Consider the following 114,539-nt stretch of genomic DNA (forward strand, 5'->3'; position numbering starts at 1 on the left):
GCCACTTAGTCTAAAGATATACTTTCAAGAATGGATAAATATTTGAGGTTACTGTGTGTTTGAAAGATGGGTGAATGGACAAAAAAAAAAAACAACAAAAAACAGTAAAGCAAAATACAAGAATTCAGTGCTCTGAAATCTCCCATTTCCTCTCCTCATTACTTTCTGACTCCATCATCTTTATTTCTTATTCTGCTCCAGTGCTTTCTGCTGGAGTGATAAATATTTTCCCCCTTACTGTGCCGTCACTGATTACAGAACTTAAGAGGCTATTACATATGACAAGATATGTGAACTAATATATCATATTGATGCAGAAGCAGTTTATCATGTTTGTAAGTAGCTAATCTCAGAGGGAGGGGGGTTGGTTGATTATAATAAAATTAACTGATTCCCTCCACAGTAATCTTCCGTAGAGAGGACTTTCTTGACTGAGATCCTGGAAGTAATATCCTATCTAGGATCAGTCAGGAAAGGACATTGTCATGTGAAAGGAGGAAATACACGCAATGTCGTCCATGATGAGATACCTCCTGAGCAATAATATAAGAATTTGGTCACTCTTCAGTATTACATTTAGAGAGACACTGCACCTTATCCGAACAGGAATACTGAGAAGGAAAGTGTCTCTATTACCAAACTGTAAGCACAGAAGGAGATAACTCAGCAGTCTTGGGTAAACTGGGGAGTGTCATTCACCCCAGTCACGTGGACTAGAGGGGATCTGTTCAACACTTGTGCAACTCAAGGAAATTATGGGTTGTGTGAAATCACTCTACTGATGCCATTTATCTTATTTAACCTGATTCCTCCATTCCTTGGCAACATTTTTTTTTTTTTACCAATAAAATACAAAATGCCCCCATACAATCCATCCCTTAGAAAAAAATCCTTGCAGATTCAGACATAATTTTTAAAAAACATGAAGAGTTTAAAAAATTAATTTTCTTGCAAAGATCTGTACCCTAATGGGGATCAAAGTATTAAACTAAAGCAATGCCGGTCTGAGAGTAAAATACAGCGAGTAAGTTAGTGTGTGTATGTGTGCACGCTCAGTCCCTCAGTTGTGTCTGACTTTTTGTGGCCCCATAACTGTAGCCCACCAGACTCTTCTGCCTGTGGAATTTTAAGTGAGGATTTTTGTTTAATGTTAAAAGAGTAATATCTGCTTTTTAAAAATTAGGAAAAAAACAGTAAATGTATAAATAATTCTGCTTACTCTCCACCATCCCCATTTCTTAGAAGTGACACTTTCTTCTGTATTCTTCAAGGTAGTTTTTAATTTATGTATTAGTATCTTTATGTATGTATGTATAAAATACTTTTAAAATTGATAGAATCATGCTATACAAAAATGTTCAGTAACTACTTTTTTTCATTTAGAGATACATTTGAACATCATTTTATGTCTATATCTATGACTATGTTTCTCAAAGTTTTTGCCAAATGAGAGCAAGGCAATTTTTAGGGGACTAGTAGAGGAGATGGAGAAGGAAATGGCAACCCTCTCCAGTTTTATTGCCTGGAGGATCCCAGAGATGGGGGAGCCTGTTGGGCTGCCATGTATGGGGTTGCACAGAGTTGGACACAACTGAAGCGACTTAACAGCAGCAGTAGTCCCAGAATAAGTAGAACAAAATTAAAATACACGTTGTTAACATTCAAATGAACCTGAATAATCATGAAAAATTTATATATTGATATTGTTAAAATAATAAAGTAATTTAGAGTGTCCTGTTAAGATTTCTTCAGGATGAATACACGTTTAGCAGGTGGAACAGACATATCAGCAGTTTTAGGAAATTCAGGGCACTGAATAGCTTTTGCTTAAAGCATCTCAGGAGGGCCTCCTGTGTGGCTCAGAGGTAAAGAATCCACCTGCAATGCAGGAGACACAGGAGATGTGGGTTTGATCCCCGGGTTGGGAAGATCTCCTAGAGGAGGGCATGGCAACCCACTTCTGTATTGTTGCCTGGAGAATTCCATGAACAGAGGAGCCTGGCAGGCTATAGCCCATGGGATCGTGAAGAGTTGGACATGACTGAAGTGACTGGGCAAAGTGTTTCAGATTTCCCACATCACTATCATACTTGGATAACCGTGTTTCTATGTGCCAGGCACTATGCCAACCAATTTTCACTGAAAAATTCACATTTATACTTCGCAGCAGGTGGTTACTAAGATCCTTATTTTGAGGGTTGATAGTTTGGGGGCTAAGGAGGAAAAAGGAAGGTGAGTTTTCAACTGGCAGAGCCATCTTTCATTGGTAATCTTAGAAAATGTATAGTTTTATAAACCGTAAGTAATTCCTCTCTGAGCAACCTCAGAGACCTTGAAACACTCTAACTTCTTTCATCCACACTGCTCTGTTTCTAAGAGCCAGGGTCTAGACTAAGCAATGTGTGTATATGTTTCACATCAAGACAATGTAAAAAAGCAGTATTATCTTCACAAGTGAGAACTTGAAGATCAGAGGATAAGAAACATTCCCAGTGTAATATAACTAATAGGCAAGGTAACCTATGAGCCTAAGTCCAGTTCCATATCATTAAATAATCTTATATGAATTCTGAGCTTCTAAAATAAACGATATATATGTCCTCAGTTGTATCCATTATTAGATACTTTTTACATGTTCTTTTTTTTTTTTAGAGGGGGTGAGATTTACACAATTTTAATTTACACGATTTTTACACAGAGTGTCTCATTGGCATTAAGAGAAAATAGATGGCACTAGGGGTAAAGAGCTCACCTGCCAAAGAAGGAGATGCAGGAGATGGGGGTTTGATCCCTGGATTGGGAAGATCCCCTGGAGGAAGGCATGGCAACCCACTCCAGTATTCTTGACTGGACAATCCCAAGGACAGAGGAGCCTGGTGGGCTACAATCCATAGGGTCACAAAGAGTTGGATACGACTGAAGTGACAGCACAGTCTCATGATTTCAAATGGCAAGAACTGTGTCTATATCTATCTAATAGAAGGTACCCAGGGTAGAAAGAAGTGAGAACAATGAATTTACAGAATAACAAAAGAGCAAATTTTGATATTTTATATAGAATAAGTTATATGAATATGGAAATAGATGTTACTTTAAAATTTTTTAAATTTATTTTGCTAATACACTTAAAAATAGAAACACTTGAAATACTTGGAAAGATAAATATGTATATTTTTGTCAATATATTTTCACATTATTAATAGCATCAGTCTGTAAGTTTATACAAATTGTTAGCAAAATGCTTAAAACTGACAGTAAATAAATGCACTTGTTAACTTACTTTTTATATTCCAGAGAACCAAGAGCTGAACCATTTAACATGAATAGGATCAATGAGAGTGTCCCCCAAGAGTTCATCCTCTTAGGTTTCTCAGATCGACCATGGCTGGAGCTTCCGCTGTTTGTGGTGTTCCTGATTTCCTATATCTTGACCATCATGGGCAATCTAGCAATAATTATTGTGTCCCGTCTGGATTCCAAGCTCCATACCCCCATGTATTTTTTTCTTACCAACCTCTCATTCTTGGACCTTTGCTACACCACAAGTACAGTTCCACAGATGCTGGTAAACATATGCAGCCTCAGGAAGGTGATTAGTTATGGCGGCTGTGTGGCACAGCTTTTCATTTCCCTGGCTTTGGGTTCCACCGAATGCCTCCTCCTGGCTGTCATGTCCTTTGATAGGTTTGCAGCTATTTGTCGGCCTCTCCAGTACTCCATCATCATGCACCACACGCTCTGCCTCCAGCTGGCAGCTGCATCCTGGGTTAGTGGCTTCAGCAACTCAGTATTGCAGTCCACCTTGACCCTGCAGATGCCACTCTGTGGCCACAAGGAAGTGGATCACTTCTTCTGTGAAGTCCCTGCTCTGCTCAGGTTGTCATGTGTAGACACAACAGCAAATGAAGCCGAACTATTCTTTATCAGTGTGCTATTCCTTCTAATACCTGTGACACTCATTCTGATATCATACGCTTTTATTGTCCAAGCAGTGTTGAGAATACAATCAGTGGAAGCTCGGCGAAAAGCATTTGGAACATGTGGCTCCCATTTGATAGTGGTGTCACTTTTTTATGGCACTGCTATCTATATGTACCTGCAACCACCATCCCCTGCCTCCAAGGACCGGGGAAAGATGGTATCCCTTTTCTATGGAATTATCACACCCATGTTGAACCCCCTTATATACACACTTAGGAACAAAGATGTAAAGGGAGCATTTAAGAGGCTGATTGCAAGGATTTTCTTAATCAAGAAATAGGAATACCAAATGATAGGCCTTGTTAAAACTTGAAGTTTAGTTATTTTAATAAGTTAATAAATTAAATTAATTTAATAATAATTAATTTAATTTAATTTAATTTAATCTGTCCAAGTTGCTTTAGTCTGACTACTCTTAGAACTGTTATGATGACCTTCTTCAAATAAAATGTCATTGACAAAAATCTACACTTATTTCCTACTGTCTACCTATAGTCACTGCATAAGTCCTGAGAACTGGTGCAGTATGATCCTCTAAAATAGTGTAAGCTTAAAATATTTAAAGTCTCAGGCTTTATAGCACTAGCTTGTATACTTGGTAAAGAGTCTTAAACTTCTGTGAGACTAGAATAAAAGCTTAGGAAACATAACATTTTTATACACATTCAAATATGCTTACACATCACAAATATTTTCTTAATTATAGGAGATACAACATAAGCCCATAAAGTCATACAAAGTCTCCCCCCTTATAAAGTTAATGATAATAGCTTAAATTTTAACACTATTCCTACATCAACACAATATATGGGTTCCACAATGATTTTTCTTCCACAGTTTTACCTGGATCTCCTCTCATGTCTATAGTTTCCATTTATCCTAAATTAAAGTATCTTATCCTATTTCATCTACCAAATAAATTTGTAGCTACGTTTTAGATCTGAATCACACACTCTTAATTGGAATTTTTTCATGATTTCCTTACCATCTATGTTATCTGTCTCCTTTTAAGCCCTAAATCAATTAGAATCTAAATCATAAATCTAGCACAGTATATAACGATATTCATTGCTTGTTTAATGCACTTCCTTTGTTCAAGAAGAAAAGCTTATTATGTTAACTCCCTTAGGTAGCATAGATTATAATTTATATGTCTTCCACATGGCCTTCAGAGCTCATCAAAGTGCTGAGAAAAATATTTGCACATGGTGAGTCGGTTTTTGGCTGATTTTATGAATAGCCGGTGTACTGTAGTCCATGGGGTCACAGTCGGACACTACTGACTGAACTGAACTGATGAATAGTTGCACTGTAGTAATTTTAATTGCTTCTTTTTCTAATTACTTCTTCTACTAAATACAAAAACAGAAAGTTCAAGAACTGAGAAATACAATTAGCATGTTTCCTTTGAGTACCGGTTTTCAGAATGTACTGGTATTCAAGGTACATTTCTGCCTCAGTGTAATTTTCTGAAACATGGTGGATCTTAAAACTTCGACCTGCATCAAGACCACCTGGAGGGATTTTAAAATCCAAGATCCCTGGGAGTCAACCCACCTACACTCCTAGAGTTTCTAAAGTAGGAGGTCTGGAGGGAGGGGCCTGGATTTGCATTTCTAATTAGTTCTCAGGTTGTGCACATCAGGGACTGCACTTTAAGGACTGCTGTGCTAATAGTTAAAATGAATAAAGAGGTCTTACTAGTACTGGGGCTCGGGGTGGGCCACCTCCTAAAATATCACAATGGTATTATTTTGAGTTGAAGTTGCTTGAGAAGCAGCAGTTACAAGAAGGAAACTCTGACCCTCCTCTGTCTCCCAGAAAACAGAGAACGAATCTCTCACGTGAAAGGTACACTCCCCACATTTGGAGGTAGGAGGACATCCTGATCACCACAAATAGGGAATTCGGGCTAAGAAGCCAGTATAAACCAACTGTTTTTAATTAAACATACAAATCACTGACTTCAGTTCTAGGATTCACATTTTGAGAGATACAAATATTGTAAAACCAAAATGTTTCTGCAGAATAATGACTAGAGAACTGAGAAATCAGAACATCATGCCTCTTGAAGAACTACTGAAGGCCTAGGTTTATTTAACATGGAGTAAAAATGCTTTGTCAATGTTTGATGCAATAGTTCTCTTCACATATTTGAAGGGCAGTCACGTAGAGTATTGTTTGTTCTGTGAAGGATAGGATTCACATTAATGGGTAAAAATAAAGTTGGTATTATATTAAAAGGGATTCACAATAAAATTTGAATTATACCGTGATGAAATAGCTAAACATTTCTGACAATGTGGGAAAATAAAAATCTATATAAAATAGACTCAATTAGTCTACCTTTGCTTTTCCTCTTTAAAATTTGCTTTAGAAATTTTCTGCAGCTAAATCACATGTCATAACCATTTCTGTGAATGACCAAAGAACAAAAGTAGGCACAGAGAAAATGATAGATATAACCAAGCCTTTAGAAAAAGTGTCATGTAGAAATTGATTCTTGTGGCTTCTAAGGGAATAGTTAGGTGGAAGCTACTGTGATTCAGTGAATGGGAGTCAACACTGGTGAAAAAAAATAGAGAAGTTTAAATAAATAAATATCTCTGTGGAGACAGGATTTTCAATTCTGGAGGGAAGTTGGACTACATGGCTGGTAAGATCATTCCTGATCCAGAAAGTCTGTGGCTATGTCAATAACAATTAGGGAGAATTTGGTTAGATATAAAAAATAACTTCCTGAAAATAAAATTTGCAATGTAACAGGATATATAAATAAAGGATACAGTGAAATTTATTCTTTCACAGTTCTGGAGGTTGAGTGTCTGATGTCAAGGTGTCAGTAAGGTCATGCTCCCTCTGGAAGCTGTGGCGGGGGAGGGGGTAATTGGCGGGATCTGCTCCTTGTCTTTTTTGGCTTCTAAAGGCTGCCGGCATGTCTTGTGTCCTTGACTTGTGGCCCCATCACCCTCAGCTCTGATTCTGTTTTCATATCTCCTCCTCTCTGTGTGCCTCAGTCTAATCTCCCTCTGCCTTTCTCTCATAAGGAAATATGTGATGGCAGGTAGACTCCACCCAGATAATCTAGCATAAATTTCTCAATATCCTTGAGTAGTTACATCTTTTGCTATTGAAGGTAACATCCGATGTTCTGGAGATAATGAGGTGGACATATCTTTTCAGTTCAGTTGCTCTTTGCGACCCTAAGGACTGCAGCACGCCAGACCTTCCTGTCCATCACCAACTCCCGGAATCCACTCAAACTCATGTCCTTTGAGTCCGTGATACTATCCAACCATCTCATCCTCTCTCATCCCCTTCTCCTCCCACCTTCAATCTTTCCCAGCTTCAGGGTCTTTTCCAATGAGTCAGTTCTTTGCATCAGGTTGCCAAAGTATTGGAGTTTCAGCTTCAGCATCAGTCCTTCCAATGAATATTCAGGACTGATCTGCTTTAGGATGGACTGGTTGGATCTCCTTGCAGTCCAAGGGACTCTGAAGAGTCTTCTCCAACACCACAGTTCAAAAGCATCAATTCTTTGGCGCTTAGCTTCCTTTATGGTCGGACTCTCACATCCATACATGACTACTGGAAAAACCATAGCTTTGACTAGACGGACCTTTGTCAGCAAAGTAATATCTCTGCTTTTTAATAAGCTGTCTAGGTTGGTCATAAGTTTTCTTCCAAGGAGCAAGAGTCTTTTAATTTCATGGCTGCAGTCACCATCTGCAGTGATTTTGGAGACCCAAAAGATAAAGTCGTCACTGTTTCCATTGTTTCCCCATCTATTTGTCATGAAGTGATGGGACCAAATGCCATGATCTTAGTTTTCTGACTGTGAAGCTTTAAGCCATCTTTTTTACTCTCCTCTTTCACGATGATCAAGAGGTTCTTTAGTTCTTCTTCACTTTCTGCCATAACAGTGGTGTCATCTGCATATCTGAGGTTATTGATATTTCTCTCGGCAATCTTGATTCCACCTTGTGCTTCATCCAGCCTGGTGTTTCTCATGATTTACTCTGCATATAAGTTAAGTAAGCAGGATAACAATATACAGCCTTGACATACTCCTTTCTGATTTGGAACCAGTCTGTTGTTCCATGTCCAGTTCTAACTGTTACTTCTTGACCTGCATATAGATTTCTCAGGAGGCAGGTCAGGTGGTCTGGTACTCCCATCTATTGAGAATTTTCCACAGTTTGTTGTCATCCACACAGTCAAAGGGCTTTGGCACAGTCAATAAAGCAGAAATAGATGGTTTTCTGGAACTCTCTTCCTTTTTTGATGATTCAACATATGTTGGCAATTTGGTCTCTGGTTCCTCTGCCTTTTGTAAGCCAGCTTGAACATCTGGAATTTCATGGTTCATGTACTGTTGAAGCCTTGCTTGGAGAATTTTGAGAATTACTTTACTAGCATGTGAGATGAGTACAATTGTGCAGTAGTTTGAGCATTCTTTGGCATTGCCTTTCTTTGGGATTGAAATGAAAACTGACCTTTTCCAGTCCTGTGGCTACTGCTGAGTTTTCCAAATTTGCTGACATATTGAGTGCAGCACTTTCACAGCATCATCTTTTAGGATTTAAAATAGTTCAGCTGGAATTCCATCAGCTTCACTAGCTTTGTTTGTAGTGATGCTTCCTAAGGCCCATTTGACTTCACATTCTAGGATGTCTGCCTCTAGGTGAGTGATCATAGCATCAAGATTATCTGGGTCATGAAGATCTTTTTTGAATAGTTCTTCTGTGTATTCTTGCCACCTCTTCTTAATATCTTCTGCTTCTGTTAGGTCCATACCATTTCTGTCCTTTATTGTGCCCATCTTTGCATGAAAATTTCCCTTGGTATCTCTAATTGTCTTGAAGAAATCTCTAATCTTTCCCATTCTATTGTTTTCCTCTATTTCTTTGCAGTGATCACTGAGGAAGGCTTTCTTATCTCTCCTTGCTATTCTTTGGAACTCTGCATTCAAATGGGTATATCTTTCCTTTTCTTCTTTGCCTTTCACTTCTCTTTTCATAGCTGTTTGTAAGGCCTCCTCAGACAACCATTTTGCTTTTTTGCATCTCTTTTTCTGGGGATGGTCTTGATCACTCCTCCTGTCCAATGTCACAAACCTCCATCCACAGTTCTTCAGGCACTCTATCAGATCTAATCCCTTGAATATATGTCACTTCCACTCTATAGTCATAAGGGATTTGATTTAGGTCATACCTGAATGGTCTAGTAGTTTTCTCTACTTTCTTCAATTTAAGTCTAAATTTGGCAATAAGGAGTTCATGATCTGAGCCACAGTCAGCTCCCAGTCTTGTTTTTGCTGACTGTATAGAGCTTCTCCATCTTTGGCTGCAAAGAATATAATCAATCTGATTTCAGTATTGACCATCTGGTGATGTCCATGTGTAGAGTCCTCTCTTGTGTTGTTGGAAGAGGGTGTTTGCTATGACCAGTGCATTCTCTTGGCAAAACTCTGTTAGCCTTTACCCTGCTTCATTTTGTACTCCAAGGCCAAATTTGCCTGCTTCTCTTGACTTCCCACTTTTGCATTCCAGTCCCCTATAATGAAGAAGACATCTTTTTTTGGTAGTTCTAGAAGGTCCTGTAGGTCTTCATAGAACTGTTCAACTTCAGCTTCTTCAGCATTACTGGTCGGGGCATAGACTTGGATTACTGTGATATTGAATGGTTTGCCTTGGAAATGAACAGAGATCATTCTGTTGTTTTTGAGATTGCATCCATGTACTGCATTTTAAATGAGGTTTCCTTCATTTTGACAGTATTCAAAGCAGAGTAACATGCTAAGGTTACAAAAGGGGCAATCTGGAGACACAGACTGTTTTGGTAATATTCCCATTATTGAAATGCTCTGTTAAGATAGTCAAAGTTATGGTTTTTCCAGTAGTCATGTATAGATGTGACAGTTGGATCATAAAGAAGGCTTATCACTGAAGAATTGATGTTTTTGAACTGTGGTTTGAGTCCCTTTGACAACAAGGAGATCAAACCAGTCAATCATAAAGGAAATCAATTCTGAATATTCTTTGGAAGGACTGATGCTGAAGCTGAAGCTCCAATACTTTGGCCACCTAATGCAAAGAGCTGACTCTTTGGAAAACACCTTGATGCTGGGAAAGATTGAGGGCAGAAGAAAAGAGTAACAGAAGATGAGATGGCTGGATGTCATCACTGACTCAATGGACAAGTGTGAGCAAACTGGGAGATAGGGAAGGACAAGGAAGTCTGGCATGCTGCAGTCTCAGGGTCGGACATGGCTCAGCGTCTGAACAACAGCAGCAACTGTTAAGAACAGGGGATATATTTTGTATGAAAAATCTATCCGAAGATCTTTTGTTTGTATTTGATTTTATCCAGGAAAGAACCCTAAAATGGATATTGTGTGTGCTTAGTCGCTCAGTTGTGTCTGACTCTTTGAGACCCCATAGACTGTAGCCTGGCAGGCTCTTGTGTCCATGGGATTATCCTGGCAGCAATACTGGGGTGGATATCAACAGTACTCTAATCTTATGGTTTATTGTAAGATTTGATAATCCCTGTTTTAATAAGATGAACATACTGTATTTCAGGTTATCCGAAGGGGTTCCTTCAAGAGCATCTGGAAGTTCTCGGTTCACGTACTGTTGAAGTCTGGCTTGGGAAATTTTGAGCTTTACTTTGCTCGTGTGTGAAATGAGTGCAATTGTGTGGTAGTTTGAGCATTCTTTGGCAATGTATTTCTTTGGGATTGGAATGAAAACTGACCTTTTCCAGTCCTGTGGCCTCTGGCGAGTTTTCCAAATTTGCTGGCTTATTGAGAGCCATTATTTGTCAGTTAACAGAGATACTCAGTGAAGAGAATTACAAACGTTTTTGCCCTCAAGCAGCTCACAAATCAGAGGCTGAAGCAAAGATAGTATACAAAGACCAGTAAATGTTTCAGTCATCTACTGCTGGGTAAAAAACTTAACGGCATGAAATTCTATCCATTTTATTATGCTCATGGATTCTGTGAGTGACTTTGGACAGGGCACAAAGGAGACGGTTCGACTCTGCTCTACAATGTCTGGGAAAACTTAGGCTACGGGGACTAGAATTCTATGGCAACATCTTCACTTTGTTGATCTAAAACAATAAAACAGCCAGTTATTTTACCAACAAAATGGATTTATTCTGGAACAGCAAAGAATAATATTTAGGCAGGATGGAATCTACGGGAAACTACAGACAAGTCCAAAGAACAAAGGAGAGGAATGCTCTTTTGTAAGGAAGGGCAGATGGGTGGAGCTGCTAAGATAGGCCCAAGATTTATCCTCCTTTTTGCAGATCCTGACATGGCAAATTAAGGTACAATGCCCAAGATTTTTGCAGTAAGAGATGGAAAACATGCCTTATTTCCTAACATAATATCTTGGGGAATTTGAATTTCATTTAATCAAATGTCAAAATAGGATAATACCCCCCCCCCCCCCTCAATGATACTACTAAACTCAGCCAATTAAAGATAGCGCAGAAAGTTCCTTTTGGACCAAAATTTCTATGTGATCTGTTGTTATGCTTTTACAGTTTTCTGAGTTCCTAATTCCAATGATCACTCAGCATGGCTTCGATCTTTCAATTACTAAACAGTTGTATCTTGGGCATCTTTGCTAATGTGGGGAATCAGCAGTGTTTAGGTGGCTTTACTGATCCTATTCCTCTAATAGGTCATTTACTTTGATTTGTTTCTTGCTTCTATTTCTTCTCAAGTTTGTAATTAAGATTTGTATTCCTATTTATATTTTTAAATCTCCATTCACACTAATAAATATAGGAGAAGATTTGTATAACTGAAAGACCTTTATAATTGATGGTCAAATTCTGTGCCTACTTTTTAAACTATATCTTGTATTCTTTCCTACAGAAAAGAAAAACATTTTTATAAAAGTGTACAAACTCAATCAGGATTAAAAAAAAAAAAAAAAAAATGGCACGATGAAAAGAAAATGACCAAACAGCAGTGATATTAAGAGAACCCAGCAGTTAAGACAATTTTCCCAATTACATTAAAAAAAAACCCCAAAAAACTTCAAAAGTGGCCTGGCAAAATTCACAGTTCATGTGGGATAGTAATTCTAGTGGAGTAAGTATATTTCATTCTTCCTTAGAAGGATCTGACATAACTGCTTGAAGAACAAACATAACTACTCCCATTTCCCACTAAGTCACTGCACAGGAGTTATGGATGGTTGTCTTGACCTCCTATTTTCCATCTGATTTTAGGAAAGGATGAGGGTCGCCTCCACCCCTGCCGGGCCAGCCGGAAGATTTCAGCGAGCAACACTACGTGTTCCTTTAGGCTAAGAAATAAAGAGACAGAACGGATGGGGTCGAGAGGATCGCTGCAGTCAACGATGATTCTTTATTTCTCAGGGTTACATATATACTAAACCAAGAAGAGAGGCATCCCAAAGAAAATTCTTCCCCATGTACATCATCTTTAAGATAATCACCAGAGCTCTCTCATGGCGCCAAAGGCATCCTACTTATCTTAAGGGCAGTCGTGCAAAGCCATCTATCTGCACCTTGTGTGCATTCAAGGCTCACTAATGGTCTGTTAGGAGTTAACTCGGATAGTAAATTCCAGAGGGGTGGCGGGACAGAGAGCTATGTCTGCGAACAGACCCTTGATAATCAATCAAGGCAGCTCCCAGAGTCAGCTCTTTCAAGCCGCTCCCCGCACACCCCTTGGTATGCATTTTAAAAACACTTGGAATGAGTGGTACAGACTAATTCCCTTGTGCCGGGGGATACAGTTTACAGCCCAGGCTTTGAGTGTGAGTCTAGGCTCCACAAGTTACCATTTTGTGTTATGGGGCAACTCATCTTACCCTTGGTGCCTCAGTTTCCTTCATAGGAATGTAAAATTAGCAATACCACTTACTTCACAGGATTGTTGTAAAGATCAAATAAGAGTAACACACAAAACTTGCTTATAGTCTCCACTAGATGATGAACTACTACCTCGAGAAGAGAGAAGGGGCCGTTTTCATCCTTCTGTACTGTTTATCACGGTGATAAATGAAGAGCAGGTATGCAATCAATGCCTGACAAATCACTGAAATAATTCATCTCTGGTAGAAATTGGTGACAGCTTAAATTTCTTTCTCACTATTAAATACTAATGTTGTAAACAGAGTTCACCTAGTTTAAAATAATCTAGTCTCCAGGATCTTTAAGTTCATCTGAATATGTTGATTCTTACCAATGTAGTTAAGTTTCAAGACCTGGCTCCGCATGTGTGGGCCATTTCAGAAACTTCTCAAGTACGGCTATAGATACTTTTCCTGAGGGCTGTCAAGTGCCTGGCACTATCCAAAATGCTTTGGGCAATTCAAAAGAATCACAGAGCACACCAGTTGGAGGAAATATTGTAGAAATTTGAGGCTTGGAGGAGTTGACTGATTTGCATAACAGCATCAAAGTAACAGATCTACAGCTAAAGTCAAACTCTGACTCCCAGTCCACTGTGTCCTGTCAACTGTGGAAATTTCGTATTTAAGCATATGAGAATTGAAGAGAAACACAAGCCCATAGTACCTGACTTGACAGGCTTATTCGGTGTACAATACTCTCTTGTTGCTCAGTTGCTCAGTCGTGTCCAACTCTTTGCGATCCCATGAACCACAGGGTGCCAGGCTTCCCTGTCCTTCACTGTATCCCAGAATTTGCTCAAACTCATATCCGTTGAGTCAATGATGCCATCCAACCATCTCATTCTCTGTTTTCCCCTCCTCCTCTTGCCCTCAACCTTTCCCTGCCTCAGGCTCTTTTCCAGTGAGTTGGCTGCTCGCATCAGGTGGCTCAAGTATTGGAGCCTCAGCTTTAGCACCAGTCCTTCCAATGAAAATTCAGGGTTGATTTCCTTTAGGATAGACTGGTTTGATCGCCTTGCAGTCCAAGGGACTCTCAAGAGTCTTCTCCAGCACCACAGTTCTTAGTAGTGTGGCTTGTTGAAAGAGGAAAAGTAAACTCAACCTCACTGTTTGAGGTCTTTTCCAGGAGACTGCAGTCTTGATTCAGGTGAGTGGAAATTCAGGGGTTTTTCGTCCAGCAGGCTCAACAGGCAGTCGAGAAGTACTCTGCTGAATGTACTGTGAGGAATTCTACCACAGTGCGCTGCTGCTCTGGCTGTGGGCAGGCTCTTTCAGGATCACAGCTCTGTCCTGCTTCTGAGCAAGTCGTCTTCTCTCCTCTTTTCTGAGTGATTCATCCAGGAGCCAGGGTCCAAAGCCTCAAAGCCTGACAATGAATTGTCAGTTGGAGATTATATTTGTAATCTAAATTTAAATTTTAAGGAGAAAAAAAAATTATTTTTTGAAAAGTTAAAAGACGTTGTCAAATGTCAAAAGCGAATACAAAAAAAGACGAGTTCAAACCAAATCCATACCCAGAAGTAGTTATGGCACAGTATCAATTCCAAACAGTTGATCACCTGGGAGGTGAATTTCCAGTCATTTGGAGGGGAGTACTTTTATCTTTTTAAAAGACATTTTTCTGCATCAAATATGTTACATAATAAAAAAAAATTAACACACCTCCCCCCCAAAAAAGAAAGAAAATGTACAAAAGAGCAAAGAAAGTATATGATCCATGTTCTCAAACTGTTTTCTAAGAAACAAGAAGTACATTTAACTGCATGAGAAAGAAAATGCAAGCAATAAAATTCCACTTTTTAAAGTTTTAAATTTGCCAATATATTAAAATGTAAAACCCTGCAGAAGAAGCTGCACTGATGTAATCACCAAAGAGGATGCTGTTGGGGGCTCTCTGATTCAAAACAGAATACACACTCAGATTCTACTGACATCAAAGACAAACAAAATCCTTACAAACACACTTTCATATAGGTAAGTTCTTCAATGTCCCTCAGATTGATTTCACCTCCTCTGTGAAGATTCTACCCTTGCTCACATGAGGGTATCCCACAGTCCTTTGAACTGTCATAAATTACTGCATTGCATTCTTAGGCATCACTTTCCAGGTGTCTCTTTCCTAACACTTAAGTTACTTGAAATTTGGGATTTTTCTTCCCTTCATCATTCATTTTGTCGCTCCTCAGTACCCGGTATCAGGCTTCAGACACCCTGGATTTCCATAAAGTTGAATGGTAATTATATATTTTGTATTAGTAAGGTATAGATATTCCTGTATTCAATTCCTGATTTCATTCATTATCATCTGAGTGATGAGGGGCTAACCCTAATTTCTCTGCTCCCTCAACTAAAACACTGGGACAAGAATCCTGGCCTTGGAGGTAAGTAGTGGCATGTAACAGAAATGATCTCAGCAGATGGTCTGATTTTGTGAACTATCATGATGTTTCAAAACCCTTCAATATACATTACCTCCTAAAGAGAAATATTTGCCACTGAATCAATTCCCTTCTCCGGGTCTCAGTATCTCCTCCTGTAAATGAAGGACGTTAGGCTAGATTTCATCCATCCCTTAGTGAGCATTCTTTCTGAGAAATTTGTTTTCAGGTGCCCCTGAGGAATGGTCTAAAGAGCATTACTCTTTTCTCTGACCGGCTTGTCGCTAGAGGACTAGCACAGTCACCTAGCATAGGGACCCAAAACTGCAGGTGAGATCCAAAGGCCACCCTCATGCTTACCTCACAGAATTCCCACGCCCTTTTCCTGATGTGGCTCTGTCCGTCTCCTGCCTCTTCAAATCCACCTTCAAAAGAACGTTGCTTTGATGATCCAACGGTCATTCTGAAGAACTTAAAGGCCCGGACAGTCGTTGCTGCAATGGTCAGAGCGTGAGGTTTTGCTTTGAGTGACGGGTCAGGGCATGCTGGGAGCAAGTTGGGGGCTCAAGGGTTCTTCCATCCTCGCTGTGAGACAAGCCTTTGTCCTCCACGCTGGCTCTGGTTCAGCCTCGGTTTTGTTCCCATTTGTGCTCCGACCCATGTGACACTGGTAGGTCTCTCCTGGTGCTTCTGATTGGCTGCTCACCTCACTCAGTTCCCCGACCCTCTCACATCCGTCCTTGGACCAAACATCCTTCGTTGTCTGCTACCCACACTCTACTTGGTAACACCCTGCTGGTGGAGCCTGGTACTGACCTCCCCTTCTTTCACATGCTCACACATCAATTTCTTATCAATAGATACATGTTAACTTGTCCGTGCTTTTTACGTTTAATTCCTCTATTGGTTTAATTACAACAGATTAATAAGAAAACTTACTATCAAATCAGTCAAGACCAACTTCTTCTTGTCAAAATTATATGGTTCTTTTCTTGGCTCTTGACATTTCCCTAGGAAGGGGTTCAGAGAATGCTTTCCCCAAAATACACCATGCTGGCATAAGGATTATTTTAAGCTGAAGGCTATCGACAGGAAGGAGACAGAAAAATTCTCTCCTCTTCCACACAAGCAGGAAGGGCAGGAGGATTCATACTCGCCAGAGACAAACCTAGACTCCTCAACCTAGAGAAGGCTTAGAGTTTGATCCCACCACCATATAAAGGTTTTGTCACCCTAAAAGTTTCCCCATGTCATCCCTTGCAATAACCCTTGAGTCATGGCCTTTTACAAGATTAAAAAAGAATGTTATCTTTTAAAGAGTCTCTGGTGACCCAAGGATGAAAGAGCAGATAAAGCCAAAGAGGGTCTTGGAATGCAGGAACAGAAAAACCAGACCTTGATCATCTTTCCCTTCCCCATGTTGTAACTATTAACAGATTTCAGGTCCTCCTGAGCAGTATAAGCTGTCTCCCCTCCTACCTTATAGGGAGAAGGTTTTTACCTTACTCCACCTCCACCTAGTATACCTGCCTCATCCAATCAGCAAGTGACCCAAAGACCCGTATCCTACTCCTTGTACCCTGGGTATAAAAGTGGACAAAGATCCCTGTTCAACGTCAGTTCTTCCTTGAGCTTCCCCGGTGTTCTGACAGCATCTCCCACTCTAATAAACTTTATTTTTCTCTCATTCTGCCTCATGTCTGGAAATTCTTTTCTAACCCATGCACAGACCAGGACTGAGTTGTCTTGGTGCTGGGAGAATGTTGCTTTTTATGGTTGAGCAGGCTTGGTGATGTGTAACACAGGTACACAATTCACAATGGAGGGGAGAGAGGAGGCCAAAGGGTAGAGAGAAGTTTTTATGATTAAATTTTTCTTCTCTTGGCATAAAATATGAATTTATTTCACATTACTTAGTTTAGATTTTTTTTTTTTTTTTTGATAGCCTAATCCTTCAGACATTTGCAGAGCTTATGGTCAGAGTGCTGTCCCTACTTTTGTCCTTGTACTATTGTCCCTACAGGCTCAAAATAGTGTCACTCATGCTAAAGTCCATGATACTAAACCTAGACTGTAATTTCTGAATTAACTGCTGTTTCAACCTTCCCCAGGAATCTTATTCAACCAGTTCAGAATTTTCTGGTCAGTATTAATGAGATAATCTAGTCTCTTGGGTCCTCTGGGTTCCTCCCTCTTTCTAGAGAAAATCTGCATGATAAAGACCCCTGCTGTTCTCTTCCCTCCCCGCCCCACCCGACAAATCGGGTGTGTCCAGGTCCAAGATAACCTTCTTTTCTTTTGCTAATGACTGTGCCTCTCCTCAATTCTAAAGGAAATCAACCCCGAATATTCTTTGGAAGGACTAATGCTGAAGCTGAAGCTTCAATACTTTGGCCACCTGATGTGAAGAACTGACTCAGGAAAAGACCCTGATTCTGGGAAAGACTGAAGGCCGAAGGAGAAGGGGACGAGGATGAGATGGTTGGATGGCATCACCGACTCGATGGACATGAGTTTGAGCAAGCTCCAGGAGACGGTGATGTACAGAGAAGCCTTGTGTGCTTCAGTCCATGGGGCCGCAAAGAGTCAGACACGACTGAGCAACTGAACTGAACTGTGTTTGCTGGAAAACCTCCCATAATTAGCCTCCCTCCCACAAATCTTTCTTTTGTCTTCAGCTGGTGAAGGTATTTGAAGTGGTAGCTTTGAGTCATTTCAGAGGTACTCAGTTTTCCTGAGTATTTCCCATGTACACAGGAGGTATACATGTTGTCAAACTACTCTTTGTTTTTCTCCTGTTAATCTGTTCTTTTTATTACAGAGGTGTCTAAGCCAAGAATTTAGAAAGGTAGAGGAAATATTACATATCTGAAGTAGGGTCCTGGAGCAACACCCCACGATGTGTGGCAGACAGAGGGCAAGACATGAAAGTATCCTTCATTCTCAGGGGACGAGGGAGATTACCAGTTTACCCAGATTACCATAGGGGGAAATGATGTCTGGTTGGCTCATGTGTTGCCAGGGAAAACAGCTGAGGAGCACCGCCTTCACCGCCCCTTTGATAAACAACAGAGTAGATGGAGCTAGGGCAAGTACAGAGACACTTACTGATTAAGATCTATGATTAAGAGGGAAAGTCAGTTCTGTGAGTAGGGTGTAGGTGAAGCAGGCACTGGTGGAGCAGGGGATGTAGGTACAGAGAGGAAAGGAACAGCCATCTTGGGCGGCCTAATCATACAGTGTGTGGGTACAGGTGTAAGGCTGGCCTTTGGCATGATTTTAAGGAATGTAGGTTGATCTACACCTCGTTATACATTAACTCTCAGCCACCTCCACCCCTAATCTAAGCTGAACCCCCAGAGTGAGGCCTTTATAAAGGAGAGGCAGCAGCTTCTGAAGAAGGTAGGGGCAGGAATGAATAAATGAGGAGTACGGAAAGGATGGCACTTAATGAAGACCACCTTCCAGATTAAAAGACACTTGGGAACTATAAGAGGATACACTGACTGAAACCGATCACCCTGCAGGCACCATAGCAACCGTTCGCAGGAGCTATTTTACAACAGGAGGTCAGGACCACCTTACACAGAATTAACAAGCCACCACCAACCAGAGGAATTCAGAAAGGTCAAAGGAGATGCCATCCGCCCTACCACCTCCCAGTTCTTTCTTGCTGGCATCCATCTTGGCTGAGCAATGCGTGAGCCACAAGGAAGTACCCTGAGTCAGAATGACTGTGTTGGGACCAGTGTGAGGAAAGCAGGAGAGACTCCATCTTGAAGTCTGTCATCCTTCTTAAAGATAGGATGTGAACTGGGCCTGAACCCTGCGCAAGAGTGAGGAAACTGTTGCTAGTGAAAACCAGGTCTCCTGGAGACTTCCTTCCCTACAGATGACAAACGGAGATTGTAGTTGAGGTCAGGCTGCCCCTGTTAACAGATTAACCATGGAGACATCCCCCTTGATGTATAATCATTGTTCCCCCCCCCCCCCTTTAACCTTAATTATTCATTCTCCTAGGACCAAAATCATATACAACAAAGAGGTTGCTAACATGTAACCAGTTACACACGTACTGGGGGGTATAAAACTGGGCCTCTCAGAAACAGGGTCCTTGTTGGGAACTGATTCCCCTTGGACCCGCTGGCATAATAAACTGTACTCCACTGTCCTGGAGTGTCCTGCGAGGTATGTTTTGCGACTCCAGATTCCACAACAATTGGACAGAGACAACCCAGAAACTAATCCCATCACCATAAACCAGAGATCGGCAGAGCAGCTCTCCTGGTTTCCCTTACCCTCCTGCTCTCCACCGCAGGACCCCTTCCCAATAGTCTTTTGCTTTGTCAGCACCTGTGCCTCCTCTGATAATTCATTTCAGAGCGTCAGACAAGAGTTCCCTTTCGGGCCCTGGAAGGGGTTCTTCCAGGAGCAGAACGACAAATCAGGGACTGTCATCCTAAGCCCCAAACTGAAACTGAATTTCAGTGTGTGTAAGTGTACAGGCTTTTAAGGAGTTTATACAGATCTTTCATCAGTTCTTACAGGAATGTGTGCACCCACAAGGTGAGAATCTCCCACCCTAGACTTTAAGGGGAGATAGAAACAGCAGACCAGCACCCATGGCTTTGAGCAATGGAGAGCTTCTTAAAGAGTTTAACTTGTGAGTTTAGTCCTTTTGTTTGTGCTGAGTCCACAGAATTTTCCTAAAACAGGAAGGGATTGTCAGGGAAATGTATGCCTCAAAGGAAAATTATAGCACACATTTTAGTGTCATCTGATTCTGATTCAATGAGAGGTATTTTACAATTCTGTAAATTGTAGATAATTGACAGCAATAAAAAACAATTCCTGTCTTGTTCAGTTGTTAAGTCGTGTCTGACTGTATGCAACCCCATGGACTGCTGCATGCCAGGCTCTTCTGTCTTCCACTATTTCCTGGAGTTTGCTCAATTTCATGTCCTTTGAGCCTTTGATGCTATCTAACTATCTCTTCCTCTGCCGCCCCCTTCTCCTTTTGCCTTTATTCTTTCCCAGCATCAGGGTCTTCTCCAATGAGTTGGCTCTTTGCATCACGTGGCCAAAGCATTGGAACATCAGCTTTAGCACTGGTCCTTCCAATGAGTATTCAGGGTTGTTTTCTTTTAGGATTGACTGTTTTTATCTCCTTGCAGTCCAACAGACTCTCATGAGTCTTCTCCAGCATCACAATTTGAAAGCATCAGTTCTTCCTGACTCAGCCTTTTTTTATGGTTCAATTACTGTCTTTAGACATGCAAATTAATTCCATCTCTTGAGGGGACGTTTTCTCCCCAGTCCACCTTCCTCACCAATCCTCGCAGTATAAAAGCCAGTTTGGACTTTATTTAGACTTGACTTTCAATATTCCTGATCTATAAATGGCGTCCACTCTTTGAATTCTCCTTTGAGAACACCTCACCAGTTATCTCATTAAGGAGTTAAAATCTTTTCAAAGGGGTTCATTTTTACACTTGTATGAGAGTCACGATTGTATATTTTTGAGGAAAATTAACCTTTAAGTAGTCTTCTCAGGTGGGCGGTAAAGAACCAGTCTGCCAACGCCGGAGACTCAAGAGATGCAAGTTCGATCCTTGAGTTGGCAAGATCCCCTGGAGAAGAAAATGGCAACCCACTCGGGTATTCTTGCCTGGAAAATCAGAGGAGCCTGGTGGGCTACAGTTCATGGGGTCGCAGAGTCAGACATGACTGAGCTGCACACACAAACACTCCTTAATAGACTTTTATTCTCTATTCGACTGGAAGGAGTTTCTAGTGCCACTTCCATAACCATAGCAACCGGAGCCTAAGGTAAACCCACAGAATTCCTGAAACCCCCACTGCCTCTCCTTTGGGGTGACCAGAAGGGAACAGCACTAGGCTCCTTTCTTCCCCCTTCCCTCTCATTCCTCCCCATCTTCCTCCTTTTGCTCTGACCCTCTTGCCTTCCTCTTCTCAGATTCGCTTCCTCCTGGATCTCCCCTTCGTCCCCATTTTCTCCTTCCTTCCTGCCCTCGTCCTCCTTTTCTCCTCTTCCCCTACCTTCCAGAACCCGCCCGGACTTGGAGCTCCTACACACACAGTTTCCCGCACACAAACACAAACACACACACACACACACACACACACACACACAGAGTTTCCCGCACCTCTCAAGGTGGTACAGGGGCCACCCTCCGCCAGGGCACGCCCAGGACTGGGTCACTCACACCCAGACCAGCCTCCGGTGTCGCAGAGGGACGCTCTTAACTTGCAGTGGAAAGGAGGGTTTCCTAAAAAGAAGGGAAGAGGGAACATTACAAAGTTCTATTTAGTAAAAACAAAAAACTAAACCTAATATATAGTTTCAATGTAGCGAGTGAAAAAAAGTAAAAGTCATTTAGAAAACGAGCAAACCTCAACAACGCAAGCATTGGTGGTTCAGTGGTAGAATTCTCGCCTGCCACGCGGGAGGCCCGGGTTCGATTCCCGGCCAATGCAAGGTTGGTCTCGCTTTTTTCCTTATCATTCTAATTTTGAAAATGATCTGGTTTTGAGCTCGGACATTTTCTATTATCGGATTTTGACCTATTCATATAGTTTGTGACCGTAAGACCCGCAATCACTTCTGCCAGGTGAAAGGGGCAGACGGGTTGGCGACCGGCTGTTTTCCTAACAGAAACATCCAATTTTCTGCCTTCAGAATATATAAAATCAATCTGTTTTGGATTCATTCTTTTGTTTGTAGCATAAGTAAAATCAACGAATGGGCTTTGAAAGAAAAATTTCCGCAGTTGCTAAAAAAAAAAAAAAAAACAAAACAAAACAAAACAAAACAAAAACCCTTTACGTAAAATGTATAAAGGGATTACTCTGAACACTTTGCACTACGTTAAGCAGAGTGGCGCAGCGGAAGCGTGCTGGGCCCATAACCCAGAGGTCGATGGATCGAAACCATCCTCTGCTAGGTGTTTTTGTATTTTTCCTGAGGGGAGCTGTTTTGTGTTTTTCCGGCGGGGGGACGGCGGTGAGAGGAAATGAAGGACTGTAGTCTTAGCAACCCTGTTGCCCGTCTTTCTATACCTAATGAAAACGTGGGTAATCCAGGAGTAAATTTTTATTCCAAGAAAATTTTGAGACGAAAATAATTCACAAATCAGAAAAGCTTTAATGTCAGGTGCTGTATCTCAGAGAGCAGAGAATTAGTGTTAACCCATCTTTACCTACTATCGTACTGTAAGCAAGAACTTAAATTTAGAGTTAAATAAAACCACGTATAGCTAATTTCAGTTTCAGAAATTTACTTAAAGGGAGTTGGAATTTATTTAAAATAATTCTCAGAAATCTCTCCCCGCTGCTCTGTTTTCCTTCTTAACACATCTCTATGTATAAAGGTATATTTTACTTTATTCATTCAGTATTTTGTCCCCCTGTGATTGCTGTGGTATCTAGACCATGGCCTGTCACATCTTAGGCACTGCTTGTTTGTTAAGTACACGAATAGCTACAATTTCTAATACACCAAACAACACTATTCATTGTTATTTTTCACCTTTTAAAAAATTACAAGGGTACAAAAATGACCACACAAAATCTATCTACTGTTTAACATTATGATATATTCACTGCAAATTTCTTTTATATTTAAGGAAAACAACACATAAAATTGAAGCACCCTTCAGCTACATCCCCAACCCTAACATCCCTTTTCTTAGGGTAACTCTATTGTGAATTTGATATGCATATCTCCTCTTCCCCCAACTTCCCGTTTTTTCTTTGGATGAAAAATTTTTATTTACCAAGAGCCTGAGAACAAGTCATATTATGAAGTTTTTATTTAAATAACACAATGCTTATTCAAAAGTGTTGACAAAGTATCTACATGAAAGGCTTTTCTTTATAAAACCATTGATTATGCCTATTTCTATGCAACAATCTATAGCCAAACATGAGAATACCTAATATCTACATAAATGTCTGGAATGGAAGGCCAAAGGGTCATATTTGATTTTCACTTGGTTCTAAAGTGAATTACTTGGTGGTCCAGTGGCTAAGACAACATGCTCCCAACACAGCGCCAGGCTTCCATCCCTGATCAGGGGGCCAGATCCCACATGTTGCAACAAAGATTGAAGATCCTGGGGGCCTCAGCTAAGATCTGGTACAGACAACTAGATTAATTAACTAATAATAAAATATAAAGGCAACTTCTTTGTCAAGTTGGCAACAGAGGCTTTAGAAATCCTATCATTAAAGCCCTTTTATCAACTGTATTTTTTTTTCACATTAAAGTCCTATAACTGTATAGAATCACTATATTCATTTCAGGTGCCAGGTGAAATCTCATTTCATTTTCAATCTGCTTACACTGATGCCCATGGCAAATACAATTTCCATCTGAGATGGTTCTTAAAATACTATCCTCAGTAGCAAGTTTTCTAATCTCACAGATCACCAGAGGCACATGTGATTAATCCAAAGGAGAACATTTGTCAAGAAAGATGAAATAATTCACTGTTTTCTTCTGGGTTCTATTTAAGAATAAATTTTAAGACTGTTCTTGGATAGTGTAATCATAGATTGACCATCTCCTCAAAGTGGAAAATTCATGCTCCCTCCCAGCAAAAATCAGGATTTTGTCAGGTGTTTAGATTTACAGAAAATATTCAAATATTTACCGTTTGAGGACCATAACTAGTGTGTCCATGACCCTCTTGTTTTATTTATTTTAGGGTACAGAATGTTTGATTTTTGACTTCTTTTTATTTGGACAGCTCTGACCAGGCCACAAAACAATACCTCTCTCCCTCTCTCTCATGCCTACAAGTGACTTCTGGGGAAGCTAACTTAAATCCAGTGATTAAACGGAGACAGAAATGATCACTTTACTTATTCCAACTTACTGTCGGTAAAAAGTCGAAGCATTTCAATTGGATCTGGAAAACCCAAGGCCTTTAATCTGTCCTCCTATTTGCTTGCCACAAGATGGCAGAAGAGGGCAATACTTATATCACCCACTGAAGGTAATTTCTCCCTCAGATCTCTTAACAGTGGAAGGAAAAAAATCTCAAAAAGAGCAAATAATAGAGGCGATGAGTAGGAAGTCGATGGGTTCAGGATGAAATTAGGGGACTGCTCTTGCCAGCTTCCAAGACCTAAGGACAGGGGCGCAGGTACTGGAAAGAGAGGAGTGAATGACAAACTTGTATATTTTGCAGGACTCATTGACACGTTGGCATGACTTGCAGACTTATTGCCTGTGACAGGGACAAAACTGTTCATCTGAGATAGGTCCATATCCCCAACTTTAAGGGAAGCAACAAAGGGAAAAACACGAAATGTTGCAGTCTTAATTGGGGATATGGGTGTAGGGGCTTATTTTGCTGTTAATGTGGAAGGGAAAAAAAAGAAATTCCAAAAGCAATCATTTGTTGGTGAAAGGGGATGCCAGGGTAGCGGAAGATGTTAATGATTCCAACTGAAAAGAATTTAGGCACCACTGAAAGATGCAGAGGAATGGGTAATTGAAGGACTTTCGATCATGCCTTGAGAAATTCCATTCTGTAATAATCCTAATTAGCCCATGCGTTAAATAAATATGCCCTTCTCTTTAATACTGAGTTCTCTGACTTCTTTCTCGGGATTTTTAATTGTGGACTCAAGACACTACCAGAAAGCTGCTCCCCCGGCCAAATGAGTCCTGGATGTCTCCCTTCCGTTGCATCCTGATTAAACATTGTAAGAACGCGGCTTTCCCAAGCTGCTGGGTTTCTTGTTCAACATTTTATCTTTAAGTACCCTCCCGGACCTTTAATATTCCCATAGCACTATGACATAAATCTTTTAAACTCACCCTAAGATCTTCGTAGACAGGGCTAATGTTGCAGTACCTATTCTGTAGAGGATAGGAAATAGAAACAAAGAGGCGATTTCGCCCAGAATCCGACTGCAGAACACAGAACCGTTAACTTTCAGTTTTATGGTTCTAGGCTCCCGAGCCTTGTGCATTCCCCAAGACAAAGCTAGTAATTCACTTTCGAGAAAATCTCTACAAAACGCGCAAAACTGTTGGCAGAGTTCTCAGGCCAATTGCAACACACGGCGGGCTTTTCAAATAGTACTGCTGCCCAATCAGATATGGGGGGCGTTACTCGCTTTGAAAAAAATTTTTGGTTGCTATAGCTGAGGGAAAAACTGAAAATCCTTTTCAGTGGGCGCCAAACAAGTAAGTAAAGTCGCTCAGTCGTGTCCGACTCTGCGACCCCATGAACTGTAGCCTACCAGGCTCCTCTGTCCATGGGATTTCCCAGGCAAGAGTACTGGAGTGGGTTGCCATTTCCCTCTCCAGGGAATCTTCACGACCCAGGGATCGAACCCAGGTCTCCAGCATTGCAGACAGACGCTTTACCGTCTGAGCCACCAAATAACCCATACTAAATTTGCCTGGCAAGTTTTGCGCTCAATTGCAGAGCCATGATCGACTGAGGCCCCATAGCCTGCCAGGCTCCTCTGTCCATGGAATTTTCCAGGCAAAAATACATTGCCTAAATGCTTATCCAAAACTGCTTGTTGAGAGCTGTAAAAACTTTTACGGCGTTTTCCGTCGTCAAACCAGCTGTGTAATCTGAGTGAAACCAGACCACAATCAAGTGCACCAGCTATTTCTCTGAAAGTGTAGGTGGCTCTGAAAAGAGCCTTTGGGTTATGTAGGGCTGCGAGCCGGCTCACTTGGAGCTGGTGTACTTGGTAACAGCCTTGGTGCCCTCGGACACCGCATGTTTGGCCAGCTCCCCGGGCAGCAGCAGACGCACGGCCGTCTGGATCTCCCTGGATGTGATGGTCGAGCGCTTGTTGTAATGCGCCAGACGCGACGCCTCGCCCGCGATGCGCTCGAAGATGTCGTTGACGAAGGAGTTCATGATGCCCATGGCCTTGGACGAGATGCCGGTGTCCGGGTGGACCTGCTTCAGCACCTTGTACACGTACACGGAGTAACTCTCCTTGCGGCTGCGCTTCCGCTTCTTGCCGTCCTTCTTCTGCGCCTTGGTCACCGCCTTCTTGGAGCCCTTCTTCGGGGCAGGAGCGGACTTGGCTGGCTCAGGCATGCTGACAGGAATTACAAAATCTCCGAAAAACAGAGAGAATGGAGTCCCTTTTATAGTCACAAGTCCATATGCAAATAAGTCTTAGTGAGCGTATCTGTCTGATTGGTGAATACTAATGATGACGTATGCCAACATTGTCCAATAAGAGCACGCGTTGTAAGAAATTGCGTTTGTCTTGTTTAAAATAGGAAGACAACTTTCGCCAATGGAATGGCTGCTTTTTCGCGCGCACTGTGGCTATAAATTGTGAGTTCCTTCGCTTTAGTCATTTCTGGTGTAGCGTCTGAATACTGCGCTATGTCTGGACGTGGCAAGCAAGGCGGCAAAGCTCGCGCCAAGGCTAAGACCCGCTCCTCGCGAGCCGGGCTCCAGTTCCCCGTGGGCCGAGTGCACCGCCTTCTCCGCAAGGGGAACTACGCGGAGCGGGTCGGTGCTGGGGCCCCGGTGTATCTGGCGGCGGTGCTGGAGTACCTGACAGCTGAGATCCTGGAGCTGGCGGGCAACGCGGCCCGGGACAACAAGAAGACGCGCATCATCCCGCGTCACCTGCAGCTGGCCATCCGCAACGACGAGGAGCTCAACAAGCTGCTGGGCAAAGTCACCATCGCTCAGGGTGGTGTCCTGCCCAACATCCAGGCTGTGCTGCTGCCCAAGAAGACTGAGAGCCATCATAAAGCGAAAGGCAAATAAGGTCTGAATTCATACTCCAACCTCTAAGAACAAAGGCTCTTTTCAGAGCCACCCATAACTTCTGTGGAAGAACTGAACACTCTCTTGAAACCTGTCAGGCTAAGATTACAGTACTGTACATGGAATTTTTAGTCCCCATATTGACTAAACATGCATCAACATCTGGTAAAGACCAATTCTCAGTTTACTCCATTGTAAAACCATGACACTGCCAGCCTTTATCTTCTCCCCAGGGACACATTTATGATGATTATTTGTTCCAGCATTAAACCAATTTTGTTTCTGGGTCTTTATCATTAGAACCCAATGGTCCAATAGTTAAAACTTCTCATGTTTTTTTCAGGGTTACCTCTTTACAAAAAAACACCTAATTACTTGATTAGTGTAAACTTGGTGTCGCTCCAGGCCTTCTGGTCAGTACACAGTTTACATATTGAAGTCCAACCATTTGCATCAAAATCAGTTAATCAAGTTAGATAACCACTTACCAGTATTCAAGCACACAGCACGGCCCCCGCCCCCTTCCCTACACCACGCTGGGCAAAAGTTGTGTCTTCACAGGACCAGTGAGCCAGTCCATTTTGAAGCTTTATTTTAGGTCTTGATACAAACATTAAATGCAGATCTTGATTCAGTTATGAAGTGGAACTAGTTTTTTAGAGACTAGCAAATACTTCGTTGTAATTTCCCCCCATATTATCTGAAAAGAGAAAAAGACCCCAATGAAAATGCATTTCTTTTAGAACAACTTATTTCCTGACTTCCAAAAATTCTGGACCAAATTCCTTTTTTACTGGTGAAATCAATATTTCAGTCGAAAACCAAAAACTCAGACAAGATACAGTGCAGCCATAATTCTTCCCTGCGAAAATACAAACACAAGGTAAGAGGACAGAAAACAAAACCTTTTCAGGCAATGGCACCCCACTCCAGTACTCTTGTCTGGAAAATCCCATGGACGGAGGAGCCTGGTAGGCTGCAGTCCATGGGGTCGCTAAGAGTCGGAGACGACTGAGCGACTTTACTTTCATTTTTCACTTTCATGCATTGGAGAAGGAAATGGCAACCCACTCCAGTATTCTTGCCTGGAGAATCCCAGGGACGGGGGAGCCTGGTGGGCTGCCGTCTATGGGGTCGCACAGAATCGGACACGACTGAAGTGACTTAGAAGCTTAGCAGCAGCAAGATCCAAATGAAGATCGGTTTTTAACCAATCAGGTTACTCCAGCAAAGTCTGGCCAATCAGGATCGGATCGTCTGTATAAAGTCTCGTCCTGGACGCGGTCGTTCAGTTGCTTCTTTCGCGACACAACTCTCGTAGTTATGGCTCGCACAAAGCAGACTGCTCGCAAGTCCACCGGCGGCAAGGCGCCGCGCAAACAGCTCGCCACTAAGGCGGCCCGCAAGAGCGCGCCGGCCACCGGCGGCGTGAAGAAGCCGCACCGCTATCGGCCCGGCACGGTAGCTCTGCGCGAGATCCGCCGTTATCAGAAGTCCACAGAACTGCTGATCCGCAAGCTGCCGTTCCAGCGGCTGGTGCGCGAGATCGCGCAGGACTTCAAGACCGACCTGCGCTTCCAGAGCTCGGCCGTGATGGCGCTGCAGGAGGCGTGCGAGGCCTACCTGGTGGGGCTCTTCGAGGACACCAACCTGTGTGCCATCCACGCCAAGCGCGTCACCATCATGCCCAAGGACATCCAGCTTGCCCGCCGCATCCGCGGGGAGAGGGCATAAACTGTTCTTAACAAGCTTGGGGGCATTTAGCTTCCTCCCAAAGGCTCTTTTAAGAGCCACTTCCGTCTTCACTGAGAACAGCTGTTAACACAAGAATAGGTTTTCCTAAAGCAGAAAAATTTTATCCGGGATTTACATAACCACAATACAGGTATGAAGCGTACTTGCCAAGGCTGATGACGCCGTGGTAATTTTGTAAAAGCTATTTTTAAAAGCTTATTGATACTGCTAATAGCGAGTGTCCCCACCCGTAAGACCACCTGGGCCCTGTGAATTCTCCAGTGTAAAGATCTCAAGGGGAAGTCAGTCAACAAAACTGCGAACCTGAGTATCAGCAGAGAGCAAGTACCTCCCCCAGTTAGAGTAGCCTCAGGATGCAGAGCTCTGGTTGACTGTGTATGTACTGTGCTTGGAGGGACAAGTATCTTGTAAGTTCTAATCAATTACCGATTGAACTGTCCAGGGTCCAAGGAGGGGCAGAGTATATCTAGGTTAAGTGAAGCAATGTGGCCCAGGATCTAGCAGTAGTGGGCAGACCTCTTAACGTAACTGATAATTTGTTTTATACAACTCCAGAAAATAATGAATCTGGTCGAAGCTGGCTACAGAGTGTTCAACAAACTAAGCCCTTTTGAGAACTGCATTTCTCACTGTTTAGCGGTAGCACCTGGTAACCCTGCAGGATCAAGTTCTAAGCTGTTTATTATTCACCCCCATTCCAAGATTTGATGTTGGGAAATTGACAAATTAGTCCTCTGGCTTTTATTTGCCAGCTTTCAGGAACCTCCTAACACAGACAAGCACGAGGAGCAATCCACAGGGGTGGTGTTCAGCCGCTCAGTCTTGTCCGACTCTACTACCCCATGGACTGCAGCACAACGGGCTTCCGTGTCCTTCATCTCCCCGAGCTTGCTCACACTTAGGTCCACTGAGTTGGTGATGCCATCCAACCATTTCGTCCTCTGTCGTCCCCTTCCCCTCCTGCCTTCAATCTTTCCCAGCATCGGGGTCTTATCTAACAAGTTGGCAAGAGCATCAGGTGGCCAAAGTTTTGGAGCTTCGGCTTCAACATCAGTCCTTCCAATGACTGCTCATGACAGGCATCATGCATGCCATCAACATCTGGTGACTTTCTGGAGGTAGAAGCCACAGTGAGCCCGTTCGAGGCAGTAATGCCCTCCAGACCACTTGTGGGCTTATCCCATACCTGACATTACACTCACACCTATGAAATTCTAGGACCAGGAGAGTATTCTAAGTCTGTGTGAACCTGTTTTATTTTTATAACTTTTTATTTTATATTGAAGTATAGCTGATTATATAGCCAAATGTTGTGATAGTTTCAGGTAGATAGCAAAGGGGCTCAACCATTCATGTTCACATATCCATTCTCCCCCCAAATCCCCTCTCATCCAAGCTGCCACAAAATATTGAGCAGAATTTCCTGTACTATAAAGTAGGTAGGTCCTGGTTGGTTATCTATTAATATCTTAAATATAGCAGTATGTACATGTCAATTCCAAACTCCCTTTCTATCCTTTCCCCCTGCTTCATTCTCTCAGTCTGTGAGTCTGTTTCGTAAATAAGTTCTCTTTTATCATTTCTTTTTTAGATTCTGCATATAAGGGATGTCATACGATATTTCTCCTACTCTGTGTGAAACTGTTTTAAATGTAAAATTTTGCCCCTTTTCTCTCACCATATACATAAGGCCAAAAAAATTTTCACCGCTGTTCACTGATGGTTCTCCAGAATAGAAAAAGCCTGACACAAGCAGGTGCTCATCAAATTCTATTTGAATGAATGTAGTGCTGATTTGCAACACTGTAGACACAAGATAGCCTCAGGTAATTACTTAGTGCTGCCCACCTCCTGCATTGCGCATTTCATCCAAGATACTTCTTGAATTCTATGGGGAATAGGTATAATACTGATTACAGGAATTATATAAAACTTGATAGTTTCCAAAGTATTTTCACATGTGTTTTCATTTGTGAACTTGGTGATAGTTCCCCAGATTTAGAGAATATACATATTAATCCTTCACTAGCTCTAGAAAAGTCAGTCTTTTCTGAAGGTAGCCAAGTGCTGGGAAGACAAAGCCAATAGATCTCAGTTTGGGATTCTTTGAACAAACCCTCAAAGGAAATAAGGAGATCTGTATAAGCCTCCCACATCTGTAGGAAAATAAAGTAAGAGTAATTGTTTAAGGAAAAAAAAAAAAAAAGAACTAGGTAGAAAAGCCTGTTTTCCTGTAAGTGGAAAGGCAGGAGTTAGGCTGCTTTTAACATTTTGCAATTCCTCAGTAAGGACATCTGGGATTTGGATGCCGATTGAGATCTGAAGTTAAGAAGTGTACTATGGCTCAGTGAGGACATGCTCTTTTAGAAGTCTAAGGTTGGTTGTAGAAAAGGTGGTTTTAGGGAATGTCCAAAACTTCTTAAAAAGAAAGAAAGAAAGAAATTAGAATAACCACTAAAACCAAAGGCACCAACTCTGAGCACTTTTTAAAAACACGACTTGCAGAAAATGAGTGTCTTGGCCTGCTCAGGCTACTGTATCAGAATACTACAGACTAGGTGGCTTATAAATAATAGAAATGTATTTCTCACAGCTCTGGAGGCTGGGAAGTCCAAGATCAAGGTGCTGTCAGACTTAGTGTCTGGTAAGAGCCCTCTTCCTAACTCATAGATGGCTATTTTCTCTATGGGTGGAAGAGTCAATGGGGTCTCTTTTATAGAGGCATGAAATACCACTGATGAGGGCCAGGTAGTTAAAACCTAAGCCCCTTCCCAAAACCTTACCCTCCAAATACCCTCACATTAGAGATTAGATTTCAGCATATGAATTTTGGGGAAATAGAAACACTCAGTCTATAGAAACCAGTCTGCTTTTAAACATTAGAAGCTTAGGAACTGTGTTCGTAGCCTCTGACCCTATTGTAAACCCAAGAGGGTTAGACAGCAGGGGACTCCTGCTCCAGGGACCCCAATCTATATCTTGATTTTTATTTTCTCAATATGCATCCAACCCTGGAGATGCTAGTAAGGTGAAGTGAATGAAAGGGAATCAGAGTTTCTGGCAGTTATTATCTGATATATTTAGGCATGAAAAGTGACTACATCAGGAGACAGAAAGGACTATGAAGACCATCACTGGTCACATTGTATTACAGAATTTTGGAAACAAGATAAGGCAAAACAAGGAGAGAGGGTTAGGCATGAACAGCCGTGTATATTAGAGAATACATTTAGGACTTGAGAGAGCCTCGGGAGAAAGTAAGGGGTTTCCTAAAGGGTTTTGCATTTCTGGCTTCAAGTCATGAGCAGACTAGAGCAGGGCAGAGTGGGGACTTCACTGGTAGCTTTGTGGTTAGGATTTGGTGTTTTCACTTCTGTGGCTCAGGTTTGATCCCTGGTGAGGCGAATAAGATCTCAAAAAATGCAGGGCAAAAAATAAATAATGGTGTAATAAGGTGAAGGAGCCAGTAGATTCTACATCCTCAAATTTCTTTAACTGAAATAGTACATGGAGGCATAGATGCTTGAGGAATGTTTGAGAATGAAAGCAAAGATGGTGATTGCTCTGGGGGTAGGACCAAGGAAGAAGGAAAATTTTGTGCTTGCCTGTCTCATATTTAAGATTCTGACTTGGTAAAAGGCCAACTGTGTTGAGAAGACTCTACGGAAGGGAAGAAAAGATTTGAGAAGTTAAGCTCATGGAGTGGAAAACACTCCAAAGGGCTAGTTTTGGATTAGTGTATGTCTGCATGTGTCTTTGTGTGTGTGTACATATATATGTGTCTGGAGGACAGGAGAAATGAGAATTAAGAAAGGCACTAATTACTAGTAAATAGACTAACTTTGAATGAAGAACAATGCAAGAACAATAATGATAGCTTATGGTGAACAATCTTGGATTTGTGATCTCCGAAGAATTAGCTTCAGGACCAGGGACCAGGCTTGATCACTCAGAGCTTTTGTGTGGCAGAAGTTTTATTACAGTGAAAAAGGACAGAGAACGCTTCTGACATAGACATCAGAAGCAGGCAGAGAGTGCCCCATTTGCTAGTCTTATCAAGGCCTTATATACTTTTCCAGACCCACTCCCACAACATACATCTTAAATCAATAAGACTAGTCAGAAGGTTCTTGTTAAGAAGGAGAAACATGTCCTCCAGCAACATGTCCTGGGGTCAAACAACAGGGAGGGAACACAGCCCTGCCATCAACAGAAAACTGGATTAAAGATTTACTGAGCATGGCCCCACCCATCAGAACAAAATCCAGTTTCCCCCTCAGTCAGTCTCTCCCATCAGGAAGCTTCCATAAGCCTCTTATCCTTATGTATCAGAGGGCAGACAGAAGGGAAAAACCACAATCACAGAAAACTAACCAATCTGATCACAAGGACCACAGCCTGGTCTAACTCAATGAAACTATGAGCCATGCCATGTAGGGACACCCAAGATGGACGAGTCATAGTGGAGAGTTCTGACAAAAAGTGGTCCACTGGAGAAGGGAATAGCAAGCTACTTCAGTATTCTTGCCTTGAGAACCCCATGAATAGTATGAAAAGGCAAAAAGATAGGACACTGAAAGGTGAACTCCTCAGGTCAGTAGGTGCCCAATATGCTACTGAAGATCAGTGGAGAAATAATTCCAGAAAGAATGAAGAGACGGAGCCAATGCAAAAACAACACCTGGTTGTGGATGTGACTGGTGATGGAAGTAAAGGTGGATGTTGTAAAGAGCAATATTGCATAGGAATCTGGAATGTTAAGTCCATGAATCGAGGCAAATTGGAAGTGGTCAAACAGGAGATGGCAAAAGTGAACGTAGCCATTTTAGGAATCAGTGAACTCAAATGGACTCAAATGGGTGAATTTAACTCAGATGACCATTATGTCTACTCCTGTGGGCAAGAATCCCTTCGAAGAAATGGAGTAGCCATCATAGTTGACAAAAGAGTCTGCAATGCAGTACTTGGATGCACTCTGAAAAATGACAGGATGATCTCACTTCATTTCCAAGGAAAACCATTCAATATCACAGTAATCCAAGTCTATGCCCCGACCAGTAATGCTGAAGAAGCTGAAGTTGAATGGTTCTATGAAGACCTACAAGTCCTTCTAGAACTAACACCCAAAAAAGATGTCCTTTTCATTATAGGGGACTGGAATGTGAAAGTAGGAAGTCAAGAGATACCTGGAGTAACAGGCAAATTTGGCCTTGGAGTACAAAACAAAGCAGGTCAGAGGCTAACAGAATTTTGCCAAGAGAACACACTGGTCATAGCAAACACCCTCTTCAACAACTGCTGGTAATGAGGCAGGAAGCTACCTGGTTTTTCTATAGTTGCAAGGGAAGAGGATTGTTGAGATTACCCATCCAATAACATCTTCAAGGTTAAGCACTCAGATTTCATTACTAAATAGGAGCAGGAAGAAGAAGAAGAAAGCCAGAGAAATACCTCAGTAAGGAATGGATTAACAGAAGAAGGGCATGCAGTCTTTTGCACATATAGTATATATAAAGTACTTGGAGAATATTAGGTATTTGTTCAAGGAGTAAATAATCAACCACACACATTTGAAACAGAAAGGGTAAACATTACTGAAGCTCGGAAAAAGAGAAAAAGTAAATGCGTTATTCGTTAGAGAAGGCATTTTCCCGGAGAAATGAAATCTGCTACCTGGCAGACAAGTCAGGGCCTGAAAGGTCATTTCAAATAGCCAGGAGTCAAGGAAACCACTTAATCATTCAGCCTTTGAAAGTTTTTATTTTTTAAATTCCTGGAATAAAATCGTTCCTGGTCTTTACATTCAGCACTTTATTAAAGACAGTATTAAAAGCACAGAACTTTGGGGTGTACTTGATTTCTCAATTCAACAAAGGAGATAAAGAGGAAGGTGGTGATGGCGGGGCGGGGGAGGGGGTGGAGTAAGGGCAGGAAAGGAGTCCCTGAGAGGGATTTTCACTTGTTCATGGACTCGCCAGAGGAAATGGCGGGTAAAAGCTGAGCTTCCTCAATTTCCTGAATTGTTTCTAAGTGAAACGAAGAAAATTTGAAAAAGCCAGTTCTACCAGCAAAAATGTGGCAGCGAGGGACGAGAAAGGAAGATGATAGGATGAGTAAAAGGTAAGGAAAAGGGGAGACCACCGCTGAGAACGATGAGGAAGCCCACCCTGAAGCTATTTATAGTCAGACTCTCAAGCCACGAGGTTTCAAAAAAACCCCCCGAAAGACTACAGTCACGGCTCTCCAGATGATCCATTCATTCCGGAAGCCACAACTCACTCGGACCATGATTGCTTAAGACAGCAAAAAAAGAGAAAAGAACAGCAAGGCCTACACAAACAAAGGAATGGTTTTCCAGTTATGGACAAGAGCAACACAATGTTTTGTAGAAGCTGAACGGAGGGATTTTTATTAGTCCCTGTTTTTGACTCTGTATTTTAAGCACCTCTCTTTCGATTTTGCTGAAAATGTGGGCGGGGCTTCGGGTCTGGACTCGCCTAGGGGAGTCACGGCTAGCCTGAGCGGTTCCCAATCAGGTCCGAAACATCACTATATAAAACACCGCCTTGGCGCGGTAAATCAGTAGCGGCTCAAGTTGCAGAGATGTCTGGTCGTGGCAAAGGTGGTAAGGGGCTCGGGAAAGGGGGTGCTAAGCGCCACCGCAAGGTTCTGCGCGACAATATCCAGGGCATCACTAAGCCCGCTATTCGTCGTCTGGCTCGTCGTGGTGGTGTGAAGCGAATCTCCGGTCTCATCTATGAAGAGACTCGTGGGGTGCTGAAGGTGTTTCTGGAAAATGTGATACGGGACGCTGTCACCTACACTGAGCACGCCAAGCGCAAAACTGTCACCGCAATGGACGTGGTCTACGCGCTTAAGCGCCAGGGACGTACCCTTTACGGCTTCGGCGGTTAAAGTTGTATACTTAACTGTCGTTTTCTTAAAGGCCCTTTTTAGGGCCACCCACTAACTCGACTAAAGAGCTGTAAGCGCTAAAGTCGTTAGGTTGTGGGGAACATTGTTTTCAAGTAGAATTAGAGTGTGGTCATAACTTCCAGTTCTCTATTTCTGTCACCAGCAGTGGCAGATTTTAGTTTGACATGGTTTCCTGTGTTCCTGTAAGCCAGGTACAATAACCTTCTGTTGTCTTGCACTTCCAAGGGTAATGTAACTCACAAGCAGTATGGCTACCAATAACTAAAATATTAAGTCGTTTAAAGGGAAAAGGTAGCCAACTCTCGCTTTGCTAAGCTATTAGATTCTTAGAGCTCTGGGGCAGAACGTGGTGACTGGACTGATTTAAACTACATTGCCTCCACCTAACACTCCTTTCATGTTATTCAAACTTTTCAATCATAACATCCTATATCTAAAACACAAGACACTTGGAGATTCTCTAGGCCAGCTGTCCCCAACCCTTTCGGCGGCAGCAACTGGTTTTGTGGAAGACAGTTTTCCACGCGCCTGGGTGGGGGGGTGGTTTCGGGATGATTTAAGCTCATTTAGAAGCTCCAATAATTTTGGCCACGTGATGCAAAGAGCCCACTCATCGGGAAAGATCCTGATGCTGAGAAAGATTGAAGGCAGGAGATGAAGGGAGCGACGGAAGATGAGATGTTTGGATGGTATCACTGACAACGGATGAGTTTGAGCAAACTCCAAAGGATAGTGAAGAACAGCGAAGCCTGGCATGCTGTAGTCCATGGGGTCGCAAAGAGTAGGACACGGCTGAGTAACCGAAGAGCGACGAAAATTTATTGTGTACTTTATTTTTCTGGAGTAGGAAACGGCAAACCACTTGAGTATTCTTGCCTGGAAAATCCCATGGACAGAGGAGGTTGGTAGCCTAGTCCATTGGACCACAGATCCGGACACTCCTGAGAGACTAGCACACTTTATCCTTACTTTTATTTCATCAGTTCCACCTCAGATCACTAATTAGACCCCGGGGGTTGGGGACCCCTGCTCTAGGTGATAAGTTTAGGAATTTGGATACATCCTGCAGGCTTTTTTTTTTTTTTGAAAGCCAACAAGATATTTCCTCCCTCACCACATAATCCTAGGGTCCGAAGTAGAGGCGGGACAATGCGTCCTAAACCCAGAAAGAATGGGCGTGGAAGGGCGGGGAGGCAGCAGTCTATTGTCCAATCAAAACGCGAGGTTCGTTATATATTTTGGGACGACCAAGCGCTCCCATCAGTGTTAGGTAGTTGGCACTACTTACCGATGGCTCGCACTAAGCAGACGGCTCGCAAGTCCACCGGCGGCAAGGCGCCACGCAAGCAGCTGGCCACCAAGGCGGCCCGCAAGAGCGCGCCGGCCACCGGCGGCGTGAAGAAGCCGCACCGCTACCGGCCGGGCACGGTAGCTCTGCGCGAGATCCGCCGTTATCAGAAGTCCACGGAGCTGCTGATCCGCAAGCTGCCGTTCCAGCGGCTGGTGCGCGAGATCGCGCAGGACTTTAAGACCGACCTGCGCTTCCAGAGCTCGGCCGTGATGGCGCTGCAGGAGGCGTGCGAGGCCTACCTGGTGGGGCTCTTCGAGGACACCAACCTGTGTGCCATCCACGCCAAACGCGTCACCATCATGCCCAAGGACATTCAGCTCGCCCGCCGCATCCGCGGGGAGAGAGCATAGATTTTATGGCTCCTCCAACTAACACATACCTACCCCCAAAGGCTCTTTTAAGAGCCCCTCAACTGTCAGCAAAAAGGAGCTGTTCATTGTCGAGTATACATACTACCAACATGAAAAACGCCGTGAATTTTAAGTGAAACGTATTGTGGACACAATACTGTGCCACGTCAATACTATGCAGAAGTGGTTGTATCCTGGGCTCCTAGTCAGTCTATTGAACTGTTTCTAGGGGAAGCTTTTTTTTTTTTTTAGGGGAAGCATTTTTTAAAGTGATAATATTTAACCCTTGGCTAAAGGAAGTGACTGAAGAAGTGGCCCATTCCTTGTTAACTGGTGCTTTCTACGGATAGTTCTATAATGACAAATGCAGCGCCTTCCCCCCACCTTTTGCCAAGCAGTACCATACAACTTGACTCCAAATAATGTCTCTCCTGTCTCCCTGTTGCAGGAAGAAATAGTGGTCGAGGTTCGAGCTTTATAGCAGCCAATTGCCCAATTACTCAGCTTCTCTTTGGGAATCACCTAGAACAGGTGTCAAATATGGCAAATGAATTAGTTCGTAGACCATACGAACCTGGCACTAAATGCTCAGTGAATGTTAGCTCTACTATGCCCCTCTTCTGTAAAGCAGACACCCCCGCCCCCCAACCTTCCCAAGTTTTCTGAAAAGTTTTGTGATTGAAACAATGGGAAATGCTTGATTGGAACATTTTCTTAAGACCACCTTTTCTTTAGATCTGGGTTTGCATAATTCTGAAAAAGGCAGACCTGTAGGAATAACATGAACTATCTGAGGAGGAATTCAAGACCGTGAAAGCCATAAAGTAGATATTTTAGGTTTTGCAGGTAACACATAGTCTCTGACACATCTTAAAAATAGAAAAACTCTTACCTTGGCCGTACAAAACTAAGCCACTGTCTAGATTTGGCCACAGTAGGCTATAGTTTCAACTCCAGGAACCCCTGAAGACATGAAGCATGTCAGCCTACAGGTTTTCACAAGAAAGAACTGACTGGAATGCATAAGAGACCCTAATCATCATTGCATCCATGGACAAAATCCTCTCCAAGCTTCCCCCTCTCAATAAATAACAAACATCACCCTCCATTTCACCTCACAGTCACTGCCTCAGGTCCCTTGGATGTTAACGTTTTCCTGAATTCTCTTAAAATTCTACAATCTCCACTTACTCCCTTACTATCCAATCCACACTTATAGTCAGAGGCCAATTATTTTACTGAAAGATGCAAGTCTGTCTTCATTAAATATGCAGAAATATCCACACGGAGGTCCTACAAAAGAAGGTGTTCCTGACCATTCAATTTGTTAAATGTTGGTGGAGATGGAGTTGGAGTTTGAGGGAGAGTGGTGGAAAGTACTGAAGCTCCAAAGGAGGAAAACAGCTTCTGAAAGACGGAGAGAGACCCATGCCATCTAAACAGCCTTTCCAGTGTTGCTGGAAGCCCCTGAATAATTTTTAAGATTTCAGGGTTTTTTCTAAAATACATCTCTGGGTTAAAAAGAAGTTCTTTCTTCTTATTTTAATGGGTTTGCTTACAAATTAAAGGGAAAAAGCATCTCAATCAAAAACATACTAAATTTGTTTGAATTTGAAGATATGTCATTGGATTCTGAAGCCAAAGCAATTTCTACTCCTCATGGAAGAAGTCACTTTGACCACAGAACTAGTCCGAGCCGCGAAATCCCATTCTCTAAAGATATTGGCACCTGGAAACTCCTTGGAAGGCAAAAACGGTTTTTAAAGTGAAATCTATATGCTTAATTTGTGGCTGTAGGCAACTGGCCGACCTGCACCTGTGTTACTTGCTGCAGTTCGAAGCAAAGTTTAAGCAAAACCAAGGAATCTACTGTCTTTCCTCTTGCAAAAATCGAAGGCCGAACTTGGCAACAAAGCCTTTTAAAAAACATTCACTTGATACTTACTAAAACTTTATTGCAATATGCAACTATGTAGCTCGATGCCTTAGGTTCGGTGGATCTATAGGAAAAGCTGAAGGGATTTTTAAAAATATCTTTCATTAACTGCGCGTGATTCATAAAAACACAAACAAGTATGTGAACTTGGAGGCTGTTTTCCTCCTTTGAAGCTTCAAAGACTCAAATTCTGTACCACTGTTTTTAACATTTAATCAAATTTTGGGGACTAACAAACACAAGTTTGGGAGTCCAACCACGAAAGGCGGCTGCCTGAGGGCGGTGGATCGGACGCTCCACCAATCACAGGGCAGCACCGACTTATATAAGCCCGGGCCGGCGCAAGACGGCATTGCAAAACTTGCTCTTTGGAATTTGAGTTTCTCTTCTTCTAGCAGGTTCTCCTTTCGCCATGTCGGAAACCGCTCCTGCTGAGACGGCCGTCCCGGCGCCGGTGGAAAAATCTCCTGCCAAGAAGAAAGCAACCAAGAAGGCCGCGAGCGGTGGGGCGGCGAAGCGCAAGGCTACCGGGCCCCCAGTTTCCGAGCTGATCACTAAGGCTGTCGCTGCCTCCAAAGAGCGCAACGGCCTTTCTTTGGCTGCGCTCAAGAAGGCGCTAGCAGCCGGCGGCTACGATGTGGAGAAGAACAACAGCCGCATCAAGCTGGGTCTCAAGAGCCTGGTGAGCAAGGGCACCCTGGTGCAGACCAAGGGCACCGGGGCTTCCGGCTCTTTCAAGCTCAACAAGAAGGCGGCCGCCGGGGAGGCCAAGCCCAAGGCGAAGAAGGCGGGGGCTGCTAAAGCCAAGAAACCCGCAGGGGCAACTCCTAAGAAGCCCAAGAAGGCTGCGGGAGCGAAGAAAGCCGTTAAGAAGACGCCTAAGAAAGCGAAAAAGCCCGCGGCTTCTGGCGTCAAAAAAGTGGCCAAGAGCCCCAAGAAGGCCAAAACTGCGGCAAAGCCAAAGAAGGCTGCTAAGAGCCCCGCGAAGCCCAAGGCAGTTAAGCCAAAGGCGGCGAAACCTAAAACCTCCAAGCCTAAGGCAGCAAAACCCAAAGCTGCAAAGGCGAAGAAGGCGGCTCCTAAGAAGAAGTAGGAAGTTGGCGCTTGAGAAGCAAACCCCAAAGGCTCTTTTCAGAGCCACCCAGAGATCTCTGGAAAACAGCTGTGCACTGACCTAGTCTGTAGCCAAGAAAGTATTCTTTCCTGTATATAATTTCCCAATTTCCTCCTACCCAGTAAAAGTCCATCATAGTGGACTTCTCTAGCAGCAAACTAGCAAACTGTTGCCTAAGTCTGATGGGCCGAGGAGCCTAATGACTCCTGGGTCCATGAGGTCGCTAGAATAAGAAATGGCACCCCACTAACCAGTGTTCTTCCCCTGGAGAATCCCAGAGACAGGGGGAAGCCTATTGCCGTCTACGGGGTCACGACTGAAGCGATTGATAAGCAACCAGCAGCAGCACTGACAAGAAAGTACAAGTACGTTAAATGAAGACTACTGTCCCAGCTCCTCAGGAGAAAAAGTAGGTGGCTCTTAAAAGAGCCTTTGGTTTGGAAGGCGTGGCTCTTGATGCCTTACTTGCCTTTAGCCTTGTGGTGGCTCTCAGTCTTCTTCGGCAGCAGCACCGCCTGGATGTTGGGCAGGACACCACCCTGAGCGATGGTGACTTTGCCCAGCAGCTTGTTGAGCTCCTCGTCGTTGCGGATGGCCAGCTGCAGGTGGCGCGGGATGATGCGCGTCTTCTTGTTGTCCCGGGCCGCGTTGCCCGCCAGCTCCAGGATCTCGGCCGTCAGGTACTCCAGCACCGCCGCCAGATACACCGGGGCCCCGGCCCCGACCCGCTCGGCATAGTTGCCTTTGCGGAGCAGCCGGTGCACTCGGCCCACGGGGAACTGGAGCCCGGCCCGCGAGGAGCGGGTCTTGGCTTTGGCGCGAGCTTTGCCGCCCTGCTTACCACGTCCAGACATACTACAACCCTTCAAGATTACAACAGAAGAGGCTAAAGTGAAAGAAAACTGCAAATTTTATAGCTGCAGTTGGGCGCGAAAAAGAAGCTATTCCATTGGGTAAAGTTGCAGTTAAATTTGCAGAGTAAATTGTAGGCCCTTTAAGTGAGGACTTTCATTGGACAAAATTGAAAGTGATGTCACTACGAGTATTCGCCAATCAGACACAGAACGTTACAAAATTAATTTGCATATTGAATTATAAAATGGACGCGCTGGGAGATCCCTCTATTTCTCTCTGCGATCTTGTAATTCCTGTCAGTCATGCCTGAGCCAGCCAAGTCCGCGCCGGCCCCGAAGAAGGGCTCCAAGAAGGCGGTGACCAAGGCGCAGAAGGACGGCAAGAAGCGCAAGCGCAGCCGCAAGGAGAGCTACTCCGTGTACGTGTACAAGGTGCTGAAGCAGGTCCACCCGGACACCGGCATCTCGTCCAAGGCCATGGGCATCATGAACTCCTTCGTCAACGACATCTTCGAGCGCATCGCGGGCGAGGCGTCGCGCCTGGCGCATTACAACAAGCGCTCGACCATCACATCCAGGGAGATCCAGACGGCCGTGCGTCTGCTGCTGCCCGGGGAGCTGGCCAAACACGCGGTGTCCGAGGGCACCAAGGCCGTCACCAAGTACACCAGCTCCAAGTGAGCCACTGGCTGCTTGGTCAGGCTCCAACACTTACAAAGGCTTTTTTCAGAGCCATCCACGGTTTCTAAAGAGAACTGGCACTTAGTTTATCTAACTTTGCTGCTACTGCTGCTAAGTCGCTAAAGTCGTGTCCGACTCTGTGCGACCCCATCGACGGAAGCCTCCCAGGCTCCTCCGTCCCTGGGATTCTCCAGGCAAGGACACTGGAGTGGGTTGCCATTTCCTTTTCAGTGCGTGAAAGGGAAGTCGCTCAGTTGTGTCCGACTCGTATTAGCGACCCCATGGACTGCAGCCTACCAGGCTCCTCCGGCTATGGGATTTTCCAGGCAAGAGTACTGGAGTGGGGTTCCATTGCCTTCTACCTCTAGAAGTAGATAAAAGCAGCATTGGGTTTCCCCAGTGGCTCAGCGGCAAAGAATCTACCTGCAATTCAGGAGCCACAGGGAGATGAGGGTTCGATCCCTTGGTCGGAAGGATCCGCTGGAGAAGGGCATGGCACCCCACTCCAGTATTGTTGCCTGGAGAACCCTATGGATAGAGGAGCCTGGCGGCCTACAGTCCATGGGGGTCGCAAAGAGTTGGACACGACTTATTGACTGAGCACGCATAGAAGTAGGTTGTCCTACCTTTAGATTTTTCATGTACTTTGATGATGCTGCATGTTCTTAAGTTTAAATGTTTCACCCCTTTTGGTAATGGCACTTCTGTTCACTTTTTTACATGGTCACATTCTATAAGGGAAAAATCTAGAACATATCAGTTTCTTTCTGAGTCAGCTCCACAGTTCATTTCACTCATTTTTTCTTTACCTTTTCTCCCCCTTGTAATAAGGGAGAAATTCTAAATGAAAAGGCAGTCTTTGAGACCTGAAGGAGAGTAACCGGATGGCATTTTCTCTCCCAGTTCAGTTCAGTCGCTCAGTCTTGTCCGACTCTGCGACCCCATGAACCACAGCACGCCAGACCTCCCTGTCCATCACCAACTGCCAGAGTCTACCTAAACCCATGTCCATTGAGTTGGTGATGCCATCCAACTATCTCATCCTCTGTTGTCCCCTTCTCTTCCTGCCCTCAATCTTTCCCAGCATCAGGGCCTTTTTAAATGAGTCAGCTCTTCGTATCACGTGGCCAAAGTATTGGAGTTTCAGCTTCAGCATCAGTCCTTCCAGTGACCACTCAGGATTGATCTGCTTTAGGATGGACTGGTTGGATCTCCTTCCAGTCCAAGGGACTCTCAATAGTCTTCTCCAACACCACAGTTGAAAAGCATCAATTCTTTGGCACTCAGCTTTCTTTATAGTCCAACTCTCACATCCATACATGACTACTGGAAAAACCATAACCTTGACTAGACGGACCTTTGAGGATAAAGTAATGTCTCAGCTTTTTAATATGCTGTCAGTCTCATGGTTGCAATCACCATCTGCACTGATTTTGGAGCCCCCCAAAATAAAGTCAGCCACTGTTTTCACTGTTTCTCCCAGAGGAAGGTTCAGTCTCCCAGTGGTGGTCCTTTAGTCGCTAAGTTGTTTCCCACTCTTTTGTGACCAAACGAACTGTAGGCCGCCAGGATTCTCTGTCCATAGGATTTTCCAGGCAAGAACACGAGTGGGTTGCCATTTCCTTAGGGGAATCTTCCTGACCCAGGGATCGGACCAGCATTTCCTGCAACGCAGGACAATTCCACTTAGCCACCAGGGAAGCTCATATATGTTATTCAACTTCAGTTATATGCTATTTACTGCCTACTAGTTTGGCTTCCCAGGTAGTGTAGTGATGAGAATTCAGACTCGAGGTTGGATCCCTGGGTCGGGAAGATCTCCTGGAGGAAATGGCAACTCACTCCATTATTCTTGCCTGGAAAATTGCATGGATAGAGGAGCCAGGCAGCCTGCAGTTCATGGGGTTGCAGAGTCAGCTGTGATTGAACAAGAGCATGCACTTTGAGCCTGAAAACTGTTGTTTGTTATTACATAGAAAGATCAGGGAAGCGAGCAAGGATTAATATGTATTAGGCCTTGAAGACCTACCAGCACCAAATTAACACTTCCCGTTACTTAATCAGAAAGACTTAAAGAGAGTAGAAAACACAATGTTCACTCTCTGTTTCAACATTTTAAATACCAGAGTCCACATACTACTTAGCAATAAATTTCCATGCTCCCAATGGTACTTAGTAGAGCTGTGAAAAAAAAAAAAATACTAGTTAATTAATGTACTATTTAACTGTATGACCCAGAGAAGATCACTCTGTGGTGAAACATTTATTATACTTTTTATTTCTCCAATTAAATAATTACTTATTTTGTTGAAAGAGAAAAAAATCTATGTAATGTCTCTTTCATAGTAACATTTGCGGACCTCATCCAGCTCCCAAGAACACACTTGGAAGCAGTGTATATCATCTCATAAGGTCCTAAGGAAACTCGGGCTGCATCATTATCTCCATTTTACAGGAGAATCACGATGTCAGGCTGTACTCTGTAGTCCTGCAAGTCCTGTAATCCCCCAACCTTGAGACCAAAGAAAATGTCCGGAGACAGCAACAGAGACATCAATAGTTTATTGGCTAGGGTATCTTACAGGTCTGAAGCAGAGTTCTAGAATGACTCCCCACTGTGTACCAACAGCAGACAGGACAAGGCAGCAGTCTTCATGGGGGTAGGGTGGCAAGGTGTACCAGTTACAGTGGGAATGGATGTCATGTGGGCTCTCAACTACTAGGGAAACCAACAGATGACCTCCTTCACAATTCCTTTGGTTAACAACCATCGAGGGTTCTCTTTATTAACCCAGTATGCTAGAGGTATTCTGTTCTAAGAATACAATTACTGGTTGGAACAGGGGGCAAGCACTTAAGTTTAATCTCTATGATTAAGAAAAAAGGTCAGTCCTATCCTATGAGTGGGATGATGTAAAGCAGGGGCTGTTCAAGCAGGGAATGTACAGAGCAAGAGAACAGCCATTTTGTGTGGCTTGATCATACATATGGGTTCACTAAAGTAAAATCCAGCATACCCAGCTAGCAAGTATTGGCATAACTTCACTCTCAAATGGTTTTCCGGGGCCTATGCTACTTCTGCCTGAGGCTTCTACTTCTACCTGTTTAGGTTGCTTTCAGGTACACTCTTATTAGTTCAGCATATCAGAATGACCTGCTTTGGTACTCTATTCAGTTTTTCCATCTTAAGCATTTTATTCTCATATATTTCATTTGCTTTTCTCCTTATACATCTGTAAGTTTTTTTATTTCATTTGCTCTAATATTTTGTCATTTACAGGATTGCTGAAAGTCAGAGTTTATGTTATGGCTCTTTACTCAAATATCTGCCTTCAAGGAGTAAATTATATGGCATTTACATCTTGCTTTTGGCATATAGGGGGAAAAAGTCACATTAGTTATTGGCTGCCATATGTTAAGTGCATATTATCTTTAGATACTGTGCATTATTTAACTTTTCAATCTAAGGAGGTAAGTGCTAATAGTATCTTTGGTCTACAGGTAAAGAGAGGATTGGGATTGTAGCATTATATTTATGTTACTGGCTGCTATGTTACTGTTACCGGCAGATTTCCTGGGGGCTTAGACATTAAAGTGTCTGCCTACAATGCGGAAGACCCGGGTTCAATCCCTGGGTAGAGAAGATCTCCTGGAGAAGGAAATTGCAACCCACTCCAGTATGCCTGCCTGGAAAATCCCCTGGACGGAGGAGCCTGGTAAGCTGCAGTCCAAGGGGTCGCAGAGTTGGACAGGACTGAGCAACTTCACTTTCACCACTGGCATTAACAAGGTACTCCCGTCTGGGTGTCTGGGTGGTTAAAAAAACAGAAAATTGTTTTTTCACTCTTCTGGAATCTAGAAGTCTGAGATCAAAGTGCCAAAAGGGTTACTTCCTTCTGAGGGCCATGAGGGAAGGACAGGTTCTAGGCCCTCTCCTTAGCACAGATGGCCATGTTTCCCCCTCTGTCTTCACATGTTCCCTCTATGTCTGTGTCCAAATTTCCTCTAAGAGAACACTGGTCATATTGGATCAGGACCCAATCACTCTCCAATGACCTCATTTTAATTTAATTACCTAATTAAAGACTCTATCCCTAAATATGGTTACATTTTGATAGGGGGGAAGATAAGATTTTTCCCCATTAAAACTGCCTTCCTTTAAGTAGAACAGCCCATAGAAATCAGGACCAGCCCATAGAAATCAGGACCTTATGACTCCCTTCCCTGGACTAGGCCTAGTTTTGGTCCTTTGGAATGAGGACAAAAGAAACTAAGAATAAGGATAGGTTAATGTTTAAATAATTACATAGATACATAGCATCCACTGCAAATAATTAAACAGCATTCAGGTCTCATCCACAGTGAAAGTTTAAGCCTTTCACTTGGGGAAATCTGAATTGCTGACCCTCTAGGAAAATGAATATAAAGGGTCTTCTCAGCTGGGCTGCTGCTTCAGGGAGGGACCTCTTGTCAATTTCATTACCGCTACTGCTTTCAAGACAGAAATGATGGTCAGATAAGAGATATAAGTATAATTCCATGTCTCTCACAGCAGTTTCAGTGGGCAGGTTTCTCTCTGCTCCTTGGTAGCATGATGTAACAGCAAATTGGCACACATTTCCAACAGATGAAATACAGTCTGTGTGCAAGCACTATGTGAATTTAAGTTGTAATTTTCAAACACTGTCTTTTGGAAAACTTAGAAACAGGTTTCAGTTTTTTTTATTTCAGTATTATAATCAACAGGCAGACTTTGCTATACATGCTTGTTTCCCACAGGAAAGGCAAAAGTTATTAACTGTATGATGATAGGAGTAGGGCTACAGGACCCTGTAAAGAGAGCTGGACCAGTGTTCACCAAGAAAAAAAATAATAAGCTGTCCTTTTTTTTCTTTTCTGTTCTTGGGAACAAGAAGGACAAACTTTTTTTTTCTCCCAAATAAAGAATGCCAACTTTTTCACTATTAAAACAAATACAAATGGCCCATCTCCATTTGTTTGTTTTGAAAGAATTTAATGATAACAAAAGACCACAAAATACATCATTTTTACAGTGATGGCCACTACCATGAGGCTTAAAAACTGACTCTGTCATTGATCCTCTAGCTATTTAGACAAAATACTCCCCTTCTCTCTGCATTAGTTTGTTCATCTAGAAAACAGATATGGAATGAGAGTGGCCTTAAAGGATTATTGCAAGCTTTCACCTTCCTACATAGGATGGACTGAAGTCTGAAACAGAGCAGCAGCACATGATACAGATAAATGGCATCTATTCTTCTATATTTCTTACCTCCACCAAATTACAACTGAAAAACTATTCAAAGTCATGGTTTGTGACTTTTAGAAGTCTATGTTCCACGGTGTGGCCCCTGCCTAAATTTAACACTAGGTTTGAAGGAAGCAACAGCTACAGTCTCACGTAGCCTATGGAGATAAGCATTCCACCTTAAGAAGTCAGGATAGTGTTCAGGGATTTTCCTCCACCAAGATTTTGGATCCAATGAAAATGTATCAGAGGACTGTCAGGATGACAGAAGTGAAGAATCCACAGTGGACGTTGCTCTGAGTACTCTGAGTTTAACTGCACTGATGGCTTCAGCAGGATCGCAAAGTGATGGATGTGGTTCTGGAAAACAAGGCATAAGTCAAAGTTTTAGGGAAAAAAATGTGATCACAGGGGTGATAGCTTTGATAAAAATGTCCTTGATAGTGAGGTGAAGGTGTCTGAATGTTAAGCTCTTCAGTGTGAACTCTGCAAAAATATACAGCCAGATGAAATGCCTAACGTTCAAGAAATTTGACTCAAATACAGTATGCACTTTTTTGAGATGTATCGTTTCCATGACTGAAGTGACAGAGCACGCATGCAGTGTTGGGGATAGCTAAGGTAGAAGCTGATACACAGGATAATTTAAGACTGCCTTGGGAATTAGAGCTTGGATGGATTTCCAAGAATGGAAATCATTAAAATGCAATTTGCTCTCCTGAAATGAAATTTTAGTGAACAAAGCATCAGTGAGATTCTCAGGAAGATCTTTTTTGAGACTTGATCCTTATAGCATCACAGGAGGTTAAGTTTTCCTTAATATAAGTACAATAAAACCTTAAGAATGCAAAGCCAGTCACCTTCTGGAGAAGACACTCATATCCATGACATAGGGCACAAGAACTTGGGACATGACACACCATGTAAACTTCTTATTCAACATGACACACCATGTAAACTTCTTATTCAGTTCATTATATAGTATTTGTTCCAATAGCTTATTATTATGGATTCATGGCTTTATATATGCCAAACTATTCCAGTGGTTGCCTATTAATTGTTCTGTTTAAATCTCAAGTTAGCATTACTTTCAGGTTTTCTTGCCTCTCTCGTCTTAACTCTATTGTTCCTCCAGACATGGGAGACCCATCCTTGTGTTGAGTAAGCATACATATTTTACACCCATCAGGATTTCCTTTGTCTCAAAACTTGTAATTAGTTCCTCTTCAAGGACTTTAGATTCCTGAATAGAGGTGGAAATCTCCAGACCAAGATTTATGTTAGACTGCTTTGTGTGATGCCCGGCTGCCTTAGAGAACTTAGAACACTGCAATAACAAACTTTAAAAAATGTATTTTCAAAGGCTAAGGGCCTGTTACTCTTTTCACTGTTACTCTTTTCTTAATCTTTTCCCAAAATAAAATTTTTTCAAATCAGAGTCTTCTTCTTGAGCTGATAACTTCACTCTTCTTTGCTATTCTTCTCTGCCATTCAACGTCACCTCACATTCTCAAAACACTGTTCCACAAGAACTAACTAGTAAAAGATACTGATATATTTGACCTATATTTTAGATGTAACTCCAGATTCACATCACATATACATATTCCTAGTATTAAGGTGTAACTTTATAGTGAACATTGTCATTTTATGTATGAATGGGCCATGCCTATACTCTCTATTCTGCATTATTTTCACAATTAAAGCAGACGGGATATAAAGTCATTTTTAAAGAATTAAAACAAGATCTTTAATTAATGTATATTTTTCTTCATTCTAAGCACATGAGGAAATCCTCTGGGAAATATTTTGTCTGTTTTAATATAACCTACATTAAAATTATTCTTTTTAATATGCCTAATATAAAAAGTCAGAAAGTTGAAATTATAAATCACCTAGTGTGAAAAAAAGTTTCCAAAGATGTAGGTTATACCTATTAATTCTGAATGTGAGGTCTTAGGCAAAGATTGAGTAGTTTTCCCACATAGTAAGGCTTTAAACTTTTCATGGCTACTCATATATGCATTTTGCAAATTAAATGTTAGGTCACCTATATATTTTCATATGCAATATGAACAAATGTTAATTTTTGTATCAAGTAGTCACTTGATAGAATAACATACTTTTGGGGGGAAGCATTGCCACCTTGATTCCGGGTAAAAACCAAAATAGTTTTAAATATGCCATTCCTTAGGGCCTAAAATGAAGAGATGGAATTTTATCTTCCTGAATTGAGGATAGGGGAACAGTCCTTCTCTATTTCAAAAAAATTTATCGCAATTAATACAGCAAAAGTAAATCCCAGAGACATGCTGGAAAAAAAGAAAGAAACCAGGGTTTGGAGAAAATGGCAGAGTTCTTCCCATAAAGCTGCTTGGCCCAGAACTCTCCGTTAGGATGGGGTCACGAGCGACACCGTTAGTAAATTTCAAACTGCGCGCGCAGCGTCTGGATTGGCTATCGACAAAACGTGGCATCCGCCTAATCTGTGCGTTAACTTAAATTAGATTCTCATTTCCGTTTGTTTTGCTTCTGCCTTTTTAACTTAATACTTGGCACATTTAAACTCAGGGAAAGGGGAAAAAAGCCAGCAGCGCTCCCCAAAGAAAAGACAAGTGAATAATACGATTTGTAACTTTGTTACTGTGTTCCAAGGAACTCATTACTCAGGCACACACACGTTAAAATTAAGGATGCAGAGGACAAGCCATGGTCAACGAAACCTTTTGCCAACTTCAAACGTAAAGGAGAGCTGATTTTACTTTGGGAAAAAAGGTATTTTACTTTCTTTACTACATTTGTCTGATAGTGAACCTGACCCTTCTCGACATAAACAAAAACGTCTCCAGCGTTGCTGCAGCACCACCTACATTACAGAGGAAGCAACTTCTAACAAGATCAAAGGAAATGTGAAAAGAATGAATACCTAGTGAGGACAGAAAAGATGGCCACCTGGAAGCCAAAGACAAGCCTATGAAGAAACCACCCCTGTTAACAGCAGTCTTGGGCCTCTGGCTTCCAGAACTGTGACAAATTTCCCTTGTTTAAGGGAAAACAAAAAACTGGGACTTATTACTTTGCAGCATATTAAGAAACACCTACTGTATAAAGTGAGTGCCAGTTCTCTTTAGAAGATTGAGTGGCTCTGAAAAGAGCCTTTGGGGTGTAGGCCAAGGCTTACCGATCACTCCGTGGCGGGCCGGCTCACTTGGAGCTGGTGTACTTGGTGACGGCCTTGGTGCCCTCGGACACCGCGTGTTTGGCCAGCTCCCCGGGCAGCAGCAGGCGCACGGCCGTCTGGATCTCCCTGGATGTGATGGTCGAGCGCTTGTTGTAATGCGCCAGGCGCGACGCCTCGCCCGCGATGCGCTCGAAGATGTCGTTGACGAAGGAGTTCATGATGCCCATGGCCTTGGACGAGATGCCGGTGTCCGGGTGGACCTGCTTCAGCACCTTGTACACGTACACGGAGTAGCTCTCCTTGCGGCTGCGCTTGCGCTTCTTGCCGTCCTTCTTCTGCGCCTTGGTCACCGCCTTCTTGGAGCCCTTCTTCGGGGCCGGAGCGGACTTAGAGGGTTCAGGCATGGCCGGGAGTTTACTGCCAAAGAGCCCAAAAGCCACAGGAAGAAAGAAGCTGTAAGAACCCGCTTCCTTCACAGCTTCTTAAAGGAGGAAGTGAGTAATACCAGGCGTCTGATTGGTGCTGAATGCTGGAAACGTCACATAATAGTTTTGTCCAATTAAAATAAGCGTATTTCAAACTCACGGTTTCATTGGGTTAGGTGAAACTGCAGCTTTAGCCAATGGTCCACCGTCATTTTCGCGCCCAGTAAAGACTATAAGATAGGTCTGGTTGTCTACACTCATATTTCACAATTGTGAGTTTGTACTTTCGTCATGTCTGGACGTGGCAAGCAAGGAGGCAAAGCTCGTGCAAAGGCTAAGACCCGTTCCTCGCGGGCCGGGCTCCAGTTCCCCGTGGGCCGAGTGCACCGGCTGCTCCGCAAGGGGAATTACTCCGAGCGGGTCGGCGCCGGGGCCCCGGTGTATCTGGCGGCGGTGCTGGAGTACCTGACGGCCGAGATCCTGGAACTGGCGGGCAACGCGGCCCGAGACAACAAGAAGACGCGCATCATCCCGCGCCACCTGCAGCTGGCCATCCGCAACGATGAGGAGCTCAACAAGCTGCTGGGCAAAGTCACCATCGCTCAGGGTGGTGTCCTGCCCAACATCCAGGCGGTGCTGCTGCCGAAGAAGACTGAGAGCCATCACAAGGCCAAGGGCAAGTAGAAGCCTGGCGTTGTGTAGAACTCAAACCTGTCCAAACCAAAAGGCTCTTTTCAGAGCCACCCACTTTATCAGAAAAGACCTGTACTTTCAAAATCCTATTGTTTCGAATAGCAAGGTGTTGAGTAATCCTGTAGCAAAGTTCGCTAAGTCACTTAAAATTGCCTTCTAAAAAGTCAAACGTTTGCTTTCAAGTTTTAGGTTAAACCTATGAGGGCAAAATTAACGTCTTTCGTCTTGGCAGGGTAAAATGGCTATCTGAGACAAAACCTTAGGACCACATGACGGGCCTAGCTCCCCTCCTAGTTAAATTGAGTCTTAGGGCGCACCACTCACCCTACTAGATGAGAATAGAATAGTAACTCAGCAAGGTAAATTACTTGTTTCAAGTAGCTTCAGGCAAAGAATACACCTTATAGTGGGCTCTTTACATCAATGCTGGTGAAGTAAAAGACATGAATTATTCACCCATTAGGTAGATGTGCCTTAACAGATAGACAAGGTAGACATTGTAAATCACATAAGATAAATCAGCAAGCCAAGTTCTTAGAGTCCTAATGCTGTCAACGATTTTTGTTCACTATCATCACTCACCCTGCTCTCAGAGAGAGTCTTTTAAAGTGAGTGAAGTCGCTCAGTCGTGTCCAACTCTGCGACCCCATTAACTGTAGCCTACCAGGGTCCTCTGTCCTTGGGATTTTCCAGGCAAGAATACTGGAGTGGCTTGCCATTTCCTTCTCCAGGAGATCTTCCTGACCCAGGGATCGAACCCGGGTTTCCCGCATTGCGGGCAGATGGTTCACCATCTGAGCCACCAGGGAAGCCCACTAAGAGGGCCTTCAATTCTCCACACCAGCTAATCTGGTTTTCATTATGAATACATTTTAATAAAAGGGATTACTATCGCATTCCTAGTCCACTGGAATAAGTTTTCTGAGTCTCCTGAAATATTTTTATTCCCTATATTTAAATCTCATTGCAATCACATGTAAATAATATTCTTTGTAATAACAGTGACCACAACAATCACAATCGGGAGGTTTTCCTTTTTCTTTTAAATTTATTTGATGTTGGAAGAATCGAATCCTGATTTCAGTGAATCTAATTATTCAGTTTTTCTCTCTTAAAAAGTCGGTGCATTATTTGAGTCTGTAAATTTTAATCATCTATATCTCAGAACTAGAACTCTCAAGAATAAATGATACAGCTCCAAGGAAGGCCTATGAGATCTTCAAGTTTTAAAAATAAAATATACTGTGGTTATTGTTATTGATGTTGATCATGCAAGAAGTAACATTTCCTTCATTGCATCATTTCTATTCCCCACAGCAAGGACCATCACAGTGTTAAAATAATGCCTTTATTATTCATGGAATCAATGAACCTATAATCAAATACTTGATAAATGAATATAAATTGTGGTTTAAATAAAATATTCAAGCGTGCTATGTCATTACTTATAATTCCACATATTAACCGAGCTTTTAAAAATTTGGCTTCGCTTGTGGCACAGCCGGTAAAGAATCCACCTGCTATGTGGGAGACCTGGCTCCCATCCCTGTGTTAGAAGAGTCTGATCCCTGGGTTGGGAAGATCCTCTGGAGAAGGGAACAGCTACCCACTCCAGTATTCTGGTCTGGAGAATTCTATGGACTGTAATGGACTATTAATCCAATTTCATTGGATGAAGCACTTACTGTTCTTTACTGTCTACACAATCAGAAAGAAAATAAAACTTGTATTTAAAAATGGAGATAACACAACTTTCCAAAAATCTTGCCAAAATAATTTAGATATTTCTTTCAATTAGATCCTGAAGAATCCCATAATTTATGCTACAAAGTCTTCATAAGAGGTACACTTCAGTTAGAGTGGCGGAAGATTTATGAAAGTATTATTTAAACTTTATTCTTGAAACTGGTCTTCCCATTAATTTCCCTCTCTGCAGACTGGACTACTATGTAAGCATTGGGCAGTATACTCCCATATTAGATTTTTTTGTGTATTATTGGGGAGAAAAAATTTTCTTCTACCCTTCCAAGGTTCTTTTACAGGTCTAATAATCGAATTGACATGATGAGATAGATTAACAGAAGAAAGATCAAATTGAATTTCATACATATGGAAAACCCACACACGTGGGCAGTTCAAAAAAAGAATGTAAAATGAAGTTTATATGCCATTCTGAGCTAAGGAATTCAATAACAGCTTCCAAGTACAACAGGGAAGTTCACAGAACAATAAGAGGAAAAGCAAATACTGGTTAAATAGTTTGCCCTACCATGCAACTGGGTCACTCAAAATTTTTCTCTGGTAATAATTCTGGGAAATAAAAGTATCAGTTGCTCAGTCATGTCCAACTCTTTGCAACCCCATGGACTACATCCCACAAGGTTTCTCTCTCTATGGGATTTTCCATCCCATAGAGTTTTTTGAGCAAGAATACTGGAGTGGGTAGCCATTTCCTTTTCTGGGAGACATTCCTGACCCAGGGATGGAACCCAGGTCTCCTGCACTGAAGGCAGATTCTTTGCCATCTGAACGACCAGGGAAGCCTGGAAAGACACCCATTTTGAATTCTCCTAGGTAGTTAAGAGAGGAGCAGAGTTTGTCTTGAGATTACAGGGTCTCAATTGACATTTACATTTAAAATCGCTCAGTCCTGTCTGAATCTTTGCAATCCCATGGACTATACTAGGACATGAAATTAAAAGACGCTTGCTCCTTGGAAGAAAAGTTATGACCAAACTAGACAGCACATTAAGAAGCAGAGATTACTTTGCGGACAAAGGTCCGTCTAGTCAAAACTATGGTTATACCACTAATCATGTATGGATATGAGAGTTGGACTATAAAGAAAGCTGAGCGCCGAAAAATTGATGCTTTTGAACTGTGGTGTTGGAGAAGACTTGAGAGTCTCTTGGACTGCCAGGAGATCCAACCAGTCCATCCTAAAGGAAATCAGTCTTGAATATTCATTAGAAGGACTGATGCTGAAGCTGAAACTCCAATACTTTGGCCACCTAATGCGAAGAACTGACTCATTAGAAAAGACCCTGATGCTGGGAAAGATTGAAGGTGGGAGGAGAAGGGGACGACAGAGGATGAGATGGTTGGGTGGCATCACCGAACAATGGACATGAGTTTGATTAGGCTCTGGGAGTTGGTGATGGACAGGGAGGCCTGGTGTACTACAGTCCATGGGGTCACAAAGAGCCAGACACAACTGAACAATTGAAATGACTGACTGAACTGGACTATACAGTCCATGGAATTCTTTAGGTCAGAATACTGGAGTGGGTAGCCTTTCCCTTCTCCAGGGGCATCTTACAAACCCAGGTCTCCTGCATTGTGGGCAGATTCTTTACCAGCTGAGCCATAAGGGAAGCCCAAGAATACTGGGAAAGATAGCTTATCCCTTCTCTATGAGATCTTCCTGACCCAGGAATCCAACCAGGGTCTCCAGCATTTCAGGGGGATTCTTCACGAACTGAGCTATCAGGGAAACCAAAAATCTGACACTTGTAGTTTGTTTCCTCCTGTCTCTTAGTCAATTCAGTTGCTCAGTCGTTTCCGACTCTTTGCGACCCCATAGACTACAGCACGCCAGGCCTCCCTGTCCACCACCAACTCCCGGAGTTTACTCAAACTCATGTCCATTGAGTCGGTGATACCATCCAACCATCTCATCCTCTTTTGTCCCCTTCTCCTCCCACCTTCAATCTTTGCCAGCACCAGGGTCTTTTCCAATGAGTCACTTCTTTGCATCAGGTGGCTGAAGTATTGGAGTTTCAGCTTCAGCATCAGTCCTTCCAGTGAATATTCAAGACTGATTTCCTTTAGGATGGACTGGTTGGATCACCTTGCAGTCCAAGAGACTCTCAAGAGTCTTCTCCAACACCACAGTTCAAAAGCATCAATTCTTCAGCACTCAGCTTTCTTTATAGTCCAACTCTCAAATCCATACATGACTACTGGAAAAACCATAGTTCTGACCTCTTAAGAGAGAGATAAAAATTGTCTGACACTTGCAGCCTATTTCCTCCATTTAGAGACCCCTAGGCTTCCTGCCTGTCACCCTCTCATTCTGCCTTTACTTCAAAATAATTAATGTGCAAACATGGCACATTTTGGGGAACTCATTTTGAACCCGTTTGGTATTTTATCCATTTCTGTGCATATTCCATTAGAGTGGAGACAGTGTTTTATTCATATTTGCATATCCCTACACTCTAGTTCAATGACAAGCCCATAAAACATAGTCAATAAGTTGTGTTAGTTCTGTAATAAAAATCCTTATAAAGTAGGTAAATGATCTAAATAAAAGCCAAAGAGAAGTTGAAAGTTAAACAAGGATGAGCTCATGTGAAGGAAAATGTAGGGATTTTTAGATGAATAACTTCAAATTAACTAAACTATAGGAGGAAGCCTAAAGATCAGTGGGGTCTAACAAGCAAAGAACAGCTGTAAAGAATTACACTGTCTTTTGAATTCATGATGTTAATTTATCTGGGAAAAAAAGTTAATCTGGATGAATTTATTAATTTTGTATACTTCCTACTTCCTCTCCAGTCTATCAACAGTATCACATTTAAATAAATGTTACTGATATTGTTGTTCAGTCACGAAGTCGTGTCTGACTCTTTGCGATCCTGACCCCATGAACTGCAACACACCAGGTTGCTTCCCTGTTCTTCACTATCTCCTTGAGTTTGCTCAAACTCATGTCCATTGAGTCAGTGATGCCATCCAATCCAACCAACTCATCCTCTGTTGTCGCCCCCTTTTCCTCCTGCCCTCAATCTTTCCCAGCATCAGAGTCTTTTTCAATAAGTCACTTCACATCATGTGGCCAAAGTGTTGGAGCTTCAACTTCAGCAGCAGTCCTTCCAATGAATATTCAGGGTTGATGAATATTAATTACATGGTGGAATAATGAGGAGATTGAGAGATTTGGGGGACCAGTAATTTGGTCTTCCCTGGTGGCTCAGAGTTAAAGAATGAGCTTGCCAATGTAGGAGATATAGCTTCAATCCCTGGGTCAGAAAGATCCCCCTACAGAAGGAATGGCAACGAACTCCAGTATTCTTGTCTGGGAAATCTCAGAGACAGAGAAGCCTGGCTGGCTATAGTCCATGGAGTCACAATAATGTTCGGCACAATTGAGCGACTAAATAGCAACAATTTGGAAGAAGGCAGGGACTCTGGACAGGGGCCAGCATTAAGGATAGAGAATTATGGAGCCCTCAATGAAACAAATTTCTGAGGTTCTCAAAAAATGTCTTTCCCCAAGGTTATTTTTGTGGTTTTTAAAAACTTCTCCACTCTCATACCTTTATCTATGCTATTTTAATTGTTTAAATGAAAATATTAGTTTCACTCATTCTGTGACTAAGAGCTTCCCTTAATAAGAAACAGATTTACAAGAGGAAAACAAGTTTAATACCATGTATGTCTGATGTATACATAGAATACACAGAGGGGAACTGAGTAAAACTCCCAGAAGTAGCCTGGGAGCCTTTAAATATCATCTTCAGCTAAAGACAAAATATGTTGGAGATAGTGGCATTTATAGGACTTGAGCAGGAAACCCAGAGTAAACCAGGTGTGGCAGATTTAAGTCCTGCACCTTCCTCAGGTAAGTTTCTTGTGAGTTATTAATATCATTCTCTTCCTGGCTCAAAGAAGGAGATACCCTTACAAATGGAGATTTCTCATATAAATGTAAATTTCCCTTAGTGTATGTGTCAGCTGCTCAGTTGTGTCTGACTCTTAGTGATCCCATGGACTCTAGCGTGCCAGGCTCCCCTGTCCATAGTATTCTCCAGGCTAGAATGCTGGAGTGGGTAGCCATTCCCTTTTTCAGGGGATCTTCTTGACCCATGGATCCAACTCGTGTCTCCTGCATTGCAGAAAGATTCTTTACCACCTGAGCGACCAGGGAAGGCCTTGGTATTAAATTGTTTTTATAGCTTCTCCTATGTCTGCTTTTTCTCAAAACCATCAGCTTATTAATTCTTATGCTTAAGAAGGATATTTGGGAGTGATATATTCGGGTACACTTGGTTAGAAACATCAGTATAGTATACCCAAGTACAGTGAAGAAGTAAATTTTTACTAAATGGAAAAAAAATATTTTTCAGAAACACTAATTACTAGGGAGTTTGTTAAAACTATTAAAGAATTCATAAGGTCAACAAGCAGGCGTTAAACATACATTTTCTCTTTAAATAAGGGAAATTGATGAAAATGTAATCAGTGCAAGGAGGTTCCAAAATGCCATTTATGGCATTGCATATATTTTCTTTGAAAGGGTATGTGCTTTTATCTGTTCACCAAAATACCAAATTAGCTACTAGCAGTGATCTGTGAATTATTACTTTATCCCTGCCTTTTCTGTATATTTTACACAACATTCGTGTTTTGCGCTGGCATTCAAAAGCAACTGCTAAAGTTTTAAAACAAGGTAACAAGTCACCACAGAACAAAGGAACAGAGATGGCCTCTTTTTTTTTTTGTCCAATTCCCCTCCCCCACTTAAGGCGAGACTTCCCGCCTCCTTCCTTCTTCAAGTTCTCACTTCGGTCCGCCAACAGACGTATAAAGGTGCATCACGAAGCTGGCAAGCTAGGCTTTTTGGAGTCTCTGCTCTGTTGACATGTCTGGTCGCGGCAAAGGCGGAAAGGGTCTGGGTAAGGGAGGCGCCAAGCGCCACCGCAAAGTCCTTCGTGATAATATCCAGGGCATTACCAAGCCTGCCATTCGGCGCTTGGCTCGTCGCGGTGGTGTGAAGCGTATCTCTGGGCTCATCTACGAGGAGACCCGCGGGGTGCTGAAGGTGTTCCTGGAGAACGTGATCCGCGACGCGGTCACCTACACCGAGCACGCCAAGCGCAAGACCGTCACCGCCATGGACGTGGTCTACGCGCTCAAGCGCCAGGGACGCACCCTCTACGGCTTCGGCGGCTGAGTGTCTGCGTTCTCCCATATTCAACAAAAGGTCCTTTTAAGGGCCCCCACTCTTTCACTTGAGGAGCTGTGATGCCTCTTTGCTTTTGAGTTTTCTTCCTCTTTCGTACACACTTTAAACTGCTTAGAAGCACTACTTCCACCCTTACATTTTTGCGCTTCCAGGCAATGTCTTGAACATAGTTTTGTATTTTACTTTGTAACCTACCCAGTGGAATGTTTAGTTTAATAGCCTAGACGTTGATAAATGGAAGCAAATACATCACCCAAATACATATGGCTTAAGGTTTAACCACAGTGGCATTTCTGTTAAATGGATTAGAAACGAATGTGTACCAAGGGAGAGAGAAAGTCACTTTCGTAGCGAGTTTAAACAGGAAGTGCACGGTTTTATAGTGATAGCTCCATGTGTCCTCATGAAATAAACCTGTGACTGTTAAACAGATGTAAACACGAGTGTGAAAGGATGAAAATGTATAGGCTCACTAGTATCCTGCAGAACAGTTGGTGAGGATGGGATGCAATTAAAAGGCATTTCAACAAAAACAAAGTCATATTACAGAAATATTCTCTACAATGAAAACATGCAAGGCAGCTTTATAAAGCAGAACAACGAATTTAAAATTAATTTTAAAAGATCCTTGGTACAGAATTGGAAAGGAATATGATTGGGATTGGAATTGGAATAAATTGGAAAGGAATAAGATTAGGAAATCCAGACCTAAACTCTGAAGGTGGTCTTAGCATTTTCCTAGAATCTTAGAAGCTATAGGAAGAAACCCAAAGTCAAGGGGGAAACCTTTGTAGACACACAGACTAAAGAGCAATTGCCTCAGTTCAGTTCAGTCGCTCAGTTGTGTCCAACTATTTGCAACCCCATTGACTGTAGCACACCAGGCCTCATCACGAGCTCCCAGAGCCTACTCAAACTCATGTCCACTGTTCAGTGATGCCATCCAACCATCTCATCCTCTGTTGTCCCCTTCTCCTCCTGCCCTCAATCTTTCCCAGCATCAGGGTATTTTCCAATGAGTAGTTCTTCGCATCAGGTGGCCAAAGTATTGGAGTTTCAGCTTCAGCATCAGACCTTCCAATGAATATTCAGGACAGATTTCCTTTAGGATGGATTGGTTGGATCTCCTTGCAGTGTAAGGGACTCTCAAGTCTTCTCCAACACCACAGTTCAAAAGCATCAATTCTTTGGTGCTCAGCTTTCTTTATAGTCCAACTGTTAAATCCATACATGACTACTGGAAAAATCATAGCTTTGACTAGATGGACCTTTGTTGATAATGTCTCTGCCTTTTATATGCTCTTTAGGTTGGCCATAGCTTTTCTTCCAAGGAGCAAGCATCTTTTAATTTCATGGCTGTAGTCACCATCAGCAGTGATTTTGGAGCCCCCAGAGATAGTCTGTCAGTGTTTCCAACCTTTCCCCATCTATTTGCCATGAAGTAATGGAACCAGATGCCATGATCTTAGTTTTCTGAATGTTGAGTTTTAAGCCAACTTTTTCACTCTCCTGTTTCACTTTCATCAAGAGGCTCTTTAGTTCTTCTTTGCTTTCTGCCATAAGGGTGGTGTCATCTGCATATCTGAGGTTATTGATATTTCTTCCGGCAATCTTGATTCCAGCTTGTGCTTCACCCAGCCCAGCATTTCTCATGATGTATCCTGCATATAAGTTAAATAAGCAGGGTGACCATATACAGGCTTGATGTACTCCTTTCCCGATTTGGAACCAGTCTGTTGTTCCATATCCAGTTCTAACTACTGCTGCTGCTTATTTTTTTTTTTTTTTTTTTTCGGTAACTATTGCTTCTTGACCTGCATCCAGATTTCTCAGAGGGCAGGTCAGGTGGTCTGGCACTCCCATCTCTTGAAGAATTTTCCACAGTTTGTTATGATCCACACAGTCAAAGGCTTTGGCATAGTCAATAAAGCAAAAGTAGATGTTTTTCTGGAGCTCTCTTGCTTTTTCAATGATCCAGTGGATGTTGGCAATTTGATCTCTGGTTCCTCTGCCTTTTCTAAACCAGCTTGAACATCTGGAAGTTCATGGTTCACATCCTGGTGAAGCCTGGCTCGGAGAATTTTTAGCATTACCTTGCTAGCCTGAGAGATGAGTGCAATTGTGCAGTAGTTTGAACATTCTTTGGCATTGCCTTTCTTTGGGATTGGAATGAAAACGGACCTTTTCCAGTCCTGTGACCACTGCTGAGTTTTCCACATTTGCTAGCATACTGAGTGCAGCGCTTTCATGGCATTCTCTTTTAGGATTTGAAATAGCTCAACTGGAATTCCATCACCTCCACTAACTTTGTTCATAGTGATGCTTCCTCAGGCCCACTTGACTTCGCATTCCAGGGTGTCTGGCTCTAGGTGAGTGATCACACCTTCGTGTTTATCTGGATCATGAAGATCTTTTTTGTATAGTTCTGTGTATTCTTGCTACCTCTTCTTAATATCTTCTTCTTCAGTTAGGTCCATACCATTTCTGTCCTTTATTGTGTTCATCTTTGCATGAAATGTTCTCTTGGTATCCCTCATTTTCTTGATGAGATCTCTAGTCTTTCCCATTCTATTGTTTTCCTCTATTTCTTTGCATTGATCACTAAGGAAGGGTAGCAATTGCTTACATGTAAAAAAAAAGACAAAATGACTAGGTTTACATATTTTTATATCTGAAGCTAAAAATTCCCTTATCTCATCAATACTTAATCTTCATAAAATCAAATGCTAAATATTCATCTAGCCAGTCTCCCAACTCAGGAATATTTTTTCAACAACCCTAGCCCCACCTCTGAAGCACAATCAAAGATAACTGGATCTGTTTCCCAGAAAGAGAGGGGCCTAACTTCCATTATTACAAGATTACAAATTGCCATGTCTACTAATTTTTGAGACGATTTTATCCATTTTGCTGTATAAAAGAGAGCGATTTCTGTCCTTGCTTTGCAATCCCTTTAGCAAAATTGCCTGTGATGTGCTTCACATTCTGGTTTAATGCTTATTCAGTCATAAAGCTTTTCTGTTTTTACTCCCTTTGTGCAGCGATTTTTCTGAATTGGGAGGTATTACTTTTAGCTATATTCCCACATTTTCTGAGGATCTATTACTATTTTTGTGGCTTTCCATTGATGTCTTGAATAATTCTGACAGAAGTCTCTCAGTTCTTAAAAACAAAGAAACAAAAACCCCCACAGAAAAAAAATCCTTAAATATTCAGTACATAATTTAACACTATCTTATATGTAGTGTTTTAGTATTTGTCTTTAGAAATCTATTATTATATTTATAGCCTGACTTCTTTTTGATATTACCTTCTCTAAACCTAGACCCCAAATTTTGAATAATGAAACCACTGGTATTATCTATTTAACACGTAAGGTTTGTTCTCTCATTTACATTTGTAATTAGGCATATACAACTGTGACAATTGTTCTGTTGTATGTATTGTGCAATATTTGAAAAAGGAGGACAAATAAAAACTAGAAACTATACATCCCTAAGTTAACCAGGTAAAATGTTATCGATGTAACATTTATACTTTTTAAGTTGGGTGGACCATACTTGCATGCATATAAAGGACACACTGCCAACAGATTTTGTTCCTCAGTATAAATACCTTCTCATTGGGAGGCAACAGTAGCAAATACTTGCAGCATATATCAAAGGGGAAATGTCAATATCCTCACTATTTATAATATCATACCTATATTGGGGATTCTATCCCACTCCATACTGACAATATTAATTACTATTACATTGACCAGACTGATGATTGCTGTTTTTCTTTACAGTTATCTCTAAGGCCCCTGCTACAAAATATTGAGCTTCCCTTGTGACTCAGCTGGGAAAGAATCTGCCTGCAATGTGGGAGACCTGGGTTTGATCACTGGGTTGGGAAGATTCCCCTGGGGAAGGAAAAGGCTACCCACTTCAGTATCCTGGCCTGGAGAATTCCACGGACTATAGTCTGTGGGGTCACAAAGAGTTGGACACAACTGAGTGACTCACTTTCACAAAATATAGATCTGAAATTGAGCTTTTCAGAAGATGCTTCGAAAGAACCTTGACATATAACTGTACCTGATACTGTCAAGCTCTACTACAGGATTTAAGATTTTCCAAGCCATATCAGAAGCAGGGTACTTAATCCAAAATCAACAAACCAAAAATTAATCACAATGGACTGAATTACACTGGGCTGAATGAACTGATTTGATTATGACTAAAGGTCCTTTATTAAAACCTTCTTTTAAAAAAAAAAAAACCCAAGACTTTTTATACTTTTGCTACCTTCTCCCTCAAATTTTAGAAAACTATTTAGGTAACTGAACTTTTGATAAACTGTCAGGAATACTAGCAATGCTTTTGAAAATATAAAATACACATTGCTAGGCCGTGTTACAAAACAATACAGAAGAGTGATTGGGTTTTGTTAAAACTCCTTTTTCATAGGAATGTGATTATTAACACAGGCTTAAAACTAAGCGTGAAAGTGTTAATTGCTCAGTCGTGTCTGACTCTTTGTGACCGCATAGACAGTAACCTGCCAGGCTCCTCTGTCCATGGGATTTTCCAGGCAAGAATACTGGAGTGGGTAGCCATTCCCTTCTCCAGGGTATCTTCCTGACCCAGGAATTCAACCTGAATCTCCTGCGCATCCTCCATGAACAAGAAGGCCTTCATCCCTTTTCACAACTGTGTCGTATAAACAGACCAACTTGTTGGTCCAGTGGTCAAGAATCCACCTGTGCTCTAGAAATCCAAGAGCTGCAACTACTGAGCCCATGTGCAGCAACTACTGAAGGCCACGAGCCCTAGAACACGTGCTCCACAAGGAAGCAGCCCCAGCTCTCTGCAACTAGAGAAAGCCTGCATGCAGTAACAAAGACTCAGCCCAGCCAGCCAGTAATAAATAAAAATAAATATTTTTTAAAAAGCAGTCCAAGTTGAACAAAAGATACAAATTTAAATATTCTATTATATACCTATCTAAGAGTCTGGTCATGTTTGATCAAATTCTTGATCTTGCCTTCCTAAACATTTTGAAATATGTATTTCTTATACTATTTGCAGAGCTGTAATTCTGCAGCAGAGAAACAAGTGAAACAAGTATTTTACATGATTCAGCTGTGCTCCATCTCCTTGAACCCTTAATTTAAGCCTTAAGTTACCCCCATGTCTTTCTCCTTGTCTCAGGCTGTATGTTTAAATTTATTTTTAAAAAATCAGGCATCTATAGCATTTTAATTTGATTTGAGTCTTTTTATGCCCTGGGAGAACTTGCCTCATAGTTTCATTGGAGGCTCCCAGGGCATCAGGGTAATTTCCCACAGGTCGGTGGAGGATCAAATATGGAAACAGGGAAGACACTAAGGATATTAAAGCAAGTAACCTAGGAGAGAAGATAGTCCTTCACCAAGGTGGGAGCACGGTGGTACTGAGAATTGATGTTTCCATATATATTTTGAAGGCAAAATCAGGAAGATTTCTAGAAGAATTGAATGGCATAGAATGAAGTCATTATCAGATTAGGAGGAGGAAATACCAAAGATTCTATTTTGGGCATGTTAATTTTAAGATGTCAAACATCCATGTGAAGATAGCAATTAGGGGATAGGGGGAATTTCCTGGCAGTCGGGTAGTTAAAATTCAGCACTTTCACTGCTGAGGCCCTGGTTAGGGAACAAAGATACCACAAGTCATTTGGCCAAAAAAAAATGAGAGAGAAAAGAAAGAAAGTAATTGAGGTTATGTCTCTATGGAGTTTAGGAGAGAAGCCTGAGTTGGCAATATAAAGTTGGAAGTCATTGAGATATAGATGGTATTTAAAGTCTGAGCTTGGTAAGATCTTCAAGGGAGTGAGTATAGAGCAAAAAGCAGTAAAAACTTAGGCCTGTATCCCCCAACATTAAGGGTCTGTGGAGAAGAGATGAACTAACAAAAGATACAGAGCCTCTGATAAAATGGAACCAAGTGAAAGAAGCATATCAAAGAGAAATTATAGGATCAATTATGTCAGTGTTTCCAATAGATTAAGTAAAATGAAGACTAATTATTGGCCATTGGATGTATCAATAGGAAAATGATTGATGATTTTATATTTGTTTACTTTCTGTCTTTTCCCTAGTAGAAAAAAAGTTGGGACTTTTCCCCCTCATACTATCACCAGTGCCAAGTACAATGTCTGAAATCTAGCAGTTATTCAATAATTAATAAATAAATGAATTAGTTAACTAATATTCCTGCTATTGACAGAGAGTTGTTCTTACTGACTGTCCTACAGTGTACTGACTAGGGTAGAGTCCTGAGCAAGCAATGGAACTGTGTTAAGCAATACATGCTAGTTCTCAGGGCATTTAATCACAATATATTTTTTCTATTTGTTAAAGTTTTAAAGACTATGGTTTCTTTTTAAGGGTAGTTTTCCAGTATAGCTGGAAAGAAAAGCCAGGCTGTTTACCTAGGTTTCTGATGCCTCGATTCTATAACCACTGAACCTAGCAGATATTTATAGCAAGATCTTTCTATGCAACAAACTTTAATCCATTGACCACAAATAAAATAAACCCTTGAATTAGAACTCAATCCTCTCTTGGGAGAAAGGAAAGAACTTGAATTTCTGGACAAGACCTCTCTTTGCAACAAAGAAAGATTGATGCTCTGTCTCTTAATTTGGGTCTGAACCTTGGGGCTGAGAGTTCCACAACCTTTGATTTTATTCTCTTAAAGTTGAAACTGATGAAAAAATGATATTAAAAACCAAAATTTGCCCTTAGATTTGAAAAGGCCTGTGGAACCAGGAGAAATGAGAGGTGCTAATGAGTTGTATTTGAGAAGACACAATCCCACAGATTCTGATAACTGGTCTAGGGAAACATCAGTTATTAATATTTAAACAAACAACTTTCTCAACAACTTTCTCAGAGAAGTAATTCTTATGTGCCTCCACATAAGAGAGAGAGCTTATGCCCACATGATGCCTGGGTTCCTTTTTGGCACTTAAATTCTATGCCATTCAAAAAAATGAGATGAGGTTGATAGAAAGGGAGAACATGGAGTAAGAGAAAGACAAAAATTACAGCAAACCTATCAGTTATGCTGTGATCATCCTCAGAAAGCTCAGGAAGGCTCCTCCTCCCCTTTATATACCACCCAGATTGTGAATACAAATGAATAGGATGATATCGTAGAAATAATCAAAGTGATCCTTATCACTCAATTGTATAAATGGAGAAGGCCCAGAAAAATATGTAACTTAACTCATTATCACAAGGGAATGGTGGTATAGGTTTAATCCCAAATCATCTGCTCCTAATGATTAGACTTAAAACTTTTCACCATCTTGCATCCCTTTAGTTGGTATCAATTGTAAAATCACAGTAAGTCAGAAAGAGAAAAACAAATATCGAGTATTAACTCATATATATGGAATCTAGAAAGATGGTACTGATGGACCTATTTGCAGGACAGCAATAGAGACACAGACCTAGAGAACAGACTTGTGGATACAGTGAGGGAAAGAGAGGGTGGGATGAATTGATTAGTGTTGAAACATATACATTACCATAAATAAAATAGAAAACCAGTGGGAATTTGCTGTATGATGCAGGGAGCTCAACTGTGACAACCTAGAAATGTGGGAGGGGGGGAGGGAAGTTCAAAAGAGAGGGGAACATATGTATACCTATGGCTGATTCATGTTTATATATGGCAGAAACCAACACAATATTGTAATTATTCTCCAATTAAAACCAAATTGATAAAAAAAGAGTAAAGTCATAAAAGACATTTGCATCTCTCAAAATATTTATTTTCATCTTTTACATCTTGAATAGATTTTTTTTATGTCCAAAATATATGTTGGTCTGCTTAGTGATGCCAAATCAGACTTTTCACAAGATGAAAATAAGTACATTTTTCATGAACATGTTTACATTAGTGACCAAAAAATTAAGAAAATGTCTAAAACATTTGCACTGCATATGTGGACCAGAAATTTTGTGCTTTTGCTTTATCTGATCCATTACTGTAACTGTCCCTTCTTAATTCTTACCACCAGCGGTACTCATTTCACCAAATACATAAATTAACATCTGAAAGTGAAGTTGCTCAGTCGTGTCCGACTCTTTGTGACCCCATGAACTGTAGCCTACCAGGCTCCTCCCTCCATGGGATTCTCCAGGCAAGAGTACTGGAGTGGGTTGCCATTTCCTTTTCCAGGGGATCTTCCCAACTCAGGGATCTAACCGGGGTCTCCCGTATTCCAGACAGACGCTTTAACCTCTGAGCCACCAGGGAAGCCTTAAATTAACACCTAATGAGGACCAATTATGAACCTCGCCTTTAAAAAAACCACCTTATTTTTTAAAATTCTTTTTAAAGTCTTTAACTCACTTGATTATATGAGTATACTAATTTCAAGTGTTCTCCAAGATTTTCCTTGTAGTCCAGTGGTTAAGAATCCGCCTGTCAATGCAGGCAGCGTGGGTTTGATCCCTGGTCCTGAAAGATTCCGCATGGCACGGGACAACCAAGCCCAAGTGCCACAACTACTAAGCATGTGCCCTAGAGCCCGCGAGCCACAACTATTGAGCCAAGATGCGGCGACTATTGAAGCTGCAACTACCAAGAGCCGGTGCCAGAGTCCATTATACCTTACTTCGTCAATGTACTGCGTATCATCGAAATTTTCAAAGTACCCTCTCTTAATTGGACGGCTTAACTACAAGAATTATGATTTTTAAAAAAAGCTACTTGGCATCAAAAACTTTTACGTTGACTAGCTACGTCGATTAGCTAGTTATGCAACTTTAGGCCCCCACCAACCCAGGATGTCAAGATAACGAGCTTAACGGGGCACGGGACAACCGCTGTACAAGGGTGGGACTGGGAGAGCACAGGCACTGGGGCAGAAACAAGACGAGCTTTTAGACCAAAGTACTAACCGTATGTTTGGAACTTGATGAAACTAGAATTACAGCTCCTTACAAGGAAAATTGGGAAGCCCTGAAAAGGGCCTTTTGTTATGTGAATGGGGAAAAAAAAAAAAAAAAAGAACACTCAGCCGCCGAAGCCATAGAGGGTGCGGCCCTGGCGCTTGAGCGCGTAGACCACGTCCATAGCGGTGACAGTCTTGCGCTTGGCGTGCTCGGTGTAGGTGACCGCGTCGCGGATCACGTTCTCCAGGAACACCTTCAGCACCCCGCGGGTCTCCTCGTAGATGAGCCCAGAGATGCGCTTCACACCACCGCGACGAGCCAGGCGCCGAATGGCAGGCTTGGTAATGCCCTGGATATTATCACGAAGGACTTTGCGGTGGCGCTTGGCGCCTCCCTTGCCCAGACCCTTCCCACCTTTGCCGCGACCAGACATACCGAAAACTTGAAGACCCAATAAAGCCTGACTTCCGAGCCTCGCGATGCACCTTTATACATCCGTTGGCGGACCGAACTGAGAACCTGAAGAAAGGAGGCGGCGGGAAGTCACGCCTTAAGTGGGGGAGGGGAATTGGACCAAAAAAGAAAAAAAAAAGGCCTCTGTTCTTTTGTACTGTGGTAACTCTTCTGTTACTTTAAGACTTAGAAATGCTTTTGAATGCGAGCGAAAATACGAATGTTGTGGAAAATACAGAAAAGGAGAAGTAATAACTTGTTATCGCACCACACGCAGATCTCCGCTAGTAGCTAATTTGGTATTTTGGTGAACAGATAAAAGCGCAGACTCCAAGAAAATGTATGCTATTCTGTATATGGCCTTCTAAAACCTCTTTATACTGATATATTTAAATCAATTCCCCTTGAGCTTTTAATAACAAGTTATTAATGTCTGATTATTGCTTATGAATTTTCCATAGCACAGTTTTAAACAGTTCTCTACCAATTCCTTAATCAGCAAGATTTAATATAATTTTTTTGCTGCACTTGAAATACCACTTTAACATCATATTGAAATACCACTTTAACATCATACTTGAAACTATGACTAAATTCTGTTCTATGTATTACAGTTTCCAAATAATCTGTTACATTCAGAATTAATTTGGGGATAAATTATATTTTGTCTTTGATCAGTTGTCCACCCAACAAGATTTATGGATTTATTGCCCAGTAAGAGTACCATCTTTAATGTAATTTCTGTAACATACTGGGAAAATTTGTCCTTCCTACTGTGTTTCCATTAGAATGCTTTCAACATTGCAAATTGTTTCAAGAAAAAAGAAAAGTAAACGCCTTTGGGCTTTTCAGAGGCACCAGGCTTTCCTGCCAACATAGAGAAGGTGCATTGTTTCAAAGAGAACTGAAGAGGTGAAGGAAATTTAAAGTTTTCCAATTCTTCACTCTTAAACTGGCACAAGAGAAAGGACTCAGGATTTTTTTCAAACTGCTCTTCAGCCATCTACTACCTTTAACCATGCTTATCATTTTACAGTTTTTTACCGAAGGTGGTGGAGCAGGGTGGGGTAAATTGCAAGGAGAGGGATCTAGAAGAAAACTGTCAAAAACTATGCTGTCACATGACAAGTCAAGTCCTGTTAGTACTCTAGCTTAAAAGTACTGTACATCCCAACTATAAAGGTTGAGATTTTAATAATGCATGTGGTTCTGGGCCAGTTGCAGCTTGGAGAGCAAGCATTCAGACACACTGGTGGTGAAGTCGGCCTCCTTGTCATCTAATATCTAAAACTACTAGATCCACCTCTTCAATTTCAAACGCAGTAAGTAGCTAAGTAGTGAAAAGTTGCAACCAGGAGAGCCATGAACTACACCAGGATTCATGACCTCCAGAGAAGAGAATGTCGGTCAGGGGTCAGAGACGAGGCTTGAACACTCGAAGCTTACCTGAAATAAAATTTTATTAACATATACAGGACTTCCCTGGTGACTCAGACGGTAAAGTGTCTGCCTACAATGCGGGAGACCCAGGTTCGATCCCTGGGTCAGGAAGATCTCCTGGAGAAGGAAAGGGCAACCCACTCCAGTGTTCTTGCCTAGAAAGTCCCATGGACGGTGGTGCCTGGCAGGCTAGAGTCCATGGGGTTGCAAAGGGTCAGACACGACTGAGCAACTTCACTTTCACTTTTTTCCCACAGGGATAAAGGAAGCTTCTGACATCAGAAGCGGGCATTAGAAAAGGACAGAGTGACCCCTTCACTAGCTTTCAGCAAGCAGTTATATATCTGTTAAAGAATCACCTCAAAACTGAGAGTTGCATCAGGCCCCTCTCCCACAACAGGCATTTTGAGATAGCACTGGCCTAAAGTGAGTCATCCCCCCCGCCATAAAACAATTGACATGAAATTTAAAGAAAGGCAGCTTTCCAAGCAAATACATAGTTTCATTACCATAGCTTAAGAGAAAATTTCCTTGAGTAAGATAACAATGGTTTGTTGAACCTTTATCTGTTCAAGGTTTGAGTCTTAGGCTGAGCCGACTTGAAGACACGCAGATTCCCAGGCAAATACATCATTCATTAACACAGCTTAAAAAAAAAAGATTTCCATAAGAAAAACGCATTGGTTAGCTCAAGGTTTGAGAAAAGTTTAAGTTCAGGTGTCATCATGACAACACAATTTTTTTTTCATTTATTTTTATTAGTTGGAGGCTAATTACTTTACAATATTGTAGTGGTTTTGCCATACACTGACATGAATCAGCCATGGATTTACATGTGTTCCCCATCCTGATCCCCCCTCCCACCTCCTTCCCCATCGCATCCCTCTGGGTCTTCCCAGTGCACCAGCCCTGAGCATTTCTCTCATGCATCCAATCTGGGCTGGCGACCTGTTTCACACTTGATAGTATACTTGTTTCAATGCTATTCACTCATAGAGCATCCCACCCTCGCCTTCTCCCACAGAGTTCAAAAGTCTGTTCTATACATCTGTGTCTCTTTTTCTGTCTTGCATATAGGGTTATCGTTACCATCTTTTTAAATTTCATATATATGCGTTAGTATACTGTATTGGTCTTTATCTTTATGGCTTACTTCACTCTGTATATTGGGCTCGAGTTTCATCCATCTCATTAGAACTGATTCAAATGTATTCTTTTTAATGGCTGAGTAATATTCCATTGTAAATATGTACCATAGCTTCCTTATCCATTCGTCTGCTGATGGGCATCTAGGTTGCTTCCGTGTCCTGGCTATTATAAACAGTGCTGGGATGAAAAATGGGGTGCACGTGTCTCTTTAAGATCTGGTTTCCATGGTGTGTATGCCCAGGAGTGGGATTGCTGGGTCATATGGCAGTTCTATTTCCAGTTTTTTAAGGAATCTCCACACTGCTCTCCATAGTGGCTGTACTAGTTTGCATTCCCACCAACAGTATAAGAGGGTTCCCTTTTCTCCACACCCTCTCCAGCATTTATTGCTTGTAGACTTTTGGATAGCAGCCATCCTGACTGGCGTGTAATGGTACCTCATTGTGGTTTTGATTTGCATTTCTCTGATAATGAGGACAACACAAAATTTAAAACCTTTAAATTTTGTATAGAGGTGGGGGGGGGGCGGGGCAAGTCTGCCACTTGGAGTCTATTTTCTCCACTTCGGGACCCCTAGCCTTCCTGTTACCTTCTGTAGCTTATCGGTTATGCTTCAAAGAACCAATTCTATGTTAGAACTTTGACTTGCTTCTCATTATTATAATCATACATAATGAGCTGCCTCAGAGGACCCTGGCCCTCGGCCTGTTAAACTGCTTATGTTCAGGTCACAGAATCTAAACAGCTCACTGACGGCTTTCTGAATAGTATCCTATGCCTAAACATTTTGTTTCTGAGGCTCATTGGCCTAGAGTGCGACGAGCAGCGAGTTTGGAGTCACCAATGAACAAAACACAGATGCCGAATAGCTTAATTTTAAGACTTTAACTGTACGATCACAGAAAACCCCAGAAATGATTGCATTGCCCCGGCTGCTTACACTGCAATGGGTTATCTTAAAATATTTTTGCAAACAAAACTCAAAAGTGAAACTTAAGCCTTTCATTAGAGGAAATATTTTTATATTGTATGAGCAAAACAAAAAAAACCTCTCTACCAGGAAACGTACCTAATACCAAACTTGAAAACTTAAGTAAACCGTTCAAAAACAGCAGTGAACAGGCTCCTTTTATAGAAAAAGTATGTGGCTCTGAAAAGAGCCTTTGGGTGAAAAAATCTGATTACTATGCAGCCAGATGGCTCACTTGGAGCTGGTGTACTTGGTGACGGCCTTGGTGCCCTCGGACACCGCGTGTTTGGCCAGCTCCCCGGGCAGCAGCAGGCGCACGGCCGTCTGGATCTCCCTGGATGTGATGGTCGAGCGCTTGTTGTAATGAGCCAAGCGCGACGCCTCGCCCGCGATGCGCTCGAAAATGTCGTTCACGAAGGAGTTCATGATGCCCATAGCTTTGGACGAGATGCCGGTGTCCGGGTGGACCTGCTTCAGCACCTTGTACACGTACACGGAGTAGCTCTCCTTGCGGCTGCGCTTGCGCTTCTTGCCGTCCTTCTTCTGCGCCTTGGTCACCGCCTTCTTGGAGCCCTTCTTCGGAGCAGGAGCGGACTTCGCTGGCTCAGGCATGGTGAGGTACTACAGTCAACCAACCACTAAACAAATGAAAGCCGAAAGGCACCTTTTTAAGGACAATGCTTTATGCAAATGAAGCTCAGTACAGGTTTCTGGTGATTGGTACGTCTTCTGTGTGACATCACAGCTCAGCTTCGCCCAATCAAGGTAAGCATCCTGCATAGTCGCATTTCCATTGGTCTAAACAAAAGTAAAACGGTAGCCAATCGTACAGCTTTCTTTTCGCGCCCAGCCGGGGTTATAAAGTTTCCGTTTCTGTATTCGCTGAAGTCATTCTCGACGGTGACCGTTGATCCTGAGTCATGTCTGGACGTGGCAAACAAGGCGGCAAAGCTCGCGCCAAGGCCAAGACTCGCTCTTCGCGGGCTGGTCTCCAGTTCCCCGTGGGCCGAGTGCACCGTCTTCTTCGCAAAGGTAACTACGCCGAGCGGGTCGGTGCCGGGGCCCCGGTGTATCTGGCGGCGGTGCTGGAGTACCTGACGGCCGAGATCCTGGAGCTGGCGGGTAACGCGGCCCGTGACAACAAGAAGACGCGCATTATCCCGCGCCACCTGCAGCTGGCCATCCGCAACGACGAGGAGCTCAACAAGCTGCTGGGCAAAGTTACCATCGCTCAGGGCGGTGTCCTGCCCAACATCCAAGCGGTGCTGCTGCCTAAGAAGACGGAGAGCCACCACAAGGCCAAATAAAGAACCAAGATTGGAAACAACCAAATAAACGGCTCTTTTCAGAGCCACTTCTATCATCAGAAAAGAGTAACACAATTTACTGCACTTGAAACTAAGCACTGTTTATTATGGTTCTGAGACTTGCAACTTACTATCTGTGGCCGTGTAAGGTATGTTCTCTTGGTCTATATTTCAGAATTGGAATTTAGGGGCAGTTGTGAACGAGAGGACATTTGTATTAGGCTAAGTTTAATTTTGGATCCCTATAACCATGGTTCCTACAAGGAAATTATGTGGTGTGAATTTTTGTATTCGTATCGTTTGCCTGTACAGGAAAGATGAAGTACAAACTGGACGATACAATCTGGTTTATAACAACGATGGTGATGCATCCTTTTGGTTGCAAGAACACTAATAATGGGAACGTAATTTTAAAAAAGTGAACTCTTCTGAAAAAGCCAAAGTTCATTTTCAGAATAAGTACAAGATTCTGGTAGTCAGGCCTAGCAAAGTCCTCTAATTCTAGAATATGAGACATGTTTGGAACATTTATGCCATTTACCATTTTGGCCTTTTCAAGGATTGCAGACACAAAGACACTTGCTCTCTTAAGTGTTAACGCACTTATTTTCAACAAACACCCCACACTTCGGTACCATACGTTGATAAAACTTTAATGAGACACTGCCTGTTTTGTGAAAATCTAATGAAGATAAAAGGAAATAAAGTACGATGTAGCAAGAGGAAGTAAGCACAATACAAAAGGAGCATAGAGGAAACAGAAGTAACACTTGGTCTGGGGATTAAAGGAAATTGGGAAATAGAGGAAAGCATAGGGATTTCAGCAGAAAACTAGGGTCACCAGACTCGAGGCTTGTACGTGCAGGCAAATGACAAAAAGTTCGCTATTGGAAAATAAAGCAGAGATCACAAGAGAGAAGAGCCAGAGGGATGGATCTCTAGGTCGTTCCTTTGGTTCTAAATCCTCTATATGTCCTGTATGTTAGTCACAGTCGTGTCCGACTCTTTGCCACCCCATGAACTGTAGGCCGACTTCTAAATCTTTATGTCCACCCCAGACTTAATTCAAGTTCAGACATGCATATCCATCTACTTTCTGACATAGTCTTTTATTTTTAATTTTCTTATAGTGGAGAAGGCAATAGCAACCCACTCCAGGACTCTTGTCTGGAAAATCCCATGGACAGAGGAGCCTGGTAGGCCGCAGTCCATGGGGTCTCGAAGAGTCGGACACGACTGAGGGACTTCACTTTGATAAAAGTTTAACTTTCAGGCATTGGAGAAGGAAACGGCAACCCACTCCAGTGTTCTTGCCTGGAGAATCCCAGGGCCGGGGGAGCCTGGTGGGCTGCCGTCTATGGGGTCGCACAGAGTCGGACACGACTGAAGCGACTTAGCAGCAGCAGCATACTCGTAGATCTCTGGGAAATTAAAAATGTATGTCCCAGACTTATCATCATCATCCTTACTCCCCCAGTGATTCTTAAAGGTATCATCATCTATCCGTTAGCATGAACGAAAATGGTCTGGTATCTGAGTATCCGTTTTTGTCAGCCATTACGGGTATATAGTCCATGGGGTCGCAGAGTCGCAACGACTGAATACGCACGCACACACACAGTATGGGATGATGAAATTCTGGAAAAGCTTAGGTGGAAGGAAAACAAGTTTCCAGACCTGGAATAGGGCTACTAACTTCCCCTGAAAATAATCTTCACATAATGAGAACTAAATACTTAAGTATAATAACTGCATATATTCAAGTGAGGGTGCCCTACCCAGCCAGTAGAAAGGGCATCTGTCCTGGGTCCCTCTTATCTGTTCCCGAACCCAGAAGGCCTGGCTTACACAACTAAAAATTACACTCTTAAAAATTGGCCTTACACGTGCCCGGGGCTGAGGGAAGGAGGGGGCGGAACTACTTCCAACCAAACGTCTTTCTTTTAAAGGCTGATTCTTGGGAAAATGTTTCTCTCAAGGTGCAGAATGTTGGCATCACCCCAAATCCCACATGGTAATCATAGGTCCTACGTTTCACAACGCCACTCAAACACACTACCAGCATAACATTGGTGAGCAAAACTAGAATGTACAAGGAAAACCAGGAGTACATAGCAAGGTAACAGTCCTTTTTCATTGTGTATGTGGGCGGCTCTGAAAAGAGCCTTTGGATAACACCCTGAACGCGCCCGATCTCGTCTTATGAGCCTTTGGGTTGAGTAACCTCCAGGCTCACGCCCTCTCCCCGCGGATGCGGCGAGCAAGCTGGATGTCCTTAGGCATGATGGTGACGCGCTTGGCGTGGATGGCACACAGGTTGGTGTCCTCGAAGAGCCCCACCAGGTAGGCCTCGCACGCCTCCTGCAGCGCCATCACGGCCGAGCTCTGGAAACGCAGGTCGGTCTTAAAGTCCTGCGCGATCTCGCGCACCAGCCGCTGGAACGGCAGCTTGCGGATCAGCAGCTCCGTGGACTTCTGGTAGCGGCGGATCTCGCGCAGAGCCACCGTGCCGGGCCGGTAGCGGTGCGGCTTCTTCACGCCGCCGGTGGCCGGCGCGCTCTTGCGGGCCGCCTTGGTGGCCAGCTGCTTGCGCGGCGCCTTGCCGCCGGTGGACTTGCGAGCAGTCTGCTTAGTACGAGCCATACTATCAGCAGGTTTAAAGAACGCCAGCTAGCCAATATTTATAGAGCGAGACAGAAGCTGATTGGACAAAATGCGACCAGGACTGTCCAATCGATAGTCGGACTGACTTAGTTCAGCTACTTCACTCGGTCGTGTCCGACTCTTCGCGACCCCATGGACTGCAACATGCCAGGTTTCCCTATCCATCACCAACTCCCGGAACTTGCTCAAACTCGTGTCTATCGAGTCGGTGATGCCGACTCGAACTTTTCGATTGTTGCCCAAAGCCCCTGACCTCAATTTTATTTTTCAATTTTTCCTGTAAAATTGCTCTATATTATTTAGCACTTTACAGAAGAAATAAATACACACTACGTGAGAAATATAGATTTGCTAGCAACTACATTAGAATAAAAAACACGAGAAATTATTTGACAATATTTCAACACTATATCTAAAATTTTCATTTCAACATGTAATCAATATAATTTACATTTTTAAATTTTGCACTAACAGTTCAAAATACAGTGTACACATATAACACATGTCCACCACTTCCTTTTTCAGGCTAGCCACATGTCAATTGCCCCGGGATACTGGTGTTTACCATACTAAGACAATGAATGCAGCTCTATACCATCACCTGGCAACTTTCCTCTGAACAAATTTTAAGAATTTTAAATTTTTTTTCAGTAAAAACAATTTGATTTGCATGTGAGGAATTCAAGTTATTACTTAATAAACACATCCTTGCATGAAGTTCAAACAATTCCTTTGCAACATAATTGATTTTTCTATTTTAGGAATGTAATTCGTTTTTAAAGAATCTAAATCATCACCAATATATACTTACCACACATCCCATGAGTTTGCATCTGTAATGGTTCCTTGCATGCATGTGCGATGCTCAGTCACTAAGTTGTGTCTGACTCTTCGCGACCCCATGCACTGTAGTCTGCCAAGCACCTCTGCCGTTTCCTTCTCCAGGGGATCTTCCCCAGCCAGGGATCGAACCCTCCCGTCTCCGGCATTAGCAGGCGGATTCTTTCCCACTGAGCTACCTGGGAGAAACTTAGGATAAGCTCCTTGCCTGACATCTGATTTTTCTGATCATCTCCCTGCCCTCAGAGCCTAGAAGTTACCTGGCAAGCTTTTTTCTTCTTGAAAGTAAGTGGAAAATAATCTAATTCCGTCAAGATTTTTAACACAATAAAAAGACCAAGAAGATGGCATTTTAACAGTAGAATTTAGCATTTTTATCCTGAAGCGTATGACCATTACCTCATATCGACACAATTTGTGTGGATGGGTCCGAGGGAGCTAGAAAAATACTTGAGAACACAATAATAAACCAATGGGTATAATTACCAGGTACCTCAGGCTAACTTTTCCGATAAAAGATCTGAAGATTTAAAATTTCCTTATTCAACGATGTAAAAAACAAGGTACACTGACGTGAAATTAGAGATGCCGAGAGCTCCGCTTCTCTGTACATCAGTACAGAACTGAATCTGGGAGACAGTTTTGGGTGAAATAGAAAAATTTTACTCCTTTGTCAGACAAGAGGAGAGACAGAGGGCTGTTGTATCAAAGTGAAGTGAAGTCGCTCAGTCGTGAACTATAGCCTACCAGGCTGCTCCGTCCATGGGATTTTCCAAGCAAGAATACTGGAGTGGGTTGCTATTTCCTTCTCCAGGAGATCTTGCGGATCCAGGGGTTGAACCCGAGTCTCCCGCACTGTAAGCAGACTCTACCGTCTGAGCCACCAGGTAAACTTGTCTCAAAAAACCGTCCGTCCCAACCTGGGAAGATTTGATGAGTTTTATACTTCTCAAGGGAGTGGTTTCTGACAAGGTTAGGGTGTATGCAGGGTATCAGGTGGTCCAGGTGTCCTAGTCTTGATGAGCTTCTCTGATCCCTTCAATCTTCCCTCAGGTGGTTTCTAGTCTGCTCCTCCTAGCAACTCTTCAAATCTACTTGGAACTCAAGGAAGGTCAAGGCTCGAGTCTTACATACAAAAAACGAGAAAGCGCCCCCATGTTTGGGAGTCCAAGGCCCGTTTCAGGGCTTTTTCAGAAAACTAACGCCGCCAATGATGGCCTTTGGCTTAAAATGCAGGTTTGATTTGATCCCTTGACACACGGAATGCCTTTAATTACTAAACACCATAAAACCAAAAAGCCTTAATGAGTAAATAAACCCTCATATCTGCCAATGCTTATAGGTAAGTTAAGTTTCAAGGGTGGCATAATACATGTTTATTTTAAACTATCAGCTAAGATGTAAGCTTTAAAACTTAGTGCTCAGTTCTTCCCAGAAACTTTAAGTGGCTCTGAAAAGAGCCTTTGGTTTGATTGAGACTTTTGAACTGCTGCAAAGTAACCCCGGCCTTCTATTTGCCTTTGGCCTTGTGGTGGCTCTCCGTCTTCTTAGGCAGCAGCACCGCTTGGATGTTGGGCAGGACACCACCCTGAGCGATGGTAACTTTGCCCAGCAGCTTGTTGAGCTCCTCGTCGTTGCGGATGGCCAGCTGCAGGTGGCGCGGGATAATGCGCGTCTTCTTGTTGTCACGGGCCGCGTTACCCGCCAGCTCCAGGATCTCGGCCGTCAGGTACTCCAGCACCGCCGCCAAATACACCGGGGCCCCGGCACCGACCCGCTCGGCGTAGTTACCTTTGCGAAGAAGACGGTGCACTCGGCCCACGGGGAACTGGAGACCAGCCCGCGAAGAGCGAGTCTTGGCCTTGGCGCGAGCTTTGCCGCCTTGTTTGCCACGTCCAGACATGACTCAGGATCAACGGTCACCGTCGAGAATGACTTCAGCGAATACAGAAACGGAAACTTTATAACCCCGGCTGGGCGCGAAAAGAAAGCTGTACGATTGGCTACCGTTTTACTTTTGTTTAGACCAATGGAAATGCGACTATGCAGGATGCTTACCTTGATTGGGCGAAGCTGAGCTGTGATGTCACACAGAAGACGTACCAATCACCAGAAACCTGTACTGAGCTTCATTTGCATAAAGCATTGTCCTTAAAAAGGTGCCTTTCGGCTTTCATTTGTTTAGTGGTTGGTTGACTGTAGTACCTCACTATGCCTGAGCCAGCGAAGTCCGCTCCTGCTCCGAAGAAGGGCTCTAAGAAGGCAGTGACCAAGGCGCAGAAGAAGGACGGCAAGAAGCGCAAGCGCAGCCGCAAGGAGAGCTACTCCGTGTACGTGTACAAGGTGCTGAAGCAGGTCCACCCGGACACCGGCATCTCGTCCAAAGCTATGGGCATCATGAACTCCTTCGTGAACGACATTTTCGAGCGCATCGCGGGCGAGGCGTCGCGCTTGGCTCATTACAACAAGCGCTCGACCATCACATCCAGGGAGATCCAGACGGCCGTGCGCCTGCTGCTGCCCGGGGAGCTGGCCAAACACGCGGTGTCCGAGGGCACCAAGGCCGTCACCAAATACACTAGCTCCAAGTAAACACCTTTATAGGCTGTGTTAAACCCCAACGGCTCTTTTCAGAGCCACCTAACATTTTCCAGAAAAGAGCTGGTGCCCTTTTCTTACCAGTGGGAGGGTGGTGCTATCCCTTGAGTGGCATTTTTGAAAATGTAGTTTAACGAAAGTTTAAAATACCTGGGTGTTAAACAAAAAAGTTGAAGGTTGCCGAGAATTTGTTATGGAAACTAGGTTCATATAGTTCCTCACCTTATGTTTATACTGAATAGCCAGCCACACTACCTAAAAACTTCGAGGGCAACAGAATGCTGGAGAGTTCTAGGAAATCATGAAACTGATTTCCTAACATGGCTTCTCAGGAAGCGTCAGATTCAAATACTTGCAGTTTCGTACGTTCTATTAATGTGTCTGGGAGCCTGCAAGCACTGAATGGAGGCCATTTGCATACCCGAGAACTCCAAATATTCATTGCATATCCCTTCTCTGCTCTAACAGATAACACAAAATGATCTGAATTGCTTTCTAACTCCTTAAAAAAGATAATCCTGAGACGAATTTTTACAAGTGGGAATGGCAATATAAATTGCAATGCAGTCAGCCACCGAAGCCAGGGGTTGCTTCCCTGACCCTTGAGAGAACAACGTCCACAGCAGTGACCGTCTTGCCCTTAGCATGTTGGGTATAGGTTTTGGGGTCACGTTCACTTTTTCTAGTAACACTTTCAGCACCCCGCGGGTCTCTCTCTCTAACCGAGATCTAAAGATGCCTTGACCACCCCTGCGGGCCAGGCGCCGGTTGGCGGGCATGGTGATGCCCTGAATGTTGGCACACAGGAACTTACTGTAGCTTACCGTAGTTTATAGTCCCTCCCCGCCTTGCCACGGCCTTGACATGTTGAGTACAGATAAGTCGAAGTTCTAAAGATAGGGGGGTGGGGGTGGGGGAGATGTATTTTTATTTCAAGGCGGGGGCGGGAGCGGAAAGCCAGGCGTTTAGCTGAATTCTTCGGACCAAATTGAAAACTAGAGAAATTCGGCGGGACAGATTCGCAGTTCTCGTTTCTCCCGCTTTCTTGTTTCAAACAAAGGCCGAGGAGGAGATACCAGCCGAGGCTGCTCCCGAAGTAGCAGAGTTCTCTTGGATAAATTGAGCCTGAAGGTATGGTACTCGCCGAAGGAAGAAAGGATCCTGTGGATTCACAAATGTATGGGGCACGAAAAGGAGATTGACCAGTGAACGTGGATCTCCAGTTGCTACTTGCCTAACTACAGATGTAGACACAAGATGTAGTGAAGCTTGCAGCCTGAATTGGATTAGGAACAGAAGGACTAACTTCTGGCCCCAGTTCCACCGCTTGCTATGTGACCATGGAGAAATTTAACCACTCTTGAGTATTCCACTCTGTGGAAGGCACTGTTCGCAAACACACCATGTGCAATGTGGCATATTACAGTGTGCTAACAATGTATGCTAGATTGTGAGGACAGTTCTACGATGTAGGTAGTGTCATCATCTCCATCATCTCAAGGCAAAACAGAAGTAATTTACCAAAGGTCACACAAAATTTTAGGGTGAATGGGATTTAGGCAGCCAAGTCCATGCTCTTAGCAGTAGGATCCACTGCCTGTCTTAGGTCATAATCGCCACCTCTGAAAACAAAGTGACAGTAAAGCTCTGAAACAGGACTTTGTTTTTATCAGTCACTCCTACAGCATGACTGTTCATGTATTCATAGTTATTGGGCATTAGCCATGTTTTTAGTGCTGTGCTATATTCTTAGCCCAACTAGGCCACTTCTTGACTGTGTCTTGCCACAGGCTATGTAAGGTATGGATCACCAGACCTTTCCTCTGTAAAATGGAAGTAACTCGAAAATGCGATGATAAATTCAGAGGGAGTTTAGTAGCTCTTGGTCACTCAATGGTCTTTTGTCCTTTTCTCTCCTCTACCTTTGCATATGTATCAGAATCACATGAGATAATAAATATGAAGACTTTAATAATAAAGCATTTTTTTTCTCCTGGAAAGCCGGTAAATCAGTGGGACTCTAGCCAATTTTCTATTATTAACCCCCCACACACACACCACACACACACACACCCTGTTGCTTTAGAGTATTAACAAACTTTCAATAATGCTTTTTTCTTTTACCATGCTTTCCAGGTTCTAAAAGAAATCTCTGTAATAGTAAAACTGCACAAAGTGATCAGTAAAAATTAACTATTTCTATTCTGTCTTCTAATAATCTTCAATGAATAACAGCAAACAAGATTTTAAACATTTAAATGGGATTTAATGCCAAAGGGATTTTAAATGTTCTTGCTGCCACCAAAACCCAACTGTATTTCCTAAACCACCCTTTCATCCAGTGAACTAATAAATATTATTCAGCATCTACTATTCACTACAGGATAGTCATTGTATGCTGGGATAGGAATGGAAAATTCCGAATAAAGCTGTTTTTGAACTTAATTCTTAGTCACTGCTGGTGGCCTTGAAAACTGGGAGAACTTCCATACAGGAAAAGTGGGCAGTATCCAGCATATTTAAAAACACACATATCTCTACTCCCAGCAACCTCATCTCTAGGAATTTACCATTTTTGAAAATGTGAAAAATGGCATGTTAGAGTTTTCCAAGCAGCCGAGTTTGTAGTACCAAAGACTAGAAGTAATCTGAATGGTGAACAATAGAGTAAAACATTACAGTATATCATTCTCCCTGCAAGTAAAAACAAATCTGAAGGCTCTTTTGCATAATATTAGTAGCAATATTTATTGCTTAGTGTGTGCCAGATAATATCCTAAAACTTTCCTTGTGTGCTTTGCCACGACCAACTCTGCGACCCTTTGAACTGTAGCCCACCAGATTCCTCTGTCCATGGGACTTTTCAGGCAAGAATACTGGAATAGGTCTCCATTTCCTCCTTCAAGGGATCTTCCCCACCCACGTACCAAACCCACGGTCTCCTGTGTCTCCTGCATTGCAGGCAGATTCTTTATCTGCTGAGCCATAGAGGAAATCCCAAAATGTCTTTGTATACATTAAATCACTTATTCTTTATAACAATGTTTTGAGTTAAATTACTGTTTATACTTGTTTTACAGATTATAAAATACAGGTCCAGAGAGGATGAGAAACTTAGCTGTAAATGTACAGCTAGTAACAGTCGTGCCCCACTCTTAGCGACCCCGCAGACTGTGGTCCATGAAAATTTCCAGGCAAGAATACTGGAGTGAGTTGCTATTTCCTTCTCTAGGAGATCGTCCACACTCAGGGAGCGAGCCTCGCGTCTCCAAGAAGCCTTGAAAAAGAGAGCTGCCCCCTCTGAGGTTCGAACTCAGGACCTTCAGATTATGAGACTGACGCGCTGCCTACTGCGCTAAGGAGGCAGATGTGTACTCTTGTGGCTGTTCAAACGTAGTCTAGCTTCAGAATCCATATTTGTAACCACTATGTGGCTTCCTCAAGTATTGATAGGTGATGATTTCCATGATTTATTGTCAAGTGCCAAAAGCAAGATACAGGATAATGTGCAGTAGATTTTTGTACACTTATGTTTGTATGAACCTAAAATATCTCCAGAAGACTACTACACAAATTGCTAATATTGGTTATTTTTGCAGAGAGGATGCTGGATAGCCTAGGAGCAGGGATGGATAGAAAATCTTTTTTGATTGTGATGTTTTTACGCACTTTGAATTTTTAGTCATGTGCACATTGTCCATATAAACAAATAAATGAAATAATAAGATAACTCATCTTTTTCTCTTTGTTCAAGTTAATTTCTGCATAGAGTCTCAACAACCTGCAAGTTTTCTAGATAGCTGCTGAAAAAAATGCCCTGCAAAGCAAGAGAAGATCACTCCATCTCTGTTAAGATCTACATCCAGAAAAACGAACAATAAAATAGTGATAAAACCATTCCTGAAGAGGTGGGTTCTACCGAAGGAGTCTTGCTCTCAGCCATACCCCAGCACCAAGCCCAGAGCCTAGAATGTACACTGAGTCAGTGACATGCCAACCAGTGTCTTTTCACAGCTTCATATAATGAAAGGACATAGCACTTAGATGGTTATCTAAAGAGGGGAGTTTTCTTATCTTTAATCATCCCACTCTCACAAGCCCACCAATTTGGTGAACAAACATTAGGTTTGAAAATATATGACAAATTGGCCCACAGGAAGACACTGATGTTCACATTACTTATGGTGGCAAAATACTGGGGACACTCTCATTGGTCAAAACTAAGAGATTAGGTCAAGAAAATTCCTGTTTCTAGACCTGTTCAGGTTACTGTTCCTGCATTCTAAACAGCCCAAACTTGATGGCACAAAGCGTTTTATTTTATTAATCTTCATGGATTCTGTGGTCAGGAATTAGGTCAGAGCACAGCTGCAATGGCTATCAGCTCTAAGATGTCTGGGGCTTTAGGCAGAAGGTCATTGACTTGTGATTTACAGGACAGCTGCTGAGGGCTAGAATTATCTAAAAGCATCTTCACTTGCTTGTCTGGCAATTGACACTGGCTGTGGGATAGGACTAACATTCAGAGCACTTTTTTTTTTTTTTTGGCCACTCGACTTGTGGGATCTTTTTCCCTGACCAGGGATCCAATCTGGTTGCACATCAATGGAAGTGTGGAGTCCCACTGGATGACCAGGGAATTGCCAGCCTGAGCACTTTTATGTAATCTGGCTCCCTAACTGTGTGGTGGCTTCAGAATGGTCAGACGTCTCATACATTCCAAAGATGAGTGCCCCAGGACACCTAACCAGAAGTTGTGACATCCTATCTCAGAATAAAAGTCATAATCCTAACAAGGTCCCACACAGCACTGCCAGTTGTGTATGAGGAGATGATTAAGTGACAGGGTACAAAGGTGGAAGCAGGGACTTCACCCTTAGAAAAGGTCCTTGAAAATCCAGATGAAAATGTTTTACTAGTCATGCTGTCCTAAGGATAATTCTTGGTATAGGAATGTTCTGAGCATCACTGGACTTCCAGCATCTGGCCCTGACCTGAAAACCAGTTGTGCTCCTAAGCCATTGAGACAACCAAAACACCCACACATTTTCAAAATTATCCCTCCAGGAGAAAGTACAATTTTGTTGGGGGCTGGGGGTGGGGAATCAATTTTGGTAATTGGCATCTAGTGCCGCAAAGATCAGTATTTGCCACAATAGATACCATTTCAAGTGTTCCCCATGTGGGCCCCATGGTGTAATGGTTAGCACTCTGGACTTTGAATCCAGCGATCCGAGTTCAAATCTCGGTGGGACCTTATGGCTATCTCCGTTTTTGCTTTTACTTCTGCAACCTCGTCCCTTAACCCAGCCTTTCCCCTTGTAATCCAACCCACCACGCGTCAGTTTTAACGAGCAATGGTAACAGAGTCTTCTCCGACGGGAAATCGGAGCCCACCGGCTGCTGAGCGAAGCTGTGTTGAGAATCCAGCACCACCAGGAGAAGCCGCCAGTCCTATAACCCATGCCCAGGTCTGCCCAGGTCCAGATGCGGAGGCGCCGTCTCACCGCAGTCTCCCTTTGCTTTATTCCTAGAAAGAAATCTGTGTGAGCAGGCAAAAGAACTTTGTTTTTAAAAGAATGGCCTGTTTACCCTAAAACTGGAAAAAGGAGTCTAAACTGATAAATGTGTGATTAGAAGGCGTTGAACACGGGGTTCTGTTCTCTCTCGCGGCTGGGCTCATCACAGAGGGCGCTCAGAGGAGGCATCTGAGCCCACAGGAGCAGAGCAGGATAGATGGACTAGCAGTTCGGGCCCTTAACGCTGTCAGGCCGCCTCTTCCCGTCATAACTGCAAATCCCTTTAATTCTTACTTAGACCTATGCTAGGAATACCTCTGCACAAAGTTGATCTTGTGGGACTGTTCTTCAAACTGTGGGTAGCAACCCACGAGTGAGCAGCCCTTGCTATCACCTTTGAAAATTCCAGTACAGGACAAGTTCTTACCACTTTGCTGGGGGCAGCTCCCCACATTTTCATGACTGTTGAAACCTAACCTAACCTGCCCACACCTCCAACCTCGTTTGTCACCGTTCCTGTCACACTCATCCCTCCAAAATATCTTCTAGTCACAAGCCATGGTACAATTATTTCTACCATCTTCTTTTCCTTTCAGTGTTTACTACCAGCAAAACGTTTTTGCCCTCCATTTTGCCCTCAGTTCTGATTCTCTATTCATTCCTCAAATATTAACTTAGACCTTTCAGCCCTTCTTACCCAGGCCTTCATTGGCTTCCTTTATCTAGGCTCCGTCTGTGTTTCCTCAGCACCCAAATGTCCCCTTCTCCTACCACCTCACGTTTTAATTGGTTGTTGAATAAACCCTCCCTCCTGCTCTAGACAGAAGATCTCCTAGGGGAGAGGCCAGTACTGTGGCCTTGTTCACCTTTCACTTCTCAGTCCCACAATCCCTGGCTCCTGTTAGGAGTTCAAAAATATTGAGTGCAGAGTTCCCTGGCGACCTAGTGATTAGAATTCCAAACTATCCCTGGTTGGGTAACTGAGATCCTGTAAGATACGTGGTCAAAAGAAACAAACAAAAAATAAATTATATAAAGAGAAAAAAAAAAACTTGCTGAGTGCATAAAGTTTCACCAAATCTGATTTGATCATCCCAGAACCCAGGGTAGCTTGTGTCCATGTTTGGTTCCAAAACATTCTGCTCTGCCTTTTCCCAGATTTCTTCTCACTTTTCCTTCAATGATCCCAAGTCTACAGTAAACTCTAAGAACCAGACTCTGCCCAGGACTAGAGCAGAAACTTCCCTGAAGGTGAATGTCAACCATGACTTTGTCTTAATGAGGCCACAGCAGTAGCTTCATTTGGAGTTGAGGAAGGATATGTAATAGGAGCACCGAATTTTGCACTTTTGAGTGAGAATTTGAAAAGAAAGTCTCTTTTGACTACATGCTTGCCCTGTCATCCTAAAGTCTGGTCATGCCTACTTCTGGTTATCTATGGGGCTAGGGGGAGGCCAGTGCCTGCCATGGGCCTACTCTCTGAAAAGCACTGATTACACATTTGTCATCCAGTTGAAGATTTTTGAATGCTGCACAGAAAGCGAGGATTTAATCTGAAGGCATTCTTTTTCCCTTTCTGGGGGTGCAGGAAGGAGACCTTAGCCTCTGAACACTGCACTTGATTCATTCCTTACTCGAAGGCCTTCATTTGCTGTCCTCATCACAGTTCGCCTGAGGGCGTGAGTCTGGGAAAGCTGCAGGATGTGGCCCTGGGGAAGTACAGGCCTTTTCTCTGCTACACGGGGCATGGCTGCTGCGCAGGTCAAGGTCTCTTCCTCACATGGTGCACTTTTGTTAACATATCAGGGACCGCGCGGAGTCAAGGCCATTGGGACTATTATCTGGGGCTCTGGAAAATGTCATCGGGCTGGTGTATCTGTTGCTGACTAAGTTATGCCGAGGGAAGAGACATCTACCCCGGTTCTCCCCACTCAGGTTTAAAAGCGATTCCTTTGTAAGGACACTTTTCTTGTACCCGCCAGGTTTTGACGGTTTAGGATCTCCGATGGAGGATCTTTACCCTCTCTCCTGAGGGTCTTCTACCCAGTCTATGCAAACCATGAACAGTCCTTGGCCATTCTTCACCTGTTCTAGAGGAAAACTCCCAACCCAGCATTCCAGAAAAGAACCAATTTAAAGATTTTGTCCAGTAAAAGCCACCCTGAAAAAAATCCTTCTGTAAAAGAATCCTGCAAGAAACCTGGCCTTTTGTCTTTGGTGATTTTTTTTTTTTTTTTCCTCTTCCCCAGGTAGTGGGAGTTGTGCTTCATCGTCTAAATCCACTAGAGGCGCACCGACCTCGAAACCCACCTCCAGTTTAAAAACCTGAAATCCTGGCACGCAATCCCAATCTGCAAATCATGAAAATATTTCAGCTAGGTCAGTCTCAGCCTACGGGCGTCGAATTCCAGGAAACTATTTGGAGCAAAGCTAGACTCCCCAGTACCGCTAAAGAAATCGCTGGGTACTCACTGCTAAATTTGTGTTGGGTATCTTTGCGCTCTGAGCCGCGAAAAGCCAGCCCGAGGAGTTTGTGCAGATACTGGATTAGGATGCGACTCAGAATATTCACCAAGACCCATCACAGAAACTGATTATCTTGCAGGTTTTCACGAAGCGTGGACGCCGATGTGTGTGCGGGAAACCGATGCGGCAGCAGGGGAATCTTCTCTGTGTCCATTTGGAAGTCTCTGCGTAGTTTCTGTTGGTGAAAATAGGGCTGGACTCGGTCCTAGGAAGACTCCCGAGGGCCTTTCCTTCCCTTTCCCCTCACCTCCCTGGCTTCGCTTTGTGCTCCCAGGGCTGCAGGGATCTTACTCCAATCGCATCTTCCAAGCATGTTTAATTCAGTTTTCCTTAAACGTCAGTGTCTCATCTGCGACTCTGGTAAATCTTTCCATAACGCGTCAGCAAAAGAGGTAAATCAGTTCAGTCCACTTGCTCAGTCCTGTCGACTCTTTGCCACCCAATGGACTGCAGCTCGCCAGCCTTCCCTGTCCATCACCAACTCCCGGAGCTTGCTCAAACACATGCCCATCGAGTCCGTGATGCCATCCAACCATCTCATCCTCTGTCATCCCCTTCTCCTTCTGCCTTCAATCTTTCCAGCATCAGGGTCTTTTCCAATGAGTCAGTTCTTTGCATCAGGTGGCCAAAGTGTTGGAGCTTCAGCTTACCACCCTAGAAAAAGACGATTTTCCGTGAAGTAATAGAATCTGAGAGAAAAGGGTGAAAGACACCAGGTCTCTGCCTCAGGTTATTCATCTGTAAAATAGCAACAATGATCCCCATCTCGTAGGACAACTGTGAGCCTTGGGTGAAGTAACAGAATAAAACGGTTGTCATGAAACCGAGCACTCCATGGGAATGGGTGGGTGGAGAGGAGGATTCTTAACATTGGGGAGGCGATGTTTTCCAGTAGAGTCTGGCTTAGAAGATAGATACAGGCATGTGACAGGTAAGGGTTCATGACTTAATCCTAGAGGAGGAAATGCAGAATGTATTTTTACCCTTTAGAAAACCGCATCAAGGTTCTTAGGGAGGAAGAATTATATCATCAAAGAATTTAGCAGGTCCTTATTTAGGACGGGCCCCATGGTGTAATGGTTAGCACTCTGGACTCTGAATCCAGCGATCCGAGTTCAAATCTCGGTGGGACCTACAGAAGATCTGTTTTTATCTGATTTCACATCCCCTCTGTGTAAATTTCTGATAACACTTATTTCTATGAAAGTCTTCTCATTGCAACCCCTGGAAGCTTTCACCCGCAGACACAAGGGCTAGGGAAAAAGCGCTATCCCTCTTACTAAGTTCAAGTACAAATTTTCTTTTCCTACACTAAATGCTTCTCAAAAATTACTTCTTTACTTTTTATTGGTCACTTGCTACTATTAAACTTGAAAACAACTCAAACTAGGGGAGGGGGGGAGACCTTGAAATACAAAACACACACCAGATATAGTTAAAATTATATTCATCTTTTAATATATTTTTCTGTTTCAGAGTAATAGTCACAGCATTTAAGCATAGAAAAATGCAATATGGAGGGTTAAAATTTCATGGTAGCTATAAAATAGAAATATCTTTGAAAGAAAAAGAATTCATGAACACTGTTGACTGTTAAATAAAAGTATATCGAGTATACTTTTAAAGGATGCTAGCATATATCAAATTGCTCTTGGGTACCAATGGATAAAATTCAGCGATGGACTGGATTATTTTAATGTTCAAATTTTACCAATTTCTTTGTGAAAATGTTGGCAATTATATTCTTTAGGACGATTTAAACTTATGAAGAAACAATTTTGAAAACCACTGGAAGGCAATGTGAGAGCATCAGAATATTATGAAAATTCATAAAGACTCTAAGAAATGAAGATAGCTGAAGGATACTGTCCTAGGTTAAAACAATGAAGTGATAAACCAAAGCAGCTCCCTCACCATCATCTCATTCTTAGACACATTTATTTCTAATTTTCAGGTAGATTTCTTTCTTATGTGAATTTGCCATTTAAGATCGGTTACTTTTTTTGTAGACTTTCACCAAAGCATATTTTTACTAAGCCGTAGTTGCTCAAACATTTCTTATGCTACAGTTTCCAAGTAAATATTTTTTTCTTCTGAGTTTTCTTATTAATTGCAACTACATGCTTTATTATTTTATATTTTGTATTTAAATCACTAATCAATCTGAAATGTGATTTGTTACTTGTTGAAGGTAAATGTTCATCTCTGTTTTCTGCCATAGGCAGTTAGTTATGTCATCACAGTTTATTTTAAAATTATCTTTGCCTATCTACTGAATTGAAATATCAACTTTGTCATTTATTACTGTCTATATTATTTTATCTATTTCATAAATTTATTTCCCTTTATGGATACTTATGACAATGCTAGGAACTTCTGATTAGATTTTCTTTTAATACATTTCACTGCCCATAAAGCATTCTCCTAGGGCATTTGACATTTTCAGGTGAAGGGGAATAAGAAGATAAAGGAGGGGAGGTTGGAGATTCAAATAATGTTTCATTGTGTAATTTCAAGCTTCTGGTAAAAGTTGAGAACACATTGAATAAGCATACATATAAACCAGATATCCTGGAGTACAGAAATCTCAGGAGTTAGGTTTCAGTCCTTTGGATCTCTATTTAGTTATCTTACTTAAAGTAAAGGTGCTGGTGCCATTAAAAAGTGTCTTTTCCTTGGTGAACCCTGCAGGCTTTGAAGAGATCCAGAAAATAAAAATTATAGGTCATAAAGGTTTCAGCATTTGTTTGAGATATCTAAGATGTGATAAAGCATAGTTTCCCTCTTTCAGTGAATCTATAAGCCATGCTATGTAAGGCCACCCAAGATGGATGGGTCATGGTGGAGAGTTCTGACAAAATGTGGTCCACTGGAGAAGGCAATGGCAAACCACTTCAGTATTCTTGCCTTGAGAACCCCATGAAAAGTAGGAAAAGGCAAAAATATAGGACACTAAAAGATGAACTCCCCAGGTTGGTAGGTGCCCAATATGCTACTGGAGATCAGTGGAGAACTAACTCAATAAAGAATGAAGAGATGGAGCCAAAGCAAAAACAACACCCAGCTGTGAATGTGACGTGATGGAAGTAAAGTCTGATGCTGCAAAGAGCAATATTGCATAAGAACCTGGAATGTTAGGTCCATGAATCAAGGCAAATTGGAAGTGGTCAAACAGGACAAGGCAAGAGTGAACATCGACGTTTTAGGAATCAGCAAACTAAAATGGACTGGAATGGGTGAACTGAACTCTCATGATCCTTATATCTACTACTGTGGGCAAGAATCCCTTGGAAGAAATGGAGTAACCATCATAGTCAATGAAAGAGTCTAAAATGCGGTACTTGGATGCAATTTAAAAAACGACAGAATGATCTCTGTTCATTTCCAAGGCAAACCATTCAATGTCATAGTAATCCAAGTCTATGCCCCGACCAGTAATGCTGAAGAAGCTGAAGTTGAACGGTTCTATGAAGACCTACAAGACCTTCTAGAACTAACACCCAAAAAAAGATGTCCTTTTCATCATAGTGGACTAGAATGCAAAAGTAGGAAGTCAAGAGATACCTGGAGTAACAGGCAAATTTGGCCTTGGAATACAAAATGAAGCAGGGCAAAGGCTAACAGAGTTTTTCCAAGAGAATGCACTGGTCATAGCAAACACCATTTTCCAACAACACAAGACAGGACTCTACACATGGACATCACCAGATAGTCAACACCGAAATCAGATTGATTATATTCTTTGCAACCAAAGATGGGGAAGCTCTATCCATTCAACAAAAGCAAGATTGGGAGCTGACTGTGGCTCAGATCATGAAATCCTTATTGCCAAATTCAGATTTAAATTGAAGAAAGTAGGGATAACCACTAGACCATTTAGATATAACCTAAATCAAATCCCTTATGATTATGCAGTGGAAGTGACAAATAAATTCAAGGGATTAGATCTGATAGAGTACCTGAAGAACTAGGGTTGGAGGTTCGTGGCATTGTATAGAAGGCAGTGATCGAGACCATCCCCAAGAAAAAGAAATGCAAAAAGGCAAAATGGTTGTCTGAGGAGGCCTTACAAATAGCTATGAAAAGAAGAGAAGTGAAAGGCAAAGGAGAAAAGGAACGATATACCCATTTGAATGCAGAGCTCCAAAGAATAGCAAGAAGAGAGAAGAAAGCCTTCCTCAGTGATCAATGCAAAGAAATAGAGGAAAACAATAGAATGGGAAAGAATAGAGATCTCTTCAAGAAAATTAGATATCAAGGGAAATTTTCATGCAAAGATGATCACAATAAAGGACAGAAATGGTAAGGAACTAACAGAAGCAGGAGATATTAAGAGGTGGCAAGAATACATAGAAGAACTATACAAAAAAGATCTTCACAACCCAGATAAATATGATGGTGTGATCAGTCACCTAGAGGCAGACCTCCTGGAATGTGAAGTCAAGTGGGCCTTAGGAAGCATCATTACAAACACAGCTAATGGAGGTGATGGAATTCCAGTTGAGCTATTTCAAATCCTAAAAGATGATGCTGTGAAAGTGCTGCAGTCAATAGGCCAGCAAATCTGAAAAACTCAGCAGTGGCCACAGGACTGGAAAACATCAGTCTTCATTCCAATCCCAAAAAAGGGCATTGCCAAAGAGTGCTCAAACTACCGCACAATTGCACTCATCTCACACGCTAGTAAAGGAATGCTCAAAATTCTCCAAGCCAGGCTTCAGCAATACGTGAACTGTGAACTTCATGGTTCAACTGTATTCAAGTTGGATTTAGAAAAGGCAGAAGAACCGGAGATCAAATTGCCAACATCTGTTGGATGATTGAAAGAGCAAGAGAGTTCCAGAAAAACATCTACTTCTGCTTTACTGACTATGCCAAAGCCTTTGACTATGTGGATCACAACAAACTGTGGAAAATTTAAGAGATGGGAATACCAGACCGCCTGACCTGCACTCTGAGAAATCTATATGCAGGTCAAGAAGCAACAGTTAGAACTGGACATGGAACAACAGACTGGTTCCAAATCAGAAAGGAGTATGTCAATGCTGTATATTGTCACCCTACTTATTTAACTTATATGCAGAGTACATCATGAGAAATGCTGGACTGGATAAAGCACATGCTGGAATCAAGATTGCTGGGAGAAATATCAATAGCCTCAGATATGCAGATGACACCACCCTTATGGCAGAAAGCAAAAAAGAACTAAAGAGCCTCTTGATGAAAGTGAAACAGGAGAGTGAAAAAGTTGACTTAAAACAACATTCAAAAACCTAGGATCATGGCATACTGTCCCATCACTTCATGGCAAATAGATGGGGTAACAGTGTAAACACTGACAAACTTTATTTTTTGGGCTCCAAAATCACTGCAGATGGTGACTGCAGCCATGAAATTAAAAGACGCTTGCTCCTTGGAAGAAAAGCTATGACCAACCTAGACAGCATATTAAAAAGCAGAGACATTACTTTGCCAACAAAGGTCTGTCTGGTCAAAGCTATTGTTGTTCCAGCAGTCATGTATGGATGTGAGAGTTGGACTGACTATAAAGACAGCTGAGCGCAAAAGAATTGATACTTTTGAACTATGGTGTTGGAGAAGACTCTTGAGAGTCCCTTGGACAGGAAGTCCATCCTAAAGGAAATCAGTCTTGAATATTCATTGGAAGGACTGATGCTGAAGCTGAAACTACAATACTTTGGCTACCTGATGTAAAGAACTGACTCATTGGAAAAGACCCTGATGCTGGAAAAACAGAAGGTAGGGGGAGAAGGGGACGACAGAGGATGAGATGGTTGGATGGCATCACCAACTCAATGGACATGAGTTTGAATAAACTCTGGGAGCTGGTGATGGACAGGGAGGACTGGAGTGCTGTATGTAGTTCATGGGGTTGCAAATAGTCAGACATGACTGAGTGACTGAACTGAAAGCATAGTTTATGCAAATAAAGCCAAGGGTTCAATCTCTGAGGAACATCTCTTGATTTCTATGAGCCACACTTCAAGGACAGTCTGTGACTCTCCTATTTCTTTCTCTCTTCCACTATTTCCTGTTCCTTCTCTATTTCTCCCACCAGCCCTGTTTTGGGTTGGCCAAAAACTTCGTTCTGATTTTTCCACAACATCTTAATGAAGGTTTTGGACAACCCAATACTTCATGTACCCCAGAACTATTACTACACTTTTAGATAGCCAGTTTCACTGGTCTATCTTTGCTGTTTTCTGTTCAAAAGGGAAAACACATATGTTTTCCTGACTCCCCTTCCTTCTTGAAAAAGGATAGCATATTATACTCTTCATCTGTACGTCCCCTCACATAAGTAACAGTATCTCCTGTAAATCACTCCTTTTCAAATCAAATCTTTTCTGCAGCTGCATGGTACTGCTCCTCTGAGTCTATATGCCTCAGTTTATTCAACAAATCTCCTGTGCCTGGACATTTTCAGTTAAAAATGCTTTTAGGGGAATATGCAAGCAAAATAAGTTAAAAATGGTTGGTTTTGCCAAATCAGAACGTATTCATCAGTGAAGTAAAGGAATGAAACAGGTCCACCTCCTGCAAATTGTTATTAATATTTTTTCTTTTGATATTTTCCTCTGTGAATTCTCATTGTTTAGAAGAATTTTATTTTTTAGCATAGTCACTCATTTCAATTATTTAAATTAGACATTTTCTCTCAATTTCTTTTGCAAATATATCAGTAAAACTATTTTTCTTCTAGTTTCTCCATGGAATTCTGATGCACAAAAAACTTTTAAATGTAGTCTACTGTTATCTATTATTCCACATGCAAGGTTTTTGCTTCTTTTTCTCGTAACATTCCCATGAATCCAGTTTATGTAAGTATGAACAGGGATAGTGTATAAAAGGTGTCTTCTCAATTATTGTAACATAAATTGCTTCAGAGAAGAGTTCACAGCATGTTTCTATTAACTTGAACGTTATAAATCATGCCTAAGAATGAACAAAAGAGTGAAAGGAACCTAACCCCCCCCCCCCCAACTCAAGTAAAAAGGCAATATAGGTTTTTAGCAACCAATGATCTCAGGCAATAACAATGTTTTTTCTTTGAGTGTACGAAAATGTGCAAGAAAATAAAACATTATATCCCACCTCGGTGTATAGTCTCTGGAACACAAAAAGTTAATTTGTTGGAAATAAACATGAAATTTGTCAACTCTTCCTCTAAAGATGAGACTTGCCTCTAATCTTTTGAACGAGAAGGAAATTGTGCAGTCATTTGAGGAGAAAAAAGGAAAACTTTAAACCCCTAAATGAAGTTTAGAAAATCAAATACACTCTCAGAGGCCGTGTGTTGGAGACGTTACAAAAGTCTTAGCAGAGGATGGTTTCGATCCATCGACCTCTGGGTTATGGGCCCAGCACGCTTCCGCTGCGCCACTCTGCTCCGGCTTAGCCAATACTTGTCCTCTTCCTTACCATATTAAATATCAGCTACTTTGTCAGAATACATATTTTTTTCTCCCTCTTTGCTTGGCCTGAGATCAATTTCCCCAAGAATTAAATGACCTCAGTACTCCCCTCCATGTTGCGCTTTCCTAATCTGCCAATAATCCGACATCTTTCTTTCAGGAGCTGCTCTGAGCTCAGAGGAGGAACAAGACGAGCAAAGCCCCCGAAGTCCTTCCTTACGGATAACCGAGGAAGGCATGAATTCAGACTTGAGGAGAAAGGATATTAACTAGCTCGCTCTGTTTCCCGTCCTCAAGAAAGCTTCCCTGAGCAAACTAGAAGCAGCATTTCCATATATTGATTAATAACTGCCATTTTCAGCTTCCCAGGCACCTGGTTTACCCTCTCAGGCCTCTGCCCTTGGCTTCATGAAAAGGGGCTTCGTATCCCTTTGAGGCCATGTCTACACACAGTTTTCTCTCGTCCTCAGCGAAGACCAAAGGCCTGGATAGAAACCTCTGACGGCTTTCACCCTGTTCTCCGTCTGCCTGATAACTTCCGCAACGTTCCTCTTGCTCTTTTCACCATCTTCCTTCTGTCCCTTCAGGAGTTTCTGTGTCTTCATTAAATACGTGTTTTCCTAGTCCCAGAACAGGTAGGGTATTGGTTAAGGAACAACCTCTCTGTAAACCTCAAGAGAGAATCTGAATGAAAGCACTCCGCTGACGGTTCTCAGTTGTCAGTGTGAATTTCATTGTGGCTTGGTACTTTGTTCTTTTTCGTGCTACGGAAGAAGGGCCCTGTGTTTAAAGATAAACAAAGATACCATGTGGTCAATTAGAAACCTCAAACAAAAGTTAGTGTTTCCGCCCGGTTTCGAACCGGGGACCTTTCGCGTGTTAGGCGAACGTGATAACCACTACACTACGGAAACAACGCTGTTTAATGCTGTTTTTCTGGTCAGGATGGGTGAAAGCATGTGTATAATCCAGGGCTATTTACCAAAATATCTAGCAATCTTTAGTCGAGAGAATAGAAACTTTCCAAGTGCTCATCTGCAATTGCCTAGGTCTGTTAGCGTGACAAACTATAACGCAACAAGGAAGAAAGTCCATAACGTATAGGAATGAACTTCACAGACCTGCAGACCAAAAAAAAACGACGCGCAAAAGAGAATGTATTCTATGACGCCAATTGTTTACATTACAGTGTAGACAAGAAGCTTTTGCCTTGTTAGGAGTCAGAAGAGTGGTCCCCTGGGAGTAGGTAGAGTGGGTAGTTACTAGAAAGTTCTGGGAATATTGTTGATACGCCTGCTGGTTACCCAGAGGTGGTCAATTTGTGTAGAATCAAGAAAACATTTTTATATTGGGAGGTGGGGTTATTTATTGAAGAAACTAGGGAGTGCCAGTTGTGGGGACTGGCTAAGCAAGTTGCAAATCCATAGGGCAGGCACTCAGGTAAGACTGGCAATCAGGAAGGGCAGGCAGGAAGCAATAGAAAAATTATCAATGAAACCAAAATTTGACTCTCTGAAAAGTTCAACAAAATTGACAAATGTTTAGCTAGATTTACAAAGAAAAACATAAAGAAGATATTCAAATTACTAAAATTAGGAATGCAAGTGGGGATATTACTACAGATTTTGCACAAACAAAAGTATTATAAGCCAACACTATGGAAAATTGTATGACTGCATGTTGGATAACCTAAATGAAATGGACAAATTCCCAGAAACACACAATTTACCAAATCTGAAACATGAAGAAACAGATATTTTGACAGACCTCTAACTGTTAAGTATATTGAAGCAGTAATCAAATGATTACAGCAAAGAAAAGTCCAACCTAGACGTTTTCACTGGTGGAGTCTACCAAACATTTAAAGAATTAATACAATCCCTCTCAAACTCGTCCAAAAATTGAAAAGAATGGAACATAACTCATTCTATGAAGACTGCATTCCCTTAATATCAAAGCCATTAGAAGAAAAGAAAACTGCAGATTAATATCCCTGATGAACATACATGCAAAAATCCTCAACAAAATGTTAGCAAACTGAATACAGCAACATACTATACACCACAACCAAATAAGATACATTCCTGGAATGTAAGCGAGGTTTAACATATTAATAGAATGAAGGAAAAAAGAACAGGATCATCTCAATAGATGCAGAAAAAGCATTTGACAACATTCTTTCATGATAAAAAAAAATCAATAAACTAGGAATAGCAGGAAACTATTTTATCTTCATGATAAAAGTCACTTATCAAGAAGTCACAGTTAGCATCTTCAATGGTGAAAAAGTGTAAGCTTTTTCTCTAATACCTGGAACAAGACGTAGGTGTTCACTTTTACTACATCTATTCAGCATAGTACTATCAACTCTAGCCAGGACAAGCAGGCAAGAGAAAGATATAATGTCATACATAGAAAGTGCTGAGGATTTTACACACACACACACACACACACACACACACACACACACACATACATATTAGAGCTAATAAAAGAATTCAGCAAAATTGAAAGACACAAAATTCAACATACAAAAATCAGTTGCATGTTTATTCACTTACAATGAACAATCCAAAGCAAATTAACAAACAGTTCCTTCTACAATTGCATCAACAAGAATGAAATGTTTAGGAATGAACTTAATCAAGGTGGAGGAATAGGTTTACACTGAAAACTAGAAAACTTTAGAAAAAGAAAAGAAAGATATTAAAGAAGATATCAGTGAATAGAAAGATATCTGTATTCGTGAATTGTAAGACTAATATGGTTATAATGTCAATAAAGCCCAAAGTGATCTGCAGTTTCAATACAATCCCTATCAAAATCCCAATTTTTTTTAGAGATTAAAACAAAATCCATCCTAAAATTAACATTGACTCTTGTGGAACCCCCAAATAGCCAAAAAGATCTTGAAAAAGAATACATTTGGAGTCCTCTCACTTCCTAATCTCACAACTTACTTTAAAGCTACAGTAACCAAATCCATGTGGTCCTGACATACACCCAGAAATAAAGACCAATGAAATAGAATAGAGACCCCACAAGTAGATTCTTGTATATATGATCAGTTGGCTTTTGACAGGAGTGCCAAGACCATTCAATGGAGAAATTACAGTCTTTTCAACTAATGGTGCTAGGAAAACTGTTTATCTACTGAAAGAATTAAAGGTGAACTTCCTTAAAATTTTAAAAGCTTGCTCTGTGAAAGACATTTTAATAAAAAATGAAAAGACAAGACAGAGAAAAAATATTTTCAAGTGACACATCTGAAAAACGACTGTTACTCAAAATGTTATTTTAATACTGAACCAGAAAACAAGCCATTAATTTTTTAACTCCTGCTTCTTTGCTTGCCTTCAAAATATCTTCTCCAGCAGCCTTTGAAGATTGATGGTCTGAGGCCATGGAGTTTTTGCTTTTAAGGGTTTTACCTTATGAAGCCAAGAAGAGGAAGGCCTCGCTGGGATTCGAACCCAGGATCTCCTGTTTACTAGACAGGCGCTTTAACCAACTAAGCCACGAAGCCCCCACGGCGGAAAGCGTCACAGTGTGTTGTTTTTCATTTCTGCGCTTTCGGCGAGCTTTAACTATGAAGTACATTTGGACAGGAATCTCTTCTAGGAATGGAAATTTGATCTGACCAGGGATTCAAAATCAGAATTAAACAGCCAAAGGACTTGAGGGGACCATTTCTTTTACATGAATTTATCAAAAAGATCTGGTTGTGGACCGAGGCAGTTCGAACAGTCCAAGTAAAGATTGAAAAGAAAGTGAAAGTCTCACGGACTGAAATTCTCCAAGCCAAAATCTTGGAGTGGATAGCCGTTCCTTCTCCAGGGGATCTTTTCAAATATCGAACCAATGTCTCCCACATTGCAGACGGATTCTTTACCAGCTGAGCCACAAGTAAAAATTGGACTGCCCCAGAAACTTGAACAGTTGTCATGGGACCCTCTTTGCTTATCTGGTACAACTGACACGATCCTTTCTTTGTGGGGTTTCTCTTGGTTACCTGAGAGACATTGACACATTAGGTGTTCAATATTAATTCATTCTATTCCAACTTGTGCTTCAGGATTTCATTTCAGCTCTGTCTCCTCTAGTTACATAAATTTCCTATTTGGGAGCTTATTTCATGGATTCTTAAATTCCCCATGACAACTTACAGCACTCCTACATGACTGTTGCCATTTAAGACGATGTTAGGATTACCTGGTAGTCCTTGGTAAAATTAAGATTCTTGGAATCTACCCTATTTATTAAAGGAGCATCGCAAGAAAGGTTCTGGAATCTGCATTTGTAATAAGTCTTCCGGGGGATACTTTTGAGTGCAAAGATTAGATTCCCCATTGTCACAAGTGCTGTCTTTTCTGGAAGCACTTGAAGTTCTAGTCTTCCTGTCTGTAGCCAGCAGTACCTGAACTGAGAACTTCCAGATGTACAGGCTGGGTTTCAAACAGGCAGAGGAACCAGAGATCAAATTGTCAACATTTATTGGATCGTAGTATTAAAAAAAAAAAAAAATCTTCTGCTTCATTGATTACTACCATTGACTACTACCATTGACTGTGTGGATCGCAAATAACCGAGGAAAATTCTTAAAGAGATGGGAGTACCAGACCACCTGGAGAGCAGAGTAAAAAAACTGGCTTGAAACTCAACATTAAAAAAACTAAGATCATGGCATCCGGTCCCATCACTTCAGGATAAATACACGGGAAATAGTGGAAGCAGTGACAGATTTTGTTTCCTTGGGCTGTAAAATCACTGTGGACGGTGACTGCAGCCACGAAATTAAAAGATGCTTGCTCCTCGGAAGGAAAGTTATGACAAACAGCATATTAAAGAGCAGAGACACTACTTTGACGACAAAGGTCCGTAAAGTCAAAGCTTTGGTTTTTTCCAGTAGTCGTGTATGGATGTGAGAGATGTACGATAAAGAAACCTGGGCGCGGAAGAATTAATGTTTTCGAACTGCGATGCTGGAGAAGACCCTTGAGAGCCCCTTGGGCAGCAAGAAGATCAAACCAGTCAATCCTAAAGGAAATCAACCCTGAATATTCATTGGAAGGACTGATGCTGAAGCTGAAGCTCTAATATCTTGGCCTCCTGATGCAAAAAGCTGACACATTGGGGGAAAAAAACCCTGATGCTGCGAAAGACTAAAGAGCAAGGGGGCAGCAAAAGATAAGTTGGTTAGGTAGCATCAGTGGACATGAATTTGAGCAGACTCCGGAAGATAGAGAAGGACAAGGAAGCCTGCAGCCCATGGAGTGGCAAAGAGTAGGACACGACTCAGGGACTGAGCAAAAACCACAGCCTATACCTAGCCCAGTGTGTTTCTTTTAGGGACATATTGGGCTGTCAGTGAAAGCATTTTGCCATTAAAATCAAAGTCACGAATTTGAACTGCCTCTGGGTCCACTGCTGCTGCTGCTGCTAAGTCGCTTCAGTCGTGGCCGACTCTCTGCGACCCCATAGACGGCAGTCCACCAGGCTCCTCCGTCCCTGGGATTCTCCAGGCAAGAACACCGGAGTGGGTTGCCATTTCCTGGGTCCACTAGTGATTCCCAAATGTAATCCCAAAGTGAGCTCGTTTCAATATAGTGTCTTTTGGGCCCCAGTCTGTTGTCATGCGATGGGGGGTTGAATTCAGCAGGCAAACCGCTAATCTCTTCAGGGAAAACTGGGACAGCGCCCTCGGTAGAGGTACCTGAGAAGCCTTGTACTTGGCGTTAGGGTGGCAATTTCTGCTACTCTCTGGCCTCCTTCCACTTGTATGTTCTTTTTCGGCTGTAAGGGAGCCGGGGGTGTAGCTCAGTGGTAGAGCGCGTGTTTAGCATGCACGAGGCCCCGGGTTCAATCCCCGGCACCTCCATCTGGGAGTTTTCGATCTCCACTACTGGTGAATAATTAGCCATTAGTGAGCTTAAGGGTTTTGTGATTCTCTCGTAGTCGTTTCTTCTTTTCTTGGGCTTCCCTGGTGGGTCAGCATTAATGAATGGGAATTCTCCAATTCAGACGATTCCGGTTCGATCCCTAAAACGGGATTCCCTGGCGAAGGAACTAGCAACCCACTCCTGTATTCTTGCCTGGAAATCCCATGGACAGGAAAGCCTGGAGGGATACAGTACATGGGGTCGCAAAAGAGTCGGACGCGACTTAGCAACTAACAACAACAACAACTTGAGGAAAGACAAGCATTTCTCTGGATTTGAGGTGATCTAGTGAGAGTGGACAGGAAAAAGTGAGCGGTTTCAGAAAGCACAGAGAGCTTGCTGTGTTTTCTCAGTCATAATCCTCCTCATATTTTGATGCAATTCCACAAAGCCAGAGATAATCCAGTGTTTTCTTAAATGCACAGCGTAATACATTGGTTCTATTTTAAAAAAATAACTGCAGAACAGTGGCCTTCAGCGACCGGGATGGCCGAGTGGTTAAGGCGTTGGACTTAAGATCCAATGGGCTAGTGCCCGCGTGGGTTCGAACCCCACTCTCGGTAGGTGAACTTTTGCTCTTCTAAATCTTTCCTGAGAGAGTACTGGCCTTGAGAAATAAACTTGATAGATTACATATCTGTTTTTCTGTCCTTTTGTGTAAACACTGCTTGTCTTCAAACCCAAATAAATTCCTTCAGTAGGCAGTATTAAGTGTGTGAATTATTTCCCTGCAAGTTCTATTAGATTGCCGTCATAGGAAAACCGACCAAATCAACAATCTGCCTAAAGAGATTTAAATACTTCAGCTCTGAGTTCCAAGAGAAATGGAAACTTGGACCCCATCTGCTCTTCAGGCAATAGTGAAGAAAAGTTCGCTGTAGCACCCGGGGAAGTGAGGAGAAGGATTCTCATTGTTTCCAAAGCGTCCTACTGAGAAAGCTCAACTCTGCCTGGGCTGTCGCTCCAACTCACTCTGGAAAGCGTGGTTGAGTCCTCAAAAGCAGAAAACAAGTGTTTTCTTCTATTTTGTTTTTCCAGTTTGAAATGTAAAATATGGTCTCGGACTGCAAGGAGATCCAACCAGTCCATCCTAAAGGAGATCAGTCCTGGGTGTTCATTGGAGGGACTGATGTTGAAGCTGAAACTCCAATACTTTGGCCACCCGATGCAGAGAGCTGACTCATTTGAAAAGACCCTGATGCTGGGAAAGATTGAGGGCAGGAGGAGAAGGGGACGACAGATGATGAGAGGGTTGGATGGCGTCACCACTCGATGGACATGAGTTTGGGTGGGCTCGGGGAGTTGGTGATGGACAGGGAGGCCTGCCTGGCGGGCTGCGGTTCACGGGGTCGCAGAGTCGGACACGACAGAGCGACTGAACTGACTGACTGAGTGGAGTTTTTATCTACACTTTTCTTGTGGTGGTGTTATTGAACATCTTTCTACCCAAATCCAACTTCTATTGTTGTTTCTTGAGGTAGGCAGAATTCAGTGGTAACACAGATGCCCTCCCTCTTGATGTACAAGTCCTGCACAATCCCTCATACTGTGGATATGATTAGGGTATGCTACATAGCACCATTGACTTTAAAAAAGGAAGATAATCAGGAGTGAGCCTGACCTACTTAGGTGAGCCCTCGACAGGGATTGGGCTCTTTCTGAAGTCAGAGATTGTAAGTGTGAGAGGAATTGAGGGATTCGAAGTGGGATAGAGTCTCTGTTTCTGGCTTTGAAGATGGAGGGGGCCAACAGAATGCAGGTGGCTAGTGGGAGCTGAGAACACCCAGCCAACAGCAAGAATGCAGGGATTTTACCATCACCGTGAGAGCTTGGAATGCAGCCCCATGTATGATTTCAGCCTCGTTAAATCCTAGGTAGCAGAGAACTCAGCTACCTAGTGCTCACACTTCTTACAGAAATCTGAGTAGATACTTGGGCATTGTTATAATCTGCTAAACTATGATAACTTGGTATGCGGCAACAGAAAACTAATAGATTTCTATTTGTTTATTTTTTTAAAGCACATAATGTAAAATGTGAAGCTGGAAATGTTCTAACGGAAAATTGAATTGTGTCAGGTAGAGTGTCAAGTGCCTCTGGGGGCCACTCTCCATCTTTGTTCTTTCTGTCCCTTTCTTGGGGTCCTGCTACTGACTCTCTGAGTGACCCTCACGTTTCATCTCTATGGACACCTGGAAACTGATATTAGTATTTTAGATTAATACACACATATGTTCCCTGTTATATATACTACATATTATAGGTATTAATTTCATATCTAACACATAAAGTAAAAATAGCCACCAACTGATTCCTTAAACTACTTGTCTTGTAGCATGCATTTCAACATTAAGTATGCAGCACTGGTGGTGGAGGGGGGCTAAGTTCCCACCCTCCCAGGCTTCTGGATAGAGGAAGAGACCTGCCAATAGTAATTTTAAGAGGTATCGCTTAGTATCGAAACTAGAGTATGTATATCCCTGGGAATAAATGGACACAATGAATCATTTTCCTGATCTTGGATATGTATGTGGATTCATTTAGGACTGACCTGCCTGAAAACTCTCTGTTTTCCCAGCTTCTTTTGTCGCAACTCTTCTCCCACTAAAAAATAGGAGATAACTTTCAACCATCCAATAGCATACCCATCAAATTTCCCCAAGACACAAAGTCTCCTCAAAGCATCTGACAAAACAACTCTAAATAATGCTATCAGTAAGAAAGTGAATGTCTTTAAAGACTGATTAACAAAATTCTCTTGCAGACTCAGATGGTTTCTTGAGGTGAAGGAATTCCAGCTGAGCTATTTCAAATTCTAAATGATGATGCTATGAAAGTGCTGCACTCAATATGCCAGCAAATGTGGAAAACTCAACAGTGGCCACAGGACTGGACAAGGTCAGTTTTCACTCCAATCCCAAAGAAAAGTAATGCCAAAGAATGTTCAAACTATCACACAATTGCACTCATCTCACATGCGATCAAAGTAATGCTCAAAATTCTCCAAGCTAGGCATTAACAGTACCTGAACTGAGAACTTTCAGATATTCAAGCTGGATTTAGAAAACACAGAGGAACTAGAGATCAAATAGCCAACATCCACTGGATCATAGAAAAAGTAAGAGAATTCCAGAAAAACATCGACTTCTGCTTCATTGACCACGCCAAAGTCTTTGGCTGTGTGGATCACAACAAACTGTGGGAAATTCTTAAAGAGATGGGAACACCAGACCACCTTACCTGCCTCCTGAAAAATCTATATGCAGGTCAAGAAGCAACAGAACTGTACATGGAACAACAGACTGGTTCCAAATCGGGAAAGGAGTATGTCAAGGCTGTATATTGTCACCCACCCTGCTTATTTAAGTTCTATGCAGAGTACATCATATGAAATGCTGGGCTGGATAAAGCACAAGCTGGAATCAAGATTGCCTGGAGAAATATCAATAACCTCAGATGTGCAGTGGAGAAGGCAATGGCAACCCACTCCAGTACTCTTGCCTGGAAAATCTCATGGATGGAGGAGCCTGGTAGGCTGCAGTCTACAGGGTCCCGAAGAGTTGGACACAACTGAAGCAACTTAGCAGCAGCAGCAGATGTGCAGATGACACCACGCTTATGGCAGAAAGTGAAGGGGAATTAAAGAGCCTCTTGACGAAAGTGAAAGAGGAGAGTGAAAAAGTTGGCTTAAAATTCAACATTCAAAAAACAAACATCATGGCATCCCGTCCTACCACTTCAATGCAAGTAGACGGGGAAACACTGGAAACAGTGAGAGACTCTTTTCTTGGGGTGGGCTCCAAAATTACTGCAGATGATGACTGCAGCCATGAAATTAAAAGACACTTGCTCCTTGGAAGAAAAGCTATGACCAACCTAGACAGCATACTAAAAAGCAGAGACATTACTTTGCCAACAAAGGCCCATCTAGTCAAAGCTATGGTTTTCCCAATATTCATGTATGGATGTGAGAGCTGAACCATAAAGACGGCTGAGCACAGAAGAGTTGATGCTTTTGAGCTGTGGTGTTGCAGAAGACTCTTGAGTCCCTTGGACTGCAAGGAGATCCAACCAGTCAATCCTAAAGGAAATCAGCCCTTAATATTCATTGAAAAGACTGATGCTGAGGCTGAAACTCCAATACTTTGGCCACCTGATGCAAAGAACTGACTCATTGGAAAAGACCCTGATGTTAGGAAAGATTGAAGGCAGGAGGAGAAGGGGACAACAGAGGATGAGATGGTTGGATGGCATCACAAACTCGATGGACATGAGTTTGAGCAAGCTCTGGGAGTCAGTGATGGACAGAAAAGCCTGGCATGCTGCAGTCCATGGAGTCGCAAAGAGTGACATGACTGAGCAACTGAACTGAACTGAACTGTGCCTTCAAACATGAAAGAGGGTCCAATCCAGTTGTCAACAATAGACTAACAGAAAATTTTAATGATAATGTGATTTTAGCATGTGATATAGGGGTTAGATAATTGGAATTGCATTCATATTTCAAAACTCCTTTAATTCCTAACTACTTAATTATTTCATATCTCTAATAATTAAATAGACATAAAACTGATATTGAACCTTGCAACATCAGTCTTGCAACAGGACTACTCCTCCATGGATACACAAATTAATTAGAAAATATTAGTTCCATCCATGTCATTAAGAGAAGAGTTTGCAATTCAATTTTATTTTACACTTATAACTTATCAAAATATTAATACACTCAGTGATTTGCTGTAACAAAAACTGCAATAACAATGCAGGAAGGAAACAAATTGTTAACTCAAAGCTATATAGTCATACAGAGAAGTACAACAGAGTAGATAAAAAAACAACCATGTTACAATACAATGTGTTTTTGTGGAGTGGGGGAATGAAAATACAAATTCAGATACAAAAGAGAGGATATAAAATGTCAAATGTTAAAGAAAATCAATTTTTTTAAAATAGATGATAGTTCATTAACCAAATATTCATTACAGTATTTAGATACATTTAGAAGAGTGATGGAACACATTTTAAAAATGCCACAAATTACAATGTACTGGAAATCACATTCTTTACAACTGTTTGAACTTATGATTTGAAATTTTTAGATGCTGATCTAAAAATGTACATACAAGGGGTACATAATTTTTCAAAGGGGTATGCTTTCAAATTTTGAAGGCTACTACTCTAGAGCAGGAATTCTGAACATGTGATGTCACACAGTGGCTACAAACACAAACTTAGGAGTTAGTCTTACTAGTTGTGTGACATTGAGCAAATGACTTAAATTCAGCTCAGTCTACTTACCTGTAAAATGGGGACAGTAAAAATACCCTATCTATAAAGTTGTCAAACTTCAGTAGACACTAGAATCACCTGGAGGGTTTGTTAAAACACAGACTGTGGGCCCTGTTCCCAGAGATTCCGCCTAAGGAGCTCTGGGGTCAGGCCCCCAAACCTGCATTGCTAACAAATTTCCAGGTGACATTAATGCTGCTTGCTACTTTCATCTATATCATAAAGTCATTCACTGTGTGGACGTTACTACATAAAGCAATTATCCTTCAATTAAAGAATAAATAAATTTTTAAAATATATTTGTGCTTAAAAAATAAAGTTAGTATATAAAAATTCTTAGAAGTCCACTGGCCCAAAGCAGGTACTAACACACATTAGCCAATATCATCAGTTAGAATTTGATTCACTGCAAAATAAAATTCTACTGCAGTGGGTTAAACAGAAAGGAGTGTCATGTTAGCATATGTCATTTAACAAGAGGTCCTGAGGTCAATCATCCAGGGCTAGCACCACTGGTCAAGAATGCCATGAAGCTCTCAGGCTCCTTCTGTCTTCTTTGCTCAATTGTCTTTGTTCAGTGGCTTTCATTACCATAGGTTGAGAATAACTGCTGTTCCTCCAGGAGTCTCGTCTGAATTCCAGATAGGAAGACAGAAGAAAAAAGGAGTAGAGGGTAGAGTTGAGGGAGCATGCCAGCCAAGTCACAGACCCTCCCTTTCATAACTTATATTTTAGAGAAGTCACTTGCTTTTAAAAAATGTTTCCAGAAGTTCTCCACATGTGGTGAATGGAGTTAATAAAATTAATCAACATTCAGTAAAATAGACTCAACAGTACTAGGCACATTTCAAGTGTTAAACAGCCACAGGTAGCCAGTGACTACCATGGTGGACAACACAGATGTAGGACATTTCCACCATTATGCAAAGTTCTATTGGATGACATTAGACTATAAGATACACCTTTAAGTCTCCCACAAGATCTATAAAGCTCTTTCTCTCCAGACTTACCTGCTGTTGCTATACACTTTAGCAAAGGTCAGCAGGCTATTTCTCAGACCTGCATTTGTTTACAATTCTGCTACCTGAGATTGTACTCTCTCTCCACCTCGTCCATCTGGAAAACAAGAATCCTTCTTTATACACACATATTCAAGAAGCCAGAACTGAACATGATGCCAGACGTATTTCTGAGCATCCCTCTTTTTATCTACCATTACTACAAAAAATAGCAGATCCAAGAGATTATTCAATCTTTTAAAAAAATCACACAAAAAACAACTTGATTGAAAAATGGGAAAGGAACTTGAACAAACATTTCTCCAAAAAAGATATATTAATGAAAAAAAAAAAGATATATTAATGGCCAATAAGCACAGGAAAAGATGTGTGATGATACTAATCATTAAGCATATGCAAATCAAACCCACAGCAGTACCACCTCACACCCATATTGGCTACTATCAAAAAACTCAGAAAACAACAAGTGTTGGCAAGAAGAAGGAGAAACTGGAATCCTTGCATATTGTTGGTGGAACTGTAAAATGGAGCAATTGCTATGGAAAACAACAGTATGGAAGTTTCTCAAAAAATTAAAAGTACAATCAGATGATCCAGCCATTCCAATTCTGGGTATACACTCCCAAAGCACTTAAAGCAGGGTGTTGTGGAAATATCTGTCCACTCATATGCAATACCAGCATTATTCACAATCGCCAAAAGGTGAATGCAATCCAAGTGCCCATCAATGAAGAAATGGATATACAAAACATGGCATAGGCATGCAAATGGAAGAACATTCAGCCTTGAAAAGAAATTCTGACACATGCCACAATCTGGCTGAAACTTGTGGGCTAATATACAACCATATCTTCAAACATGTCTGATTTTTAAACTACAAAATGATCTTGGTTTTTTTTTTTAATTGAAGAAAAATCTGCTTAAACAGAAAAAAAAAACCTGCTGAGTGGCTCAGATTAAGTAGGATAAAATGAGAACTCGCTCTACTCATTCCTTGTATTATCCAAGTGTTGGACTCAGTACCCTGCTGATAAATTTCCTTCTGAGAACCTCTATACACAAATTAAGTGCCAGTTAGGCCTCATGGCTTCGACTGGACAGTGTTAGAAGAATGGTTTCTGCCCAGAAGAACAAAGAGTCAGATGCACTTCTTGGATCGGACAGTAGCCCAGTGGTTATTTCCACCCACTGCACACTGGCATTACCTGGGAAATTTAAAAGCCCTCCAAGTGGTTCTAAGGTGAGAGCAGGCTGGCTGGAGACGTACTGCTATTTTCTGATGATTAAACCCCGCCCCCAGCCACTACACAGCTCATATTTATTTTGATGCCCAGAATCATTAAACAGTGCGCCTGACACAGTCGCAACATTTCTGCCTTCCGGGTAACGGTTCTCCACTAGGTAGCATTATCTAGAGCACGTGATCTCTCCAGCACCTGTCGCTCAAGCGCCTGAATCTCTCCCTGCGTGTGTCCGCCCCTCACAAACACACCCAGAAACCTTGACTCGCTACCTATTACCGTCCACAAGGCAAGGCCGCTTCCGGATGGACTTTGCTGATGGGGAGCGTCCAGGCCTATGCCATCTGCTCTCGCGCCAGATACGTCTCTGCAAAATCTTCGATTAGGTTCAGCTTCCAAACCCGCGGGGGTTGTGTTGGGGGTCCGGGGACAAAGCGCCGAAACTTACTTGCCTTCATCCTTGCCCGCTGACACCTCCTGAGTTTTTGCAAACTGCTGCTTCTGGGCAAGAACATGCGCCACGGGGGCCAGCTCTAGTCCAGCCTTCGGTGTCTGGACATTTACCAAAGTCCTGCCTTTGTCAGGTCAGAGGCTGCGAAGCCTGGTCCTTCTCTGTCTGCCTGGAAGGTCCAGGCAGTCTTGCTTGGGCACGAGATTCACGGCGTTTGTTCCGGAGATCGCGGAGGCCGGCTGCCAGGAAAACAAGACCGCGAACACTTAAGCCTCTGGGGTCGAATAGAGAGACAGGATGGTTTACTTTCACTGGCCTTATTTCCAGGTCCCCTCTAGGAACGTGGGAGGTTTCCGCGTCTCTGTGGTTACTTCTAGCTGCTACAGCTTCCTGGGCTGCTGCTGTTCTAGGCCCTGCCTTCTAAATGGGTTGGGAAGGTTTAACAGAGAAATCGTTTGGGAAAACTTCAAAAGTATATATGCAAAAATAGAACAGTACGATGAATTCGGTGTACCTGTCTCACACCTTCTACCAACTCATGGCAATGTTATTAACCTATAACTCAGCCCTCATTCCTTCCGACACATTGCTTGAATCTCAGACACGTGTCATTGATAAATTTTAACACAGCCCCTACTAAGATAAGTTAGACACTTGCCTCGGGCACAAAATTTAGGAGACTTCCAAAAAGCTTTGCAATAGAGACAATAACATTTTAAAGTATTTTTTAAGTAAAAATTAATGCAAAAAAACTATATTGAATACAATATCAATATTTTAAATAGAGAATCGGTATTACTGACTTTTTTTCCTTCTGCCCAGCTCCCATATGACTGACACAAGGCTGAAACTTAAGTATCTCTAAGAATGAGGATGCCTTTGAAAAACGTAATCACAGTATCATTATCACATCTAAAAATAATACCAAAAATAGGATCATCAAGTATCCAACCATTGTTCAAACTTTACCAGTTTTATATATTTTATAAATATATTATATAACATATATTTTAAAATCATATGTGAGTAATAAGGAGGGCTGGAGTGAGAATTCTCAGGCACCTTTTATCTAGGGTGCATAAGTTATCAAGACCTTGGACATAGATCACTTGAAGCATTATGTCATCATCAAAGGTTTGGCAACAAACTTCCAACAGGCCTGGTCCAAGAAAGCTGTCTTGGGAAATCTGATATCTGGGTATGAAGTTAATGTGAATGAAAGAGTAGAACAGTAGGAAAGAGGTAGAAATGTGAAGGTCTCTCAGATAGTGGTAATGGTAGGTAAGCGTACTAGGATGGAGTGCTGAGGAAGAAAGAAAATCAAGGAATGTGGACAGAAATAGAAATATAAAAGGAGAAACAAGAATCATAATCAGTGGAATGGGTAAAGAGAAAAGATTATTATGGCGGTGGGGTAGCACAGGAAAGAAAAAAGAGAAATATGGTATTTATCAATCAGAGAGGTGAGCAAAATGATCACAGTCCATGAAGGAGTAGAAACTGTAGACTGATCTATGGTGGGTAAATCTCACCATGTGAAAGCTAACTAAAAAGTCAGAAGTCATTTACAGTGTTCCCAATGTTAAGGCTTTCTCTTATATTCCATCAATTGCCTAAACTCCTTTAAATTTTACTTTACTTCAAATACAGATCATCATCCTTTATAACTGAATTATTTTGGCCTTTATTTCCCACTGTATAGATTTACCATAATTGCAGAGAACAATGTTGTTAACTAATCAAGGATCTTAGTTCCTGAATAGAATCCACACAAATAAGGTTAAATTAAAAGGGATTTCTTATGCATTCACAGAGTTTCTTGGAGACCAGAATCAAATATAGATTACAGTACACTGCCCGAAGCACCCAGCCATGAAAATGCTTCTGTAGAAATCCTACTGCTGCCACTTCTGGTTCCACAAAATCCTAGACAGTAGCTGCACATAAACCAAAATACCCCCAACAACCTTGCATGTGTGAAAGGATTTCAAGCTAAAACCAAACCAGAGGATATGAAATGAAATGTCATATGTGCACCCTCTGAAGAATGGGAGGTAAGAGCTAAGAGACGTATTTCCCCTAAAATGCCTAATTTACAGAAGACAGAGACATATCTCCTAATCAATGAATAGCCCCTAATCTGACTGGACTTGCCCCTCTTTGCATTCTTGATCATAAATACAACTACCTCAAAACCTCAGTAGACCTACCTTGCTATATATCATGAGTTTCCTGAATTGTAATGCCTTTGCTATTCCTGAATAAACTCTATTTTTGGTAATTTAAACTTGTCTCAGTTTACCTCTTTATTTAGGTTGACGTATGTCGGATGAGCTATTCAGCCTTTATCTCACAATATTCATTTCTCCCAGTCTTACACTGCAAAGTCAAGTGGGCCTTAGAAAGCATCATTTTGAACAAAGCTAATGGAGGTTATGGAATTTCAGTTGAGCTATTTCAAATCCTAAAAGATGATTCTGTTAAAGTGCTGCACTCAATATGCCAGCAAATTTGGAAAACTCAACAGTGGCTACAGGACTGGAAAAGGTCAGCTTTCATTCCAATCCCAAAGAAAGGCAATACCAAATAATGTGCAAACTGCCGCACATTTGCACTCATCTCACATGCTAGCAAAGTAATGCTCAAAATTCTCTAAGCCAGGCTTCAACAGTATGTGAACCATGAACTTCCAGATGTTCAAGTTGGATTTAGAAAAAGCAGAGGAACCGCAGATCAAATTGCCAACATCCATTGGATCATTGAAAAAGCAAGAGAATTCCAGAAAAAAAATCTACTTCTGCTTCATTGACTATGCCAAAGCCTTTGGCTGTGTGCATCACAGCAAACTGTGGAAAATTCTTCAAGAGATGGGAATACCAGACCACCTTACCTGCCTCCTGAAAAATCTATATGCAGGTCAAGAAGCAACAGAACTGTATCTGGAACAACAGACGGGTTCCAAATCGGGAAAGGAGTATGTCAATGCTGTATATTGTCACCCACCCTGCTTATTTAAGTTCTGTGCAGAGTATATCACGAGAAATGCTGGGCTGGATGAAGCACAAGCTGGAATCAAGATTGCCAGAAGAAATATCAATAACTTTAGATATGCAGATGACACCACCCTTATGGCAGAAAATGAAGAGGAACTAAAGAGCCTCTTGAGGAAAGTGAAAGAGGAGAGTGAAAAAGTTGACTTAAAACTCAACATTCAGAAAACTAACATCATGGCATCTGGTCCCATCACTTCATGGCAAATAGATGGGGAAACAATGTAAACAGTGAGAGACTTTATTTTGGGGGGGCTCCAAAGTCACTGCAGATGGTGACTACAGCCATGAAATTAAAAGACACTTGTTCCTTGGAAGAAAAGCTATGACCAACCTAGACAGCATATTAAAAAGCAGAGACATTACTTTCCCAACAAAGGTCTGTCTAGTCAAAACTGGTTTTTCCAATAGTCATGTATGGATGTGAGAGTTGGACTATAAAGAAAGCTGAGCGCCAAAGAATTGATGCTTTTGAATTGTGGTGTTGCAGAAGACTCTTGAGAGTCCCCTGGACTGCAAGGAGATCCAACCAGTCCATCCTAAAGGAAATCAGTCTTGAATATTCATTAGAAGGACTGACTGATGCTGACGCTGAAACTCCAATACTTTGGCCACCTGATGCGAAGAACTGACTCATTAGAAAAGACCCTGATGCTGGGAAAGATTGAAGGCAGGAGGAGACGGGGACGACAGAGGATGAGATGGTTGGATGGCATCACCGACTCAATGGACATGATTTTGAGTAAGCTCCGAGAGTTGGTGATGGACAGGGAAGCCTGGCGTGCTGCAGCCCATGGGGTCGCAGAGAGTCAGGACATGACTGAACTGAACTGAGTCTTAACAAGCACATCTGCTCAGCAAAAGCTATGTGACACAGGAAATCCTAGTGATAAGGAGATCTGAGAATTGGAGAGTTTACTGCTGCAGTTTCAGGGTACAGGAGGCACATTGCAATAGGGTTGCAGAGGTGTAGAGTGAGCAATCTTTACTACTGGTCACAGTTGCTACCTGGTATCCATTTCACCCTTTTTCCTTCTTAAAAAACTAATTTTGTTCCAATATCCACTATTGATACGCATAAATTGAAGAACTCAGGAGACTCTGCTGCTGCTGCTGCTACTGCTAAGTCGCTTCAGTCGTGTCCGACTCTGTGCGACGCCATAGATGGCAGCCCACCAGGCTCCCCCGTCCCTGGGATTCTCCAGGCAAGAACACTGGAGTGGGTTGCCAGTCCCTTCTCCAATGCAGGAAAGTGAAAAGTGAAAGTGAAGTTGCTCAGTCGTGTCCGACCCTCCGCGACCCCATGGACTGCAGTCTACCAGGCTCCTCCGCCCATGGGATTCTCCAGGCAAGAGTACTGGAGTGGGTTGCCATTGCCTACCACCATTTTAAGTTCCAGGGCAATTTATGAATAGTCTAAGATGAATATGTAAATCCTATGCCTTCATAGATGATTGATTTACAAATTTAGGTTTAAACGGATAAACAAAAGCATTCCCCTGCTGGCTGTTATAAGTTCAGAGGTAGGCAGGGGACCTAAATTGTCATAAACACACTTTAATGATTGAGAGGAGAGGCTATGCTGTTCCTTTGTGTTAAGAGCAAAGAATGTTTTGCCTAAGGTGCTTCAGGCTGCCATATTAAAGATAGCTGTAAAACTAGGCAGTCTAAGCACAGCGCTGACAAACTGTTCAAACTTGCTTCTATTCTTGGTGATCCCAGTTAGACTTAAAAGTGGCCCGTACGGGGATCGAACCCGCGACCTTGGCGTTATTAGCACCACGCTCTAACCAACTGAGCTAACCGGCCCTCATACAAGCTACTGCTCTTCCTTAATGTTTTAATTGCGCTGACCTTCTAGAATTTCTTTATCATAAAGGGGAATATCAGTCCTATTTATACTGGGTCCACTTCTGTTAAGGGGAAACAAAAGAAAAAAGTCTATCAAGGTCAAGAAAGATCCTTGCCTTTCAGAACATACCTTCTTGGAACCAATGCAAATTCATTTTGTAATGCAAATTCTTTTGTAACAAATAAAAAACCATTTTTAATGAAAATGGCAAATTGGAACATTTGATAGTAAGGACTTTGATATATTTGCATCTTGGAGACCACAGTAAAAGATGGTAGAAGGGAAAAGAGTCTTTCTACCTGCAGACTCTTTGGAAATGAGAAGAATAAGTGCCTGGAAGAAATACCAGCAGTATTTTTAAAGAACAATTGAATTAAAATAATCCATCCATCCAAACACCCACTCATCCATCCCTGAGCAAAAATTAAAAGCTTCCTTCCAAGAGCAAATAATGGAAATGTAATGCTAGTGATAAATGAAAGGTATATAACCTTAATAATGAGCTAGAAAAAAACTCAATGTGAAAAAGCTCTAAATGAACCCACGGAATAGTAATGAATAAAGCTTTCCATGAACAAATGAGGAACTGGGTCTGGGGTGGGAAAAAATGAGCTGATGCTTAGGACAGGTAGAAAAAAATATACGTTGAATTTGGGAATGAATGTGGTGTTGTGAGAATAAAATGGACTTGCTTCTTAAGGTTGCTATGCAATACTTCAGTTCCAGTTTTTCAGTACTTTCTATTTAGACATCACAGGTGTAAATAAAATCTTATTTAGCCATTATTTCGGACCAAAGACTATTTATGTGCTTTAAATGAATTAACATATTTGAACATAATAACTAATTTATGAGGTGAATGTTACAATCATCCTCGTTTTACAAATAACCGAGGACAGAGTGTAGAGTCAGCATTCTGATCATTTAACCCTAGAGAACTTCCTTTTCATTGTCACTAAACTGCTCCTTAAAATCAGTGTTGATCATTTTTTTAGTGGATGGCCATATTCTGAGGACCCTCCTATTCAAAAAACCAAGTTTATAGCATCTTGATTTATACACCAGGATATTAATTGCTTCAATTTTCAATTAATATTAATCTCAGCTCTAATATTGAATATGTAACATGGATCTGAAAACTCCTATCCCAGGTAAGGAAAACTCTGAGCATCAGCCACGTGCACTATATTATTATGACAGGGCAATTCTTTCTAGCAATTTTACTCTATTATTTAGTGATTCACTTCCTTTTCTTGGTTCCCCAATAAGGAAAGGAGATATAT

General features: G+C 42.2%; 13 protein-coding genes, 2 long non-coding RNA genes, 11 other non-coding genes and 1 pseudogene across 26 annotated transcripts; 15 read left to right on the plus strand and 12 right to left on the minus strand.

Annotated features, from left to right (window-relative positions):
- The first annotated feature begins 3,319 nt into the window (after nucleotides 1–3,319).
- LOC133059778 (olfactory receptor 2B2) lies at nucleotides 3,320–4,261 on the plus strand. The gene has a single exon (XM_061147361.1). It carries the CDS (start codon nucleotides 3,320–3,322, stop codon nucleotides 4,259–4,261), a length of 942 nt encoding a protein of 313 aa, XP_061003344.1.
- Nucleotides 4,262–12,363: 8,102 nt separating this feature from the next.
- On the minus strand, nucleotides 12,364–25,259 carry LOC133059808 (uncharacterized). Its single transcript, XR_009693627.1, has 4 exons — nucleotides 25,119–25,259; nucleotides 21,436–21,558; nucleotides 15,629–15,762; nucleotides 12,364–14,294 (listed from the first exon to the last, which is right to left on the minus strand). It is a non-coding gene; the product is annotated as an uncharacterized LOC133059808 (long non-coding RNA).
- TRNAG-GCC (transfer RNA glycine (anticodon GCC)) lies at nucleotides 21,696–21,766 on the plus strand. Its single transcript has one exon. It is a non-coding gene; the product is annotated as a tRNA-Gly (tRNA).
- TRNAM-CAU (transfer RNA methionine (anticodon CAU)) lies at nucleotides 22,161–22,232 on the plus strand. The gene has a single exon. It is a non-coding gene; the product is annotated as a tRNA-Met (tRNA).
- Nucleotides 25,260–25,970: 711 nt separating the features above from the next.
- LOC133059800 (histone H2B type 1-C/E/F/G/I) lies at nucleotides 25,971–26,375 on the minus strand. The gene has a single exon (XM_061147385.1). It carries the CDS (start codon nucleotides 26,368–26,370, stop codon nucleotides 25,990–25,992), a length of 381 nt encoding a protein of 126 aa, XP_061003368.1. The 5' UTR covers nucleotides 26,371–26,375; the 3' UTR covers nucleotides 25,971–25,989.
- A 282-nt stretch (nucleotides 26,376–26,657) lies between these two features.
- Nucleotides 26,658–27,088, plus strand: LOC133059794 (histone H2A type 1). The gene has a single exon (XM_061147378.1). It carries the CDS (start codon nucleotides 26,668–26,670, stop codon nucleotides 27,058–27,060), a length of 393 nt encoding a protein of 130 aa, XP_061003361.1. The 5' UTR covers nucleotides 26,658–26,667; the 3' UTR covers nucleotides 27,061–27,088.
- Nucleotides 27,089–28,370: 1,282 nt separating this feature from the next.
- LOC133059791 (histone H3.1) lies at nucleotides 28,371–30,504 on the plus strand. The gene is made up of 2 exons (XM_061147374.1): nucleotides 28,371–28,945; nucleotides 30,407–30,504. The coding sequence occupies exon 1, from the start codon at nucleotides 28,384–28,386 to the stop codon at nucleotides 28,792–28,794; it is 411 nt and encodes a 136-aa protein (XP_061003357.1). The 5' UTR covers nucleotides 28,371–28,383; the 3' UTR covers nucleotides 28,795–28,945; nucleotides 30,407–30,504.
- A 4,901-nt stretch (nucleotides 30,505–35,405) lies between these two features.
- Nucleotides 35,406–59,032, plus strand: LOC133059803 (uncharacterized; annotated as a pseudogene).
- H1-5 (H1.5 linker histone, cluster member) lies at nucleotides 39,761–40,820 on the plus strand. Its single transcript, XM_061147371.1, has one exon. The coding sequence runs from the start codon at nucleotides 39,801–39,803 to the stop codon at nucleotides 40,479–40,481; it is 681 nt and encodes a 226-aa protein (XP_061003354.1). The 5' UTR covers nucleotides 39,761–39,800; the 3' UTR covers nucleotides 40,482–40,820.
- Nucleotides 40,964–41,396, minus strand: LOC133059792 (histone H2A type 1). The gene has a single exon (XM_061147376.1). It carries the CDS (start codon nucleotides 41,354–41,356, stop codon nucleotides 40,964–40,966), a length of 393 nt encoding a protein of 130 aa, XP_061003359.1. The 5' UTR covers nucleotides 41,357–41,396.
- Nucleotides 41,588–42,130, plus strand: LOC133059801 (histone H2B type 1-C/E/F/G/I-like). The gene has a single exon (XM_061147386.1). It carries the CDS (start codon nucleotides 41,660–41,662, stop codon nucleotides 42,035–42,037), a length of 378 nt encoding a protein of 125 aa, XP_061003369.1. The 5' UTR covers nucleotides 41,588–41,659; the 3' UTR covers nucleotides 42,038–42,130.
- LOC133059797 (histone H2B type 1-N) lies at nucleotides 44,582–50,983 on the minus strand. Its single transcript, XM_061147381.1, has 2 exons — nucleotides 50,488–50,983; nucleotides 44,582–47,666 (listed from the first exon to the last, which is right to left on the minus strand). Exon 1 carries the CDS (start codon nucleotides 50,889–50,891, stop codon nucleotides 50,511–50,513), a length of 381 nt encoding a protein of 126 aa, XP_061003364.1. The 5' UTR covers nucleotides 50,892–50,983; the 3' UTR covers nucleotides 44,582–47,666; nucleotides 50,488–50,510.
- On the plus strand, nucleotides 51,191–51,723 carry LOC133059795 (histone H2A type 1-D). The gene has a single exon (XM_061147379.1). It carries the CDS (start codon nucleotides 51,204–51,206, stop codon nucleotides 51,594–51,596), a length of 393 nt encoding a protein of 130 aa, XP_061003362.1. The 5' UTR covers nucleotides 51,191–51,203; the 3' UTR covers nucleotides 51,597–51,723.
- Nucleotides 59,033–71,683: 12,651 nt separating the features above from the next.
- On the minus strand, nucleotides 71,684–72,151 carry LOC133059798 (histone H2B type 1-C/E/F/G/I). Its single transcript, XM_061147383.1, has one exon. The coding sequence runs from the start codon at nucleotides 72,135–72,137 to the stop codon at nucleotides 71,757–71,759; it is 381 nt and encodes a 126-aa protein (XP_061003366.1). The 5' UTR covers nucleotides 72,138–72,151; the 3' UTR covers nucleotides 71,684–71,756.
- A 275-nt stretch (nucleotides 72,152–72,426) lies between these two features.
- LOC133059796 (histone H2A type 1-H) lies at nucleotides 72,427–73,935 on the plus strand. Its single transcript, XM_061147380.1, has one exon. It carries the CDS (start codon nucleotides 72,446–72,448, stop codon nucleotides 72,830–72,832), a length of 387 nt encoding a protein of 128 aa, XP_061003363.1. The 5' UTR covers nucleotides 72,427–72,445; the 3' UTR covers nucleotides 72,833–73,935.
- A 2,954-nt stretch (nucleotides 73,936–76,889) lies between these two features.
- LOC133059793 (histone H2A type 1) lies at nucleotides 76,890–78,265 on the minus strand. Its single transcript, XM_061147377.1, has one exon. The coding sequence runs from the start codon at nucleotides 78,237–78,239 to the stop codon at nucleotides 77,847–77,849; it is 393 nt and encodes a 130-aa protein (XP_061003360.1). The 5' UTR covers nucleotides 78,240–78,265; the 3' UTR covers nucleotides 76,890–77,846.
- A 268-nt stretch (nucleotides 78,266–78,533) lies between these two features.
- Nucleotides 78,534–78,956, plus strand: LOC133059799 (histone H2B type 1-C/E/F/G/I). Its single transcript, XM_061147384.1, has one exon. The coding sequence runs from the start codon at nucleotides 78,548–78,550 to the stop codon at nucleotides 78,926–78,928; it is 381 nt and encodes a 126-aa protein (XP_061003367.1). The 5' UTR covers nucleotides 78,534–78,547; the 3' UTR covers nucleotides 78,929–78,956.
- A 3,270-nt stretch (nucleotides 78,957–82,226) lies between these two features.
- TRNAM-CAU (transfer RNA methionine (anticodon CAU)) lies at nucleotides 82,227–82,299 on the minus strand. The gene has a single exon. It is a non-coding gene; the product is annotated as a tRNA-Met (tRNA).
- Nucleotides 82,300–84,119: 1,820 nt separating this feature from the next.
- On the plus strand, nucleotides 84,120–84,191 carry TRNAQ-UUG (transfer RNA glutamine (anticodon UUG)). The gene has a single exon. It is a non-coding gene; the product is annotated as a tRNA-Gln (tRNA).
- A 3,850-nt stretch (nucleotides 84,192–88,041) lies between these two features.
- Nucleotides 88,042–88,113, plus strand: TRNAQ-CUG (transfer RNA glutamine (anticodon CUG)). The gene has a single exon. It is a non-coding gene; the product is annotated as a tRNA-Gln (tRNA).
- Nucleotides 88,114–94,318: 6,205 nt separating this feature from the next.
- On the minus strand, nucleotides 94,319–94,390 carry TRNAM-CAU (transfer RNA methionine (anticodon CAU)). Its single transcript has one exon. It is a non-coding gene; the product is annotated as a tRNA-Met (tRNA).
- Nucleotides 94,391–95,256: 866 nt separating this feature from the next.
- TRNAV-AAC (transfer RNA valine (anticodon AAC)) lies at nucleotides 95,257–95,329 on the minus strand. The gene has a single exon. It is a non-coding gene; the product is annotated as a tRNA-Val (tRNA).
- Nucleotides 95,330–97,867: 2,538 nt separating this feature from the next.
- Nucleotides 97,868–97,941, minus strand: TRNAT-AGU (transfer RNA threonine (anticodon AGU)). Its single transcript has one exon. It is a non-coding gene; the product is annotated as a tRNA-Thr (tRNA).
- Nucleotides 97,942–100,221: 2,280 nt separating this feature from the next.
- Nucleotides 100,222–100,293, plus strand: TRNAA-AGC (transfer RNA alanine (anticodon AGC)). The gene has a single exon. It is a non-coding gene; the product is annotated as a tRNA-Ala (tRNA).
- A 541-nt stretch (nucleotides 100,294–100,834) lies between these two features.
- Nucleotides 100,835–100,917, plus strand: TRNAL-UAA (transfer RNA leucine (anticodon UAA)). Its single transcript has one exon. It is a non-coding gene; the product is annotated as a tRNA-Leu (tRNA).
- A 4,099-nt stretch (nucleotides 100,918–105,016) lies between these two features.
- Nucleotides 105,017–108,662, minus strand: LOC133059804 (uncharacterized). The gene is made up of 3 exons (XR_009693623.1): nucleotides 108,352–108,662; nucleotides 106,654–106,759; nucleotides 105,017–106,274 (listed from the first exon to the last, which is right to left on the minus strand). It is a non-coding gene; the product is annotated as an uncharacterized LOC133059804 (long non-coding RNA).
- Nucleotides 108,663–113,139: 4,477 nt separating this feature from the next.
- TRNAI-AAU (transfer RNA isoleucine (anticodon AAU)) lies at nucleotides 113,140–113,213 on the minus strand. The gene has a single exon. It is a non-coding gene; the product is annotated as a tRNA-Ile (tRNA).
- Nucleotides 113,214–114,539: the final 1,326 nt, after the last annotated feature.

The sequence above is a fragment of the Dama dama genome, chromosome 7, assembly GCF_033118175.1.
Source record: "Dama dama isolate Ldn47 chromosome 7, ASM3311817v1, whole genome shotgun sequence".
Lineage (NCBI taxonomy): Eukaryota > Metazoa > Chordata > Mammalia > Artiodactyla > Cervidae > Dama > Dama dama.

What these genes read in the sequence shown, in the direction of transcription:
- LOC133059778 (XM_061147361.1), top strand. Translation starts at nt 3,320, where the DNA reads ATGAATAGGATCAATGAGAGTGTCCCCCAAGAGTTCATCCTCTTAGGT.
- LOC133059800 (XM_061147385.1), bottom strand. Translation starts at nt 26,370, where the DNA reads ATGCCTGAGCCAGCCAAGTCCGCTCCTGCCCCGAAGAAGGGCTCCAAG.
- LOC133059794 (XM_061147378.1), top strand. Translation starts at nt 26,668, where the DNA reads ATGTCTGGACGTGGCAAGCAAGGCGGCAAAGCTCGCGCCAAGGCTAAG.
- LOC133059791 (XM_061147374.1), top strand. Translation starts at nt 28,384, where the DNA reads ATGGCTCGCACAAAGCAGACTGCTCGCAAGTCCACCGGCGGCAAGGCG.
- H1-5 (XM_061147371.1), top strand. Translation starts at nt 39,801, where the DNA reads ATGTCGGAAACCGCTCCTGCTGAGACGGCCGTCCCGGCGCCGGTGGAA.
- LOC133059792 (XM_061147376.1), bottom strand. Translation starts at nt 41,356, where the DNA reads ATGTCTGGACGTGGTAAGCAGGGCGGCAAAGCTCGCGCCAAAGCCAAG.
- LOC133059801 (XM_061147386.1), top strand. Translation starts at nt 41,660, where the DNA reads ATGCCTGAGCCAGCCAAGTCCGCGCCGGCCCCGAAGAAGGGCTCCAAG.
- LOC133059797 (XM_061147381.1), bottom strand. Translation starts at nt 50,891, where the DNA reads ATGCCTGAACCCTCTAAGTCCGCTCCGGCCCCGAAGAAGGGCTCCAAG.
- LOC133059795 (XM_061147379.1), top strand. Translation starts at nt 51,204, where the DNA reads ATGTCTGGACGTGGCAAGCAAGGAGGCAAAGCTCGTGCAAAGGCTAAG.
- LOC133059798 (XM_061147383.1), bottom strand. Translation starts at nt 72,137, where the DNA reads ATGCCTGAGCCAGCGAAGTCCGCTCCTGCTCCGAAGAAGGGCTCCAAG.
- LOC133059796 (XM_061147380.1), top strand. Translation starts at nt 72,446, where the DNA reads ATGTCTGGACGTGGCAAACAAGGCGGCAAAGCTCGCGCCAAGGCCAAG.
- LOC133059793 (XM_061147377.1), bottom strand. Translation starts at nt 78,239, where the DNA reads ATGTCTGGACGTGGCAAACAAGGCGGCAAAGCTCGCGCCAAGGCCAAG.
- LOC133059799 (XM_061147384.1), top strand. Translation starts at nt 78,548, where the DNA reads ATGCCTGAGCCAGCGAAGTCCGCTCCTGCTCCGAAGAAGGGCTCTAAG.